The sequence below is a fragment of the Dendropsophus ebraccatus genome, chromosome 4 (genome assembly GCF_027789765.1).
Source record: "Dendropsophus ebraccatus isolate aDenEbr1 chromosome 4, aDenEbr1.pat, whole genome shotgun sequence".
Classification (NCBI taxonomy): domain Eukaryota; kingdom Metazoa; phylum Chordata; class Amphibia; order Anura; family Hylidae; genus Dendropsophus; species Dendropsophus ebraccatus.
This window is the reverse complement of record NC_091457.1, coordinates 1,029,144-1,151,039: the sequence shown is the minus strand read 5'-3', so window position 1 is coordinate 1,151,039 and position 121,896 is coordinate 1,029,144. Positions and strand designations below refer to the sequence as shown.

The 121,896-nt window shown below is 50.5% G+C and overlaps 2 protein-coding genes across 2 annotated transcripts; one reads left to right on the top strand and one right to left on the bottom strand.

Annotated features, from left to right (window-relative positions):
• Positions 1–9,346: 9,346 nt before the first annotated feature.
• Positions 9,347–83,821, top strand: LOC138787809 (titin-like). Its single transcript, XM_069964993.1, has 11 exons — positions 9,347–9,681; positions 10,155–10,484; positions 10,745–10,852; positions 39,890–40,387; positions 41,451–41,807; positions 49,957–50,262; positions 53,034–53,345; positions 58,148–58,450; positions 67,497–67,811; positions 68,210–68,254; positions 82,311–83,821. Exons 1-11 carry the CDS (start codon positions 9,360–9,362, stop codon positions 82,610–82,612), a joined length of 3,198 nt encoding a protein of 1,065 aa, XP_069821094.1. The 5' UTR covers positions 9,347–9,359; the 3' UTR covers positions 82,613–83,821.
• A 29,143-nt stretch (positions 83,822–112,964) lies between these two features.
• On the bottom strand, positions 112,965–116,043 carry LOC138789155 (uncharacterized). Its single transcript, XM_069967759.1, has 2 exons — positions 115,219–116,043; positions 112,965–115,136 (listed from the first exon to the last, which is right to left on the bottom strand). Exons 1-2 carry the CDS (start codon positions 116,041–116,043, stop codon positions 112,965–112,967), a joined length of 2,997 nt encoding a protein of 998 aa, XP_069823860.1.
• Positions 116,044–121,896: the final 5,853 nt, after the last annotated feature.

The window sequence follows — 121,896 nt, the reverse complement described above, 5'->3', positions numbered from 1 at the left end:
CATCAATGGTTATTGGATGGTAGCCTTGTTTTAGGAATGTCTCTCTTAAAGATGATAGGTGATGTTCTCTATCTTTATCATCAGAACCGATCCTGATGTATCTGAGGGCTTGGCTATGGATGATGGACATCTTTGTGTGGTTTGGATGAAAGCTGTTCCATTGTAGGTATGCTGGGTGGTCTGTAGGTTTCTTGTAGATGGAGGTTTGTATGGTGGTGTTCTCTATAGATACGGTTGTGTCCAGGAAATGGATTTTGGATTTGGAGTAGCTGAGTGTGAGTTTGATGGTGGGATGGAAGTTATTAAAGTTGCTGTGGAAGGTGAGCAGTTCCTCTTCCGATGCTGTCCAAATTATGAGTAAATCATCAATGTACCGGAAATAAGCTAGAGGTTTGATCATACAAGTATTTAGGAACTCCTCCTCCAATTTGGCCATGAAGAGATTGGCATATTGAGGAGACATTTTGCTTCCCATAGCACTCCCCATACATTGCAGATACATGTCATAGTTCTGGTTAAGCACAAACCTGATGAGTTGTGTTGTTGGTTCCATGGCCTTGTTGTGTTGGCAGGCAGCAATGCCGTCCTCATGGGGGATGTTTGAATACAGAGATTCCACATCCATGGTGGCCAATATTGTGTCCCCTGGTAATGGGCCCAGGGCTGATAGTTTGTAGACAATGTCGGTGGTGTCCTGGACAGAACTGGGTGTTTGCTTCATCAAAGTCTTTAAAATATTTTCAACCCAGCCAGAGATGGCTTCTGTAAGTGTCCCAATACCAGAGATGATTGGTCTCCCTGGATTACCTTCTTTACCCAGGCATCCCTAATGCTTTCAGAGAGCCCTTGTATGAACAACGCCCTAACAGCAGGTTCACTCCAACCCATCCCCACACTATGCGAAACTCTATGCAATAGTGGGATTCTGGCTGAGACCATATTTTCTAGTGGACTTTCTCACTCCCGCACCGACATTGTTGTTTGGTTACATGAGGGGGCAATAGGGTTGCTGTGACAGTCAGGAGTGGCACTTGGATGGACGTAAGCCTGGGTGTTTTCACAAATCTAGCTTCACAATTTGTCACCATGACTTGTAGAGCACTGGTAAATGGACTCTCTCATACACTTAGGGTTTTATCATTTAACCCTCGTACACTCAGACAGCTTCGTGTGTTGGTACAAAACATAAATGTGGTGACAAGTTTGGCTAGGACCTTTTACAAGACCTGCGAATAACTGTGCTCGACATGTCAATTCTTCGGGTGAATGGCGGATTGAGCTTCAGAATATCATTGAGTCAATGGGACAGACGGAACCTCCCTGCGCAAATTCCATAGTGGGAACATACCCTTACTTACTGCAACATTCATTCACAGACAGAACACAGACAAAATGGAAAAACTAACAGAGAATAATACAGAGGAACCTTCAATATGAACAATCGAGATCAGTTCCCTCAGTTGTGGGATCCTGTAAGGGAACACACTGACCATGGAAGGGTTCTCTGGGTATAACTTTTATACATGTATCTAAACAGTATAGTGGGGCGGACATCCTGTCACTCCATCTTTCTGCATTTTATTATAATCTTTTACCAATAACAGCAAGTTTTCTTAGGTAATAAAGATCTAGGTCATCCAGCAGATGTAAGACAGTAGTGTCCTAAACACAACCTAGGAGATTCTCTACAACACAATTAGTTATTGCTGTAGGTTATGGACTACTTACCATAGAGATTACCGGACCCCAGGGATACTGTCCCACGATTCCATTGTATCACAGGGATTACCGTCCCTAAGACCCCAGGATAGCGCCCCAAGTTTATATTCTATCTAAGGAAGGACCGTCCCTAAGACCCCAGGATAGCCCCCCAGGTTTATATTCTATCTAAGGAAGGACCGTCCCTAAGACCCCAGGATAGCCCCCCAGGTTTATATTCTATCACAGGGATTACCGTCCCTAAGACCCCAGGATAGCCCCCCAGGTTTATATTCTATCACAGGGATTACCGTCCCTAAGACCCCAGGATAGCCCCCCAGGTTTATATTCTATCACAGGGATTACCGTCCCTAAGACCTCAGGATAGCCCCCCAGGTTTATATTCTATCTGAGGGATTACCGTCCCTAAGACCTCAGGGATAGCCCCCCAGGTTTATATTCTATCTAAGGAAGGACCGTCCCTAAGACCCCAGGATAGCGCCCCAGGTTTATATTCTATCTAAGGAAGGACCGTCCCTAAGACCCCAGGGATAGCGCCCCAGGTTTATATTCTATCACAGGGATTACCGTCCCTAAGACCCCAGGATAGCGCCCCAGGTTTATATTCTATCTAAGGAAGGACCGTCCCTAAGACCCCAGGATAGCCCCCCAGGTTTATATTCTATCACAGGGATTACCGTCCCTAAGACCCCAGGATAGCGCCCCAGGTTTATATTCTATCTCAGGGATTACCGTCCCTAAGACCTCAGGGATAGCGCCCCAGGTTTATATTCTATCTAAGGAAGGACCGTCCCTAAGACCCCAGGATAGCCCCCCAGGTTTATATTCTATCACAGGGATTACCGTCCCTAAGACCCCAGGATAGCGCCCCAGGTTTATATTCTATCTGAGGAAGGACCGTCCCTAAGACCCCAGGATAGCGCCCCAGGTTTATATTCTATCACAGGGATTACCGTCCCTAAGACCCCAGGATAGCGCCCCAGGTTTATATTCTATCACAGGGATTACCGTCCCTAAGACCCCAGGATAGCCCCCCAGGTTTATATTCTATCTCAGGGATTACCGTCCCTAAGACCCCAGGATAGCGCCCCAGGTTTATATTCTATCTAAGGAAGGACCGTCCCTAAGACCCCAGGATAGCCCCCAGGTTTATATTCTATCTAAGGAAGGACCGTCCCTAAGACCCCAGGATAGCGCCCCAGGTTTATATTCTATCACAGGGATTACCGTCCCTAAGACCCCAGGGATAGCGCCCCAGGTTTATATTCTATCTCAGGGATTACCGTCCCTAAGACCCCAGGATAGCGCCCCAGGTTTATATTCTATCTAAGGAAGGACCGGCCCTAAGACCCCAGGATAGCCCCCCAGGTTTATATTCTATCTAAGGAAGGACCGGCCCTAAGACCCCAGGATAGCGCCCCAGGTTTATATTGTATCTGAGGGATTACCGTCCCTAAGACCCCAGGATAGCGCCCCAGGTTTATATTCTATCACAGGGATTACCGTCCCTAAGACCCCAGGATAGCCCCCCAGGTTTATATTCTATCTAAGGAAGGACCGTCCCTAAGACCCCAGGGATAGCGCCCCAGGTTTATATTGTATCTCAGGAAGGACCGTCCCTAAGACCTCAGGATAGCGCCCCAGGTTTATATTCTATCTGAGGAAGGACCGTCCCTAAGACCCCAGGATAGCCCCCCAGGTTTATATTCTATCACAGGGATTACCGTCCCTAAGACCCCAGGATAGCCCCCCAGGTTTATATTCTATCACAGGGATTACCGTCCCTAAGACCCCAGGGATAGCGCCCCAGGTTTATATTATATCTAAGGAAGGACCGTCCCTAAGACCCCAGGGATAGCGCCCCAGGTTTATATTCTATCTGAGGAAGGACCGTCCCTAAGACCCCAGGATAGCGCCCCAGGTTTATATTCTATCACAGGGATTACCGTCCCTAAGACCCCAGGATAGCCCCCCAGGTTTATATTCTATCACAGGGATTACCGTCCCTAAGACCCCAGGATAGCCCCCCAGGTTTATATTCTATCACAGGGATTACCGTCCCTAAGACCCCAGGATAGCCCCCCAGGTTTATATTCTATCACAGGGATTACCGTCCCTAAGACCCCAGGATAGCGCCCCAGGTTTATATTCTATCTCAGGGATTACCGTCCCTAAGACCCCAGGATAGCCCCCCAGGTTTATATTCTATCTCAGGGATTACCGTCCCTAAAACCCCAGGGATAGCCCCCCAGGTTTATATTCTATCTAAGGAAGGACCGTCCCTAAGACCCCAGGATAGCCCCCCAGGTTTATATTCTATCTAAGGAAGGACCGTCCCTAAGACCCCAGGATAGCGCCCCAGGTTTATATTCTATCTCAGGGATTACCGTCCCTAAAACCCCAGGGATAGCCCCCCAGGTTTATATTCTATCTAAGGAAGGACCGGCCCTAAGACCCCAGGATAGCCCCCCAGGTTTATATTCTATCTAAGGAAGGACCGTCCCTAAGACCCCAGGGATAGCGCCCCAGGTTTATATTCTGTCTAAGGAAGGACCGTCCCTAAGACCCCAGGATAGCCCCCCAGGTTTATATTCTATCACAGGGATTACCGTCCCTAAGACCCCAGGGATAGCGCCCCAGGTTTATATTCTGTCTAAGGAAGGACCGTCCCTAAGACCCCAGGATAGCCCCCCAGGTTTATATTCTATCACAGGGATTACCGTCCCTAAAACCCCAGGATAGCGCCCCAGGTTTATATTCTATCTGAGGGATTACCGTCCCTAAGACCCCAGGATAGCGCCCCAGGTTTATATTCTATCTAAGGAAGGACCGTCCCTAAGACCCCAGGATAGCCCCCCAGGTTTATATTCTATCTAAGGAAGGACCGTCCCTAAGACCCCAGGATAGCCCCCCAGGTTTATATTCTATCACAGGGATTACCGTCCCTAAGACCCCAGGATAGCGCCCCAGGTTTATATTCTATCTGAGGGATTACCGTCTCTAAGACCCCAGGATAGCGCCCCAGGTTTATATTCTATCTAAGGAAGGACCGTCCCTAAGACCCCAGGATAGCCCCCCAGGTTTATATTCTATCTAAGGAAGGACCGTCCCTAAGACCCCAGGATAGCCCCCCAGGTTTATATTCTATCTAAGGAAGGACCGTCCCTAAGACCCCAGGATAGCCCCCCAGGTTTATATTCTATCACAGGGATTACCGTCCCTAAGACCCCAGGATAGCCCCCCAGGTTTATATTCTATCACAGGGATTACCGTCCCTAAGACCCCAGGATAGCGCCCCAGGTTTATATTCTATCTAAGGAAGGACCGTCCCTAAGACCCCAGGATAGCCCCCCAGGTTTATATTCTATCTAAGGAAGGACCGTCCCTAAGACCCCAGGATAGCCCCCCAGGTTTATATTCTATCACAGGGATTACCGTCCCTAAAACCCCAGGATAGCCCCCCAGGTTTATATTCTATCACAGGAAGGACCGTCCCTAAGACCCCAGGATAGCGCCCCAGGTTTATATTCTATCACAGGGATTACCGTCCCTAAGACCCCAGGATAGCCCCCCAGGTTTATATTGTATCTCAGGAAGGACCGTCCCTAAGACCCCAGGGATAGCGCCCCAGGTTTATATTCTATCTAAGGAAGGACCGTCCCTAAGACCCCAGGATAGCCCCCCAGGTTTATATTCTATCTAAGGAAGGACCGTCCCTAAGACCCCAGGATAGCCCCCCAGGTTTATATTCTATCTAAGGAAGGACCGTCCCTAAGACCCCAGGATAGCCCCCCAGGTTTATATTCTATCTCAGGGATTACCGTCCCTAAGACCCCAGGATAGCCCCCCAGGTTTATATTCTATCTGAGGGATTACCGTCCCTAAGACCCCAGGATAGCCCCCCAGGTTTATATTCTATCACAGGAAGGACCGTCCCTAAGACCCCAGGATAGCGCCCCAGGTTTATATTCTATCTAAGGAAGGACCGTCCCTAAGACCCCAGGATAGCCCCCCAGGTTTATATTCTATCTGAGGGATTACCGTCCCTAAGACCCCAGGATAGCGCCCCAGGTTTATATTCTATCTCAGGGATTACCGTCCCTAAGACCCCAGGATAGCCCCCCAGGTTTATATTCTATCTGAGGGATTACCGTCCCTAAGACCCCAGGATAGCCCCCCAGGTTTATATTCTATCACAGGAAGGACCGTCCCTAAGACCCCAGGATAGCGCCCCAGGTTTATATTCTATCTAAGGAAGGACCGTCCCTAAGACCCCAGGATAGCGCCCCAGGTTTATATTCTATCTAAGGAAGGACCGGCCCTAAGACCCCAGGATAGCGCCCCAGGTTTATATTCTATCTAAGGAAGGACCGTCCCTAAGACCCCAGGATAGCCCCCCAGGTTTATATTCTATCACAGGGATTACCGTCCCTAAGACCCCAGGATAGCCCCCCAGGTTTATATTCTATCTAAGGAAGGACCGTCCCTAAGACCCCAGGATAGCGCCCCAGGTTTATATTGTATCTCAGGAAGGACCGGCCCTAAGACCCCAGGATAGCGCCCCAGGTTTATATTCTATCACAGGGATTACCGTCCCTAAGACCCCAGGATAGCCCCCCAGGTTTATATTCTATCACAGGGATTACCGTCCCTAAGACCCCAGGATAGCGCCCCAGGTTTATATTCTATCACAGGGATTACCGTCCCTAAGACCCCAGGATAGCGCCCCAGGTTTATATTCTATCTAAGGAAGGACGGTCCCTAAGACCCCAGGATAGCCCCCCAGGTTTATATTCTATCTAAGGAAGGACCGTCCCTAAGACCCCAGGGATAGCCCCCCAGGTTTATATTCTATCTAAGGAAGGACCGTCCCTAAGACCCCAGGGATAGCGCCCCAGGTTTATATTCTATCTCAGGGATTACCGTCCCTAAGACCCCAGGATAGCCCCCCAGGTTTATATTCTATCACAGGGATTACCGTCCCTAAGACCCCAGGATAGCCCCCCAGGTTTATATTCTATCACAGGGATTACCGTCCCTAAGACCCCAGGATAGCGCCCCAGGTTTATATTTTATCTAAGGAAGGACCGGCCCCATAAACCAGGCATATCGCCCCAGATTTCCAGACAAACAGAACTTATAGTCAATTAGATCTACAGCTCCATATGTCAGGACAGGGAAGGCAGGGACAAGACAAACAGTGAGCCCTGATGCTGAACCCACCAACTGTCCCTACTAGAGATGAGCGAACCCGATCGTCCATCCGAACCCGATCGTTCGGCATTTGATTAGCGGTGGCTGCTGAACTTGGATAAAGCCCTAAGGTTGTCTGGAAAACATAGATACAGCCAATGACTATATCCATGATTTCCACATAGCCTTAGGGCTTTATCCAACTTCAGCAGCCACCGCTAGTCAAATGCTGAAAGTTCGGGTTCGGATGGACTCCAGCATGCTCCAGGTTCGCTCATCTCTCGTCCCTACCTACTTACCTCAATCGGCCCTAGGCGGCCGTGGACAACCACAAAGACGTTCCCTATACTGAGTACGTGAAACACAGAACAAGACAGACGGACAAACACAATATAGGATAGTCAAACAGGCAGCGCAGTACAAAATCAGTAGTAGTCGGATAGTCAAAAGTCAAAGCCAGAGGTCAGGTAACACAGACGAGCGAGCAGAGGGAGTTAGGATGGGGAGCACAGCAATAGACAGGGGGAGCTGGGATCAGGGTGTTAATCTAATAGCCAGTGCTCGGACTCTGCCTCAGCTTTGTTTTATGCTGACCAAGAGCCTGGTCCGGATCCCCATTGGACCAGTGCTCTGATCCTCCAGGTTGTAGACAGGCAGAGGAACCCGTCAATCACACAGACAACAAAGGTGCATATCAAGTTCAGCAGCTTCTCAGCTTAACTCCTGCATTGCCGGAAGCAATCGGGTATGGCACACAAAAGCAAACACCAGGCCCAGTTCAGACCAGGCTACTGCACATTCCTGACACCATATTTCATAAAACTTTACTCAAAGTGCAATATTCTTACCTTAATGCAGAAAACATTTGCCTTTTAGCCTTTACAGTACTCCAAACGTATCCCCCCGCCTCGGTCCCCGTGGACTGACCTCTTCTTACAGCAATTCTGCCCGAGGTTTTGAGATGTAGAGGTCTCGGACTTCCCATGCACAGTTTTTGGCCACATCAGGACAAGGTCTGGAGATGTTAGATTCCCTCTCGAAGAACCATGTTGTTAGGAGAATGTCAGCATCTACAAAGGGAGGCATGAAATAATCTGAATGCAGACAGATGGCCGTACAATTGTCCACCTATTTCATTGGTTACATCTAGGCCCGGTCACTTTCCTTATTCACCATTACACCACGTGCCGTACCATGCACCTTATCCATGTGGCTACTGAATGTTGTGTTAAGTTCCTCACTCGGATCTCCATATTTTCTTGCTTAGTTACCATGTGTGGGCTGGTGCGGTCACCCAGTAAATGTCTGAGTGCAGCTCTGTTAGGGTGGGTTCACACTACGGAATAGGGCAAATCTGCCACGGATTCCATCACTCACCCCGCTTGCGCCCATCTCCGCCCGTGCCATAGACTCCATTTCATGATCGGGCCAGATTCCTGCAGACAGCGGAATCCTCCCAACCATAGAATGTAGCCTATGGCACGGGCGGAGATGCGTGCAAGCGGGAGTGAGCAACGGAGCTCACTGCAGATTATCCGCCCCTTTTTCTTAGTGTGAACTCGGCCTTAGGGTACAAACACACACACCGTATACGCAGCAGATCTGCAGCAGATTTGATGCTGTGTTCAGTTATTTAGATCTAATCTGCTGTGTATTTGCTGCGTGTCGCAGCAGTAAATACGCTGCGTATATGGTGTGTGGGTTTATACCCAAAGGGTGTATTTTGCTAAAACACAATTTAACTGTTATTTCTCCTGACATAAAGCAATCTCTTGGATAACTATAACTATTTAAAAGTTATCATCTCAAGAAGGACACATGTAGGATTTGTAGAATGATCCATGCTTATGTAAGACCAAAATGGGCCCAGTCCTGAAGGGGTTAATGCTATTACAGAGACGGGGGGGGGGGAATCTTTCACCACCTTGGAACCTTCAATAACTGTAGGCCAATAAGTGCTCAGCCCACAGTTATCTCTCCAATCCCCCCATACACGGCTCAGCCAAACGTTCCCGTATTCTCTATGGGGGAGGGATAGGCTGATATGGTGGCAGCTTATCTCTACAAGAATAAATGGGTCGGGCATGATGAAATGTCACTAGCTCCACCAACATCAGCTGACAGCGGAGATGCGAACACTTTATACTGATGGCCAAATCCACAGGCAGTCACATATATAAAACGTATGGGGACCTTTATTCTATCTCATGGGACTGTGAGCAAGGTCTGATCTGTCAGCCAGTCTAATCAGGGTCTGTACTATATGGTATAAGAACCTCTCCCGTTGTAGACAGCGCTCCCCATATTATGCTCGCTCTCCTCTTGCGGCATCTCCATCTTCTCGGAGCGGCAGGCTGGGACATGTATTGTTATTTGCTCATACTTTCCCTTTTAGGGGACAGTGACCCTATTTAGTTATTATTTTTTTAGGTGGTCTAAGAGTCACCATGAAGACCCCGCAGATCTCAGTGCTGAGAGGCGAGGAAGCCACCATTCTCTGTGAAATATTGGACTTTGCTCCTGGGAAAACTATTAATGTGCACTGGACCAGATCCCAGAATGGAAGCACAGCTGATGTGTACAGATATATACCAGGACGACTGCAGGCCTTCAGAGAAGGAGCGTACATGGAGGCGGAGAGTGATATACAGAGAGGGAACGCCACACTTCACCTCCCGCGGGTGCAGTTCTCTGATGAGGGAGAGTACACCTGTGGTGTTATAGTGACCCCGGAGTCCAGGGAAGGGAAGAGCTCTCTGCAGGTGTCAGGTGAGTCACACCTGTACACTAATCCTGAAGTATGTCACGATCCCGATCAGCTGATCAGTGATCACATGCCTTTACCATCCCTCATCTTACCCCATATCCATTCAGCTGGTTGTTGAGTTCTTCGGCTGAACCACACTTCATTGACTTTGCTTCTGGTAGATCCCATTAAATCACCATTGTCGGTGTCAGCTGCTTCATCACTATCTGACACCTCTGAGGCCTTATTCCCAAATTCACGGAAGCTATGGAGCATGATGGTGCGTGATGGAATCCCCGACCAGGATCATTAGGATTCTGGGAGTGCGGAGAGTGTTTAGATGGTCCCAGGACTCTACTTATACAGCCGCACGGTGGTGTCAGTAAATGGTGTAAACTGAGTATTTTGAATCATTTTTTACACTGATGACCAAATATTTGATACCACAGTCACAGGTTCGATGCTGATGATAAGTGCTGTGTCTTCTCTTCTGTAGCTGTGCCCTCCGCTGTCCTGGTACCTGGAGACGCCATCCATGTGGAGGTGGGAAGTGAGAGATCAGTGGCATGTGAAGTCAGTACCTTCTACCCTAAAGATATTACTATACAATGGGTGCGATACCAGAAGGATTCTTCAGTAAGTGCGGCCCTGCAGAGAAGAATCTGCACCGGAGACCCCGTCAATAATACAGATGGGACGTTCAATGTTACCAGTCACCTGACCTTATATCCTACAATGGAGGATGACGGCCATAGATATTCCTGTGTGGTGAAGCATCGATCTCTGGAGCAGGACCTGAAGAAGGACTTCACCCTGACAGTCACAGGTGAGTTACTTTATTCTACCCAAAACCCAATATACTATAAAATTATATAGAATAAAATGTCAGAAGTCAGAGCTGGTGGAGATGTCGCTCTCTGGGCTCTCGGCTGCCGCCATTCTGTGTATTATCCATCAGTAACCGCACAATGACCTGTAACCCCGGGGACTGAATCCACAGGAGAACAAATCATATATACACACACACAGGTGTGATCAGTAGGTAGAGGTCACATCTGGATTCTTACTTGTTTCCTGTAATTACAGAGCGAGAAGCTAACCCTGCGACGGTTGTCACTGCTGTGGTCCTGACGCTTGTCTCTGTGACACTTCTAATATTGGCCGTCTTCCTATACAACAATGTGATTAAGAAAGGTGAGTGGTGTATAAGGATTTGGTGATCAGTAATGATCAGTGACGTCTATCACTGGTGGATGCACAGTGGTTGGTAAGTATGATATATCTGTCTCTTTTATAGTTGGTGACATTATCACTCCCATAGGGTTAGTCACCCGGTATCCTTAGTGGTGAATGGATCTAGTTACTTTGGGATGGAAATGCAAAGAAGGGTCAGTGGAGCCTCAGTTACGAGTCTGAAAACACAGGAATAGCCAGATATCCCTCTCTCCAGAGAAGGAAGCCCTTTGCCAAGGGGCGCCTCCTAGTGGGGAGAGCATCAAACCACCCTGATACGTAGTCCCTCAGGTCCTCACTCTGTTACCAGCTTTGGGACCTAAATAGGGAAACACTAGGGTGGCCCCTGTAAGTCACAGTCTAACTCTGTGGCGAGTATAATGACATAAGACAAGGGTTACCAAGGCTAGGGATCCATCCACAGACTGCAGTTTCGGGGTATTTGCTCCTCGTCAGTGTGGAGCAGGATTCTGGCTACTGGGGCAATGATAAATAGACCAACAAAACACAACAATCACTGAACTCAGGGAGAACAGTGAAAAAATCCAATGGGAGTCTCCACTGATTGCCCCCTACAAAATTTGAATATGCAAAGAAGGGTCCGTGGAGCCTCAGTTACGAGTCTCAAAATACGGGAATAGCCAGATATCCCTCTCTCCAGAGAAGGAAGCCTGTTGTCAAGGGGTGCCTCCTAGTGGGGAGAGCACCAAACCACCCTGATACGTAGTCCCTCAGGTCCTCACTCTGTTACCAGCTTTGGGACCTAAATAGGGAAACACCAGGGTGGCCCCTGTGAGTCAAAGTCTAACTCGGTGGCGAGTATAACGACATAAGACAAGGGTTACCAAGGCCGGGCATCCATCCACAGATGGATGTGATTGATTCAGTCTGTTAGATTCTTCTTCTCAAAACACTTATTTGTCCTAAGAAAAAGGTGGTAAAGATAATATCACTAGTTCAAGGGGTGAGGAGAAATCGGGTGCAGTTAGGAAAGCAATGTCAGTTCTGGGGTCCCTCACCTCAGTGATATATCTGGGGTCCCTCACCTCAGTGATGTTTCTGGGGTCCCTCACCTCAGTGATGTTTCTGGGGTCCCTCACCTCAGTGATATATCTGGGGTCCCTCACCTCAGTGATGTTTCTGGGGTCCCTCACCTCAGTGATATTCCTGGTACTTACAGGCAGGAGTTCTATCCAGGTGGGGTAAATAACAGGGACTATAGCGCTGCGGAATCTGTTGGCGCTATACAAATAAATATATTATTATTATTGTTATCCAATGTGTGACAGCCACAGGTGGGGGACAGTCCTGGGGATTACAGCAGATGACTTGGTGATCAGCACAGACGCCAGTCCATGGGGACCTCTGGGTTTAGGACAGATAGTTGTCTTGTTCCGCTGTCAGGATCGCCATGTAAGAGTTTTGTCAGACAAGGCACCGACCATAGTAAGGAGCTTCACACTAATAGGGTCAGAGCATGGTCAGGCAGGTCCCAGAGGGAATGGAGCCTGGGTCAGGGACCCTTTCAGAATATTGTGAGACTGCGGGGTCGTCCAGCAGGAGATCTCTTTGCCGCAGGGGAGAACAGATAGGTAGAAAGTTTTTTTTCTCCTTGAATCCAGGAGACAGGCCTCTGGGGATGGATACTTTCCTGGTTTGGTGATCAGGGGATCTTTATGTCTTCCTTCCACGGAATCTGATTCTCAGGGTTCTAAGAAAGATCAGGGAAGAGAAGGCCAGAGTCATCTTCATAGCGCCATTTTGGCCCAGAAGGAATTGTTTTACCTGGTTGCCCCTCATGTCTGAGGTTGTATATTAGAGGGGGTTTATCAGCTGCCAATCCACTGGAATTGTAGATGTCCCTGTATATTCCTGTATTAGGGAAAACCAATACAGAGTTGCATAGACATGCAAGGAGACACTCCATTAACTAGACACAAGAATGAAATACACAATTTTACTTATCTATTGGGGTGTTAATCGAGTGTTTTGGGGACCATGAAGAGGGACCTCAACAAAAAGCTGCTGTAAGGAGAAGTATGGTGGAATCACTGTTTGGGCTCCTTCAGCCCCCATGGCCTCAATGAAGGATTCACATCTGCCTTATTCCAGTGAATAAATATGGAGATCTGAGAGTATTGTTCACCAGGCTGTTTAGTTCTCCGATGTGTTAGTATTGATGAATGCTGTCTCTTAGTGGAGCTGACCAATATCGTCACACGATACGCACACCTGAGTAAAATGACCAAGCAGCCTATCACTAAGGGTACTATTACACCAACAGATCTGACGACAGATTATCTGCCAAAGATTTGAAGCCAAACCCAGGAGTGGATTTAAAAAGAGGAGAAATCCAGTCTTTCCTTTATGACCTGTTCTCTGATTATAGTCTGTTCCTGGGTTTGGCTTCAAATCTTTGGCAGATAATCTGTCGTCAGATCTGTTGGTGTAATAGTACCCTAAGAGACAGCATTCATCAATACTAACACATCGGAGAACTAAACAGCCTGGTGAACAATACTCTCAGATCTCCATATTTATTCACTGGAATAAGGGTACTATTACACCAACAGATCTGACGACAGATTATCTGCCAAAGATTTGAAGCCAAACCCAGGAACGGACTATAAACAGAGAACAGGTCATAAAGGAAAGACCGGATTTCTCCTCTTTTTAAATCCACTCCTGGGTTTGGCTTCAAATCTTTGGCAGATAATCTGTCGTCAGATCTGTTGGTGTAATAGTACCCTTAGTGGAGCTGACCAATATCGTCACATGATACGCACACCTGAGTAAAATGACCAAGCAGCCTATCACTAAGGGTACTATTACACCAACAGATCTGACGACAGATTATCTGCCAAAGATTTGAAGCCAAACCCAGGAACAGACTATAAACAGAGAACAGGTCATAAAGGAAAGACTGAGATCTATCCTCTTTTCAAATCCACTTCTGGGTTTTAAGTTATCAGGAGTTCCTATAGTGTGTGATCTCGGTATGTGCAGGGGTCGGTGGCGATGTTCAGATCCATGGAAAGGGTGGCTTCATAGTTTTTTTGTGGCGTCTGGCTCCAAAGATTGCCAGAAAAGCCATCAAAGATTATTTTGGCAATTTCTGGAATTTCTGACTTCAGTTGTGATTGGCTTTTACTAGTCTTCTGCGTTTTAGAGACAGACAAAAAAACAATTCCATTGAACTCTATGGGAGAGAAACCCTCCGCATGCTGCTTTTCAGAAAAACTACCAAAGAGCCAAAAAAAGTTAGAGAGGAGAGAAAAACGTCACAAAAAATGAAGAGTATAGTATTTCATAGAATTCCAGTCTAGTGTCTAGTGCTTTCCCATGTAATAGCAGTGCTAATAAGGTCACGTCTAGAGGTGAGAGCTCATTCCTGTAACAACCCGATAAGCGAGATCATTTCCCCAGTGCAGAAGAAATCCTTAGAATAATAATAATATTTATTTGTATAGCGACAACAGATTCCACAGCGCTTTTTATTTTTTTTTTAAATATAAATGTACAATACAGGTTATATTTATATTAAATCATTAAAATAAAAACAATACAGAATCAGAGACCTGCTCGTGAGAGTGTACAGACTAGGAGGACTGGGGGGTTACCAGACGCAACAAGGGCTTTATTTGCCGATGTTCCAGTCATTGTACATAAAGTCTCACAGTGCCTATTGCTGATTGGGCGAGCCAGTCACACGCCATTTTCTAAGTTCAGGTAGCAGGTGCAAAGTACATGGCACCAAAGAGGTTATGGAGAAGATGGAGAAGTTATAGCAAAGAGGGAGACGAGATTAGGGAATGTTATAAGCCTGGAGAGATGGGTGTTCAGGGCACGCTTGAAACTGGGGGTGTTGGAAATGAGTCTGAGGTCTTTTGATAAAATGTTCCAAAGAACTGGTGCAGCACGAGAGAAGTCTTGGAGGTGGGAGTGTGAGGTTCTGATTATGGAAGATGTTAGGGTTAGATCATTAGCAGAACGCAGAGCACAGGAAGGATGGTAGGTGGAGATGAGGGAGGAGATTATGGAGGGCCAGAGTGTAGAGCACAGGAAGGATGGTAGGTGGAGATGGGGGAGGAGATGTATGGAGGGCCAGAGCGTAGAGCACGGGAAGGATGGTAGGTGGAGATGAGGGAGGAGATTATGGAGGGCCATAGCGTAGAGCACAGGAAGGATGGTAGGTGGAGATGGGGGAGGAGATGTATGGAGGGCCAGAGTGTAGAGCACGGGAAGGATGGTAGGTGGAGATGGGGGAGGAGATGTATGGAGGGGGAGAGTGTAGAGCACGGGAAGGATGGTAGGTGGAGATGAGGGAGGAGATGTATGGAGGGCCAGAGCGTAGAGCACGGGAAGGATGGTAGGTGGAGATGAGGGAGGAGATTATGGAGGGCCAGAGCGTAGAGCACAGGAAGGATGGTAGGTGGAGATGGGGGAGGAGATGTATGGAGGGCCAGAGTGTAGAGCACAGGAAGTAAGGTAGGTGGAGATGTGGGAGGAGATGTATGGTGGGGCAGAGCGCAGAGCACAGGAAGGATGGTAGGTGGAGATGAGGGAGGAGATGTATGGTGGGGCAGAGCGCAGAGCACGGGAAATATGGTAGGTGGAGATGAGGGAGGAGATGTATGGAGGGCCAGAGCGGAGAGCACAGGAAGGATGGTAGGTGGAGATGGGGGAGGAGATGTATGGAGGGCCAGAGCGTAGAGCACGGGAAGGATGGTAGGTGGAGATGGGGGAGGAGATGTATGGAGGGGCAAAGCGCAGAGCACGGGAAGGATGGTAGGTGGAGATGAGGGAGGAGATTATGGAGGGCCAGAGCGTAGAGCACGGGAAGGATGGTAGGTGGAGATGAGGGAGGAGATGTATGGAGGGCCAGAGCAGAGAGCACGGGAAGGATGGTAGGTGGAGATGAGGGAGGAGATGTATGGAGGGCCAGAGTGTAGAGCACAGGAAGCATGGTAGGTGGAGATGAGGAAGGAGATGTATGGAGGGCCAGAGTGTAGAGCACAGGAAGGATGGTAGGTGGAGATGGGGGAGGAGATGTATGGAGGGCCAGAGCGTAGAGCACGGGAAGGATGGTAGGTGGAGATGAGGGAGGAGATTATGGAGGGCCAGAGCGGAGAGCACGGGAAGGATGGTAGGTGGAGATGAGGAAGGAGATGTATGGAGGGCCAGAGTGTAGAGCACAGGAAGGATGGTAGGTGGAGATGAGGGAGGAGATGTATGGAGGGCCAGAGCGGAGAGCACGGGAAGGATGGTAGGTGGAGATGAGGGAGGAGATGTATGGAGGGCCAGAGCGTAGAGCACAGGAAGTATGGTAGGTGGAGATGAGGGAGGAGATGTATGGTGGGGCAGAGCGCAGAGCACGGGAAATATGGTAGGTGGAGATGAGGGAGGAGATGTATGGAGGGCCAGAGTGTAGAGCACAGGAAGGATGGTAGGTGGAGATGAGGGAGGAGATGTATGGAGGGCCAGAGCGTAGAGCACAGGAAGTAAGGTAGGTGGAGATGTGGGAGGAGATTATGGAGGGCCAGAGCGGAGAGCACAGGAAGGATGGTAGGTGGAGATGAGGGAGGAAAGGTTTGGAGGGCCAGAGCGTAGAGCACAGGAAGCATGGTAGGTGGAGATGTGGGAGGAGATGTATGGAGGGGCAGAGTGTAGAGCACAGGAAGTAAGGTAGGTGGAGATGAGGAAGGAGATGTATGGAGGGCCAGAGTGTAGAGCACAGGAAGGATGGTAGGTGGAGATGTGGGAGGAGATGTATGGAGGGGCAGAGCGGAGAGCACAGGAAGTAAGGTAGGTGGAGATGAGGAAGGAGATGTATGGAGGGCCAGAGTGTAGAGCACAGGAAGGATGGTAGGTGGAGATGTGGGAGGAGATGTATGGAGGGGCAGAGCGGAGAGCACGGGAAGGATGGTAGGTGGAGATGAGGGAGGAGATGTATGGAGGGCCAGAGCGTAGAGCACAGGAAGTATGGTAGGTGGAGATGAGGGAGGAGATTATGGAGGGCCAGAGCGCAGAGCGGGAAGGATGGTAGGTGGAGATGAAGGAGGAGATGTATGGAGGGCCAGAGCGTAGAGCGCGGGAAGGATGGTAGGTGGAGATAAGATTTATGGAGGGCCAGAGCGTAGAGCACAGGAAGCATGGTAGGTGGAGATGAGGGAGGAGATGTATAAAGGGCTAGAGCGTAGAGCACGGGAAGGATGGTAGGTGGAGATGTGGGAGGAGATGTATGGAGGGCCAGAGCGTAGAGCACGGGAAGGATGGTAGGTGGAGATGAGGGAGGAGATGTATGGAGGGGCAGAACGGAGAGCGCGGGAAGGATGGTAGGTGGAGATGAGGGAGGAGATGTATAAAGGGCTAGAGCGTAGAGCGCGGGAAGGATGGTAGGTGGAGATGAGGGAGGAGATGTATGGAGGGCCAGAGTGTAGAGCACGGGAAGGATGGTAGGTGGAGATGAGGGAGGAGATGTATGGAGGGCCAGAGTGTAGAGCACAGGAAGGATGGTAGGTGGAGATGAGGGAGGAGATGTATGGAGGGCCAGAGCGTAGAGCACGGGAAGGATGGTAGGTGGAGATGAGGGAGGAGATGTATGGAGGGCCAGAGCGTAGAGCACGGGAAGGATGGTAGGTAGAGATGAGGGAGGAGATGTATGGAGGGCCAAAACGTAAAGCAGGAGAAGGATGGTAGGTGGAGATGAGGGAGGAGATGTATGGAGGGCCAAAACGTAGAGCAGGAGAAGGATGGTAGGTGGAGATGAGGGAGGAGATGTATGGAGGGGCAGAACGGAGAGCACGGGAAGGATGGTAGGTGGAGATGAGGAAGGAGATGTATGGAGGGCCAGAGTGTAGAGCACAGGAAGGATGGTAGGTGGAGATGAGGGAGGAGATGTATGGAGGGCCAGAGTGTAGAGCACAGGAAGGATGGTAGGTGGAGATGAGAGAGGATATTATGAAGGGCCAGAGCGTAGAGCACGGGGAGGATGGTAGGTGGAGATGAGGGAGGAGATGTATGGAGGGCCAGAGCGGAGAGCACGGAGAGGATGGTAGGTGGAGATGAGGGAGGAGATGTATGGAGGGCCAGAGCGGAGAGCACGGGAAGGATGGTAGGTGGAGATGAGGGAGGAGATTATGGAGGGCCAGAGTGTAGAGCACAGGAAGGATGGTAGGTGGAGATGAGGGAGGAGATGTATGGAGGGCCAGAGCGGAGAGCACGGGAAATATGGTAGGTGGAGATGAGGGAGGAGATGTATGGAGGGCCAGAGCGTAGAGCACAGAGCGCGGGAAGGATGGTAGGTGGAGATGAGAGAGGATATTATGAAGGGCCAGAGCGTAGAGCACGGGGAGGATGGTAGGTGGAGATGAGGGAGGAGATGTATGGAGGGCCAGAGCGGAGAGCACGGGGAGGATGGTAGGTGGAGATGAGGTAGGAGCAGAGTTGTGGAGAGCTTTATGGGTGAGGGTGAGCAGTTTGAACTGTGTTCTATATTTAATCGGTAACCAGTGCAGTGACTGGCACAGAGGGGAGACGTCGGTATAGCGGCTGGAGGGGAAGATGGTTCTGGGTGCTATTTTAAGGATAGACTGGAGAGGGGAAAGCTTAGAGAAAGAAGAGCAATTATTGGGGAGTTACAGTAGTCAAGACGGGAATGGATCAGGGCGACAGTCAGAGTCTGAGCGGTATCAGTGGTGAGAGATGGGTGGATTCTGGAGATGTGTGAGATGTAGGTGACAGGAGTTGCAAGAGCTTGGATATAGGGAGTGAAGGATAGATCAGAGTCCAGCATAACCCCCAGACATTGAGCCTGATGCACAGGAGTGATGCTAGTACCACAGACTGAGTGAGATGTCGGGTTTAGGTTGGTTAGAGGGAGGGAATACCAGAAGTTCAGCTTTAGAGAGATTAAAGGGGTATTCCAGCCAAAAGCTATATTAAAGTACTGTATTGCCCCACAAAAGTTATACAAATGACCAATAGACCTTAATCACGAGTTCTGCACTTAAAGTGCTTTTTTTCCTGCACTTACTGCCACAGGAAGTACTGTAGTCCATACAAGAATGCTGTCGTCACTGTATGCAGGCGCCTTGGGGCCGTGACGTGTGCGGTGGGATGATTTCTCTGTAGGGCCGGCCTGAACGTAGGGGCGTGTAAGGAGCTCCCCGCCCAACTCCCTTTGTCTTGGGGCCGTGACCTAACGGCCCCGTTCTCCATTAGCTGAAATATATCTCTCAGTATCTGGACGCAGGCCTCCTCTCCTTGTGATCGGCTGCCACCTGTCTCCCCCCACCTTCCCCCAAATACTGTAACTGCCCATTGCGTTGTGCGCCCGTGGTCCGTCCTCCCCTAAGGGGTCTCCCCCAACGCACCTTCCCTGTAATACCATAACTCATGCTGGCGGTGATGGGAGCTGGGAGTGATGTCACAGGAGGAGGTATATAGCTGGGAGTGATGTCACAGGAGGAGGTATATGACTGGGTGTCATCAGCATAGAGATGGTACTAAAGGCCAAACCTGCTGATGGTCTGTCTGATGGGGCTGTATAGAGGGAGAAGAGGAGGGGACCCAGGACTGATCCCTGGTGAACTCCAACAGTAAGGGCCCTATTACACGGGACGATTATCGTGCGAAAAATCATTATATTGTTTGAATTTAAACGATAATTGTTCTGTGTAACTGCAGGCAACAATCCAAAAATCGTCCATGTGGATTTAGATCTGAACTTAAAATTATTGTTAATCGTTCGCTATAATTTCACATTCGTTCGCTTGAGTTCTGCATTTGTTCACTAATAGTTCAGTGTAATTGCATGTGGTTGATTGTTTTCGTAACTAATGACCATTATTCTGTGTAATATAGTGAACGATTTCAGGTTAATGATAAATCTCGTTTGCAATCGTTTATCGTTTAAAATTGCTCAGTTTAATAGGACCCTAAGAAGTAAGGGAGAAGAGGTAGAACCCGAGAAGGATACATTGAAGGAGCGGTCAGAGAGGTAGGAAGAAATCTAGGAGAGAACAGAGTCCTTAAAGGGAACCTGTCACCCCCCCATGCCCCCGCTACAGCCCCCTATACTCACCTGATCCCGCTTCTGGATCCAGTCGGGTCACGGAGATCTCAGCCGCTGCAGCCCGGCACGCGCTGAGAGATGAGTCCAACGCTCATAGAGAATCACGGGTGAGTCCAGCGCTCCGTCATTCTCTATGAGCGTTGGACTCCTCTGTCAGCGCGCGCCGGGCTGCAGCGGCTGAGATCTCTGTGACCCGACCGGATCCAGAAGCGGGATCAGGTGAGTATAGGGGGCTGTAGCGGGGGGTCGGGACAGGTTCCCTTTAAGACCAAAAGAGCTGAGTGTAGAGAGGAGGATCTTGGGGTCCACAGTGTCAGACGCTGCTGAGAGATCCAAGAGAATCCAGGAGGAGTTCCCTTGTGATTTGGCCTTCAGGAGATCGTTTGACACCTTGGTGAGAGCAGTTTCAGTGGAGTGAAGGGGTTGGAAGCCGGACTGTAGAGGGTGAAGAAGAGAGTTATCAGAGAGATAGCGGGTAAGGTGAGAGTAGACAAGACGTTCCAGGAGCTGAGCGGCCTGTCAGCCCATACAGGCCGCTCTGAGGAAGCAGAGCGCAGAACACCGGAATGTGGACAGGTAATGTAAACTGTTTGTGGAATCATCAGCTGTTGGCCACGCACTGCTATTACATGTAGCGATGCGCGGTTGGCGGACGATGATTTTAGGTCTGGGCCTAAACAAACGATCAGCCAATGATCGTTCCATCGGCTGATTGTTCTCTATTGCACGTAGTGATAATTGGCTGAATCGGGCCAATATGGCTGGTTATCGCTCCATGCTCTTACAGCCTAAGAAATCCCATGATCTGTCAGTGTAGCTGATACACCTAATCATTCCCCTGGAGGTTAGTTCTCCAGGATCTGTTTACCAAACCATGGACTACCTGACTGAAATGTGGTGGGAGAATGAGACAAGTATTCGGTAGGACTACTAGAAGCAGAGCTGAGAATTCACCAGCTATCAGTTCAGTCTCCTGGGCATTGGAGGTTTACGCCATCAGGCAATCTCTACCTGATATGTCACATGCAGGAAACAATAAAGCTTCAGTCTATTGGTTTTCATATCTGTCACACATTTTGTGGTTACCATGCTATATATTGTGTGATTGGTGACAACTGATAGAACTCACATGTCTGTAAGCAGGAGAGCACATACAGGTGCCTGGCGTTCCGATCGCCGTGGCCTCTCTGATGAAGCCGGTAATGACCGATGAAACATGTCGGTGGGAAGGGAGAACTCACTGAGATGACATGAGATGGCCCGTTGTGCCATTATTTTTGGCCCTCCATGCTTTTCCATTGCTGTGTTAAATCTGGCCCTCCTGATTTAACAGGATTATAATATGGGTGTCCTGGATGGCCGCTCAGACCGCCCATATTATAATCTTGAAGACCACTGGCTACTATATAAGAGACTATTTTAGGGACTAGGGAGAGAAAAAGAAGAAAGCGGGCACCGGCGCCTCGTGTGATACCTCAATACACCAAGGATAAGGATTATGTGAGAAGGAGCTCACCTGGATGCCACTTGGGCTTTGTGCAGATCACCCTCAACAGGGTACAACTCCGAATCCAGGGTCTTGTTAGGTGACAGTCCACTGTATAGGGGCCCACTACCTCCAGGGACTGCTGAGCTGACTGTACCAAAAACACAGGATGCTCCCAAAATAATGGGGCCCGTGGAGAGAATAAGTGAATGAAATAAAAAGGAATTAAGGTTCTCACAGTCAGCGCTGTCCACACAGAGAAGTGGCCGAAAGCTTAAAGGGGTATTCCAGGGAAAATCAATAATTTAGCAAAGGAAAGGGTTAACCAAGGTTAACACTTTCCTAATATACTTACCTGTTGTTTTTTTGGCCCCCCAAGGAGATCTCCGGTCCGGTCACGTGATCTTGCAGCTTGTGGCTCGGATCCTCTTCTCCTTCCGGTTCGGTGACGTCACCACCCGGCCGGCGTCGCTCTCCATCTCATTAGCAGCAGAGCACTGACCCCTGACTGGCTTGGTAGCGTGCAGCCAATCAGGGCTCAGTGCTCTGCATCCCCACACGCTTCAGAGTGGGGGTCCCCCGAGGCTGCAGTAAATTATCAGGGGTCGTCGGGCTCAGTGCCGGTCACCAGTTACATGGGCCGGCACTGCACTACAGCAGGTGAATGCGGGGTCTGGCGTCCATCATCACTCCGCAGAACCCCCCCCACCTTGTCAGCGATGCCGACCGAGTCCCGGGAGGGGATGCGGCGGGCGGCATTACTTCATTTATAGCTACCAGACACCCGGCTGCCCGCCGCATCCCTTCCCCCCAGGGACTCAGGGTCCGCATCGGTGGGGAAGTAATGTGTATCGGCTGCTGATCCCCCCCCTCCCCCCTCCCCTCCCTGTGTCCCTGTCAGAGATCGCTCACCCCCACCCCCGGAGTGTGCTGCTGGCCCCGATCTCTGCACTGGTCTGAAGCCCCTGTACTCAGCTGACAGGCGCTGTGTACGGAGCAAGAAATCTCTCCTGCCTCACTCACACAGAGCCTGTCAGCTGAGTACAGGTGCCTGAGACCAGTGCCGAGATCGGGGCCAGCAGCACGCTCCGGGGGTGAGTGATCTCTGACAGGGACACAGGGAGGGGGGGCCGGGGGGATCAGCAGCCGATACATATTACTTTGCAGGACTTCCCACCCCCTCCCTGTGTCCCTGTTAGAGATCGCTCACCCCCGGAGCGTGCTGCTGGCCCCGATCTCTGCACTGGTCTCAAGCAGCTGACAGGCTCTGTGTGAGTGAGGCAGGAGAGATTTCTTGCTCCGTACACAGCGCCTGTCAGCTGAGTACAGGGGCTTCAGACCAGTGCAGAGATCGGGGCCAGCAGCACACTCCGGGGGTGGGGGTGAGCGATCTCTGACAGGGACACAGGGAGGGGAGGGGGGGGCCAGGGGGGATCAGCAGCCGATACACATTACTGAGTCCTGAGTCCCTGGGGGGAGGGGATGCGGCGGGCAGCCGGGTGTCTGGTAGCTATGAATGAAGTAATGCCGCCCGCCGCATCCCCTCCCGGGACTCGGTCGGCATCGCTGACAAGGTGGGGTGGGGGTGGGGGGGGATATCTGCGGAGTGATGATGGACGCCAGACCCCGCATTCACCTGCTGTAGTGCAGTGCCGGCCCATGTAACTGGTGACCGGCACTGAGCCCGACGACCCCTGATAATTTACTGCAGCCTCGGGGGACCCCCACTCTGAAGCGTGTGGGGATGCAGAGCACTGAGCCCTGATTGGCTGCACGCTACCAAGCCAGTCAGGGGTCAGTGCTCTGCTGCTAATGAGATGGAGAGCGACGCCGGCCGGGTGGTGACGTCACCGAACCGGAAGGAGAAGAGGATCCGAGCCACAAGCTGCAAGATCACGTGACCGGACCGGAGATCTCCTTGGGGGGCCAAAAAACAACAGGTAAGTATATTAGGAAAGTGTTAACCTTGGTTAACCCTTTCCTTTGCTAAATTATTGATTTTCCCTGGAATACCCCTTTAAATAATAGACATATCCTCCTGCTATCCTATGTTATGCACTTTGTTTTATCTGATGAAGAGGACGTATGTCTTCGAAACGCGTCATATTTGTGCTATATTAAATATATTTTTTACTATATTAAATTCATTTATTTAAGCTTTCGGCCACTTCTCTATGTGGACAGCGCTGACCGTGAGAACCTTAATTCCTTTTTATTTTATTCACTTATTTTAGGGACTGGCTTCTATATAAGATACTATTGGGGAGGGCTGGCCGCTATATAAAACTATTGGGAGGGCTGGCTACTATATGAGACTATTTTAGGGACTGGCTTCTACATAAGAGAATATTGGGAGGGAGGACTGGCTACTATAGAAGAGACTATGGATGAGGTCTGGCTACTATATAAGAGACTATGGGGGAGGGCTGGCTACTATATAAGAGACTATGGGGAAGGGCTGGCTACTATATAAGAGACTATGGGGGAGGGCTGGCTACTATATAAGAGACTATTTGGAGGGCTGGCTACTATATTGGGCACTATTGGAAGTGTTGGCTACTATATAAGACACTATTGGGAGGGGGCTACTACATAAGACTCTATTGGGAGAGCTGGCTACTATATGAGACTATTGGGAGGGGGCTACTATATAAGACACTATTGGAGGCTGGCTACTATATGGGACGCTATCAGGAGGGCTGGATACTATATTGGGCACTATTAGGTGTGCTGGCTAATATCTGGGTCACTATTGGGCTACTATGTGGGGCTCTAATAGTAGGCCTGGCTAGTATGTGGGGCACTATTGGGAGGGAGGGGCACATTTATGGGATTACCTACTGCTTGAGGGATATAATGGGTAACTACCATGTGAGGACAATTACTTTAGGATAAACAGTGCCAGAAATGTCGCATGCACTTTTCATTAAATATCAAGCTTGGCCCGCGCGTAGCGACTTTGTCCAATTTTTTTTATTTTGGCCCACTGTGTATTTGAGTTTGCCACCCCTGAGATAGAGTATAGAATAGAGCGGTAACATGGATATGTAGCTGTGTCTGGAGGTTATCACCTACATATCATCTTGTGTTACACACATTAGGATTAAGCATGCACATCCCACACTATTACACATACGGCCCAATTTACACAGACACTGTTCTCTCTTCCCCGTTCTGCCATAGTGTGTCGTATTATTTACCGTCTAATTTATTAATGTGCAAAAACAAAACAAAAACCCGACCATCACTAGAAGGGCTGATTTTTCGAATAGAAAACCCATAAAAAATAATAATAATAAAAAAAAACGGTTTGCCTAATCTGCTTGTTGAGACGGGATTTAAAGGACACAACCACTTTTTGGGGTTTTGGACAAATACAACGGGTTGTTCAGGTTTTGGGAAATTTAGTAAATAAGGTGGAACACTTCAGCGACAGGGAAAATAGACACAAACCCATTAGTAAATCAGCCGCTTCTGAACATGTGACCTGGATGATTATAGGTATATATACACTATAGATGAGTTCTTCACACTTGGTAGCTCTAGTAATTACAGTATACTGACTATTACAAATACTATGCATTTTGCATTTAGATTTTTACTGGGTAAATTTAGGTCATTTTTGGGGATTTTTTCCCCATTTTTTGTGTGGTTATGTATGTTGGACCTCCCAGTCTTAGCATAAGGTCATATTACTGGTGTTTAGAGATGGCTATACTAAACCCTTAAAGCGTAAATCTCATTTCAGGGTCATTTTTTTGAAAACATTAAATATGAACAGTACAAGCGATTTTAAGAAACTCTGTAATAGGTTTTATGTACCAAAAGAGTTTCCTTCTGAACTGAAAAAGCAATCTCCCAGCCTCCCCCCTCACTTCAGAAGAAGCAGGATTCCTTGTAGCATACTCGGCCCCCTGTGATCGTAGACGAGCGGGGGTGGAGATACTTCTCTCACGTGCATGCCCCATTCAGATCCATACCTCTACATTAGACACCGGGGGTAGATATATCATACTTCAAGGTATCTATAGGAGGCTTCCAATTGTACTATGTAACGCCTAAGTCCCTAACTCCCACCAAATACGATTTCTGAACAAGCTTCTTTCACAACTATCTAGACTGCCCCCTTCTACGTTGATTCTAGGGGGAGATTTCAACGCCGTTATGTCTGAACACGTAGATCACTTTTCTCCAACTATTGTCCAACCCCCCGCCCCATTGGTCTCGCTGGCCAGAGACTTCTGTAAATTAGTCCGCAAATATGCTCTATACGACCTATGGAGAATTAACCATCCCTCCGACAGGTCATACTCCTTTTATTCTTCACCGCATGGGACGTTTACCCGTATAGATTATTTCTTTGGAAATATTCCAGCAGTACGAATAATGAAAGATGCGCATATGGGACTTATTACGTGGTCGGCTCACGCCCCACTCACACTAGACATCAAAGATTCGGCACTGTACACTAGAAAATGTCATTGGAGACTCAATGAGACTCTGCTAAAAACTCCCAATTTGAGAGAGAGTCTAGGGTCCTCCTTGACCGAATATTTCACTGTAAACACAGGTTCGGTGGGGTCTTCGGTGATGCTATGGAAAGCCCATAAGGCTGTAATGAGAGGCTGCTGTATATCCTTAAGTGCAAAGCTGAAAAAGGATAGAAACCACATGATTGACAAGTTCTCTGCCCAGTTACGCTCCTTAGAGGCTAAGCTAGTCACTTCGCCTTCAGTGGCACTTCTGAGAAAGGTTCTGAGTATCAGAGCCAAAGTCAAAAACCTAGCTTTGGATAAAGTGGAAAAACTCCTACTTTATACTAAACAAAGGTAATATGAGAGAGGTAACAAAGCTCACACCCTATTGGCTAAGCAAATGAGGGATCGTACTGACCAGCAGATGCCCCACACTATCCGGAACAAGAATGGCACTATACTCCATCAACCTTCTGCCATAGCGGAGGAGTTTAGAGACTATTTTGCCCGATTATACAACCTTCCGGATGCACTCCCGAAGACCCCAGGGGACCGAATGCGCCTCTTCGACGCTTTCCTAGCTACTTGTAATCTCCCTAGGTTGTCAGCAGACGCGCGTGATGCTTTAAACGCAGAGATCACAGCAGATGAATTAGGGGAAGTACTGAAGGATCTGCCCAATTGCAAGTCGCCTGGCCCTGATGGGCTAACATACTTATACTACAAAACGTTTACCCATATTCTTACACCTCATATACTTAGAGTATTTAATGCCTTCCTCCAAGGGGAACCCATCCCAACCACACTATCCTATGCTTACATCACCCTACTCCCTAAGCCGGGAAAAGATCCCTTGGATTGTGGGAGCTATCGCCCTATTGCACTCCTCAATGCAGACCTTAAATTGTTCACTAAGGTCCTTGCTAATCGACTATTGGTATGGCTCCCACAACTCATTGACAAGGATCAAGTGGGGTTTGTCTAGTGCCGCCAGGGGGGCGATAACACGAGACGCGTAATTGATCTTGTAGATGCGGTAAACAAGGCTCAGCGCTACTTTTAAGTCTTGATGCGGAGAAGGCCTTTGATCGCCTGGGATGGCCATTCATGCTGAGAGTCCTAGAGACCTTTGGTCTGGTTTCTCACAGCGATCAGAGGCCTGTACGCCTCGCCTACGGCGACTATCAAATTTCCCCACACCTCGTCCAATCTCATACATATTCACAACGGCACATGGCAAGGCTGCCCCCTTTCCCCCCTTATCTTTGTCTTGTGCATCGAACCCCTGGTGGCAGCAATACGGCAACACTCTGCTATTCATGGGATACGGACTAGAGGGGTCGACTTCAAACCCTCACTGTTTGCAGACGACGTCCTGCTAACGATTACCCAACCCCACATTTCCCTACCCAATCTTCATGAACTACTGCACACATTTAGCCGACTCTCCGGCTATAAAGTGAATACGTCCAAGACCGAAGCCCTAGCCATTAACTTACCGGAGCCCTTACTAGATACCCTACATTCTAATTATAAATATAACTGGAAAGATCTTTCCCTCAAATACTTAGGGGTCCAGATTACTAACTCCTACTCTTCTCTATATGCCCAAAACTTCCCTAGGCTCTTTTCTGAGATTCAGGCTCTGCTGGATAAATGGCATACCCTCCCATTATCACTCATGGGAAGAATTGCAGCGGTCAAGATGACCATCCTCCCTAAGTTGATATATCATTTTGAAGCCCTCCCGATTCAGGTACCCCTCAGAGCCCTTAAGGCCCTACAGGATTCTATCCTCCGCTTTGTCTGGGCACATAGAAGACATAGGGTGGCAAAAAATATCCTGCTCGCCCCTAAGTGCTGGGGGGGTTTGGCCCTCCCGGATTTGGTTTGTTATTATTGGGCGGCTCACTTATGCCATATCCAAGCCTGGGCCGCTTTACGTGCCTACTCAAAGTGGATGGTAATAGAGAAGCTCTGGATAGCTCCAATACATCCCAACTCTCTCTTATGGTCCACATCTGATGTTACCCTGCAGGACAGTGCTCTTGGGCCCATGGCCCATACTAGACAAATATGGAATGTGTGTAGGCAACGATTTCCCTTGGTGTCAAAGTGCTCCCCTATGACTTCATTTCTGTTTCATCCTAAACTGCCGGACAGTCTTACCAGTGGGATGACGAAACATTGGTATGATAACGAATTATTTTGCTTTGCTGATATTGTGGCTCCGCTAAACAGGAGTCTGCGCTCATTCTCTAGTCTAGCTAAGGACTTTAACCTCCCCATTGCAACACAGTTTCAATACCTCCAGATCAAGCACTACATGGTGACACTATTCTCTTCAACGACAGTATCCCTATCAACAGATTTTGAGAGGCTTTGCAAGGCTGGGGTGTCTACCAAAGGCCTAATCTCGGATATATACAGATTGATTAAGCAGCTGCCACCGGATGTAGATGTGCGGTATCCCTACATGGACACATGGGAAGGCCTTTTCGGGAGGCGTCTGCCTCAGAGCATTTGGAGTGTAATATGGGACAGAGCGACTAAGACTTCTATCTGCGTAACATACAAAGAAAATCAATATAAAATAATGTTGCTCTGGCATTATACTCCAAGAGTTCTGCATGCAATGAACCCAATGATCTCCAATCTTTGTTGGAGATGTCAACAGACGGTGGGCACCCTCCCACACATCTATTGGCTTTGCCCTCTCATCTCCCCATATTGGCAGATGGTTAAGGGCCTAATTAAGGATGTGTCAGGTATAGATATCCCCTTGGATCCGGTATTCTATCTTTTTAACATTACATCAGTCAAACTGAGACGCCATACTCTCAAATTGCTGTTGCATCTTCTCACGGCAGCACGGAGCCTGATAGCAAAGTATTGGAAAGCTGTAGCACCACCTTCTAGAAGTGACTTGTATGCCAGAATCCTAGATTTAAGGAACATGGAACATCTAACAGCCAGATTAGACAACAAATTGGACCTGTTTAAAAAAGTCTGGGACCCATGGGATCTCTATTGGGTGGAGAGGAATACTGACCGCTCCGACCCTTCTGCCTCTTAAACTAGTCCAGTTTGATGTGGGCTCTTCCCTTACCCCTCCCCCCTTTCTTTTCTTCCCTCCTGTGTACTGTCTGGTGTCTTTATGTAGTCTAGCTTTTTATGGTATCATTCGGAGATCGCCATACGCACTTACATTGGAGCTCAGACATTGTCGTTCTGGTCCATTGCCCCTCTTGTGCTATTATTAGGGACAATGACTTGTTATCTCTGTGTATTCGGGCTATACTGGGTTACTATCATATGTACAATGCTCTTTTTTGTTTTGATGTCTACATTGTTGAAAATTTTCTTTGAAAATTTTTTAATAAAAAACAAATATTAAAAAAAGAAGCAGGATTTCTGTGTCCATTATGGTCTATGGAGAGGGGAGGGGCTGAGAGGAGTGAGTGAGCACGGAGCAGTCCTGCACAGCACAACACCCTGCAATCTTCTCTCAGTAAGTTCATAGATAAGCACTGACCTTTCTGACCCCAGAATCCAGCGTTTTAGGTGCCCAGACATTGATGGGCGTGGCTAGCGGCATGACTGAGTAGCCGCACACATTGCTCTCTCTCCCTGCTCCATGAGGATCCTGAGCTGCTGATGAGAACCCTGAGCTGCCCATATGAGTGCTGGGATGCCGGGCTGCACCGTGCCGGCCTCTGATGAGAACTGGGAATAGAGAGAAGAGGCGGCATATGGTGGAGGAGGCAGCGGTGGGAGTCAGCCTTCCGGAGGTGCTGGCGGTTGTGGAAGATGCCGGGCCCAGGAGTTGGTGGATCCTTCAGGCGTGTCTGGGGCGCTGCATTCTCCTGGGAAGGATGCTGGGGGCTCTGCTTATGTGCACCCCCTCCCCTTGCTGAGAGGGACGAGGGGTGAGAGAACACTGGGCTATAAAAATCTGGCTGCTGGCAGTTAAGGCTGATGGCGGGGTCTGCAACGCCGGCATCCGTGGCTACACAGCTAGCGCTGAGCTGTTTTAAGGTTTGGGTGAGCAAGAGCACCGGTGTATTTTGAGGCTGGAAGCCGGTTCTTGACAGTATACTTATGATTTTTTTATTTATTTTTTCTCTGCCTGTTTTGCTTTGTAGCCCTCTTCTACAGGGGCGGAAGGAGTTAATTGGGGCAGCTCATAGCTAAATCAGCACACTCCTCCTCAGCTGATCAATCTCTGGACACTAGGACAGAACTGCTCTGAAACAAGGCTGCAGAAATGGGCTCCAGTGGTAGGGTGAGGCTGCTGGCTACCAGTTTATAATACCATCTCCTTGGGACTCCAATGGGATTTATGATACACGCAGCACCGCTGATAACTATAGGAATAGTGTTGAATTCGTCCTAAGTAACTGTTCAGACTAAGAAAACAGCTGAATCTGCGGACAGCATGTGTGTTTTTTTTGTTTTTTTTTGCAAGTTATGAACTAAAAGGGTTTGCGCTCTCAGCAACCACTCTGGCTGAACAGGAGTAGGAAAAGGACTCCCTCTGCTAAACCCCTTATCTTTTGGGGGATGGAACTACTGTATGCAAGGTGCCCCGCTGCCCCCCTCCTGTCTCTAGTGGTGAACTATAATGACCTTTTTCCTTTCAGTTGCCTGGACACAGTATGCTACCTCTGTTTGGGATTTATGCCCCCAGGTGAACAATAAGCGTGTGACCCATAAGAACTTCAACCCCCTCAACAGAGAACTCACACAGAAGAGAGGAAGCTGAGACGGCCAGTTGCTATTCTTATGAATTGAAATGTTTGATAAGACTGTGTCTCGCCTTCATGTACTGTGTAATCAGCTCTCATATTAGAGGAGGGGTTGAATGATGTTATCAGAGGAACACATGGATGTACAAAATCACTATGGTCAGCTAGATGCAATTGAAACCTGGATTTTGGCTTTTCTATCTGTTGGGTAGTAACTAACTCCTATTGGGAGGCCTGAGGAGAGGCTACTTCATTTATGTTTAGATCATTTATTTTTGGTCCATTTATTTATAGTAATTCAGGTTTTTTTTATTATTTTTTTTTTTAACAATGCTTCTGATTTGGCTGAGTGGTTGGATGCTGAGGGTGTTGAAAATTAGTTGTTTGTGATAACCTAAGGGGCAGCATAGTATGGTTTTGGTGTATGACATTTATGCTGTGGAGCAGGGAAGAGCAATGTGCAGCTTGGTAGAGGGTGGTGCATGGTATCATGCGCGACAGGTGGGGAGGGTTTGGGGAGGGTTTGGGAAGGGTGGGGGTGGGAGGGTTCGGGAGCGACAGATTTGTGGGAGGGGATTTTTTTTTTTAATTTATTTATTTTTTGATCTATGTGCACTAGGATTGTGATCTGGAACACCCGGGGTATGGCCGACAGAGCTAAGAAGTGTGCGATAGCAGATAGGATTGGTAAATATCTCCCTGCCATAATTGTCCCTATAGAAACACATCTGGCCCCTGATAAGGTGGATAGCATGAAGAAGAAGTGTGCGAAGTTTGAGTATCACTCGGCTCTGTCGTCATATTCTTCGGGCGTATCTGTTTAATTTCATAAAAAAAATCTAATTTAAACCTTGGTGTGTTAAGGTTGATGATCGGGGTAGATTTGTGTTGCTCCATGGTTCTCTGGAAGGTGTAAACACAATATTGGCATTCCTGTATATAGCGCCCCCTTTCCGGATGGATGTCCTATTCGCAGTCGCTGAATTATATGTGGGTGGTGACTTCAACTGTATTATGGACTTGTTATTGGATAGACACAGCTCAGGTAAACCTCGTGACTATGGCCGGTCCCCTTTACGGAACTTTTGTGAAGAAATGGGGTGGTGGGAGGTATGGCGTATCTTGAACCCAGATAAGCGGGAATATTCATGCTTTAGCAGCTCGTATGATGCGGCTTCACGCATAGCTTTGTTACTCTGTAATCTTCCAGGTTGCGGCAGGTTAAAAGGATTTTTTATGCTCCTAGATCCATATGTGATCATACCCCTCTCGTTGTTGAGTTAGGGGAAGATCAGAGGTCAGGTGCTCATAATAGGATGAAAATTAATCCCCATTGGTTGTCGATTATTGACCAAGAACAACATATAGTTAAGGAAATGAATGGGTTTTGGTCTTCCAACAAGGGGTCTGCATCTTTATTAGTTGTGTGGGATACTTTTAAGGCTTCTTTGAGGGGAATCCTAATCCAAAATATCAAGAGGTGTAAAAGGGGGTTTGCGTCTAGGGAAGTGGAGTTGCAGGAGGCAGTACACCAGAGAACCATGGAGCATGCGGAAAGGGCTTCTGTGGAGAGCTGGGACAGTCGCACAAGAGGACTTCGGGAAGTTTATAAAGGAGAAAGTGCAACATTGTTTTTTTTTCTGGGCAAGATAAATTTGTACATGGGGGGAAACCCAATAAATTGCTGGCCAGAATTTTGACAAATAGGGCCGACAACCAGGAGATAGCATCAGTTGTTGGTAGAGATGGGAGTTTGGTGGTGGATGAGTCAGGTATTGCTGAAGAATTTAGAGTTTTTTTTCGGATTGCTGGCCGGCTTGCAGAGGTGGAGCTGCCCGTGGTGGCGGAGGATGACAGGGATCGCTTGGAGGGGGGATCACACTGTCAGATTTAGAAGAAGCTCTAGCATCTATATCAGGTAATACCTCACCTGGTCCAGATGGGTTACCTTTCCAGATGTATAGGAAATATTCCGCCGTAATCCTGCCCACACTTGCCGAGGTATTAAATGAATCCTGTAAAGGGGGGATGTTATCTCAGTCTATGAGAGAAGCCCATATAATCTTGCTGGGGAAAAAGGGGAAGGATCTGAAATTGGTCAAATAATACCGCCCCATCTCGCTCCTTAACACTGACGTCAAGCTTTTTGCAAAAGTGCTGGCAAAGAAAATTAAGAGTTATCCCCCAGCTGATAGGTGAGGAGCAGGGGGGTTTCATGCCCAATAAGACAGTGCATGATAACATCATTAAGCTCCATTCGGCTATCTTGGAGCGTGGGGAGGGGGCCCACTCCATCCTGTCGTTGGACGCAGCTAAGGCCTTCGACAGGGTGGAGTGGGGGTACCTCTGGGAGGTCCTAGCTAAGTTTGGCTTTGGGCCGGTATTTCTGGGGCAGATTAAAACACTATATCATGATCCCATAGCCTGTTTATTAATTAATGGTAACCCTTAATAACCCTTTCGAGGAACTCGGCAAGGCTGTCCACTCTCCCCTTTTTTATTTTCACTGTGTGTATAGAACCTTTGGCACAGTGGGTCAGGACACGGTTGGACTATGAGGGGTTCGGTATAGAAGGTAATAAGAACAAACTCCTGTTGTATGCCGATGACATTCTATTGTTGGTTAAGGACCCTGACAGTAAATTATCGCGTATTGTAGATGAACTGAGTGAGTATATTATCCCGTCTGGGTCATCCATCAACTGGGATAAGTCTTCCTTACTAAATTTGGGATCCTCCTCCGCGGTCGCGGGTAACTTAAGGGTTTTAGGGCCCATGGAGCCGCTGGAATATCTGGGTATCAAGGTAGGGCCCAACGTTAGTGACTTTTGTGAGCTAAAAACCTGGAAAAGAGAATGAATGTGTGGAAAAGGCTACCAGTTTCGATGGCAGATAGACTTGCCATTGTAAAGATGGTCGTCCTTCCCCAGCTACTCTTCTTTTTTGGAGCTTGCCCTGTATGGGTGAGTGATAGGTGGATTAGGAAGATTGAGATCCTACTGGGGAACCTCATCTGGGGGAGGAAACGGGTGAGACTTAAATACAGAGCTTTCAGTGGCCCTAAAAGGGTAGGTGGCTTTTCCATGCCCGATCTTAGATTATATTTTATTTCTTCACATTTAAGTAAGTTAGCAGGATGGAAAAGTATTTCCCCTCTTCAGCACAAGGTTGGGATTAGTAATTATGACAATGTATTTGAATAGCTTGAAGCTGGTTACTGGGGTGGTGGGGTAACTAACAATTCACTATGTAATCTATACGATAAAGTATGGTCTTACACTAAGCAAAGATGTGGTATAGTGGGTAGTATGAGTTGTTCTCCATTACGGAACAATTTCCACTTGTTGGAATTTATGAAGATTCACAACTGGAAATTTTGGCACGTAAAAGGGATTAAAGAGTCACTGTCGTATTTTTTTTTTTTTTTTTTTGCAGAAATCAATAGTCCAGGCGATTTTAAGAAACTTTGTAATTGGGTTTATTAGCCAAATCTGCCATTATCTGCATGTAAAAAGCCTTTTCCCAGGTCCCCCCCCCTCCTTCCTCTTTTTCATCCACTCTGAAAAATCTGAAAATTGTGACTTGTTGCAGGAGTCGTACCCTGTCTGCTCTATGGAGAGGGGAGGGGGGAGGAGGAAGGAGGGAGTTAGCCGGCAGCAGAAAGCAGATAACAGAGGATTACAGGCACGGAGCTGGGTGACAGCTGTAATCCGAGCTCAGACAGGTCACTGGTGACTGTCACAGGAGATATCCCAGGAGGGATTTGTAGATTAACTCTTTGTTGTCCTGTTTTGGTCTTTTCTTTAGCTCTCTCCATGGGAGAACAATGAAGACAGGGGGGAGAGCTTCAAACTGCTTTTTCATGATAAAAATGCATTTTTCGGATAATAAACCCAATTACAAAGTTTCTTAAAATCGCCTGGACTATTGATTTCTGCAAAAAAAAAAATTCACGACAGTGACACTTTAACCCTTTGAGGACCAGGCCCAAAATGACCCAGTGGACTGCGCAAATTTTGATCTTAGTGCTTTCGTTTTTCCCTCCTCCCCTTCTAAGAGCTCTAGCACTCTCAGTTTTCTATCTACAGGCCATGTAAGTGCTTTTTTTTTACAGGAATAGTTGTACTGTGTAATGGCGTCATTCATTTTACCATAACATGTATGATGGAACCCCAAATATATTATTTATGAAGATATAAATTGGTGAAATCGCAAAAAAGAATGCAATATGGTAATGTTTGGGGAGTTCCTGTGTCTACGTAATGCACTATATGGTAACAGCGACATTACACTATTATTCTATAGGTCAGTCTGAACACAACCATATGCAGGTTACACAGATTCTCTAATGTTATATATATATTTTTATGAAATCCTTTTTTTTGGCAATTAATTATAAATAAAATGGGCCTATTGTGACGCTTATAACGGTTTTATTTTTTCACCTATGGGGCTGTATGGGGTGTCATTTTTTCCGCCATGATCTCTAGTTTTTATTAATACCATATTTGTGAAGATCGGACGTTTTGATCACTTTTTATTGATTTTTTTTAATATATAATGTAACATACAATCGGTAATCAGCGCACTTTTTCCCTCTTTTCGTGTACGCCGTTTACCGTTCGCAATGACGCTTGTTATATTTTAATAGATCGGACAATTATGCACGCTACGGTATATTATATGTTTATCTATTTATTCATTTTTATATGTTTTATTTATATAATGGGAAAGGGGGGTGATTTAGACTTTTATTGGGGGAGGGGTTTTGGGGTTGTGTGTTAGTGTTTTGAACTTTTTTTTTTTTACACTTTTGAAGTCCCTTTGGGGGACTTGTACATACATTACTTTGATTTCTACACTGATGAATGCTATGCCATAGGCACAGCATTGATGAGTGTTATCGGCGATCTGCTCATTGAGCCTGCCTGTGCAGGCTCAGTGTAGCAGATCGCCGATCGGACCGCACGGAGGCAGGTGAGAGACCTCCGGCAGTCCGTTTCAATGATCGGGACCCCCGCAGTCACACTGCGGGGGTCCCGATCGGTAAGTGACAGGGGACTCCCCCTGTCACTTACACTTAAACACCGCGGTCGCGCTGTGATCGCGGTGTTTAAGGGGTTAATGACACGCGGCAGCGCGATCGCTGCAGCGTGTCATTACCGGTGAGGTCCCGGCTGCTGATTGCAGCCGGCCCCCACCTGCTATGAAGCGCGCTCCGCTCCGGAGCGCGCTTCATAGCAGGAAAAACACCCAGGACGTAAGGTTACGTCATGGGTCGTCTGGGGACAGACTTCCATGACGTAACCCTACGTCCAGGGTCGTCTAAGGGTTAAGTTGGTATGGCGGCTTTTTCAGAGTGGCAAGCTCCTGACTTTCCAAGAGGTTAAGGAATGGTTTGGGCTAGAAGATAAGCACAGGGTTTTTTTTCTACAACTACAGCAGGTGTGTAAAGCATCAGATGGTGCGAGTTATTTCGTGATTAATGAGCACAGAATATTTTCAGTGTTACAGGGCATGGGAAAGGCAAGAAGAGGTCTCTCTTTGATCTACAAAATTTTGGCTAATGAAATGAAGTATGTCGCACTAGATAGTAAGAAGGTAAAGTGGGAACAGGAAGTTGGTAATCTCGGGGAGGAGGCATGGCAGAATATATGTTCAAACTTGGAGAACGTTTCCATGAATGAAGCTCACAAGCTGGTTCAATTTAGAATTCTCCACCGTAACTACTATTCACCTTTAATTTTGTTTAAGATGGGGATAAGAGAGTCGGCGAACTGTCCCAGATGTGGTTGCGATGATGCAGACTTTTTTCACATAATCTGGGGATGTAGGAAAGTCCAGGGTTTCTGGAAAGTGGTTTTTGATACTCTGAATTGTATAACCAAGCAGAAGATCCCAAGGTTAGCGGTAATTGGGATTTTGGGCGGGTCCTTGGATATACCAAATGTCTATTCTGTGCCAGGTTGCTTATTAGGAGGGGGTGGCTGGCACAGCAATCCCCAGTGTTGGAAGCCTGGAAGAATTTAGTTTCCCAGATTAAGCAGTATGAACCTCTGAGGTATAAAAGTAAAAAGGATGGAATTGGCAAGCACCTGTTTATTTGGAAGGATTGGGTGTAAATGATCTGCCTAAAATAATTTGTTACCCTGGATGTGTGTATTTTTGTCTTCCTTTTTGTGTTTTATTTATTTATTTTCCTCTCCCATCTGCCGCTTCGGGGGTGGGGAGGGAGGGGGATGTTTATTGACATATGTTGGCAGCAGCAGAGGAGGGATACCTCTTATGTGTTTATGTCTCGCACAATGAGATTCTTAGCGGTGTATCACCCTCTGATGTCATGCTCCGCTCTGCCGCTGGATGTTTAGTACCGTTTATTTGTGTGGAATGCACTGAATTGTTTGTCACACAGTTGTCCTTGTTGTTGAGGACCACTGCCTTTCCAACATTTTTCTTTGTTAATGGAAAAACTAAAATAATAAAGAGTTAAAAAAAAAAAGGTGCCCAGAGAGTCTACAAACAGCTGACCTTCATGTCACCTCTTCCTGCTCCCACATCTCCCCCAGCCCCTCCCCCTCCATAAGGATAGAATGGAGAGAGCAGAACCCGTCTTCACTGGCTTCTCTGTAATGAAGACGTGTTTGCCTGATAATGCACAGATAAGGAGTCAGGGGGGGGGGGGGGGAGGCTGGGAGATTGCTTCTTGAGGACAGAAGGAGGCTTTTTTGGCTGATCAAACCTATTACAGAGTTTCTTAAAATCCCTTATACTACTGATTTCTGCAATAAAAAAAACATGACAGTTACGCTTTAACCCTTAGGGGACACAGCCAGTTTTCATTTTTGCGTTTTCGTTTTTCCCTCCTCGTGTATATAAGGCCATAGCGCTTGCATTTTTCCACCTAGAGACCCAAATGAGCCCTTATTTTTTGCGCAACTAATTGTACTTTGCTATGGCAGATGTAATTTTTGCCTAAAATGTGCCGGGAAACCAGAAAAAAATTATATGTGTGGTGAAATTGAAAAAAAAAAAATGTTTTTTTTTTTTTTAATTGGGGCGGGGGGGGGGGGGGGGGGGGTTGTTTTTACTCCGTTAGCCCTGGGGTAAAACTGACTAGTTATATATGTTCCTTAAGTTGTTACGATTACAACGATATGTAACATGTATAACTTTTATTTGATTTGATGGCTTGTAAAAAATTAAAACCTTTTAAAGAAAATATATGTTCCTTACAATCTCTCCATTCCCCGGCTTATAGCGCTTTTATCCTTTGGTCTATGGGGCGGTGTGAGGTGTCATTTTTTTGCGCCATGATGTGCTCTTTCTATCGGTACCTTGATTGCGCATATACGACTTTTTGATCGCTTTTTATTACAATTATTCTGGATTTGATGCGACCAAAAATGCGCAATTTTGCACTTTGGGATTTGTTTGCGCTGACGCCGTTTACCGTGTGAGATCAGGAATGTGATTAATTAATAGTTTGGGCGATTACGCACGCGGCGATACCAAACATGTTTGTTTATTAATTTATTTATATTTATAAAATGGGGAAAGGGGGGTGATTCTGACTTTTATTAGGGGAGGGGAAAGGGGGGTGATTCTGACTTTTATTAGGGGAGGGGATTTTGTGTTATTAAAAATACATTTTTCTTTTACTTTACACATATACTAGAAGCCCCCCTGGGGTTAGGGTTATTCCCCCTGGGGTTAGGGTTATTCCCCCCCTGGGGTTAGGGTTATTCCCCCCCCTGGGGTTAGGGTTATTCCCCCCTGGGGTTAGGGTTATTCCCCCCCCTGGGGTTAGGGTTATTCCCCCCCTGGGGTTAGGGTTATTCCCCCCCCCTGGGGTTAGGGTTAGTCCACCCCCCTGGGGTTAGGGTTATTCCCCCCCCCTGGGGTTAGGGTTGTTCCCCCTGGGGGACTTCTAGTATATGTACTCTGATCTCTCATAGAGATCCATGCAGTGTAGTTATTCTGCATGAATCCATGAGATCGGTGTTCTATTGCTTTTGGCTGCTGCAGTCAAAAGCAATAGAATGCCAAGATGGGATCAGCGCCATTACGGCACAGACCCCGGCCCGGGATGGATGCGGGGATCGCCCCCCCCGCAATCGTGCCGCAGGGGGGCGATTCCCCCACTAGACCACCAGGGATGGATATGAGCAAGTATTTAGAAGCAGCTGTCAACTTTGACAGCTGCTTCTAAGTACTTAATTAGCGGGCACGGCGATCGGACCGTGCCCGCTAATAGCCGCGATCCCGGGCTACATGCGGCACCCGGGATCGCGGCAGTTCACCCCCTCTGAACTCCCATAGCGGCACGAGGACATTCAGTAACGTCCTGGTGCAGCTATGGGTTAAGGAGATTGCTCACCCCCTATCTCAGGGCCCTCTTCTCCATCCACAAGTCACAGGTCTACAACAAATGGCCTGGAACTTCTTTTAGGCAAAGGGCGCTCAGAGACTGTAGTTTCCACTCTAAGGGTGGGTTCCTACTGAGGAATTCTTGTGGATAATGTCCGCGGAATTCCGTTGTGTCCCTTTCCGCCGGCTCCATAGACACCATTCTATGGGCCGGCGAATTCCGCTATCCGCCAGTAGAAGTGACATGTCACTTGTTTCAGCGGATAGCGGAATACACCGGCCCATAGAATGGCGTCTATGGAGGTGGCAGAAAGGCGCGCGTCCATGCGTGCGGACATACTGCGGAATTCCACTGAGTTTATCCACGATAATTCCTCAGTATGAACCCACCCTAATGGGTAGCTGAAAGATGATCACAGCTAGGCTTTATCATAGCGTCTGGAAAGCTTCTCTCAGTGGAAAAATCATTGCACATTTTTGTATATTCCCCTGTGGGATTTAAATCGGGTCCTGTGCTAGTATAAAAGATCTCCATTGGAGCATGTGGGGTCATTATCCATGAAACATCCTTATTATTTATGTGATACAGTGCTGGGGCTGCAGAGAAAATAACAAACCTCTTGGCTAACCACGTTCCCCCGGGGTCCTCCTGTAGCGTCATCGGGTCCCCCACAACAGCCACTATGTCTGAGTCATCTCTGTAAGGACAGCCCACTCAGCCAATCTCTGACTGAAGTGCGACCGGACCGCGGCCAATGACCGATATGGAGTATGGAAGTAGCAGACAGAGCCTTTAACTCTCCCAGTGCAATGTGTAATGTGGTTGTATCTCCTTACTCCCTACAGATCCCCCCAACCTTTCTGAGATCTTCGGGAATGATCAGCTGATCGACATGAGCAGGACGACTCTGACTTGTCACATTACGAGCTTCAGGCCCAACGACCTGGAGATCTCTGTGGGTCTGAAGAGACGTGGAGCGGAGATGATGATGATCCACACCTGGAGATCCAGAGACGCGGATCCCTCAGCCGGAGAGATGATGGAGGACAATGATGGGGATGGTAGTGTGGATGTGGATATAGAACAGCAGAAACTGATGAATGGGGATGTCAGTCACACACAGGGGCCCCTACAGCTAAAGATGAGACCGATAATAACACCCAATAGATCCGGTCTCCTCCGCTGTGTCCCATGGAGTAGACTTCACACTTACAGCGGTCAGTGTTCTCTTCACATCACTCCCAGCTATTGGGAAGACAATGAGGCCGAATTATCTGTACATGTGTCACACCCGGCCCTGGCGGCGGCCGTCTCCAAGAAGAGAACTCTGCGCATCATCGGAGGTAAGAATTATAGAAGATTCTCTGATCATCACTGGTTCCTCAGTCAGGAAAGGTAAAGAGCAGCTTCCTCCCCATACATCCTCATATTGATGGGTTCACATTTCTTTTAGAAGAGATAAGCTATGGCTATGGATATATAAGAGGCCTTGTATGTCTGCTATAGAAAATCCTCCATGCATTATGAGTGATGGGACGGTAGCGGGGAGACTCAGACTCCAATGTGTCCCCCAGCCTACAGAATCTACAGATCGCCATCGTCACTAAAGAGACATCCACTACATATCACTATGAGAGTCCCGGACGTACCCGGCCTGAGAACAACTTACCTGGGCTCTTCCAGAGGATACGTTTTTTTTCTTAGATTTTAATACAATGCTTTCATGAATATTTCATGATATTACTTTATATTAAACCTTCATTAACGTAAATGTATATTCGTATATCTATATAAATCCAACGCAGCTTTTTTCCCGGAGTGGCGTTTTGTAGTATTCTGATTCGTGGGTCTTTACCGGGTCAGGTGCTACGTAGCTGGGATTGGCGCAGAATAGAGTAGGTGGGGCCTTGTTTGGGCTGTTTGTGATGGACAGATCCGTATAAGACCACTAACACACACACACTGTACCTCCATTGTATACGTGACCTATGATGCCCTTTGACTCTGCCGTACATTAGTGCCCCCTATGGGGCAGCTCTTCACATGCTCAGATATTGGAGTCTATGTTATGTTTTGTCCTATTGTGAGGGAGAGTGCTCATTGTCAATTTATTCTGGGTTATAACCAATAGTATTATTGTTACATGGATTGTAATTGCTTTATATGTAGCTGTAGTTTTAGCACTTTTTCATCTTTTTGTTGTACATAATTTATATAGCGCTGGGATCACTAATAATCAGTCAGGGAAAACTTGTGTCGGTATATATACATAATATAATGTAGCTGGAAGTCCCCTGAGCTGCCAGCACTGATGAGGATAGCCCTCCCAGATACACAGAATAGCACTGTAACCTGGACAGGCCACCTCTCATGGTTCCATCACCAGATTCTCCCACTTTCTTCTAGTTCCTCCAAGGTTACTGAAGATCGTCAGTCCAGTGTATATGACCCACCAGGAGCCCATGACGCTGACTTGTCCAATTATTGGATTTAAACCCAAGCCTCTACATATAACGTGGCTGAAGAAGGACCAGAAGAACCAGGAGACGGAGATCGTAACCTGGAAGTCTAATGAGGAGGCCAAGAAAAAAGATGGTGTCCACAATGTGACAGAGGACGAGCTCGATGACAAGTCCCACAGCTTCCAGAGTGCCCTAATTATAAGACCACATGTGACGGAAGATACGGTCAGATACGTCTGTAGAACCTATCACCCTCCGACAGATACACAGGCAGAACAAGAGCTGAAACTGAAGGTTACAGGTGAGATGTACAGGGGGTATGAGGACATTACAGGTGAGATGTACAGGGGGTATGAGGACATTACAGGTGAGATGTACAGGAGGGGTATGAGGACATTACAGGTGAGATGTACAGGAGGGGTATGAGGACATTACAGGTGAGATGTACTGGGGGTATGAGGATATTACAGGTGAGATGTACAGGGGCTATGAGGACATTACAGGTGAGATGTACAGGGGGGTGTGAGGATATTACAGGTGAGATGTACAGGGGGGTATGAGGACATTACAGGTGAGATGTACAGTGGGTATGAGGACATTACAGGTGAGATGTACAGGGGTATGAGGACATTACAGGTGAGATGTACGGGGGTATGAGGATATTACAGGTGAGATGTACAGGGGGGTATGAGGACATTACAGGTGAGATGTACAGGGGGGTATGAGGATATTACAGGTGAGATGTACAGGGGTATGAGGACATTACAGGTGAGATGTACAGGAGGGGTATGAGGACATTACAGGTGAGATGTACAGGGGTATGAGGATATTACAGGTGAGATGTACAGGGGTATGAGGACATTACAGGTGAGATGTACAGGGGGGTATGAGGACATTACAGGTGAGATGTACAGGGGGGTATGAGGACATTACAGGTGAGATGTACAGGGGTATGAGGATATTACAGGTGAGATGTACAGGGGGGTATGAGGACATTACAGGTGAGATGTACAGGGGGGGGGTATGAGGACATTACAGGTGAGATGTACAGGGGGGTATGAGGACATTACAGGTGAGATGTACAGGGGTATGAGGACATTACAGGTGAGATGTACAGGGGTATGAGGACATTACAGGTGAGATGTACAGGGGGGTATGAGGACATTACAGGTGAGATGTACAGGGGGGGGGTATGAGGACATTACAGGTGAGATGTACAGGGGGTATGAGGACATTACAGGTGAGATGTACAGGGGGTATGAGGACATTACAGGTGAGATGTACAGAGGTATGAGTACATTACAGGTGAGATGTACAGGGGTATGAGGACATTACAGGTGAGATGTACAGGGGGGTATGAGGACATTACAGGTGAGATGTACAGGGGGGTATGAGGATATTACAGGTGAGATGTACAGGGGGGTATGAGGACATTACAGGTGAGATGTACAGGGGGTATGAGGACATTACAGGTGAGATGTACAGGGGGGTATGAGGACATTACAGGTGAGATGTACAGGGGGGTATGAGGACATTACAGGTGAGATGTACAGGGGGGTATGAGGACATTACAGGTGAGATGTACAGGGGTATGAGGATATTACAGGTGAGATGTACAGGGGGTATGAGGACATTACAGGTGAGATGTACAGGAGGGGTGTGAGGACATTACAGGTGAGATGTACAGGGGGGTATGAGGACATTACAGGTGAGATGTACAGGAGGGTATGAGGACATTACAGGTGAGATGTACAGGGGGTATGAGGACATTACAGGTGAGATGTACAGGGGTATGAGGACATTACAGGTGAGATGTACAGGGGGGGTATGAGGACATTACAGGTGAGATGTACAGGGGTATGAGGACATTACAGGTGAGATGTACAGGGGGGTATGAGGACATTACAGGTGAGATGTACAGGGGTATGAGGACATTACAGGTGAGATGTACAGGGGTATGAGGACATTACAGGTGAGATGTACAGGGGGGTATGAGGACATTACAGGTGAGATGTACAGGAGAGGTATGAGGACATTACAGGTGAGATGTACAGGGGTATGAGGACATTACAGGTGAGATGTACAGGGGTATGAGGACATTACAGGTGAGATGTACAGGGGGGTATGAGGACATTACAGGTGAGATGTACAGGGCTATGAGGACATTACAGGTGAGATGTACAGGGGTATGAGGACATTACAGGTGAGATGTACAGGGGGTATGAGGACATTACAGGTGACATGTACAGGGGGTATGAGGACACTACAGGTGAGATGTACAGGGGGGTATGAGGATATTACAGGTGAGATGTACAGGGGGTATAAGGACATTACAGGTGAGATGTACAGAGGGGTATGAGGACATTACAGATGAGATGTACAGGGGGGGTATGAGGACATTACAGGTGAGATGTACAGGGGGGGGTATGAGGACATTACAGGTGAGATGTACAGGGGGGGTATGAGGACATTACAGGTGAGATGTACAGGGGGGGGGTATGAGGACATTACAGGTGAGATGTACAGGGGGTATGAGGACATTACAGGTGAGATGTACAGGAGGTATGAGGACATTACAGGTGAGATGTACAGGGGGGGGTATGAGGACATTACAGGTGAGATGTAAAGGGGGTATGAGGACATTACAGGTGAGATGTACAGGGGGTATGAGGACATTACAGGTGAGATGTACAGGGGGTATGAGGACATTACAGGTGAGATGTACAGGGGGGTATGAGGACATTACAGGTGAGATGTACAGGGGGGTATGAGGACATTACAGGTAAGACGTACAGGGGTATGAGGACGTTATCTCTCATAATACAGGTGACATGTACAGGGGATATCTCTCATAATTCTCTGATAAAATGAAAGTTAAGATGTGACTGGTTGCTATGGGAGCTGTGACTGGTTGGGAGCTGTGACTGGTTGCTATGGGAGCTGTGACTGGTTGCTATGGGAGCTGTGACTGGTTGGGAGCTGTGACTGGTTGCTATGGGAGCTGTGACTGGTTGCTATGGGAGCTGTGACTGGTTGCTATGGGAGCTGTGACTGGTTGCTATGGGAGCTGTGACTGGTTGGGAGCTGTGACTGGTTGCTATGGGAGCTGTGACTGGTTGCTATGGGAAAGAGAATCATACTTTAAAACAGTGGTGTAAATCTCCCTGTCAAAGTGAAACTACGCCACAGAATGGGAAGATAGAGAAGAAGGAGGGTACAGGGAGCGGGTCCTCACCGGGGTCACTGTAGTGGCACAGCTGAAGGGATGATGAGGGGACAGCTGAAGGGATGATGGGAGGGGACAGCTGATGGGATGATGGTGGGAGGGGACAGCTGAAGGGATGATGGTGGGAGGGGACAGCTGAAGGGATGATGGTGGGAGGGGACAGCTGATGGGATGATGGTGGGAGGGGACAGCTGAAGGGATGATGGTGGGAGGGGACAGCTGATGGGATGATGGTGGGAGGGGACAGCTGATGGGATGATGGGAGGGGACAGCTGATGGGATGATGGTGGGAGGGGACAGCTGATGGGATGATGGGAGGGGACAGCTGATGGGATGATGGTGGGAGGGGACAGCTGATGGGATGATGGTGGGAGGGGACAGCTGATGGGATGGGACAGCTGATGGGATGATGGTGGGAGGGGACAGCTAAAGGGATGATGGTGGGAGGGGACAGCTGATGGGATGATGGTGGGAGGGGACAGCTGATGGGATGATGGTGGGAGGGGACAGCTGATGGGATGGGACAGCTGATGGGATGATGGTGGGAGGGGACAGCTAAACGGATGATGGTGGGAGGGGACAGCTGATGGGATGATGGTGGGAGGGGACAGCTGATGGGATGATGGTGGGAGGGGACAGCTGATGGGATGATGGTGGGAGGGGACAGCTGATGGGATGATGGTGGGAGGGGACAGCTGATGGGATGATGGTGGGAGGGGACAGCTGAAGGGATGATGGTGAGAGGGGACAGCTGAAGGGATGATGGTGGGAGGGGATAGCTGATGGGAAGATGGTGGGAGGGGACAGCTGAAGGGATGATGGTGGGAGGGGACAGCTGAAGGGATGATGGTGGGAGGGGACAGCTGATGGGAGGGGACAGCTGATGGGATGATGGGAGGGGACAGCTGAAGGGATGATGGTGGGAGGGGACAGCTGATGGGATGATGGTGGGAGGGGACAGCTGATGGGATGGGACAGCTGATGGGATGATGGTGGGAGGGGACAGCTAAAGGGATGATGGTGGGAGGAGACAGCTGATGGGATGATGGTGGGAGGGGACAGCTGATGGGATGGGACAGCTGATGGGATGATGGTGGGAGGGGACAGCTGATGGGATGATGGTGGGAGGGGACAGCTGATGGGATGATGGTGGGAGGGGACAGCTGATGGGATGATGGGAGGGGACAGCTGAAGGGATGATGGTGGGAGGGGACAGCTGAAGGGATGATGTTGGGAGGGGACAGCTGAAGGGATGATGGGAGGGGACAGCTGATGGGATGATGGTGGGAGGGGACAGCTGATGGGATGATGGTGGGAGGGGACAGCTGATGGGATGATGGTGGGAGGGGACAGCTGATGGGATGATGGTGGGAGGGGACAGCTGATGGGATGATGGTGGGAGGGGACAGCTGATGGGATGATGGTGGGAGGGGACAGCTGATGGGATGATGGTGGGAGGGGACAGCTGATGGGATGATGGGAGGGGACAGCTGAAGGGATGATGGGAGGGGACAGCTGAAGGGATGATGGTGGGAGGGGACAGCTGATGGGATGATGGGAGGGGACAGCTGATGGGATGGTGGGAGGGGACAGCTGATGGGATGGTGGGAGGGGACAGCTGATGGGTTGGTGGGATGGGACAGCTGAAGGGATGATGGTGGGAGGGGACAGCTGATGGGATGATGGTGGGAGGGGACAGCTGATGGGATGATGGTGGGAGGGGACAGCTGATGGGATGATGGTGGGAGGGGACAGCTGATGGGATGATGGTGGGAGGGGACAGCTGATGGGATGATGGTGGGAGGGGACAGCTGAAGGGATGATGGTGGGAGGGGACAGCTGATGGGATGATGGGAGGGGACAGCTGATGGGATGATGGTGGAAGGGGACAGCTGATGGGATGATGGTGGGAGGGGACAGCTGAAGGGATGATGGTGGGAGGGGACAGCTGATGGGATGATGGGAGGGGACAGCTGATGGGATGATGGTGGGATTGGACAGCTGATGGGATGGTGGGATTGGAAAGCTGATGGGATGATGGGAGAGGACAGCTGAAGGGATGATGGTGGGATGGGACAGCTGATGGGATGATGGTGGGAGGGGACAGCTGAAGGGATGATGGTGGGAGGGGACAGCTAATGGGATGATGGTGGGAGGGGACAGCTGAAGGGATGATGGTGGGAGGGGACAGCTGATGGGATGATGGGAGAGGACAGCTGATGGGATGGGAGGGGACAGCTGATGGGATGATGGGAGGGGACAGCTGATGGGATGATGATGGGAGGGGACAGCTGATGGGATGATGGGAGGGGACAGCTGATGGGATGATGATGGGAGGGGACAGCTGAAGGGATGATGGTGGGAGGGGACAGCTGATGGGATGATGGTGGGAGGGGACAGCTGATGGGATGATGGTGGGAGGGGACAGCTGATGGGATGGGACAGCTGAAGGGATGATGGTGGGAGGGGACAGCTCATGGGATGATGGTGGGAGGGGACAGCTGAAGGGATGATGGTGGGAGGGGACAGCTGATGGGATGATGGTGGGAGGGGACAGCTGATGGGATGATGGTGGGAGGGGACAGCTGATGGGATGATGGTGGGAGGGGACAGCTGATGGGATGATGGTGGGAGGGGACAGCTGATGGGATGATGGTGGGAGGGGACAGCTGATGGGATGATGGTGGGAGGGGACATCTGAAGGGATGATGGTGGGAGGGGACAGCTGATGGGATGATGGTGGGAGGGGACAGCTGAAGGGATGATGGTGGGAGGGGACAGCTGATGGGATGATGGGAGGGGACAGCTGATGGGATGGGAGGGGACAGCTGATGGGAGGGGACAGCTGATGGGATGATGATGGGAGGGGACAGCTGATGGGATGATGATGGGAGGGGACAGCTGAAGGGATGATGGTGGGAGGGGACAGCTGATGGGATGATGGTGGGAGGGGACAGCTGAAGGGATGATGGTGGGAGGGGACAGCTGATGGGATGATGGTGGGAGGGGACAGCTGATGGGATGATGGTGGGAGGGGACAGCTGATGGGATGATGGTGGGAGGGGACAGCTGATGGGATGATGGTGGGAGGGGACAGCTGATGGTGGGAGGGGACAGCTGAAGGGATGATGGTGGGAGGGGACAGCTGATGGGATGATGGGAGGGGACAGCTGATGGGATGATGGGAGGGGACAGCTGATGGGATGATGGGAGGGGACAGCTGATGGGATGATGATGGGAGGGGACAGCTGATGGGATGATGGGAGGGGACAGCTGATGGGATGATGGGAGGGGACAGCTGATGGGATGATGATGGGAGGGGACAGCTGATGGGAGGGGACAGCTGATGGGATGATGGTGGGAGGGGACAGCTGATGGGATGATGGTGGGAGGGGACAGCTGATGGGATGATGGTGGGAGGGGACAGCTGATGGTGGGAGGGGACAGCTGAAGCGATGATGGTGGGAGGGGACAGCTGATGGGATGATGGGAGGGGACAGCTGATGGGATGATGGGAGGGGACAGCTGATGGGATGATGATGGGAGGGGACAGCTGATGGGATGATGGTGGGAGGGGACAGCTGATGGGATGGGACAGCTGAAGGGATGATGGTGGGAGGGGACAGCTGATGGGATGATGGTGGGAGGGGACAGCTGAAGGGATGATGGTGGGAGGGGACAGCTGATGGGATGATGGTGGGAGGGGACAGCTGATGGGATGATGGTGGGAGGGGACAGCTGATGGGATGATGGTGGGAGGGGACAGCTGATGGTGGGAGGGGACAGCTGAAGGGATGATGGTGGGAGGGGACAGCTGATGGGATGATGGGAGGGGACAGCTGATGGGATGATGATGGGAGGGGACAGCTGATGGGATGATGGTGGGAGGGGACAGCTGAAGGGATGATGGTGGGAGGGGACAGCTGATGGGATGATGGTGGGAGGGGACAGCTGATGGGATGGGACAGCTGATGGGATGATGATGGGAGGGGACAGCTGAAGGGATGATGGTGGGAGGGGACAGCTGAAGGGATGATGGTGGGAGGGGACAGCTGATGGGATGATGGTGGGAGGGGACAGCTGATGGGATGGGACAGCTGATGGGATGATGATGGGAGGGGACAGCTGAAGGGATGATGGTGGGAGGGGACAGCTGATGGGATGATGGGAGGGGACAGCTGATGGGATGATGGTGGAAGGGGACAGCTGATGGGATGATGGTGGGAGGGGACAGCTGAAGGGATGATGGTGGGAGGGGACAGCTGATGGTGGGAGGGGACAGCTGAAGGGATGATGGTGGGAGGGGACAGCTGATGGGATGATGGTGGGAGGGGACAGCTGATGGGATGATGGTGGGAGGGGACAGCTGATGGGATGATGATGGGAGGGGACAGCTGATGGGATGATGGTGGGAGGGGACAGCTGATGGGATGATGGTGGGAGGGGACATCTGATGGGATGATGGTGGGAGGGGACATCTGATGGGATGATGGTGGGAGGGGACATCTGATGGGATGATGGTGGGAGGGGACAGCTGATGGGATGATGGGAGGGGACAGCTGAAGGGATGATGGTGGGAGGGGACAGCTGATGGGATGGGACAGCTGATAGGATGATGGTGGGAGGGGACAGCTGATGGGATGATGGTGGGAGGGGACAGCTGATGGGATGGGACAGCTGATGGGATGATGGTGGGAGGGGACAGCTGATGGGATGGGACAGCTGATAGGATGATGGTGGGAGGGGACAGCTGATAGGATGATGGTGGGAGGGGACAGCTGATGGGATGATGGTGGGAGGGGACAGCTGATGGGATGATGGTGGGAGGGGACAGCTAATGGGATGGGACAGCTGATGGGATGATGGTGGGAGGGGACAGCTGATGGGATGGGACAGCTGAAGGGATGATGGTGGGAGGGGACAGCTGATGGGATGATGGTGGGAGGGGACAGCTGATGGGATGATGATGGGAGGGGACAGCTGATGGGATGATGGTGGGAGGGGACAGCTGATGGGATGATGGTGGGAGGGGACAGCTGATGGGATGATGGTGGGAGGGGACAGCTGATGGGATGATGGTGGGAGGGGACAGCTGATGGGATGATGATGGGAGGGGACAGCTGATGGGATGATGGTGGGAGGGGACAGCTGATGGGATGATGGTGGGAGGGGACAGCTGATGGGAGTACCATCCTGTCTGATCCTCTCTGTCGTCCTCCCTCAGCTGTTCCTGTGCTGGATCCCATAAAGATGACAGTGGAGAAGAGACACGAGGGGGACAAGATCACCCTGTCCTGTAAGATCCATTCATTTTACCCGGAACCTATAGACATCACATGGTACAAAGATGGAGAGCCCCTGGACTGTAACACAGAGGCCGCCCTACAGTACTCATCCAAACTGTACCACATCACCAGCACCATGTCCTACACCCCAACTATGGCCGATATGGGAAATACAGTCACATGTGAGGTGAGACATGAAAGTACCGGAGCCCCGAGAACGGCCACATGGACGCTAGAAGATATAGGTGAGTAATGATCTCCTATATAATGTCACCTATATACTGGTGGGACGCCATAACTCTGCCTGACATCACTCCATGCTGTACTGTATATATCACCCATCACTGACCCCATACTGTACTGTATATATGTATCACCCATCACTGACCCCATACTGTACTGTATATATATCACCCATCACTGACCCCATACTGTACTGTATATATATCACCCATCACTGACCCCATACTGTACTGTATATATATCACCCATCACTGACCCCATACTGTACTGTATATATATCACCCATCACTGACCCCATACTGTACTGTATATATATATATTACCCATCACTGACCCCATACTGTACTGTATATATATCACCCATCACTGACCCCATACTGTACTGTATATATATATTACCCATCACTGACCCCATACTGTACTGTATATATATCACCCATCACTGACCCCATACTGTACTGTATATATGTATCACCCATCACTGACCCCATACTGTACTGTATATATATCACCCATCACTGACCCCATACTGTACTGTATATATATATCACCCATCACTGACCCCATACTGTACTGTATATATATTACCCATCACTGACCCCATACTGTACTGTATATATATATATTACCCATCACTGACCCCATACTGTACTGTATATATATCACCCATCACTGACCCCATACTGTACTGTATATATATCACCCATCACTGACCCCATACTGTACTGTATATATATCACCCATCACTGACCCCATACTGTACTGTATATATGTATCACCCATCACTGACCCCATACTGTACTGTATATATATATTACCCATCACTGACCCCATACTGTACTGTGTATATATATCACCCATCACTGACCCCATACTGTACTGTATATATATCACCCATCACTGACCCCATACTGTACTGTATATATATATATATATATCACCCATCACTGACCCCATACTGTACTGTATATATATATCACCCATCACCCCATACTGTACTGTATATATATATATATATATATATATATATTACCCATCACTGACCCCATACTGTACTGTATATATATATCACCCATCACTGACCCCATACTGTACTGTATATATATATCACCCATCACTGACCCCATACTGTACTGTATATATATATATATCACCCATCACTGACCCCATACTGTACTGTATATATATCACCCATCACTGACCCCATACTGTACTGTATATATATATATCACCCATCACTGACCCCATACTGTACTGTATATATATCACCCATCACTGACCCCATACTGTACTGTATATATATCACCCATCACTGACCCCATACTGTACTGTATATATGTATCACCCATCACTGACCCCATACTGTACTGTATATATATCACCCATCACTGACCCCATACTGTACTGTATATATGTATCACCCATCACTGACCCCATACTGTACTGTATATATATCACCCATCACTGACCCCATACTGTACTGTATATATATATCACCCATCACTGACCCCATACTGTACTGTATATATATCACCCATCACTGACCCCATACTGTACTGTATATATATCACCCATCACTGACCCCATACTGTACTGTATATATGTATCACCCATCACTGACCCCATACTGTACTGTATATATATCACCCATCACTGACCCCATACTGTACTGTATATATATATTACCCATCACTGACCCCATACTGTACTGTATATATATCACCCATCACTGACCCCATACTGTACTGTATATATATCACCCATCACTGACCCCATACTGTACTGTATATATATCACCCATCACTGACCCCATACTGTACTGTATATATATATCACCCATCACTGACCCCATACTGTACTGTATATATATCACCCATCACTGACCCCATACTGTACTGTATATATATATTACCCATCACTGACCCCATACTGTACTGTATATATATCACCCATCACTGACCCCATACTGTACTGTATATATATCACCCATCACTGACCCCATACTGTACTGTATATATATCACCCATCACTGACCCCATACTGTACTGTATATTAGTACTTCTCAATTCCAGTCCTCAGGACTCACCAACAGGTCATGGTTTTAAGATATCCCATACAAAGGACACCTGTGCTAATTCCTGATGCACTTAGTATAATTGTATCACCTGTGATAGTACCTGATGCACTGAGTATAATTGTATCACCTGTGATAGTACCTGATGCACTGAGTATAATTGTATCACCTGTGATAGTACCTGATGCACTGAGTATAATTGTATCACCTGTGATAGTACCTGATGCACTGAGTATAATTGTATCACCTGTGATAGTACCTGATGCACTGAGTATAACTGTATCACCTGTGCTAATTCCTGATGCACTTAGTATAATTGTATCACCTGTGCTAATTCCTGATGCACTGAGTATAATTGTATCACCTGTGATAGTACCTGATGCACTGAGTATAATTGTATCACCTGTGATAGTACCTGATGCACTGAGTATAATTGTATCACCTGTGATAGTACCTGATGCACTGAGTATAATTGTATCACCTGTGATAGTACCTGATGCACTGAGTATAATTGTATCACCTGTGAGATACTAAGGAAATCCTCAACATGAGCTGTTGGTGAGGCCTGAGGACTGGAATTGAGAAGCACTGCTGTATATGACCCTGCTGTCTATATCCGTCTATACTGTATTGTGTGTATATGTGTGTATATATATATATATATATATATATATATATATATATAATTCTCTCTTGCAGTGTGTGATCCCAAGGTGTCAGAGATTCGCTGTGATCCTCCGTCTCCTGAGCGTAATAAGATGGTGACCTTGTCCTGTGATGTCAATGATCTGTACCTTAAGGATATACAGTGCTCCTGGTATAGGGATATAACTCGGATGCGACCAGAAATGTGCAGAGAAATAATACAGGAAGATCCGGGGTCCGGAAGGTTCTCGGGGACGTTGGCCGTGGAGTTTATTGCAGATGCCGGATGTCATGAGGAGAATTTCCGGATGGAGCTGATTCATTGTGGAAAGACGATTGTGAGGAGACACAGACTGATCCTGGGAGGTAAGTATCCCCTCAGCCTCCTATATGCTTCATGCTATTCCTCTCTTTTACATAACTATTATTACAGTAATCTGCTACTTATTACAGGTCACTGTATCTGGAGATAGTTTGCTATTTTATTTCTTTTTTGATTATGACGTGCGTGTGCATAGGACGGCGCAGCTCCTCATGTACACACGCGTGACGGCGCAGCTCCTCATGTACACACGCGTGACGGCGCAGCTCCTCATGTACACACGCGTGACGGCGCTGCTCCTCATGTACACGCACAGGACGGCGCAGCTCATGTACACACGCAGGACGGCGCAGCACAAGTACACACGCATGACGGCGCAGCTCCTCATGTACACACGCATGACGGCGCAGCTCCTCACATACACACGCATGATGGCGCAGCTCCTCATGTACAAAGGACGGCGCAGCTTCTCATGTACACGCAAAGGACGGTGCAGCTCCTCGTGTACATGCACAGGATGGTGCTGCTCCTCGTGTACATGCACAGGATGGTGCAGCTCTTCAAGTACATGCACAGGACGGTTCAGCTCCTCATGTACACACGCAGGATGGCGCAGCTCCTCATGTACAGATGCATGACAATGCAGCTCATGTCCACACAGAGGACGGCACAGTTCACATACACACACAGGATGGTGCAGCTCCTCACGTACACACGCACAGGACAGTGCAGCTTCTCATATACACACGCATAGGACGGCGCAGCTCCTCAAGTACACACGCATGACGGCGCAGCTCCTCACTTACACACACATGATGGCGCAGATCCTCATGTACAAAGGACGGCGCAGCTTCTCATGTACACATGCAGGATGGTGCAGCTCCTCATATACACATGCATGACAATGCAGCTCATGTCCACACGCAGGACGGTGCAGTTCATGTACACGCGCAGGACGGTGTAGCTCCTCATGTAGCCTAATTAGGCTATGTTCACACTACGTATATTTGAGGCTGTATGTTTGAGGCTGTATAGCAACCAAAACAAGGAGTGGATTGAAAACACAGAAAGGCTCTGTTTACATAATGTTGTAATTGAGTGGATGGCTGTCATATAATGGCAAATATGTGAAATATTTTATATATATTATATTATATTATATTATATATATTATATTGAAATAATGGAATTTATTTACCCTTATATGGCGGCCATCCACTCAATTTCATCATTATGTGACCAGATCCTTTCTGTGTTTTCAATCCACTCCTGGTTTTGGTTGCTATGAGGACCTGACATGAGGACCAAATACAGCCTCAAATATACATAGTGTGAACCCAGCCTTAGTAACACAGTAGGACTATCACCTAATGAACCAACCCCCCCCCCCCCTTTCCCGCCTGTATATATATTGTACTCCTATGTGTATACTGTGCTCACCCCAATGAAAGGGACTGGGCTACTGGCCTTGTTATGGATGGACCTCTGAAGGCCGTTGTTTTTTTTTCTTCCAACATGGCATGACAGTGGCGGCATTTATAATTCCCCTTACCCAGCAGTACACACAGCGGGTCCCACACTATCCCACTGCTCATGCTTAGAAATAAGGGCCATTCTGGACCATCTGGGGGTCCTTTCCTGACTAACTTGTTTACATACTGACAAAAATCCAGCTATTCCCTATAGTGGAATAATGGTTGGTTTTGTTTTGGGAGATAAACATCTGAAGATTTTCTAATAACCGTATGATTTATACAGTCTAGGGGGCACTATTGCTCCGGTTAACTCCAGCCAGCAGTGTTAGGGTGTCATACATCTTATCTGTAGATTACCATATGATTTGGATTTGTTAGTAGCATTTGTAATTTACCCAACTTTTAATTCAAGAGGAAAAAAATATTTTTAATTAGCCCATTTCTTGGCACCTGGTTAAATTTACGGTATGTTCATTAGGAGCAGAGGTAAACTCTGGTATTATGGGTACATACACGGCTGTAGGCACAGTTCACTTGGGCTGGGTCTCCCCAAATCCCTGGCTTCGTTCCATGTTTAAGGGGATTCCTCATTGTCAGTGACCCCCCCACCCCCCTCCACGACTTGTGGCCTCAGTCACTGAATATGAAACAGAGTCTGACATTACGATGATAGAAAATTATAAAAACATTTTCTAACTAAATACAAATCATTAAGATGGTTACAGTTTTAGGCTATGTTCACACTACGTAAGTTTCCGGCCGTAGCGCGCTCTGTGAATAAGAGGCCGGAGATTTACGTAGTTGGCGTACAATGGAAAGTATACGATCTACGGCGGCACAGTTCACACGACATACGAACTTACGCCAGGATCGTATGCGGCGCCGTAAAAAATGAACCAGACCATTGTTTCGGGATGGAAATGCTGTAACTTACGCCCGTAGCGTAACATGCGGTCCCGCACGTAGTGGTGATTTCTTCATTTTTTCAGCTTTTTGTGCTGATCCAAAAGGTTCTGTGGGGTGTCCGGGGCGCGGCGAAGATATCCAAGTAAAAGACCGCTGTCAGATCGCTACGTACGCCGCTCGGGAAGCGTACGTAGCTTACGGGCGTAAGTTCGCGGACCGTACGCGTTTTAAGCGTATATGTCCGGCCGCGAAAAATATGCGGCCGGACATATACGTAGTGTGAACATAGCCTTATGAAGTAAAAAGGTATTCCACCCAAAGTAAACTTTTAATATGTTGCTGTCCTGGTGGAGAAAATAAAGAGGCTATCCTTACCTCTACGTGCTTCCCTGGTGTTCGATGTCATCTTCGGGTCCTCTGCTGAGCGATCCCACCTCCACTCCTGAGATGGACTCGTCTGGCAGTGACGGCCCGCTCAGCCAATCACTGTGATGAGGAGGCTGCACAGGTGGTGGTAATAATGTGCCCGGAGGAGTAGCCTCTGATGGTGGTGAAGGTGGGCACAGAGCAGGCAGTAACTGGATCCTGGTAGAGCTCAGACTAGTCAGAGAACGTTTGGAGCCTACATGGCACTGACTCAGCCAAACAGATCTCTGCATGCAGCATTTTTTGTTCCAGAATTTTAAACAAGCCATATAATGGAGCAACTAACACAGTGTGAACTGAGCCTTAGAGGTGGCATCTCACATCCACTTATATCCTGCTACCATTTCTCCCATGAATGGGGTGCATGTTGTAGACTCCTACTCCAGTCCACTCTCAGAAAACTTAGAAGGGGTATACCTTGGACAGAATGCTTGGAAGGAAAACACGTCAAGTCCTGCTGGTTCAGGATTCTTCACGGGAGATGTAGGTATGACAAGTGGTCTACAGATAGTCCTCTCACATACCCCTCTACTAACCACAGAGGGTAGCTTTTACAACACTTTGCATATAGGGAGTACAACACTTTCCTTCCTCTGAGAGGCTAAACTCTATCTTCCTTCCTCTCAGTAGAGACTCTGGATTAGAGCAAGCATCTCTCGTCCCATGGATATTATAACTCTATCTGCTCCGTCATACCCAGTACAGTGCCATTTCAACCACTGACTGTTAGGGCCCTATTCCACAGTGACGATAATCGGCCGGATCGGGCCCATTTGGCCTGATTCGGCCGATTATCGTTCGGTGAAATAGAGAGAACGATCAGCCGATGATCGTGTCATCGGCTGATCGTTCATTTAGGGCCAGACCTAAAATCATCGTTCCCCCACTGCGCATCGCTACGGTTGAATAGCGGTGCGCGGCGGGCGACCGACGATTTAAGAAACAGCAGCAGCATCATCATCCATTACCTTGCTGCAGGGCTTCTTCTCTGCGCTGTCTTCATCCCCGGGTCCCGCGCGCTCTATCTTCTGAATGGCTGGTCAGCTGACGGAGCGCTCAGCCAATCACAGGCCGGGACCGCCGCAGCCTGTGATTGGCTGAGTGTGGCCTGTCAGCTGACCCGCCATTCAGAAGATAGAGCGCGGGGGACCCGGGGAGGAGACGGAGCGGAGGACAAGCCCTGCAGCCAGGTAATGTATGATGCTGCAAGGACATCGGTAATTATGTCCTTGCAGACCTCGCTCAACGATCATCGGGCCGTGGAATAGGCCCAGTAAACGAGCGGCGATCTAGCAGATCGCCGCTCGTTTACATCGTTGATCGGGCCCTCCTCGGCCCGTGGAATAGGACCCTTAGACATGGTGGGATTGGTCCTCTCATGCCATCTTCAGCAGCACGGTTAGTGCCTACTAGAGAACTGTTCTATGGCAGGTTATTGTTGTGTCTGGTTATAGGTGATATATGAAGCCTCTGCTGCTACATAGACTGGCTTCTGCTACGTATTGTTCAGTCTACAGTATGTGGGCTTTAGTATTTGATTTGGGAAGTCTCTGGTATATAGCAGTATTCTGCCAATTGGATTTTCTGTCCCTGTTGGTGTGAAATGTTACCTCTGCATTTCTGGTTGTTGTTTATCCGAGCCATTCTACAAGTCTACTTCCCGCAGTCACAAAGAAACCATCCAGGGGTCGCTGTCGCTCGTATAAGTGATGGAGTTTCTGGTCGCTGGATCAGGAATCTCTGTGTAACCTTAGTCTAAAGGGAAGTACATCGTAGTTGTATCCAGCTGGTGTCAGTATCCATGTCTCTGGGCCGCAGGTGTGTTCTGAAGATCAGTGATTCCTGGGTCTCCTCACCAATAAGTCCACTGATTTGCCATTTTTTATATCTGCCTCGGTCTGTCATATATACCAAAGATATCTGTGCATCTTAGTTAGGTACTTCTTGACTATACATGTATAGAAAACAAGAAATTTAGGTTTAAAGGGGGTTTCCAACTGTAAGTTTCTTATTATAAAATGTGTTCTCATCCTTCCCAGGATTCCCGGCTCTTGGTGACATCACCAGTGACCCCCAGGACCCCAGCTATGGGCAGCCTGTGACTCTGCGCTGTAAGGTGACCAACGCTCATCCACAAGACATAAAGGTTCAGTGGTTACGAGGGGAGAAACCTCTGGAGAAGGGACAAGAAGAGAAGCAAATCCCCGAGAAGGACGGCTCCGTATCCTGCTCACTGCGGTTTACTGCTACCGCCCTGGACTACGCCAAGGCCTACACCTGCTCTGTGATCCACAAGGACATGAGAGAGCCGCTCAGGAAAAGCCATTATGTACAGCTACCGGGTAAGAAACCGCTCTGAGGTCAATGACCGATATAAACCTGTTGTCGCATCTGTAGGAGTACAGCGAGCCCTGTCCTGAACCCAGCCCGCTGTCTCTGCCTGTCAGGATGACATGTCCTAGGCGGCAGCCCACAGCTGGGTCATGTTCCCTAAGCTAATCACAGGGCCCGTCAGCTGTATAGAATAGTCAAACAACCAGCTGCGTACAGATAAACCACAAAGCAGTAAAAAAAAAAAAAAGAGAGCCCATTAACATCCCAAGGGCTGGACCCTGCAAAGGGATAAAATAGTGAGGGAGGGCTGCAGGCTGTAACCGCCCTTCCCATACCTGACCCTGCTTGATATTCAGCTGGAAGCCAAGCTCCAAGATAGGGATGAGAGGGGGAGCGAGGAAAAAACATAGCCCTCAGGACTACAGGGGCCTGGAAAAGCCTCTTTGACATCAGAGAATGAAAGCATTTTTCTACATTCTGGAAGCAAAGATAGATATAGAAAAGGTACTGTGTGTATTCTTCACACTGAGCATAATCAGCGGAATCCCGCGGCGGAGCGCCTCGCCATGGAATCCCACCTGCCTCAGTGTCAAACAATGTGTCTATGGGAGGGATCAGTGTAAACATGCAAAAACACGGAGAAATGCAACAGCTCACCGCAATGGCAAGATACTGATATGAAAATCACTAAAAGCAGCCCCCACCCCACCCCCCAACTGCTAAAAAAATCTCCATTAAATTACTGAGGCTCTTGGTTACCATTTGCAAATAAAGTCAAGCATACCACCACGATAAGGTGGCCTCACGCTCGGGATGGTCCCACCAACAATAAGGTGGCCTCACGCTCTGGATGGTCCCACCAACAATAAGGTGGCCTCACGCTCGGGATGGTCCCACCAACAATAAGGTGGCCTCACGCTCGGGATGGTCCCACCACAATAAGGTGGCCTCGCGCTCGGGATGGTCCCACCACAATAAGGTGGCCTCACGCTCGGGATGGTCCCACCACAATAAGGTGGCCTCACGCTCGGGATGGTCCCACCACGATAAGGTGGCCTCACGCTCGGGATGGGGCAACACTATACTAGCCTCTCCATGGCATATAATAAGCCTATACTCTGGGCATGCAGGACCCAACTAATACTGGCAAATATAATAACCCCCAGGGTGGGATAGGTGGAGTGCATCCAAGAAGAGCCAGCCATTCCCCCATCTGGAACACAGGAAAAAGACAAATTTGGTCAGCTCACCAAGAACACCATTCACACTAGGCAGGAGCACATTGCTATGACTAAATTTGAAAACACCCCAAAACACAGCTCACCACAATGGCAAGATGCCCTTATTTTGTGTTCCAGATGGGGGAGTGGCTGCCTCTACTTGGTCATGCACTCCACCTATCCCACCCTGGGGGTTATTATATTTGTTTTAGATGGATCCTGCATGCTCAGAGCATAGGCTTATTATATGCCATGGAGAGGCTAAAGTACAGTGTAGCTCAATCCCGAGCATGAGGCCACCTTATTGTTGGTGGGACCATCCCGAGCATGAGGCCACCTTATTGTTGGTGGGACCATCCCGAGCATGAGGCCACCTTATTGTTGGTGGGACCATCCCGAGCATGAGGCCACCTTATTGTTGGTGGGACCATCCCGAGCATGAGGCCACCTTATTGTTGGTGGGACCATCCCGAGCATGAGGCCACCTTATTGTTGGTGGGACCATCCCGAGCATGAGGCCACCTTATTGTTGGTGGGACCATCCCGAGCATGAAGCCACCTTATTGTTGGTGGGACCATCCCGAGCATAAGGCCACCTTATTGTTGGTGGGACCATCCCGAGCATGAGGCCACCTTATTGTTGGTGGGACCATCCCGAGCATGAGGCCACCTTATTGTTGGTGGGACCATCCCAAGCATGAGGCCACCTTATTGTTGGTGGGACCATCCCAAACATAAGGCCACCTTAGCGTTGGTGGGACCATCCCGAGCATGAGGCCACCTTATTGTTGGTGAGACCATCCCGAGCATGAGGCCACCTTATCGTTGGTGAGGTCATCCCGAGCATGAGGCCACCTTATAGTGGCTTGGACCATCCCAAGCATGAGGCCACCTTATCGTTGGTGAGACCATCCCGAGCATAAGGCCACCTTATTGTTGGTGGGACCATCCCAAACATGAGGCCACCTTATCGTTGGTGAGACCATCCCGAGCATGAGGTCACCTTATCGTTGGTGAGACCATCCCGAGCATGAGGCCACCTAATCGTTGTTGAGACCATCCCAAGCATGAGGGCACCTTATTGTTGGTGGGATGGTTTACGCAATTTACAAATGGTAACTAAGAACCTCCTTATTTTTATGGACATTTTTAAGCAGTTGGGGGGAGGGGGTGCTTTTAGTGTTTTTCAGATCTGTAGTGGGTCTGCATCTTGCCATTGCGGTGAGCTGTTGCACTTTTCAGTGTTTTTGTGTGTTGGTAATTTCAGCCATAGCAGCGTGCTCCTGCCTAGTGTCAATGGTGTTCTAGGAGAGCTGACCAAATTTGCCTTTTTTGTGTGTTTCATTGTGAACATACCCTAACAGCAAATTACAGCATCAGCAGTCTAGAACCTAAATTGCGGCTGAAAAAATTACTTTCATTAATACATTCTCAGAAAGGGATAAAACGCCATAGTGAGCACTCCATTGGTAATATGCAGGGCTCCAGACTAAAAAATTTACCTAGGAGCCATTGGCTCCTAACCTGAAAAATTTAGGCGCCAAATAGAATATTTGGTCGCCAACATTTTAAAACATGTAAAATTAATGTTATGTTAAATGGGACTTACTGTGTGCAGAGGCCGCGGCAGCCTCCTCCTCCTCCTCCTCCTCCTTTAGATTCTTTCTTTTCTTAGTTTGAAAACGTTCAACATGGAAACTTGCAACTTGACAACCATATACAGTCTAACAACCATATACAGTCTGACAACCACATACAGTCTGACAACCATATACAGTCTGACAACCATATACAGTCTGACAACCACATACAGTCTGACAACCATATACAGTCTGACAACCACATACAGTCTGACAACCACATACAGTCTGACAACCATATACAGTCTGACAACCATATACAGTCTGACAACCATATACAGTCTGACAACCACATACAGTCTGACAACCATATACAGTCTGACAACCATATACAGTCTGACAACCATATACAGTCTGACTCAGTACTTCAGCCTCACTTGGCTAGCCTTTTAATGAGGCTTACTCTTCTGAACTTGAACTTAAAAGCTTGCAACTTGACAACAATATACAGTCCACTAGAATGTGTGAGGTGGTCTACAAGTCAGGTTCTGAGTCAGTGTATATACATACAGACACTGAGGGAAGTGGTACTGTGCAGTGTATACATACAGACACTGAGGGAAGTGGTACTGTGCAGTATATACACACACACTGAGGGAAGTGGTACTGTGCAGTGTATATACATACAGACACTGAGGGAAGTGGTACTGTGCAGTATATACATACAGACACTGAGGGAAGTGGTACTGTGCAGTATATACACACACACTGAGGGAAGTGGTACTGTGCAGTGTATATATATACAGACACTGAGGGAAGTGGTACTGTGCAGTATATACATACAGACACTGAGGGAAGTGGTACTGTGCAGTGTATATACATACAGACACTGAGGAAAGTGGTACTGTGCAGTGTATATACAGACACTGAGGGAAGTGGTACTGTGCAGTCTATACATACAGACACTGAGGGAAGTGGTACTGTGCAGTGTATATATATACAGACACTGAGGGAAGTGGTACTGTGCAGTGTATATACATACACACACACTGAGGGAAGTGGTACTGTGCAGTGTATATACACATACACACTGAGGGAAGTGGTACTGTGCAGTGTATATACATACAGACACTGAGGGAAGTGGTACTGTGCAGTGTATATACATACAGACACTGAGGGAAGTGGTACTGTGCAGTGTATATATATACAGACACTGAGGGAAGTGGTACTGTGCAGTGTATATATACAGACACTGAGGAAAGTGGTACTGTGCAGTGTATATACATACAGACACTGAGGGAAGTGGTACTGTGCAGTGTATATACATACAGACACTGAGGGAAGTGGTACTGTGCAGTGTATATACATACAGACACTGAGGGAAGTGGTACTGTGCAGTGTATATACATACAGACACTGAGGGAAGTGGTACTGTGCAGTGTATATACATACAGACACTGAGGGAAGTGGTACTGTGCAGTGTATATACATACAGACACTGAGGGAAGTGGTACTGTGCAGTGTATATACATACAGACACTGAGGGAAGTGGTACTGTGCAGTGTATATACATACAGACACTGAGGGAAGTGGTACTGTGCAGTGTATATACATACAGACACTGAGGGAAGTGGTACTGTGCAGTGTATATACAGACACTGAGGGAAGTGGTACTGTGCAGTCTATACATACAGACACTGAGGAAAGTGGTACTGTGCAGTGTATATACATACAGACACTGAGGGAAGTGGTACTGTGCAGTGTATATACAGACACTGAGGGAAGTGGTACTGTGCAGTGTATACATACACACACACTGAGGGAAGTGGTACTGTGCAGTGTATATACATACAGACACTGAGGGAAGTGGTACTGTGCAGTGTATATACATACAGACACTGAGGGAAGTGGTACTGTGCAGTGTATACATACACACACACTGAGGGAAGTGGTACTGTGCAGTGTATATACATACACACTGAGGGAAGTGGTACTGTGCAGTGTATATACATACAGACACTGAGGGAAGTGGTACTGTGCAGTGTATATACATACACACTGAGGGAAGTGGTACTGTGCAGTGTATATACATACAGACACTGAGGGAAGTGGTACTGTGCAGTGTATATACAGACACTGAGGGAAGTGGTACTGTGCAGTGTATACATACACACACACACTGAGGGAAGTGGTACTGTGCAGTGTATATACATACAGACACTGAGGGAAGTGGTACTGTGCAGTGTATATACATACAGACACTGAGGGAAGTGGTACTGTGCAGTGTATATACATACTGACACTGAGGGAAGTGGTACTGTGCAGTCTATACATACACACACACTGAGGGAAGTGGTACTGTGCAGTGTATATACATACAGACACTGAGGGAAGTGGTACTGTGCAGTGTATACATACAGACACTGAGGGAAGTGGTACTGTGCAGTGTATATACATACAGACACTGAGGGAAGTGGTACTGTGCAGTCTATATACATACAGACACTGAGGGAAGTGGTACTGTGCAGTGTATACACACACACTGAGGGAAGTGGTACTGTGCAGTGTATATACATACAGACACTGAGGGAAGTGGTACTGTGCAGTGTATATATATACAGACACTGAGGGAAGTGGTACTGTGCAGTGTATATACATACAGACACTGAGGGAAGTGGTACTGTGCAGTGTATATACATACAGACACTGAGGGAAGTGGTACTGTGCAGTGTATATACATACAGACACTGAGGGAAGTGGTACTGTGCAGTGTATACATACAGACACTGAGGAAAGTGGTACTGTGCAGTGTATATACATACAGACACTGAGGGAAGTGGTACTGTGCAGTGTATATACATACAGACACTGAGGGAAGTGGTACTGTGCAGTGTATATATATACAGACACTGAGGGAAGTGGTACTGTGCAGTGTATATACATACAGACACTGAGGGAAGTGGTACTGTGCAGTGTATATACATACAGACACTGAGGGAAGTGGTACTGTGCAGTGTATATATATACAGACACTGAGGGAAGTGGTACTGTGCAGTCTATACATACAGACACTGAGGGAAGTGGTACTGTGCAGTGTATATACATACAGACACTGAGGGAAGTGGTACTGTGCAGTGTATACATACAGACACTGAGGGAAGTGGTACTGTGCAGTGTATATACATACAGACACTGAGGGAAGTGGTACTGTGCAGTGTATATACATACAGACACTGAGGGAAGTGGTACTGTGCAGTCTATACATACACACACACTGAGGGAAGTGGTACTGTGCAGTGTATATACATACAGACACTGAGGGAAGTGGTACTGTGCAGTCTATACATACACACACACTGAGGGAAGTGGTACTGTGCAGTGTATATACATACAGACACTGAGGGAAGTGGTACTGTGCAGTCTATACATACTGACACTGAGGGAAGTGGTACTGTGCAGTCTATATATACAGACACTGAGGGAAGTGGTACTGTGCAGTGTATATACACACACACTGAGGGAAGTGGTACTGTGCAGTGTATATACACAGACACTGAGGGAAGTGGTACTGTGCAGTGTATATACATACAGACACTGAGGGGAGTGGTACTGTGCAGTGTATATACATACAGACACTGAGGGAAGTGGTACTGTGCAGTGTATATACATACAGACACTGAGGGAAGTGGTACTGTGCAGTCTATACATACAGACACTGAGGGAAGTGGTACTGTGCAGTGTATATACACACACACACACACTGAGGGAAGTGGTACTGTGCAGTCTATACATACCCCCCCCCCCCGCACTGACTACCGCACCTGGCCGCCATCACAACAGACACTACCAATCCCCCCCCCAGGCCGCGGTCCCCCCACACAGATTAGTGGCCGGCCGCCACCCCTGCCGTCCCTCCGGTTGTACTCACACACACTATCCACAAATTGGTGCCGCTGGGGTGCACTTGAAGAACCGCCGGGTGAGGAGAGGCGGGAGAGAGGCGCTGGAGGAGTGTGGCGCCTCTGCGGCCGTCCGTCCAATGAATGAAGGACGTGCGGGATGACGTCACTGGAGAAGTGTGTCCCCGCACACGTCATCCAGCACGTCCGTCATTCATTGGACCGACGGCCGCAGAGGCGCCACGTGCTTCGGTGCAGCGTGCGGAAGTCCTTAAAGAGACAGCGCGCCGCCGGGGCCAGTCGCAAATGGCGCCCAGATTAATAAATCTGGGCGCCATTTGCAAGATATCAGTCGCATTGGCGACCATTTTGGTCGCCATCTGGAGCCCTGCTATGGTTGTGGCTGGTTGGGGACAGGAATGGCAGGTTCATCCTGCTGCCATGGAACATATAGCCCCATCTAGAGAGAAGATGGCAGCTGTGATGGTCAGGATATAGAGATGGCTGTGATAAGTGCCCTATGTATAGTATCATCTAGTGACCGACTCTTCATGTATACAGCAGGTGGAGGGGTACAGGGGCGGCTAGCTTGTGATGTGTCCTGGCCCCATGGTGTCCTGGTGACTGACTCTTCATGTATACAGCAGGTGGAGGGTGACAGGGGCGGCTAGCTTGTGATGTGTCCTGGCCCCATGGTGCCCTGGTGACTGACTCTTCATGTATACAGCAGGTGGAGGGTGACAGAGGCGGCTAGCTTGTGATGTGTCCTGGCCCCATGGTGTCCTAGTGACTGACTCTTCATGTATACAGCAGGTGGAGGGTGACAGAGGCGGCTAGCTTGTGATGTGTCCTGGCCCCATGGTGTCCTGGTGACTGACTCTTCATGTATACAGCAGGTGGAGGGGTACAGGGGCGGCTAGCTTGTGATGTATCCTGGCCCCATGGTGCCCTGGTGACTGACTCTTCATGTATACAGCAGGTGGAGGGTGACAGAGGCGGCTAGCTTGTGATGTGTCCTGGCCCCATGGTGACTGACTCTTCATGTATACAGCAGGTGGAGGGGTACAGGGGCGGCTAGCTTGTGATGTGTCCTGGCCCCATGGTGCCCGACTCTTCATGTATACAGCAGGTGGAGGGTGACAGAGGCGGCTAGCTTGTGATGTGTCCTGGCCCCATGGTGACTGACTCTTCATGTATACAGCAGGTGGAGGGGTACAGGGGCGGCTAGCTTGTGATGTGTCCTGGCCCCATGGTGACTGACTCTTCATGTATACAGCAGGTGGAGGGTGACAGAGGCGGCTAGCTTGTGATGTGTCCTGGCCCCATGGTGTCCTGGTGACTGACTCTTCATGTATACAGCAGGTGGAGGGGTACAGAGGCGGCTAGCTTGTGATGTGTCCTGGCCCCATGGTGCCCTGGTGACTGACTCTTCATGTATACAGCAGGTGGAGGGTGACAGGGGCGGCTAGCTTGTGATGTGTCCTGGCCCCATGGTGTCCTGGTGACTGACTCTTCATGTATACAGCAGGTGGAGGGGTACAGGGGCGGCTAGCTTGTGATGTGTCCTGGCCCCATGGTGTCCTGGTGACTGACTCTTCATGTATACAGCAGGTGGAGGGGTACAGAGGCGGCTAGCTTGTGATGTGTCCTGGCCCCATGGTGTCCTGGTGACTGACTCTTCATGTATACAGCAGGTGGAGGGTGACAGAGGCGGCTAGCTTGTGATGTGTCCTGGCCCCATGGTGTCCTGGTGACTGACTCTTCATGTATACAGCAGGTGGAGGGGTACAGGGGCGGCTAGCTTGTGATGTGTCCTGGCCCCATGGTGTCCTGGTGACTGACTCTTCATGTATACAGCAGGTGGAGGGGTACAGAGGCGGCTAGCTTGTGATGTGTCCTGGCCCCATGGTGTCCTGGTGACTGACTCTTCATGTATACAGCAGGTGGAGGGTGACAGGGGCGGCTAGCTTGTGATGTGTCCTGGCCCCATGGTGTCCTGGTGACTGACTCTTCATGTATACAGCAGGTGGAGGGGTACAGGGGCGGCTAGCTTGTGATGTGTCCTGGCCCCATGGTGTCCTGGTGACTGACTCTTCATGTATACAGCAGGTGGAGGGGTACAGAGGCGGCTAGCTTGTGATGTGTCCTGGCCCCATGGTGCCCTGGTGACTGACTCTTCATGTATACAGCAGGTGGAGGGGTACAGAGGCGGCTAGCTTGTGATGTGTCCTGGCCCCATGGTGACTGACTCTTCATGTATACAGCAGGTGGAGGGGTACAGGGGCGGCTAGCTTGTGATGTGTCCTGGCCCCATGGTGCCCTGGTGACTGCAGTAATCTTACTCTCTTCTTACAGATAAAGTCCCGATATTCTCAGACATAACTGTGCGGCCGGACAGACCTGTCGCAGGGAAGGACGCCACCTGTACAGTAACCATATCAGGATTCACACCAGACATTAAAGTGAAATGGTACAAAGACTTCAACCCATTTCCCAGCCATGCCGTCACCACATCAGATCCGGAGATCGGGAAGGACTCTCTGTGTACTTGTACCAGCAGCCTGAGGTTCACCCCGGGGGACAAGGACAATATGGCGGCCATCCGCTGTGAGGTGACACATTCTGTCACTAAGAAAGTGTATGTGCATTCATGCACCCTGAACCTCGCAGGTAGGATCCCTGTACAACCTAGAAGTGACATATGGTGTAAGAGTGCAGTGTATGGTCACACGGATCAGTCTACATTAGAGATGAGCGAACCTGGAGCAGCTCGAGTCCATCCGAACTTTCGGCATGTGATTAGCGGTGGCTGCTCAAGTTGGATAAAGCCCTAAGGCGATGTGGAAAACATGGATATAGTCATTGGCTGTATCCATGTTTTCCAGACAACCTTAGAGCTTTATCCAAGTTCAGCAGCCACCGCTAATCACATGCCGAACGTTCAGGTTCAGATGGACTCGACCCCAAACCCGGTTCGCTCATCTCTAGTCTACATGTCTTCTGTAGACTGCGACTCCATCCACTCAAGTATAACCGATCTTCTCACACACTGACTTCTCTGTTAATAGGAAGAAGTCCTGAAGGACGTCCAGCTATCTCCAGACTAGACGCAGGTAAGAGACAGTCACGTAGGGACCCCGGTTCCCCGTTATACATGTATAGAAAGGAATCTGAGGAGGAGGAATCATGAGCTTTGTATCTGCTCTGTGTATTTTGGTATGTCAGCCATTGCTCCACTACTACTCCTCCCATCCTAACAGACTCTGCCATTTGTATCTGCTCTGTGTATTTTGGTATGTCAGCCATTGCTCCACTACTACTCCTCCCATCCTAACAGACTCTGCCATTTGTATCTGCTCTGTGTATTTTGGTATGTCAGCCATTGCTCCACTACTACTCCTCCCATCCTAGCAGACTCTGCCATTTGTATCTGCTCTGTGTATTTTGGTATGTCAGCCATTGCTCCACTACTACTCCTCCCATCCTAGCAGACTCTGCCATTTGTATCTGCTCTGTGTATTTGGTATGTCAGCCATTGCTCCACTACTACTCCTCCCATCCTAACAGACTCTGCCATTTGTATCTGCTCTGTGTATTTTGGTATGTCAGCCATTGCTCCACTACTACTCCTCCCATCCTAACAGACTCTGCCATTTGTATCTGCTCTGTGTATTTGGTATGTCAGCCATTGCTCCACTACTACTCCTCCCATCCTAACAGACTCTGCCATTTGTATCTGCTCTGTGTATTTTGGTATGTCAGCCATTGCTCCACTACTACTCCTCCCATCCTAACAGACTCTGCCATTTGTATCTGCTCTGTGTATTTGGTATGTCAGCCATTGCTCCACTACTACTCCTCCCATCCTAACAGACTCTGCCATTTGTATCTGCTCTGTGTATTTTGGTATGTCAGCCATTGCTCCACTACTACTCCTCCCATCCTAACAGACTCTGCCATTTGTATCTGCTCTGTGTATTTGGTATGTCAGCCATTGCTCCACTACTACTCCTCCCATCCTAACAGACTCTGCCATTTGTATCTGCTCTGTGTATTTTGGTATGTCAGCCATTGCTCCACTACTACTCCTCCCATCCTAACAGACTCTGCCATTCGTATCTGCTCTGTGTATTTTGGTATATCAGCCATTGAGTTACTATCGGCCTCATCATATCCTGCTTTGCTGTTCTGTGTCTGTTCTGTGTCTAGTATGGCTTCACTGTTTATGACCCCTCATTTGGCCTTATGTGTAACCTCCCAGTAGCCCTGTGCCCTCTGATAGCCACCCTCTCACCACTAATCCCCCCTCCCATAGTGACACCTGGGCCTGACTTCAGCCTTTCTGAGTCGGTTAATCATAGCCATAGAACTATAAGAGTGGGCACACTGGTCTTTTGAAAACTCCATTGTTTGTGACCTCATAAGTGACCACTTGAGAATTAGACCAGAATTAAACCAGAAGAAAACCAGAAGAAACCTCTAAGAAAAGACCAGTGAGTACTGCACATGTATTCCATAGACCTACTAACCACTTAATACATTTTCACCATTTTCATCATGCTGTTTATCTCTCTATATCTGCTAATCTTGTGTCTACAGACCTATCCCCCACCCATCCCACTGTGTCCACATCAGCCCCTCTCTCCTTCCCTCACCTATGTACTGTTCACACTCACTTTTTACCTTCCTGAACCCCCATCACCTTGGTTTCTCAAAGGTGCAGCACAGAAACCGTCCTCATAAGTCACTAAACCATCTACTATCTCTCACAATTCTCCTCCTTCTCCTAACCCTGGTCGTCCCTCTATCACTATCAGCTTCTCTTCACCGACCTCCTACAGAAACCCCCATAACCTGGTCAGGATCCGCTGCTTGTCGGATCCCATCTCCAGTAACTGTGCTCTCTGGAACGCCCGGTCTGTCTGTAACAAACTTACACAAGTTCATGATATGTTTATCAATAAATCACTCGACCTGCTGGCTCTCACGGAAACCTGGCTACAAGAGTCAGACAGACACGGCCTCAGCCGCCGCTCTGACCCATGGTGGCCTACACCCTAGACCTGATAACAGACATGGTGGGGGAGTGGGTGTACTTCTCTCCCCAGACTGCACTTACCAGGTCATTCCCCCTGTCCCCTCCCCCTCATTCCCCCTGTCCCCTCCCCCTCATTCCCCCTGTCCCCTCCCTCCCATTCCCCCTGTCCCCTCCCCCTCATTCCCCCTGTCCCCTCCCTCCCATTCCCCCTGTGTCCCCTCCCTCCCATTCCCCCTGTGTCCCCTCCCTCCCATTCCCCCTGTCCCCTCCCTCCCATTCCCCCTGTCCCCTCCCCCTCATTCCCCCTGTCCCCTCCCTCCCATTCCCCCTGTCCCCTCCCCCTCATTCCCCCTGTCCCCTCCCCCTCATTCCCCCTGTCCCCTCCCTCTCATTCCCCCTGTCCCCTCCCTCCCATTCCCCCTGTCCCCTCCCTCCCATTCCCCCTGTCCCCTCCCCCTCATTCCCCCTGTCCCCTCCCCCTCATTCCCCCTGTCCCCTCCCCCTCATTCCCCCTGTCCCCTCCCCCCCATTCCCCCTGTCCCCTCCCCCTCATTCCCCCTGTCCCCTCCCCCTCATTCCCCCTGTCCCCTCCCTCTCATTCCCCCCGTCCCCTCCCTCTCATTCCCCCCGTCCCCTCCCTCTCATTCCCCCCGTCCCCTCCCTCTCATTCCCCCCGTCCCCTCCCTCTCATTCCCCCTGTCCCCTCCCTCTCATTCCCCCCGTCCCCTCCCTCTCATTTCCCCCGTCCCCTCCCCCTCATTCCCCCCGTCCCCTCCCCCTCATTCCCCCCGTCCCCTCCCCCTCATTCCCCCCGTCCCCTCCCTCCCATTCCCCCCGTCCCCTCCCCCTCATTCCCCCCGTCCCCTCCCTCTCATTCCCCCCGTCCCCTCCCTCTCATTCCCCCCGTGTCCCCTCCCTCTCATTCCCCCCGTCCCCTCCCTCTCATTCTCCTCTTTTGAAGTTCACACCGTATGACTTTACCGTCCATTTCCCCTGAGAGTCTCAATCATCTATCGCCCCCCTGGCTCACCTACTAAGTTTCTTGATCACTTCTCTACCTGGCTTCCTTACTTTCTATCTTCCGATATTCCTGCTCTAATCATGTGCAACTTTAACATCCCAATTAACACCCCAATCTCCCCATCAGCCGCTCAGTCTCTCTCTAACCTCCTCCCTTGGCCTCTCTCAGCATTCTGACTCTCCAACCCACAAGGGGGGGAATACCCTGGACCTGCTCTTCTCCAGATTTTGCCCAGTTTCCCACTTTTCTAACTTTACCACTGACCTCTCAGACCACAACTTCCTCTCTTTTATGATAACAAATTCTCGTCCTCCTTTTGACACCCCGACCTCACTCACATATAGGAACTTACGTGCTATAGACACCCAACAACTGCTCGATACTGTACAGTCATCATTGCCCCCCACCTCTTCCCTCTCCTGTCCTAATCTGGCTGCCAAACAATACCACAACACCCTCAAAACCACCCTGGACACATTTGCACCCCCTATACCCCAAAGAGCCCGACCCAGACGGCACACATCCAGAACTCGTTTTCTTAGATGGTGTTCTAGGTGTGCGGAACGTCTATGGAGGAAATCCAAGACAACAGCCGACCTTCTCCATTACAAGTTTATGCTTAGAAGCTCCTACTCTGCTCTTCACTCTGCTAAGCAATCCTACTACACCTCTCTCATCTCTTTCCCATAACCCAAAACGCCTCTTTGATATCCTCAACTCTCTCCTTAAACCCAAACCTCAGACACCTATCACTAACCTCTGTGCTGAAGACCTAGACACCCATCACTAACCTCTGTGCTGAAGACCTAGCATCCTACTACACATAGACACAATCCGCCAGGAGATCATCTCCCATCCCCCAGGTAATATTAATCCTATTCCCTCTCACTGTTCCTCCTCTGTCACTGGGTCAAAGGCTGAGAGGGATGAGGAGGAAGTCTTCAGACTCCTCTCCTCCTCTCGCCCCACCACCTGCCCTAGTGACCCTATTCCCTCACACCTTGTCCAGTCTCTCTCTCCTGTTGTCACTACTTACCTTACTAAAATATTCCCCCTCCCCCTCTCCTCTGGCGTCTTCCCCTCGGCTTTCAAACACTCCGTCATCACTCCATTACTGAAAAACCCTCCCTAGACCTGTTCCCGCCTAACCTGTTACCTCTCTGACAACGCTCTTCTTGACCCCCTCCAGTCGGGTTTCTGTCCTCACCGCTCTACAGAAACTGCCCTGACTAACGTCTCTAATGGTCTCCTCTCCGCCAAATCTGATGGTGACCATTCACTTCTTATTTTCCTGGATCTATCTGCAGCTCCTCCTCTCCATGCTCCGCTCTATCTGTAGTATGTGACACTGTAGCCCCCCAGCTCCTCCTCTCCATGCTCCGCTCTATCTGTATGTGACACTGTAGCCCCCCAGCTCTTCCTCTCCATGCTCCGCTCTATCTGTATGTGACACTGTAGCCCCCCAGCTCTTCCTCTCCATGCTCCGCTCTCTGTATGTGACACTGTAGCCCCCCAGCTCCTCCTCTCCGTGCTCCGCTCTATCTGTATGTGACACTGTAGCCCCCCAGCTCCCCCTCTCCATGCTCCGCTCTATCTGTATGTGACACTGTAGCCCCCCAGCTCCCCCTCTCCATGCTCCGCTCTATCTGTATGTGACACTGTAGCCCCCCAGCTCTTCCTCTCCATGCTCCGCTCTCTGTATGTGACACTGTAGCCCCCCAGCTCCTCCTCTCCATGCTCCGCTCTATCTGTATGTGACACTGTAGCCCCCCAGCTCCTCCTCTCCATGCTCCGCTCTATCTGTAGTATGTGACACTGTAGCCCCCCAGCTCCTCCTCTCCATGCTCCGCTCTATCTGTAGTATGTGACACTGTAGCCCCCCAGCTCCTCCTCTCCATGCTCCGCTCTATCAGTAGTATGTGACACTGTAGCCCCCCAGCTCCTCCTCTCCATGCTCCGCTCTATCTGTAGTATGTGACACTGTAGCCCCCCAGCTCCTCCTCTCCATGCTCCGCTCTCTGTATGTGACACTGTAGCCCCCCAGCTCCTCCTCTCCATGCTCCGCTCTATCTGTATGTGACACTGTAGCCCCCCAGCTCCTCCTCTCCATGCTCCGCTCTATCTGTATGTGACACTGTAGCCCCCCAGCTCCTCCTCTCCATGCTCCGCTCTATCTGTAGTATGTGACACTGTAGCCCCCCAGCTCCTCCTCTCCATGCTCCGCTCTATCTGTATGTGACACTGTAGCCCCCCAGCTCCTCCTCTCCATGCTCCGCTCTATCTGTAGTATGTGACACTGTAGCCCCCCAGCTCCTCCTCTCCATGCTCCGCTCTATCTGTATGTGACACTGTAGCCCCCCAGCTCCTCCTCTCCATGCTCCGCTCTATCTGTATGTGACACTGTAGCCCCCCAGCTCCTCCTCTCCATGCTCCGCTCTATCTGTAGTATGTGACACTGTAGCCCCCCAGCTCCTCCTCTCCATGCTCCGCTCTATCTGTATGTGACACTGTAGCCCCCCAGCTCCTCCTCTCCATGCTCCGCTCTATCTGTATGTGACACTGTAGCCCCCCAGCTCCTCCTCTCCATGCTCCGCTCTATCTGTAGTATGTGACACTGTAGCCCCCCAGCTCCTCCTCTCCATGCTCCGCTCTATCTGTAGTATGTGACACTGTAGCCCCCCAGCTCCTCCTCTCCATGCTCCGCTCTATCTGTATGTGACACTGTAGCCCCCCAGCTCCTCCTCTCCATGCTCCGCTCTATCTGTAGTATGTGACACTGTAGCCCCCCAGCTCCTCCTCTCCATGCTCCGCTCTATCTGTATGTGACACTGAAGCCCCCCAGCTCCTCCTCTCCATGCTCCGCTCTATCTGTATGTGACACTGTAGCCCCCCAGCTCCTCCTCTCCATGCTCCGCTCTATCTGTAGTATGTGACACTGTAGCCCCCCCAGCTCCTCCTCTCCATGCTCCGCTCTATCTGTATGTGACACTGTAGCCCCCCAGCTCCTCCTCTCCATGCTCCGCTCTATCTGTATGTGACACTGTAGCCCCCCAGCTCCTCCTCTCCATGCTCCGCTCTATCTGTATGTGACACTGTAGCCCCCCAGCCCCTCCTCTCCATGCTCCGCTCTATCTGTATGTGACACTGTAGCCCCCCAGCTCCTCCTCTCCATGCTCCGCTCTATCTGTAGTATGTGACACTGTAGCCCCCCAGCTCCTCCTCTCCATGCTCCGCTCTATCTGTAGTATGTGACACTGTAGCCCCCCAGCTCCTCCTCTCCATGCTCCGCTCTATCTGTATGTGACACTGTAGCCCCCCAGCTCCTCCTCTCCATGCTCCGCTCTATCTGTATGTGACACTGTAGCCCCCCAGCTCCTCCTCTCCATGCTCCGCTCTATCTGTAGTATGTGACACTGTAGCCCCCCAGCTCCTCCTCTCCATGCTCCGCTCTATCTGTAGTATGTGACACTGTAGCCCCCCAGCTCCTCCTCTCCATGCTCCGCTCTATCTGTATGTGACACTGTAGCCCCCCAGCTCCCCCTCTCCATGCTCCGCTCTATCTGTATGTGACACTGTAGCCCCCCAGCTCCTCCTCTCCATGCTCCGCTCTATCTGTATGTGACACTGTAGCCCCCCAGCTCCTCCTCTCCATGCTCCGCTCTATCTGTATGTGACACTGTAGCCCCCCAGCTCCTCCTCTCCATGCTCCGCTCTATCTGTATGTGACACTGTAGCCCCCCAGCTCCTCCTCTCCATGCTCCGCTCTATCTGTAGTATGTGACACTGTAGCCCCCCAGCTCCCCTCTCCACGCTCCGCTCTATCTGTAGTATGTGACACTGTAGCCCCCCAGCTCCTCCTCTCCATGCTCCGCTCTATCTGTAGTATGTGACACTGTAGCCCCCCAGCTCCTCCTCTCCATGCTCCGCTCTATCTGTAGTATGTGACACTGTAGCCCCCAGCTCCTCCTCTCCATGCTCCGCTCTATCTGTAGTATGTGACACTTTAGCCCCCCAGCTCCTCCTCTCCATGCTCCGCTCTATCTGTAGTATGTGACACTGTAGCCCCCCAGCTCCCCCTCTCCATGCTCCGCTCTATCTGTAGTATGTGACACTGTAGCCCCCCAGCTCCTCCTCTCCATGCTCCGCTCTATCTGTATGTGACACTGTAGCCCCCCAGCTCCTCCTCTCCATGCTCCGCTTTATCTGTATGTGACACTGTAGCCCCCCAGCTCCTCCTCTCCATGCTCCCCTCTATCTGTATGTGACACTGTAGCCCCCCAGCTCCTCCTCTCCATGCTCCGCTCTATCTGTAGTATGTGACACTGTAGACCCCCAGCTCCTCCTCTCCATGCTCCGCTCTATCTGTATGTGACACTGTAGCCCCCCAGCTCCTCCTCTCCATGCTCCGCTCTATCTGTATGTGACACTGTAGCCCCCCAGCTCCTCCTCTCCATGCTCCGCTCTATCTGTATGTGACACTGTAGCCCCCCAGCTCCCCCTCTCCATGCTCCGCTCTATCTGTAGTATGTGACACTGTAGCCCCCCCCCAGCTCCTCCTCTCCATGCTCCGCTCTATCTGTATGTGACACTGTAGCCCCCCAGCTCCTCCTCTCCATGCTCCGCTCTATCTGTATGTGACACTGTAGCCCCCCAGCTCCTCCTCTCCATGCTCCGCTCTATCTGTAGTATGTGACACTGTAGCCCCCCAGCTCCCCCTCTCCATGCTCCGCTCTATCTGTTGTATGTGACACTGTAGCCCCCCAGCTCCTCCTCTCCATGCTCCGCTCTATCTGTAGTATGTGACACTGTAGCCCCCCAGCTCCTCCTCTCCATGCTCCGCTCTATCTGTATGTGACACTGTAGCCCCCCAGCTCCTCCTCTCCATGCTCCGCTCTATCTGTAGTATGTGACACTGTAGCCCCCCAGCTCCTCCTCTCCATGCTCCGCTCTATCTGTAGTATGTGACACTGTAGCCCCCCAGCTCCTCCTCTCCATGCTCCGCTCTATCTGTATGTGACACTGTAGCCCCCCAGCTCCCCCTCTCCATGCTCCGCTCTATCTGTATGTGACACTGTAGCCCCCCAGCTCCTCCTCTCCATGCTCCGCTCTATCTGTAGTATGTGACACTTTAGCCCCCCAGCTCCTCCTCTCCATGCTCCGCTCTATCTGTAGTATGTGACACTGTAGCCCCCAGCTCCTCCTCTCCATGCTCCGCTCTATCTGTATGTGACACTGTAGCCCCCCAGCTCCTCCTCTCCATGCTCCGCTCTATCTGTATGTGACACTGTAGCCCCCCAGCCCCTCCTCTCCATGCTCCGCTCTATCTGTATGTGACACTGTAGCCCCCCAGCTCCTCCTCTCCATGCTCCGCTCTATCTGTAGTATGTGACACTGTAGCCCCCCAGCTCCTCCTCTCCATGCTCCGCTCTATCTGTATGTGACACTGTAGACCCCCAGCTCCTCCTCTCCATGCTCCGCTCTATCTGTAGTATGTGACACTGTAGCCCCCCAGCTCCTCCTCTCCATGCTCCGCTCTATCTGTATGTGACACTGTAGCCCCCCAGTTCCCCCTCTCCATGCTCCGCTCTATCTGTATGTGACACTGTAGCCCCCCAGCTCCTCCTCTCCATGCTCCGCTCTATCTGTATGTGACACTGTAGCCCCCCAGCTCTTCCTCTCCATGCTCCGCTCTATCTGTATGTGACACTGTAGCCCCCCAGCTCCTCCTCTCCATGCTCCGCTCTATCTGTATGTGACACTGTAGACCCCCAGCTCCTCCTCTCCATGCTCCGCTCTATCTGTATGTGACACTGTAGCCCCCCAGCTCCCCCTCTCCATGCTCCGCTCTATCTGTATGTGACACTGTAGCCCCCCAGCTCCTCCTCTCCATGCTCCGCTCTATCTGTATGTGACACTGTAGCCCCCCAGCTCCTCCTCTCCATGCTCCGCTCTATCTGTATGGGACACTGTAGCCCCCCAGCTCCTCCTCTCCATGCTCCGCTCTATCTGTAGTATGTGACACAGTAGACCACCAGCCCCTCCTCTCCATGCTCCGCTCTATCTGTAGTATGTGACACTGTAGCCCCCCAGCTCCTCCTCTCCATGCTCCGCTCTATCTGTATGTGACACTGTAGCCCCCCAGCTCCTCCTCTCCATGCTCCGCTCTATCTGTAGTATGTGACACTGTAGCCCCCCAGCTCCCCCTCTCCATGCTCCGCTCTATCTGTAGTATGTGACACTGTAGCCCCCCAGCTCCTCCTCTCCATGCTCCGCTCTATCTGTATGTGACACTGTAGCCCCCCAGCTCCCCCTCTCCATGCTCCGCTCTATCTGTAGTATGTGACACTGTAGCCCCCCAGCTCCTCCTCTCCATGCTCCGCTCTATCTGTATGTGACACTGTAGCCCCCCAGCTCCTCCTCTCCATGCTCCGCTCTATCTGTAGTATGTGACACTGTAGCCCCCAGCTCCTCCTCTCCATGCTCCGCTCTATCTGTATGTGACACTGTAGCCCCCCAGCTCCTCCTCTCCATGCTCCGCTCTATCTGTATGTGACACTGTAGCCCCCCAGCTCCTCCTCTCCATGCTCCGCTCTATCTGTATGTGACACTGTAGCCCCCCAGCTCCTCCTCTCCATGCTCCGCTCTATCTGTAGTATGTGACACTGTAGCCCCCCAGCTCCTCCTCTCCATGCTCCGCTCTATCTGTATGTGACACTGTAGCCCCCCAGCTCTTCCTCTCCATGCTCCGCTCTATCTGTATGTGACACTGTAGCCCCCCAGCTCCTCCTCTCCATGCTCCGCTCTATCTGTAGTATGTGACACAGTAGACCACCAGCCCCTCCTCTCCATGCTCCGCTCTATCTGTAGTATGTGACACTGTAGCCCCCCAGCTCCTCCTCTCCATGCTCCGCTCTATCTGTATGTGACACTGTAGCCCCCCAGCTCCTCCTCTCCATGCTCCGCTCTATCTGTAGTATGTGACACTGTAGCCCCCCAGCTCCCCCTCTCCATGCTCCGCTCTATCTGTAGTATGTGACACTGTAGCCCCCCAGCTCCTCCTCTCCATGCTCCGCTCTATCTGTATGTGACACTGTAGCCCCCCAGCTCCCCCTCTCCATGCTCCGCTCTATCTGTAGTATGTGACACTGTAGCCCCCCAGCTCCTCCTCTCCATGCTCCGCTCTATCTGTATGTGACACTGTAGCCCCCCAGCTCCTCCTCTCCATGCTCCGCTCTATCTGTAGTATGTGACACTGTAGCCCCCCAGCTCCTCCTCTCCATGCTCCGCTCTATCTGTATGTGACACTGTAGCCCCCCAGCTCCTCCTCTCCACGCTCCGCTCTGTCGGCCTCAAAGACTCTGCTCTTTCCTGGTTTTCCTCCTATCTCTCTGACCGCTCCTTTAGCGTATCACTTTCTGGCTCCACCTCATCTTCTCTCCCCCTGACAGTCGGGGTTCCTCAGGGATCAGTCCTGGGTCCTCTCTCTCCTTTTCTCACTTTACACTTTACCCATTGGACAAATCATCAGCAAGTTTGGTTTTCAGTACCATCTCCATGCTGATGATACCTAGCTATATACCTCCTCCTGTGATATCATCCCCTGCTGTATACCTCCTCCTGTGATATCACCCCCTGCTGTATACCTCCTCCCGTGATATCACCCCCTGCTGTATACCTCCTCCTGTGATATCACCCCCTGCTGTATACCTCCTCCTGTGATATCACCCCCTGCTGTATACCTCCTCCTGTGATATCACCCCCTGCTGTATACCTCCTCCTGTGATATCACCCCCTGCTGTATACCTCCTCCTGTGATATCACCCCCTGCTATATACCTCCTCCTGTGATATCACCCCCGCTCTTCTACAGAACACCAGTAACTGTCTGTCTGCCGTCTCTAATGCTATGTCCTCCCTATTCCTGAAACTAAACCTGGCTAAGACTGAGCTGCTTGTCTTCCCTCCCTCTGCTAAACACCCCCCACCTGACATCTCCATCTCTGTCTGTGGTGCGACCATAACCCCTACACAACAAGCTCCATAACCCCCACACAACAAGCTCCATAACCCCTACACTACAAGCTCCATAGCCCCTACACAACAAGCTACATAGCCCCTACACAACAAGCTACATAGCCCCTACACAACAAGCTCAATAACCCCTACACAACAAGCTCCATAACCCCTACACAACAAGCTCAATAACCCCTACACAACAGGCTCCATAACCCCTACACAACAAGCTCCATAACCCCTACACAACAAGCTCCATAACCCCTACACAACAAGCTCCATAGCCCCTACACAACAAGCTCCATAGCCCCTACACAACAAGCTACATAGCCCCTACACAACAAGCTCCATAACCCCTACACAACAAGCTCCATAGCCCCTACACAACAAGCTCCATAGCCCCTACACAACAAGCTCCATAGCCCCTACACAACAAGCTCCATAGCCCCTACACAACAAGCTACATAGCCCTTACACAACAAGCTCCATAGCCCCTACACAACAAGCTCCATAGCCCCTACACAACAAGCTCCATAACCCCTACACAACAAGCTCCATGACCCCTACACAACAAGCTCCATAACCCCTACACAACAAGCTCCACAGCACCTACACAACAAGCTCCATAACCCCTGCACAACAAGCTCCATGACCCCTACACAACAAGCTCCATAACCCCTACACAACAAGCTCCATAGCCCCTACACAACAAGCTCCATAACCCCTACACAACAAGCTCCATAACCCCTACACAGCAAGCTCCATAGCCCCTACACAACAAGCTCCATAACCCCTACACAACAAGCTCCATAACCCCTACACAACAAGCTCCATAACCCCTACACAACAAGCCTGCTGCCTTGGGGTTATGTGTGACTTGGATCTCTCTTTCATTCCTCATATTAAATCTCTTTCACGTTCCTGTAATCTGCATCTAAAAAACATCTCTACAATCCGTCCCTTCCTTCCTGTCGAATCGGCTAAAACTCTCATTGTCGCGCTGATTCATTCCCGTCTTGACTACTGCAATTCCTTACTAATCGGCCTTCCTTCCTCCAAACTCTCCTCTCTCCAGTCCATTCTCAATACAGCGGCCAGGCTCATCTCCGTGTCCAGCCGCTATACAGATGCCTCTCCCCTGTGCCAGCGGCTATACAGATGCCTCCCCCCTGTACCAGCCGCTATACAGATGCCTCTCCCCTGTACCAGCCGCTATACAGATGCCTCCCCCCTGTGCCAGCCGCTATACAGATGCCTCTCCCCTGTGCCAGCCGCTATACAGATGCCTCCCCTCCTGTGCCAGCCGCTATACAGATGCCTCTCCCCTGTGCCAGCCGCTATACAGATGCCTCCCCCCTGTGCCAGCCGCTATACAGATGCCTCTCCCCTGTGCCAGCCGCTATACAGATGCCTCTCCCCTGTGCCAGCCGCTATACAGATGCCTCCCCCCTGTGCCAGTCGCTATACAGATGCTTCCCCCCTGCGCCAGTCGCTATACAGATGCCTCCCCCCTGTGCCAGTCACTATACAGATGCCTCCCCCTGTGCCAGTCACTATACAGATGCCTCCCCTCCTGTGCCAGCCGCTATACAGATGCCTCTCCCCTGTGCCAGCCGCTATACAGATGCCTCTCCCCTGTGCCAGCCACTATACAGATGCCTCCCCCCTGTGCCAGTCACTATACAGATGCCTCCCCCCTGTACCAGTCACTATACAGATGCCTCCCCTCCTGTGCCAGTCACTATACAGATGCCTCCCCCCTGTGCCAGTCACTATACAGATGCCTCCCCCCTCTGTGCCAGTCGCTATACAGATGCCTCCCCCCTGTGCCAGCCGCTATACAGATGCCTCCCCCCTCTGTGCCAGCCACTATACAGATGCCTCCCCCCTGTGCCAGCCGCTATACAGATGCCTCCCCCCTCTGTGCCAGCCGCTATACAGATGCCTCCCCCCCTGTACCAGTCACTATACAGATGCCTCCCCCCTGTGCCAGTCACTATACAGATGCTTCCCCCTGTGCCAGTCGCTATACAGATGCCTCCCCCCTGTGCCAGTCACTATACAGATGCCTCCCCCTGTGCCAGTCACTATACAGATGCCTCCCCTCCTGTGCCAGCCGCTATACAGATGCCTCTCCCCTGTGCCAGTCACTATACAGATGCCTCCCCTGTGCCAGTCATTATACAGATGCCTCCCCCCTGTGCCAGTCACTATACTGATGCCTCCCCCCTGTGCCAGCCGCTATACAGATTCCTCCCCCTGTGCCAGTCACTACATTGGCTCCCTATTAAACACAGGATACAATACAAAATCCTCCTGCTCACCCACAAGGCTCTCCACAGTGCTGCACCTCTCTATATCTCCTCCCTCATCTCTGTCTACCATCCTACCCGTGCCTTACACTCCTCTAATGACTTAAGACTAACATCCACCTTAATCCGCACCTCTCACTCCCGTCTCCAGGACGTCACCCGAGCTGCACCAGTTCTATGGAATCCATTACCCAAAACTGTCAGACTCCCCTCCAATACACAAAGCTTCAAATGTGCCCTCAAAACTCATCTGTTCAAGCAGGCCTACCAGGTGCCCTAGTTTTGACTGCTACCCTAACCCCCCCCCCCCCACACACACACACACACACACACACACCAAGCATTTAAGCAGTTAGACCTGGGCATGCAGGCATTGGCTGGTGACAGGCTAACCCCCCCCCCCCCCCCTTACCTGCGTTGCCTTATATATATGGCCGGACCATAAGAACAATGATGCGTTTTGCCCCTCTGCCATTCTGTCTCGCACCCCCTCCTGATAGTGTGTAAGCTGATAAGGGACCTCACTCCTCTTGTATGGATAATTATATGTATATCTCTGTTATGTCTGATTTTTGTCTATGTATGTCCCCCCAGAATTGTAAAGTGCTGCGGAATCTGTTGGCGCTATATAAATAAAAATTATTATTATTATTAGCTCAGCTGCTTGTATTGTAGGATAAATACAGCGGCTGGAGGCCTGGTAGAAGATGGCACCGGCCGGGTCCACTGCAGTTTAGCATTTGTACAAAATGTGACTTGTCATAGTTTTTGTCTATTTCTTTGCAGGACATCTGAGGACTCCACTGAAGACCAGAGGCATCCAGTGCCTGACGGAGAGACCACGGGTGGGGGGTGAGGTCACACTCACATGTTACGTGGAGGGATGTGACGCAGATAGTTCCGAGTTCTTCTGGAGGAGAGGAATGTTTCCTATAGATGGTGACGTACAGAACAAGTGTGACGGATCCGGAAGCTTCTCCACAGTCACCTTCACAGCACAGGAGACGGACAGAGACTGCACAGTCACATGTGAGGTGACTTATAATTTACAGACACTGGAGGAACATTTCACTCTGAAGCTTCAATAAGGATCAACAGGAATCAATGGAAGAAAGACTCAATGCCTGTCCGAGAGTGAGCGCAGACTCACTGATGTCTATAGTACTGGGGTAACTGAGAACGAGCGCAGACTCACTGATGTCTGTAGTACTGGGGTAACTGAGAGCGAGCGCAGACTCACTGATGTCTGTAGTACTGGGGTAACTGAGAGCGAGTGCAGACTCACTGATGGCTATAGTCCTGGGGTAACAGAGCGAGCGCAGACTCACTGATTTCTATAGTACTGGGGTAACTGAGAACGAGCGCAGACTCACTGATGGCTATAGTACTGGGGTAACAGAGGGAGTGCAGACTCTGATGTCTGTAGTACTGGGGTAACTGAGAACGAGCGCAGACTCACTGATGTCTATAGTACTGGGGTAACTGAGAGGGAGTGCAGACTCACTGATTTCTATAGTACTGGGGTAACTGAGAGCGAGTGCAGACTCACTGATGGCTATAGTACTGGGGTAACTGAGAGGGAGTGCAGACTCTCTGATGTCTGTAGTACTGGGGTAAATGAGAACGAGCGCAGACTCACTGATGTCTGTAGTACTGGGGTAACTGAGAGCGAGCGCAGACTCACTGATGTCTGTAGTACTGGGGTAACTGAGAGCGAGCGCAGACTCACTGATGGCTATAGTCCTGGGGTAACAGAGCGAGCGCAGACTCACTGATTTCTATAGTACTGGGGTAACTGAGAGCGAGTGCAGACTCACTGATGGCTATAGTACTGGGGTAACTGAGAGCGAGTGCAGACTCACTGATGGCTATAGTACTGGGGTAACTGAGAGGGAGTGCAGACTCTCTGATGTCTGTAGTACTGGGGTAACTGAGAACGAGCGCAGACTCACTGATGTCTATAGTACTAGGGTAACTGAGAGCGAGTGCAGACTCACTGATGGCTATAGTTCTGGGGTAACTGAGAGCGAGTGCAGACTCTCTGATGGCTATAGTACTGGGGTAACTGAGAGGGAGCGCAGACTCTCTGATGGCTACAGTACTGGGATAACAGAACGAGTACAGACTCTCTGATGGCTATAGTCCTAAAAATGCCCAGAAATCAGTCTGCTGCCCATGGAAAAGGAAGGTGTCGGTGTCCAGAGCTCTGATGCTGCCTTTGATGCCTACATGTTTGAAAGGCGACTTGGTTCAGCACACGTGCCAAATGATGGTGTTGTACAGTCATGGGGGGGGGGGGGGGGGGGGGGGGGGTGATGGCTTCCAGTGACGCTCGCTGTTCTTGCCTTCCTCTCGGGACGCTACATTATAAAGAACTCACAGAATCACGGAAGTGTTTACCAGTATTTTGCAAGAGGAACACTAAAAATAAATGTGATATTATTACTCCTTATAGTCCCCCGTCCTACTTATAGAGTGACCCCCAAAGATCCTCTCCTCTTCTGCTCACCAGCACATTGGGAGGAGGAGTAGACTTTCTATAGAGTGAATTTGTCCGATTACCATTGTGAAGGTGACCATGAAGGGTTAATACTTTTGGGAAAAAACATTGTATTCCTTAAAATGCGTTCAGCTTTGGAACCACTTCTAGCTGGACAAGACTGGTCTACGAGACATGTTGGCAGCCCCCCCGAGAGGACACCACCCTGAACTCACAAAAGAAGAAGAAGATGATGTCTATTAAATAAGCACTAACCAGCTCACTGCGCCGAACAGGATATAGCTAACCATTTATGGAATAACCAATCACAGTATTACATGTATACTCTTTGTGACTTGAAACTCCGCCTATAATGAAGGAACATATAATCAATGTGAAACTAAATAAAGGGGAGTATACTTCTATCTCAGCTGAGAGAGAAGGCAATACCGACTATTTGTGTCTGGTGTTTTCTCCTCGTCGCTAGCACTCAGCTTTATTCAATTTGGACAGGGATAGTCACTTGGGAATAAGGTGGATGAAAAGGTAAAATTCACCTTATCACCATCACCCGTCTTCTCCATAGTCTTATTGTGTGAATGTTGTTACCGGAGATCTTTCTCTAGTTGCATCTATTCTAGCACTATACATTATATATATACACACACACACATATATATATATATATACACACACATATATATGTATATATATACACACACATATACAGTATATCAGTATCAGCATCCCCCACACCTGCCTCTCTTTGGGTACATGAGGACTTGTGTCTACAAGGATTGGAGAACGATTGGCCAAGAACCTGTGTACATGTCTCAGATTAGTGACTACATATATAAACACATGGGGTAAGTGGTCCTATAATACCCGGCCTGACCACTACTGTCCCCTATGTGTAGGAGAATAACCCTGCAGTGGGTAAGTGGTCCTGTCATACCCGGCCTGACCAGTACTGCCCCCTATGTGTAGGAGAATAACCCTGCAGTGGGTAGGTGGTCCTGTCATACCCGGCCTGACCACTACTGCCCCCTATGTGTAGGAGAATAACCCTGCAGTGGGTAAGTGGTCCTGTCATACCCGGCCTGACCAGTACTGCCCCCTATGTGTAGGAGAATAATCCTGCAGTGGGTAGGTGGTCCTGTCATACCCGGCCTGACCACTACTGCCCCCTATGTGTAGGAGAATAACCCTGCACTGGGTAAGTGCTCCTGTCATACCCGGCCTGACCACTACTGCCCCCTATGTGTGGGAGAATAACCCTGCACTGGGTAAGTGGTCCTATAATACCCGGCCTGACCACTACTGCCCCCTATGTGTGGGAGAATAACCCTGCAGTGGGTAGGTGGTCCTGTCATACCCGGCCTGACCACTACTGCCCCCTATGTGTAGGAGAATAACCCTGCAGTGGGTAGGTGGTCCTGTCATACCCGGCCTGACCACTACTGCCCCCTATGTGTAGGAGAATAACCCTGCACGGGGTAAGTGCTCCTGTCATACCCGGCCTTACCACTACTGCCCCCTATGTGTAGGAGAATAACCCTGCAGTGGGTAAGTGGTCCTGTCATACCCGGCCTGACCACTACTGCCCCCTATGTGTAGGAGAATAACTCTGGCGGAGTGGAAGGTCTGGGGGAAATGAATCATCTCCACCCCACGTCTAGAATTGTTTAGAAACCATAAATGACATTTTGTAGATTTTTATAAGTTTTTAGTGATTCTACGGCTCATTCTCATCTATCAGCTCCACAAGTGGCGCCTCTGTTCACACTGAGCATCTGACCGCACCATACACGGTGAGTAGAGATGAGTGTAACTCAAGCATGCTGGTTACCGCCCCAGTGCCTGGCTGAAGACGCTGGATGCGGCCCTCGGGGGCCCTGGACTCCATAGACTGTATCCATGTTCTACAGGCAGCATCCAACTTCTTCAGCCAGCGCTAACCAAATGCCGCACGCTCAGGTTCAAACTGACCTAAGCATGCTGGAGTGCACTCATCTATACAGGTGCAGAGCATATATACCTGACCTAAGCATGCTGGAGTGCACTCATCTATACAGGTGCAGAGCATATATACCTGACCTAAGCATGCTGGAGTGCACTCATCTATACAGGTGCAGAGCATATATACCTGACCTAAGCATGCTGGAGTGCACTCATCTATACAGGTGCAGAACATATATACCTGACCTAAGCATGCTGGAGTGCTGCTCATCTATACAGGTGCAGAACATATATACCTGACCTAAGCATGCTGGAGTGCACTCATCTGTACAGGTGCAGAACATATATACCTGACCTAAGCATGCTGGAGTGGTGCTCATCTATACAGGTGCAGAACATATATACCTGACCTAAGCATGCTGGAGTGCACTCATCTCTACAGGTGCAGAACATATATACCTGACCTAAGCATGCTGGAGTGCACTCATCTATACAGGTGCAGAACATATATACCTGACCTAAGCATGCTGGAGTGGTGCTCATCTATACAGGTGCAGAACATATATACCTGACCTAAGCATGCTGGAGTGCACTCATCTCTACAGGTGCAGAACATATATACCTGACCTAAGCATGCTGGAGTGGTGCTCATCTATACAGGTGCAGAACATATATACCTGACCTAAGCATGCTGGAGTGCACTCATCTGTACAGGTGCAGAACATATATACCTGACCTAAGCATGCTGGAGTGCACTCATCTCTACAGGTGCAGAACATATATACCTGACCTAAGCATGCTGGAGTGCACTCATCTCTACAGGTGCAGAACATATATACCTGACCTAAGCATGCTGGAGTGCACTCATCTCTACAGGTGCAGAACATATATACCTGACCTAAGCATGCTGGAGTGCACTCATCTCTACAGGTGCAGAACATATATACCTGACCTAAGCATGCTGGAGTGCACTCATCTCTACAGGTGCAGAACATATATACCTGACCTAAGCATGCTGGAGTGCACTCATCTGTACAGGTGCAGAACATATATACCTGACCTAAGCATGCTGGAGTGGTGCTCATCTCCACAGGTGCAGAACATATATACCTGACCTAAGCATGCTGGAGTGCACTCATCTGTACAGGTGCAGAACATATATACCTGACCTAAGCATGCTGGAGTGCACTCATCTGTACAGGTGCAGAACATATATACCTGACCTAAGCATGCTGGAGTGCACTCATCTATACAGGTGCAGAACATATATACCTGAGCTAAGCATGCTGGAGTGCACTCATCTCTACAGGTGCAGAACATATATACCTGACCTAAGCATGCTGGAGTGCACTCATCTCTACAGGTGCAGAACATATATACCTGACCTAAGCATGCTGGAGTGGTGCTCATCTCCACAGGTGCAGAACATATATACCTGACCTAAGCATGCTGGAGTGGTGCTCATCTCTACAGGTGCAGAACATATATACCTGACCTAAGCATGCTGGAGTGCACTCATCTCTACAGGTGCAGAACATATATACCTGACCTAAGCATGCTGGAGTGGTGCTCATCTATACAGGTGCAGAACATATATACCTGACCTAAGCATGCTGGAGTGCACTCATCTGTACAGGTGCAGAACATATATACCTGACCTAAGCATGCTGGAGTGCACTCATCTCTACAGGTGCAGAACATATATACCTGACCTAAGCATGCTGGAGTGCACTCATCTGTACAGGTGCAGAACATATATACCTGACCTAAGCATGCTGGAGTGGTGCTCATCTATACAGGTGCAGAACATATATACCTGACCTAAGCATGCTGGAGTGGTGCTCATCTATACAGGTGCAGAACATATATCAGGGCTCCAGATGGCGACCAAAATGGTCGCCAATGCGACTGACTTTTTGCAAATGGCGCCCAGATTTATTAATCTGGGCGCCATTTGCGACTGGCCCCGGCGGCGGCGCGCTGTCTCTTTAAGATGCGCGGCTGATGCGCTGATGCGCAGCTGCCGGGGGTGTCCCGTCCTATCCCCGGCAGCGCAGCGCATCAGTGAGCTGCCTGGGGCCCTGACTTCCGGCACAGGAAGCGCGCGTCAGAGACGCTTCCTGTGTCAGAAGTCACAGCCCCGGCGTACAGGAGCTCACTGACGCGCCGCGCTGCCGGGGATAGGACGGGACACCCCCGGCAGCTGCGCATCAGCCGGGGACAGCGTCCGAAGAAGAGGATCGCCGGGGGAGCGGGTTGTCAGGTGAGTTTGTGTGTTTGTTTTTTTTAAAATATTGCTTAGCATAGAGGAAAGGGGGGGGGGGGGGGGGGCATCTATAATTGGGGGAAGAGAAGGGGGGGCATCTATAATGGGGGGAGAAGAGGGGGCCATCTATAAGGGGGGGAGAAGAGGGGGCATCTATAATGGGGGGGGAGAGGGGGCATCTATAAGGTGAGGGGGTATCTATAAGGGGGGGAGAAGAGGGGGCATCTATAATGGGGGGAGAAGAGGGGGCATCTATAATGGGGGGAGAAGAGGGGGCATCTATAATGGGGGGGAGGAGGGGGCATCTATAATGGGGGGGGAGAGGGGGCATCTATAAGGTGAGGGGGAATCTATAAGGGGGGGAGAAGAGGGGGCATCTATAATGGGGGGGAGAAGAGGGGGTATCTATAATGGGGGGAGAAGAGGGGGCATCTATAAGGGGGGGAGAAGAGGGGGCATCTATAAGGGGGGGAGAAGAGGGGGTATCTATAATGGGGGGGAGAAGAGGGGGTATCTATAATGGGGGGAGAGGGGGCCATCTATAAGGGGAGGGGTATCTATAAGGGGGGGAGAAGAGGGGGCATCTATAATGGGGGGAGGAGGGGGCATCTATAATGGGGGGGAGAAGAGGGGGTATCTATAATGGGGGGAGAGGGGGCCATCTATAAGGGGAGGGGGTATCTATAAGGGGGGGCTGAAGAGGGGGCATCTATAATGGGGGGAGGAGGGGGCATCTATAATGGGGGGGAGGAGGGGGCATCTATAATGGGGGGGAGGAGGGGGTCATCTATAAGGGGAGGGGGCCATCTATAAGTGTAGGGCAAACTGGCTGCAGACACTGGGAGATAGATATATGCACAATTATTATTATCAGGGCCCCTCAGGTGTCTGTATTGTAGGGGGTCACTTGCATTAGTCACTAGGTGAGAGATATATCTATCTATATACACATCTTGTGGGGGTCACTATGGCTGCAGTCATAAGTCTAGCTCAGTATGTATAGACTGTTGCAAGCTTCTAAAGGGAACCTGTCACCCCCCGTGACGGGGTGACAGGCTCCCAACCCCCCGTTAGAGCCCCCTATACTCACCTCATCGCGCCGGGTCCCGCTTCTGGAGGTGGTCGGGTCACGGAGATCTCAGCCGCTGCAGCCCGGCGCGCACACTGAGAGATGAGTCCAACGCTCATAGAGAATGACGGAGCGCTGGACTCTCCCGTCATTCTCTATGAGCGTTGGACTCATCTCTCAGCGCACGCCGGGCTGCAGCGGCTGAGATCTCCGTGACCCCGACCATCTTCAGAAGCGGGACCCGGCGCCATGAGGTGAATATAGGGGGTTCTAACGGGGGGTTGGGAGCCTGTCACCCCGGCACGGGGGTCGACAGGTTCCCTTTAAGTTCAAGTTCAGAAGAGTAAGCCTCATTAAAAGGCTAGCCAAGTGAGGCTGAAGTACTGAGTCAGACTGGATATGGTTGTCAAGTTGCAAGTTTCCATGTTGAACGTTTTCAAACTAAGAAAAGAAAGAATCTAAAGGAGGAGGAGGAGGAGGAGGAGGAGGAGGCTGCCGCGGCCTCTGCACACAGTAAGTCCCATTTAACATAACATTAATTTTACATGGTTTAAAATGTTGGCGACCAAATATTCTATTTGGCGCCTAAATTTTTCAGGTTAGGAGCCAATGGCTCCTAGGTAAATTTTTTAGTCTGGAGCCCTGTATATACCTGACCTAAGCATGCTGGAGTGCACTCATCTGTACAGGTGCAGAACATACACAGTGGTTTGCAATAAATTAGAATATCAACAAAAAGTTTTTTTTTTCAGTACAGTAATTCAATTCAAAAAGTGACCCTCCCTGCGAGTTTCTGCTACGAGCCGAGGTCCTGGAAGGCCCCTATCACTACATACAAGCAGTGGTCTGTAAGACTGCTGCGTGTATGTAATGCAGCTGCCCCCTTAACCCCTTCGGCTCCCGCACCGCTGTCTCCATACATTACCTGGCTCTGGCTGCACGGGGTCCTGCTCTGCCGCCCAGCCAATCAGTGGCTGCGGCTGGGCAACACACTGATTGGCTGGGCGGCCAGACCACTGCTTGTATGTAGTGATAGGGGCCTTCCAGGACCTCGGATCGTAGCAGAAACTCGCAGGGAGTTTTCTGCTGCGAGTCGGTATGTGTGAAGGCACCCTTAAAGTTGATGATTATGGTTTACAGCCCAGAAAACCCCAAAAGCCCGTATTTCAGAAAATTAGAATAATGAACCCTAAACCCCCACAGTGGCTTCTTAAGTGTTATAAAAGGTCCCGTAGTCTGGTTCAGTATGTAACACAATCATGGGGAAGACTGCTGACAGATGTCCAGAAGGCCGTCATTCACACACTGCAGGGGAAGCCACAAAAGTTCATTGCTAAAGAAGCTGGCTGTTCTCAGAGTGCTGGATCAAAGCAGATTAATGGAAAGGAAAAAGTGTGGTAGAAAAAGGTGCATAAGCAACCGGTAGAACCACAGTCTTACAGGATTGTAACCAAAATACCATTCAATGCCATGGGAGAGATTCACAAAGAGTGGCCTGCTGCTGAAGCCACAAGCACATCCAGACGTCTGCAGGACATGGCCTACAAGTGTTACATCCCATGTGTCACTCCTGACCAATAAACAAGGCCAGAAGCCTCTTATCTGGTCCAAGGAGAAGAAGATCTGGAGTGCTGATCAGTGATCCAAGGGGCTGATCTCAGATGGAAGTAAATTCTGCATTTCGTTTAGAAATCTCGGTCCCAGAGTCTGGAGAAAGAGCGGAGAGGCCCAATCCAAGCTGCCGGAGGAAGAGCGGAGAGGCCCAATCCAAGCTGCCGGAGGAAGAGCGGAGAGGCCCAATCCAAGCTGCCAGAGGAAGAACGGAGAGGCCCAATCCAAGCTGCCGGAGGAAAAGCGGAGAGGCCCAATCCAAGCTGCCAGAGGAAGAGAGGAGGGGCCCAATCCAAGCTGCCAGAGGAAGAGCGGAGAGGCCCAATCCAAGCTGCTGGAGGAGGAAGAGTAGAGAGGCCCAATCCAAGCTGCTGGAGGAGGAAGAGTGGAGAGGCCCAATCCAAGCTGCCGGAGGAAGAGTGGAGAGGCCCAATCCAAGCTGCCGGAGGAAGAGCGGAGAGGCCCAATCCAAGCTGCCGGAGGAAGAGTGGAGAGGCCCAATCCAAGCTGCCGGAGGAAAAGCGGAGAGGCCCAATCCAAGCTGCCAGAGGAAGAGAGGAGGGGCCCAATCCAAGCTGCCAGAGGAAGAGCGGAGAGGCCCAATCCAAGCTGCTGGAGGAGGAAGAGTAGAGAGGCCCAATCCAAGCTGCTGGAGGAGGAAGAGTGGAGAGGCCCAATCCAAGCTGCCGGAGGAAGAGCGGAGAGGCCCAATCCAAGCTGCCGGAGGAAGAGTGGAGAGGCCCAATCCAAGCTGCCAGAGGAAGAGAGGAGGGGCCCAATCCAAGCTGCCAGAGGAAGAGCGGAGAGGCCCAATCCAAGCTGCCGGAGGAAGAGCGGAGAGGCCCAATCCAAGCTGCTGGAGGAGGAAGAGTGGAGAGGCCCAATCCAAGCTGCTGGAGGAAGAGTGGAGAGGCCCAATCCAAGCTGCTGGAGGAAGAGTGGAGAGGCCCAATCCAAGCTGCTGGAGGAAGAAGAGTGGAGAAGCCCAATCCAAGCTGCTGGAGGAGGAAGAATGGAGCGGCCCAATCCAAGATGCTGGAGGAAGAGTGGAGAGGCCTAATCCAAGCTGCTGGAGGAAGAGTGGAGAGGCCCAATCCAAGCTGTTGGAGGAAGAGTGGAGAGGCCCAAACCAAGCTGCTGGAGGAAGAAGAGAGGAGAAGCCCAATCCAAGCTGCTGGAGGAGGAAGAATGGAGCGTCCAAGATGCTGGAGGAAGAGTGGAGAGGCCTAATCCAAGCTGCTGGAGGAAGAGTGGAGAGGCCCAATCCAAGCTGCTGGAGGAAGAGTGGAGAGGCCCAATCCAAGCTGCTGGAGGAAGAGTGGAGAGGCCCAATCCAAGCTGCTGGAGGAGGAAGAGTGGAGAGGCCCAATCCAAGCTGCTGGAGGAGGAAGAGTGGAGAGGCCCAATCCAAGCTGCTGGAGGAGGAAGAGTGGAGAGGCCCAATCCAAGCTGCTGGAGGAGGAAGAATGGAGAGGCCCAATCCAAGCTGCTGGAGGAAGAGTGGAGAGGCCCAATCCAAGCTGCTGGAGGAGGAAGAATGGAGAGGCACAATCCACGATCGTAGCAGAAACTCGCAGGGAGTTTTCTGCTGCGAGTCGGTATGTGTGAAGGCACCCTTAAAGTTGATGATTATGGTTTACAGCCCAGAAAACCCCAAAAGCCCGTATTTCAGAAAATTAGAATAATGAACCCTAAACCCCCACAGTGGCTTCTTAAGTGTTATAAAAGGTCCCGTAGTCTGGTTCAGTATGTAACACAATCATGGGGAAGACTGCTGACAGATGTCCAGAAGGCCGTCATTCACACACTGCAGGGGAAGCCACAAAAGTTCATTGCTAAAGAAGCTGGCTGTTCTCAGATTGCTGGATCAAAGCAGATTAATGGAAAGGAAAAAGTGTGGTAGAAAAAGGTGCATAAGCAACCGGTAGAACCACAGTCTTACAGGATTGTAACCAAAATACCATTCAATGCCATGGGAGAGATTCACAAAGAGTGGCCTGCTGCTGAAGCCACAAGCACATCCAGACGTCTGCAGGACATGGCCTACAAGTGTTACATCCCATGTGTCACTCCTGACCAATAAACAAGGCCAGAAGCCTCTTATCTGGTCCAAGGAGAAGAAGATCTGGAGTGCTGATCAGTGATCCAAGGGGCTGATCTCAGATGGAAGTAAATTCTGCATTTCGTTTAGAAATCTCGGTCCCAGAGTCTGGAGAAAGAGCGGAGAGGCCCAATCCAAGCTGCCGGAGGAAGAGCGGAGAGGCCCAATCCAAGCTGCCGGAGGAAGAGCGGAGAGGCCCAATCCAAGCTGCCAGAGGAAGAACGGAGAGGCCCAATCCAAGCTGCCGGAGGAAAAGCGGAGAGGCCCAATCCAAGCTGCCAGAGGAAGAGAGGAGGGGCCCAATCCAAGCTGCCAGAGGAAGAGCGGAGAGTCCCAATCCAAGCTGCTGGAGGAGGAAGAGTAGAGAGGCCCAATCCAAGCTGCTGGAGGAGGAAGAGTGGAGAGGCCCAATCCAAGCTGCCGGAGGAAGAGTGGAGAGGCCCAATCCAAGCTGCCGGAGGAAGAGCGGAGAGGCCCAATCCAAGCTGCCGGAGGAAGAGCGGAGAGGCCCAATCCAAGCTGCCGGAGGAAAAGCGGAGAGGCCCAATCCAAGCTGCCAGAGGAAGAGAGGAGGGGCCCAATCCAAGCTGCCAGAGGAAGAGCGGAGAGGCCCAATCCAAGCTGCTGGAGGAGGAAGAGTAGAGAGGCCCAATCCAAGCTGCCGGAGGAAGAGCGGAGAGGCCCAATCCAAGCTGCCGGAGGAAGAGTGGAGAGGCCCAATCCAAGCTGCCAGAGGAAGAGAGGAGGGGCCCAATCCAAGCTGCCAGAGGAAGAGCGGAGAGGCCCAATCCAAGCTGCCGGAGGAAGAGCGGAGAGGCCCAATCCAAGCTGCTGGAGGAGGAAGAGTGGAGAGGCCCAATCCAAGCTGCTGGAGGAAGAGTGGAGAGGCCCAATCCAAGCTGCTGGAGGAAGAGTGGAGAGGCCCAATCCAAGCTGCTGGAGGAAGAAGAGTGGAGAAGCCCAATCCAAGCTGCTGGAGGAGGAAGAATGGAGCGGCCCAATCCAAGATGCTGGAGGAAGAGTGGAGAGGCCTAATCCAAGCTGCTGGAGGAAGAGTGGAGAGGCCCAATCCAAGCTGGTGGAGGAAGAGTGGAGAGGCCCAATCCAAGCTGCTGGAGGAAGAAGAGTGGAGAAGCCCAATCCAAGCTGCTGGAGGAGGAAGAATGGAGCGTCCAAGATGCTGGAGGAAGAGTGGAGAGGCCTAATCCAAGCTGCTGGAGGAAGAGTGGAGAGGCCCAATCCAAGCTGCTGGAGGAAGAGTGGAGAGGCCCAATCCAAGCTGCTGGAGGAAGAGTGGAGAGGCCCAATCCAAGCTGCTGGAGGAGGAAGAGTGGAGAGGCCCAATCCAAGCTGCTGGAGGAGGAAGAGTGGAGAGGCCCAATCCAAGCTGCTGGAGGAGGAAGAGTGGAGAGGCCCAATCCAAGCTGCTGGAGGAGGAAGAATGGAGAGGCCCAATCCAAGCTGCTGGAGGAAGAGTGGAGAGGCCCAATCCAAGCTGCTGGAGGAGGAAGAATGGAGAGGCACAATCCAAGCTGCTGGAGGAAGAGTGGAGAGGCCAAATCCAAGCTGCTGGAGGAAGAGTGGAGAGGCCCAATCCAAGCTGCTGGAGGAAGAAGAGTGGAGAGGCCCAAGCCAAGCTGCTGGAGGAGGAAGAATGGAGAGGCCCAATCCAAGCTGCTAGAGGAGGAAGAGTGGAGAGGCCCAATCCAAGCTGCTGGAGGAAGAAGAGAGGAGAGGCACAATCCAAGCTGCTGGAGGTCTAGTGTGAAGTTTCCTCAGTCAGTGATGGTTTGGGGAGCCATGTCATCTGCTGGTGGCGCATCACTGGGTTTCATCAACACCAAAGTCACCGCTGCCGTCTACCAGGACATCTTAGAGCCCTTCATGCTTCACTCTGCTGGAAAGATTTTTGGAGATGGAATTTTCATCTTCCAGCAGGATTTGGCACCTGTCCACAAGGCCAAAAGTCCCAATCCCTGGTTTACTAACCACAGCATCACTGGGCTTGATTGGCAGCAAACTCACCCCATAGAGAATTTATAGGGTATTGTCAGGAGGAAGATGGAAGACACCAGAACCAACAATGTAGGATGCGGCCTCAGGCTCCAATCACACAGGAATGAAGGGCAACAACCCAGTCCGGTGTGAACAGACCCTTATTATGCTCCAGATCTGCATAGTGTGAACACTGCAGGGGGAGTACAGGCAGCCATACTGAAGCATCATGTGTGAACCAGGCCCAAGATCTGGAGGGAAACTGCACCGTCTGCTGACTGGAGGAAACCGGGAATAATGCCAGCGCCCCCATAACTGCTTCATGATGATGGGATGGGGGGCTCAGGGTGTCAGGTAGTGATGAGTAGTTTGTGAGTGATTAGTTTAAAATGAACTAATCTTCAGAGTGAACTAGTTCATCTAGTTCACCATCTTGACAGAGATTAGTTCATTATGAACTAAACAGAAAGTGTGAGGAGCCAGTGATCCCTTATAGTGGGAGGAGCCAGTGATCCCTCATAGTGGGAGGAGCCAGTGATCCCTCATAGTGGGAGGAGCCAGTGATCCCTTATAGTGGGAGGAGCCAGTGATCCCTCATAGTGGGAGGAGCCAGTGATCCCTCATAGTGGGAGGAGCCAGTGATCCCTCATAGTGGGAGGAGCCAGTGATCCCTCATAGTGGGAGGAGCCAGTGATCCCTCATCCAGCTCCAGGAAACAAGCTCCCTGCTCTCACACTTGCTCTATAGCTCCTGATGCTGTAAAATAAGGTAGTAAAACACTAGACCGCACACATCACATACAAATATAACAGTAATAATATTAATAACATTGAAATTGCACAGTAGACAGACACAGCCCATATGTGTGTATGAGAGAGAGAGACAGTTCCTATGTGTGGTTCATGTCCCTCACCTGTCTCTGGGATTAGATCGGCCTCCTGGAGCCTAGAAGATCAGTCCTGTAGCTAAAATCTTTACCCCCCGGCTCCTGTCCTGTACTCACAATGGCGGCTGCTGATCTGCTCCTCAGCTCCCTCATACACATTCATTATGAGTCAGTACTCTACACTACCACAGGGGGCAGTGCTGGGCTCAGTCATATGCATCACATTGAACTGGACCTGATTCCTGATTCACTCTCAAACCATTTCCTTCAGCAGTTCATCTAGGTCACATGACCCCTCTCTATCAGCTCCTCATAGGATATGGCTGGAGAATCAGCAGGCTGTTTTAGAGGAAGATTTTTTTGCCCCCATAGCAGCCAATCACAGCTCAGCTTTCTGATATTGCTCCGGCAAGTGAGAGAACTGGAGAATGATGAAAGTTAAACATTTAAAAAAAAAAAAAAGCTTTCCAGTACTTATCAGTTGCTGTATGCCCCACATGAAGTCATGTAAACTTCCCAGTCTGACACAGAGCTCCTTGCAACATGACATTCTGTGGGACATACAGCAGCTGCTAAGTACTGGGAGGCTTGAATATTAAAAAAAGAAAAAAAAGGAAATTACTAACTTGAATAAATAACTTTAGAATGTATTTTCTCCAGAGTACCCCTTTAACAAAAGTTTGTTATATAATGATCAGATGTATTACCTATATCTGATCATTTTAACAAGACTATAACTCCTCCTAGGAGCCGGAGCGTCTGTGTAATGAACCAGAACTGATCAATATCTTCTCAGCAGAATCCAGAGAAATACGCAACTAACTGAACTAATCACCAAAACCAACTAGATTTCCCATCACTAGTGTCAGGATGGGGCAAATCCCACCTCATCTCCATCTCCACAAACACTGTGCTCACTCAGCTCAGCTGTTCCTACAGCCTCCGGCTCTGTTATGATGGCAGCTGGTAGTGTCCTTCCCTCCTCCACAATACAGCTCAGGGTAAGGAGGTGGTGGAGGGTGTGACTGTCCTCTACCCCTGGACCCCCGAGGATCCACACCCCCGGCTCCCTGGCACAGCCTGATGTCACCGGACCCCCGAGGATCCACACCCCGGCTCCCTGGCACAGCCTGATGTCACTGGACCCCCGAGGATCCACAGTCCGGCTCCCTGGCACAGCCTGATGTCACCGGACCCCCAAGGATCCACAGTCCGGCTCCCTGGCACAGCCTGATGTCACCGGACCCCCGATCATCCACACCCCGGCTCCCTGGCACAGCCTGATGTCACCGGACCCCCAAGGATCCACACCCCCGGCTCCCTGGCACAGCCTGATGTCACCGGACCCCCGAGGATCCACACCCCCGGCTCCCTGGCACAGCCTGATGTCACCGGACCCCGATCATCCACACCCCCAGCTCCCTGGCACAGCCTGATGTCACCGGACCCCCGAGGATCCACACCCCCGGCTCCCTGGCACAGCCTGATGTCACCGGACCCCCGATCATCCACACCCCCGGCTCCCTGGCACAGCCTGATGTCACCGGACCCCCGATCATCCACAGTCCGGCTCCCTGGCACAGCCTGATGTCACCGGACCCCCGATCATCCACACCCCCGGCTCCCTGGCACAGCCTGATGTCACCGGACCCCCGATCATCCACACCCCCGGCTCCCTGGCACAGCCTGATGTCACCGGACCCCAAGGATCCACACCCCCAGCTCCCTGGCACAGCCTGATGTCACCGGACCCCGAGGATCCACACCCCCAGCTCCCTGGCACAGCCTGATGTCACCGGACCCCCGAGGATCCACACCCCCGGCTCCCTGGCACAGCCTGATGTCACCGGACCCCGAGGATCCACACCCCCAGCTCCCTGGCACAGCCTGATGTCACCGGACCCCGAGGATCCACACCCCCAGCTCCCTGGCACAGCCTGATGTCACCAGACCCCCGAGGATCCACACCCCCGGCTCCCTGGCACAGCCTGATGTCACCGGACCCCCGATCATCCACAGTCCGGCTCCCTGGCACAGCCTGATGTCACCGGACCCCCGATCATCCACACCCCCAGCTCCCTGGCACAGCCTGATGTCACCAGACCTGAGGATCACACCCCCGGCTCCCTGGCACAGCCTGATGTCACCGGACCCCCGATCATCCACACCCCCGGCTCCCTGGCACAGCCTGATGTCACCGGACCCCCGATCATCCACACCCCCAGCTCCCTGGCACAGCCTGATGTCACCGGACCCCCGAGGATCCACACCCCCGGCTCCCTGGCACAGCCTGATGTCACCGGACCCCGAGGATCCACACCCCCAGCTCCCTGGCACAGCCTGATGTCACCGGACCCCGAGGATCCACACCCCCAGCTCCCTGGCACAGCCTGATGTCACCAGACCCCCGAGGATCCACACCCCCGGCTCCCTGGCACAGCCTGATGTCACCGGACCCCCGATCATCCACAGTCCGGCTCCCTGGCACAGCCTGATGTCACCGGACCCCCGAGGATCCACACCCCCGGCTCCCTGGCACAGCCTGATGTCACCAGACCTGAGGATCACACCCCCTCTGCTCTCAGGTAGGCTGTATATACCTGTACATCTCCAGCAGGGGGCACCGCACTGATACAGGCCCTCAGTAATGAGCAGTCATATGATGGTCCCAGTACAGGGTGAATCTGATACAGAGTCATGTGACCAGCACCATGCATGCACGATACGTTAAGATACTGTTCACACTGCAGTCCTGTGTACGATTACTATATACAGTCTATAATGGTCAGTGACAAATGTATATGCCGCCACCAACCTCTACAGGGGCAGCCTGTGGCATCGTCCCACCGGCCCGGCCCCTCAGTGACCTCTCCTCCTCCTCCATCTTATATCAGTGACCTCTCCTCCTCCTCCTCCATCTTATATCAGTGACCTCTCCTCCTCCTCCTCCATCTTATATCAGTGACCTCTCCTCCTCCTCCATCTTATATCAGTGACCTCTCCTCCTCCTCCATCTTATATCAGTGACCTCTCCTCCTCCTCCATCTTATATCAGTGACCTCTCCTCCTCCTCCTCCATCTTATATCAGTGACCTCTCCTCCTCCTCCTCCATCTTATATCAGTGACCTCTCCTCCTCCTCCTCCATCTTATATCAGTGACCTCTCCTCCTCCTCCATCTTATATCAGTGACCTCTCCTCCTCCTCCTCCATCTTATATCAGTGACCTCTCCTCCTCCTCCATCTTATATCAGTGACCTCTCCTCCTCCTCCATCTTATATCAGTGACCTCTCCTCCTCCTCCATCTTATATCAGTGACCTCTCCTCCTCCTCCTCCATCTTATATCAGTGACCTCTCCTCCTCCTCCTCCATCTTATATCAGTGACCTCTCCTCCTCCTCCTCCATCTTATATCAGTGACCTCTCCTCCTCCATCTTATATCAGTGACCTCTCCTCCTCCTCCATCTTATATCAGTGACCTCTCCTCCTCCTCCATCTTATATCAGTGACCTCTCCTCCTCCATCTTATATCAGTGACCTCTCCTCCTCCATCTTATATCAGTGACCTCTCCTCCTCCTCCTCCATCTTATATCAGTGACCTCTCCTCCTCCATCTTATATCAGTGACCTCTCCTCCTCCTCCATCTTATATCAGTGACCTCTCCTCCTCCTCCTCCATCTTATATCAGTGACCTCTCCTCCTCCTCCTCCATCTTATATCAGTGACCTCTCCTCCTCCATCTTATATCAGTGACCTCTCCTCCTCCTCCTCCATCTTATATCAGTGACCTCTCCTCCTCCTCCTCCATCTTATATCAGTGACCTCTCCTCCTCCTCCTCCATCTTATATCAGTGACCTCTCCTCCTCCTCCTCCATCTTATATCAGTGACCTCTCCTCCTCCTCCTCCATCTTATATCAGTGACCTCTCCTCCTCCATCTTATATCAGTGACCTCTCCTCCTCCTCCATCTTATATCAGTGACCTCTCCTCCTCCTCCTCCATCTTATATCAGTGACCTCTCCTCCTCCTCCTCCTCCATCTTATATCAGTGACCTCTCCTCCTCCTCCATCTTATATCAGTGACCTCTCCTCCTCCTCCTCCTCCATCTTATATCAGTGACCTCTCCTCCTCCTCCATCTTATATCAGTGACCTCTCCTCCTCCTCCATCTTATATCAGTGACCTCTCCTCCTCCTCCTCCATCTTATATCAGTGACCTCTCCTCCTCCTCCTCCATCTTATATCAGTGACCTCTCCTCCTCCTCCTCCATCTTATATCAGTGACCTCTCCGCCTCCTCCTCCATCTTATATCAGTGACCTCTCCTCCTCCTCCTCCATCTTATATCAGTGACCTCTCCTCCTCCTCCTCCATCTTATATCAGTGACCTCTCCTCCTCCTCCTCCATCTTATATCAGTGACCTCTCCTCCTCCTCCTCCATCTTATATCAGTGACCTCTCCTCCTCCTCCTCCATCTTATATCAGTGACCTCTTCTCCTCCATCTTATATCAGTGACCTCTCCTCCTCCTCCATCTTATATCAGTGACCTCTCCTCCTCCTCCATCTTATATCAGTGACCTCTCCTCCTCCTCCTCCATCTTATATCAGTGACCTCTCCTCCTCCTCCTCCATCTTATATCAGTGAGGTCGGGCCGCCATCTTATGTCAGTCACTTGTACAGGTTGCCATGGGTTACAGCAGACATTTTACCTGCAGTAGTGTAGCTCTGATCTGGGTCACGTGATGGCAGCTGCTCAGTGTGGAAGTCTCTGCTGGGACTTATAGTTCTCAGTGATTACCTCAGGGGAGCGGGAGCTTCCTCACACGGTAAGGCTCCGCCCCTTCAGCAATATAGGCGGTAAGGCTCCGCCCCCTTCATCATGAGGCCAGTCAGCTGGTTCCCGGCTGTGGTGAGGGCTCAGTACTACAGCTAGAAGGCAGTGTAAGCTCCGCCCCTGCGCTGTCTATGCATCACATGACCGGGGGCGGGGCTTCTGGGTCAGTGACGTCATAGGTGTCTCCTTGGAGCTGAGGTGATGGAGTGGAGGGGTTGGTTACTGTTCACATGATGCCACACCGTGTTATATCTATATACAGCACTGCCCCCACTGTTCTATCTATATACAGCACTGCCCCCCCCCTGTTATATCTGTATACAGCACTGCCCCCCCCCTGTTATATCTGTATACAGCACTGCCCCCCCCTGTTATATCTGTATACAGCACTGACCCCCCTGTTATATCTATATACAGCACTGCCCCCCCCCCCTGTTATATCTATATACAGCACTGCCCCCCCCCCGTTATATCTGTATACAGCACTGCCCCCCCCCCTGTTATATCTGTATACAGCACTGCCCCCCCCCCTGTTATATCTGTATACAGCACTGCCCCCCCCCCCTGTTATATCTGTATACAGCACTGACCCCCTGTTATATCTGTATACAGCACTGCCCCCCTGTTATATCTATATACAGCACTGCCCCCACTGTTATATCTATATACAGCACTGCCCCCACTGTTCTATCTATATACAGCACTGCCCCCCCCTGTTATATCTGTATACAGCACTGACCCCCTGTTATATCTGTATACAGAATTGCCCCACCCCTGTTATATCTGTATACAGCACTGCCCCCCCCTGTTATATCTGTATACAGCACTGCCCCCCCCTGTTATATCTATATACAGCACTGCCCCCCCTGTTATATTTATATACAGCACTGCCCCCCCCTGTTATATCTGTATACAGCACTGCCCCCCCCTGTTATATCTATATACAGCACTGCCCCCCCCTGTTATATCTGTATACAGCACTGCCCCCCCCCTGTTATATCTGTATACAGCACTGCCCCCCTGTTATATCTGTATACAGCACTGCCCCCCCTGTTATATCTGTATACAGCACTGACCCCCCTGTTATATTTGTATACAGCACTGCCCCCCTGTTATATCTGTATACAGCACTGCCCCCCCTGTTATATCTGTATACAGCACTGCCCCCCCCTGTTATATCTGTATACAGCACTGCCCCCCCTGTTATATCTGTATACAGCACTGCCCCCCCCTGTTATATCTATATACAGCACTGCCCCCCTGTTATATCTATATACAGCACTGCCCCCCCCCTGTTATATCTGTATACAGCACTGCCCCCCCTGTTATATCTGTATACAGCACTGCCCCCCCCTGTTATATCTGTATACAGCACTGCCCCCCCTGTTATATCTGTATACAGCACTGCCCCCTCCTGTTATATCTGTATACAGCACTGCCCCCCTGTTATATCTGTATACAGCACTGCCCCCCTGTTATATCTGTATACAGCACTGCCCCCCCTGTTATATCTGTATACAGCACTGCCCCCCCTGTTATATCTGTATACAGCAGTGCCCCCCATGTTATATCTATATACAGCACTGCCCCCCCTGTTATATCTGTATACAGCACTGCCCCCCTGTTATATCTATATACAGCACTGCCCCCCCTGTTATATCTATATACAGCACTGCCCCCCCTGTTATATCTATATACAGCACTGCCCCCCCTGTTATATCTATATACAGCACTGCCCCCCCCTGTTATATCTGTATACAGCACTGCCCACTGCCCCCCCTGTTATATCTGTATACAGCACTGCCCCCCCCTGTTATATCTGTATAAAGCACTGCCCCCCCCTGTTATATCTGTATACAGCACTGCCCCCCCCCTGTTATATCTGTATACAGCACTGCCCACTGCCCCCCCCTGTTATATCTGTATACAGCACTGCCCCCCCCTGTTATATCTGTATACAGGACTGCCCCCCCTGTTATATCTGTATACAGCACTGCCCCCCCCTGTTATATCTGTATACAGCACTGCCCACTGCCCCCCCTGTTATATCTGTATACAGCACTGCCCCCCCCTGTTATATCTGTATACAGCACTGCCCACTGCCCCCCCCTGTTATATCTGTATACAGCACTGCCCCCCCCTGTTATATCTGTATACAGCACTGCCCCCCCCCTGTTATATCTGTATACAGCACTGCCCCCCCCTGTTATATCTATATACAGCACTGCCCCCCCTGTTATATCTGTATACAGCACTGCCCCCCTGTTATATCTGTATACAGCACTGCCCCCCCTGTTATATCTATATACAGCACTGCCCCCCTGTTATATCTATATACAGCACTGCCCCCCTGTTATATCTATATACAGCACTGCCCCCCCCCCTGTTATATCTGTATACAGCACTGCCCCCCCCCTGTTATATCTGTATACAGCACTGCCCCCCCCCTGTTATATCTGTATACAGCACTGCCCCCCCTGTTATATCTGTATACAGCACTGCCCCTCCTGTTATATCTGTATACAGCACTGCCCCCACTGTTCTATCTATATACAGCACTGCCCCCCCCTGTTATATCTATATACAGCACTGCCCCCCCGTTATATCTGTATACAGCACTGCCCCCCTGTTATATCTGTATACAGCACTGCCCCCCTGTTATATCTGTATACAGCACTGCCCCCCATGTTATATCTATATACAGCACTGCCCCCCATGTTATATCTGTATACAGCACTGCCCCCCCCCTGTTATATCTATATACAGCACTGCCCCCCCTGTTATATCTGTATACAGCACTGACCCCCCCCTGTTATATCTGTATACAGCACTGCCCCCTGTTATATCTGTATACAGCACTGCCCCCCCTGTTATATCTGTATACAGCACTGCCCCCCCTGTTATATCTGTATACAGCACTGCCCCCCCCCTGTTATATCTGTATACAGCACTGCCCCCCCCGTTATATCTGTATACAGCACTGACCCCCCTGTTATATCTATATACAGCACTGCCCCCCTGTTATATCTGTATACAGCACTGACCCCCCTGTTATATCTATATACAGCACTGCCCCCCCTGTTATATCTATATACAGCACTGCCCCCCCCTGTTATATCTGTATACAACACTGACCCCCCTGTTATATCTATATACAGCACTGCCCCCCCTGTTATATCTATATACAGCACTGCCCCCCCCTGTTATATCTGTATACAGCACTGCCCCCCCCCTGTTATATCTGTATACAGCACTGACCCCCCCCCATGTTATATCTGTATACAGCACTGCCCCCCCTGTTATATCTGTATACAGCACTGACCCCCCCCCCTGTTATATCTGTATACAGCACTGCCCCCCCCCGTTATATCTATATACAGCACTGCCCCCCCCCCGTTATATCTATATACAGCACTGCCCCCCCCCCGTTATATCTGTATACAGCACTGCCCCCACTGTTATATCTGTATACAGCACTGCCCCCCCTGTTATATCTATATACAGCACTGCCCCCCCTGTTATATCTATATACAGCACTGCCCCCCGCCCCCTGTTATATCTGTATACAGCACTGCCCCCCAGGGGGAATGGCGTAAAAACACATTCCCCTCAAATAAAAGAAATGCAGTGTTTTGTTTTTTCCCAATGTCACCACACATATAATTTTTCCTGGTTTCGCAGTGACTTTATGGTATAATTCAGCCGTCATTGCAAAGTACAATTAGTGACACAAACAATAAGGATAAGGGCTCATGTGGGTCTCTAGGTGGAAACATGCAAGTGCTATGGCCTTCTAAACATAAAGTGGAAAAAGCAAAAGCTCAAAGATGAAAATTGCGATTGACCTTAAGGGGTTAAATAACGGCCATTATTTGTCATAAATGACGGCCATCCACAAAGTTTCAAAGGTGTGTGTACATAGCCTATTTGTGTTTTAGATACATCTTTACACAGGCTTTAATTCTTGAACTTGCTTGTGCTGTGGAAATGCTTGAAGAGTTGAGAGTATAGTAGAGGAGTTTGTCAAGGGAGTCCCAACCCAGTGTAGCACTGTACTCTGCTGAAACTTGAGAGAATACTTGAGAGTGAGAAGTTACTTGTACCCTTGTATAGACTATAGTCTGACCACCTTTTGCCCTACAGTGTCAAGTGACTCGTCCTCCTAGGGTGATACAAGCCCCAGCCATGGTTACCTGAGTGAAGCAAAGTTCCCAGGGTTTCCCAGTTACCTGCACTGTGAGATAGGACACGTAGACCTTCTGGTAGCTTTGTTCTATCCAGGCTAGTTCGTCTTGTGTATCAGGATACTGCCCTGCACCTTTTGGACTGGTTCACGGCGTGGGCTAGGATGTTCCCAGACTCTTCTCCCTTTGTAGTGTTTAGCCCTGCATAGTAGATATAGTAGGAATACTGAAAGAACTAAGGGGGTGATTTATCAAACTGGTGTAAATTAGAACTGGCTCAGTTGCCCCTAGCAACCAATCAGATTCCACTTTTCATTCCTCACAGATTCCTCGGGAAATGAAAGGTGGAATCTGATTGGTTACTAGGGGCAACTAAGACAATTCTACTTTACACCATGTTTGATAAATCTCACCCATAGTGTCTCTAGTTGTATCTGACTACACCAGACCAGACCAGACTAGACTGAACTGACTTGTCCCGGACGAAGGTCCTGGCAGAGAATCTTGGTCAGAACTGAAGCTACACCTCCTCCCACCAAGTAACTTCCTACAGGAGCTAAGTAAGGTACCCTGTGAGTGGTGGAAAGGAATGTGTGCAAAAGAAAGAAAAGAAGAGAGAGGCTAGAAGTAAAGAGCATCCTCTATAGATCGCCAGCTCCTCTTACAGGGGCCTATGGGGGAGGTGCAGCACCATAGCCTCCCGCTGTATGTAATGTGCTCTGCTGCAGGGAGGGACCAGCCCCCCAAGGATCCAGTGACTGTGCGGCACCCCCTGCTGGGGAGGTCAGGTGACAGAGTTTAGTACACTGCAACTCTGCAGGGTGACCAACCCCCAGGGATCCAGTGACTCTACAGCACCCCCTGCTGGTGTGGTGTAGCACTGATTGATGTTATCAGCTTTGCTGTACAGCTCAGCTAGGGATGGTATAATCGTGACGCCACCATCCCTGTATACAGCGCTGCCCCCCCCCCCCCCATCATATCTGTATACAGCGCTGCCCCCTCCTGACATCCGGACTATCGGTACCGCCACTCACAGAAAGGGGGAAAAATATCCCCAAGATGTGCAGCTAGTGTGTATAGGTGCCGGTGTGGATAGAAGATGACTGAGTCCCAGTGATATAAAAATATAACAGCTTTACTGTACAGTCTCTTAGTAGTACAAAACACTTTGGTGAAATAGATGACTCTTTACACAAACTTTAGTGCTTGAACTTGTTTGTGTAGAGGAGATGCTTGAAGAAGTAGAGTAAAGAGGTGTCAGGATGGTATCTCTGCAGAGCATTATGCGTCCCTCTGCTCGTGCTGTTCGGCCGAGAAGGCACTGATTTTCTTGTATCCTGTTTCTGTGTTTTGTTTTGCTATGTGTGAACTCTGGTTTATTGCTCACCTGGGTTGGGAGACACACCTGACTTCACCTGCTGAGTTCTGTCTGGCCATGTCAGGGTTAATCTGTGTTTTGGTTCTGCTGTGACTGACAGGTCTTCCTGCCAGTGGATCTGTCTTGTTCTCAGGTGTCTGTGCTTGGAGATCAGGGGGATGGTCCAATTATGTTCTGGATCAGAACCCTGGCCTCCTATATAACTACCTCAGTTTTGGATATCATTGCTGGTTATTGACTTGTCTCTGCCTGCTTGTGTGGTCTGTTTTCTGGTTTCTCCTGACTCCTGCTTAGTATTTTTGACCTCCCTTGTTTGCCGCCTGCCCCTGACCTCATTGCCTGTTTTCTGACTACGCTTTTGGATCCGATTTTGTACTTTTGCTGCCAGACTGTTGTGACCCGGATTGCTGACTATTCTTTATTGTGTTTTGTCTGTCTGTCTTGTCTTTGTGTCCCCCCTAGCCAGTGCAGGGACTGCCGCCCAGTTGCTCGCCGCCATCTTAGGGCGGATTGTGGCAAGTAGGTAGAGGACAGTGGGCGGGGCTGAGCTTAGGGCTCACTGTCTTGTCTTGTCCTGCTGTCCGGTTCCTAACAGAATAACCAGCCATACTTTTTTTTTTTTTTTTTTTCTCCACCTTGCTATGGACCCCATGAAAGCTCTGGTTGAGCAAATGCAAAGTCTCAACCAGCTTGTTCTGGACCTTACGCAACGGGTGCAGCAGGTAGAGTCTTTCCTGGGCCAAAATGCCATGCTATCTGCTGCTGTTCCCCCAGAACCTCCTGTGCAGCTTCCTGATAGGTTCAAAGGCGAGAGAAAGGCCTTTCGAATCTTCAGAGAGGGATGTAAGTTGTTTTTCAGACTTTGTCCCCGGTCCTCTGGGGATGAGAGCCAGAGAGTGGGCATCATTATGTCACTCTTACAAGGACCTCCGCAGGAGTGGGCCTTTTCTTTGCCTCCAGATGCCACTGAGTTATCTTCTGTAGATCAGTTTTTCTCTGCATTGGAACTACTGTATGATGACCCTGACAGGGCAGCAGCAGCTGAGAGGCAGTTGACAGTTTTGAGACAGGGCAAGCGACCGGTGGAGGAGTATTGTGCAGAGTTCCGCCAGTGGTGCGTTCCATCCGGATGGAATGATCCTGCGCTTAGATGCAAATTTAAGCAGGGGTTATCTGATGGCATTAAAGATGCCTGGACAGGACATCCAGATCCTTCCACCCTAAAGCAGGCCATGAATTTGGCTATTCGCATAGACCGTAGACTCCGTGACAGACATAGGGAAAAAGTAGGCTCTGACCCTTCTAAGACCTCTGTCCCCTGCTCTGTCAAACACTCTGTTGTTATCCCCGATATTCATGAGGACGAGCCCATGCAGCTGGGACTATTGGACGCCAGGACCAGGCGAGAACACCGGAGACACAACGGTCTGTGCTATTACTGTGGTGACAGTGGCCACTTTATCAGTTTCTGCCACAAGCGTCCCAAGCGGCAAGAAAACCTGCACCCAGATCATCGGCGTTCAGGTGACTCCCAGGAAGGTCACTTGGGCGCACAGGTACCCTCCGGCGAAATAAACATTGCTAGTCCTACTGTAACTGATTTGCCTGTATCTGATGCCAATTTATCATGTTCTTCGGCTCGTCCTGTCAGTAAACCTGTTCTTCATGCCATGGACTCTTCTTCTGATGAATGGGAGTCAGATGGCAATCTTCTAAGTGAAGTTGAGTCCTGTGAGGGTCCTGAGGCCCTTCGTAAAAGGGGGGGTACTGTCAGGATGGTATCTCTGCAGAGCATTATGCGTCCCTCTGCTCGTGCTGTTCGGCCGAGAAGGCACTGATTTTCTTGTATCCTGTTTCTGTGTTTTGTTTTGCTATGTGTGAACTCTGGTTTATTGCTCACCTGGGTTGGGAGACACACCCGACTTCACCTGCTGAGTTCTGTCTGGCCATGTCATGGTTAATCTGTGTTTTGGTTCTGCTGTGACTGACAGGTCTTCCTGCCAGTGGATCTGTCTTGTTCTCAGGTGTCTGTGCTTGGAGATCAGGGGGATGGTCCAATTATGTTCTGGATCAGATCCCCGGCCTCCTATATAACTACCTCAGTTTTGGATATCATTGCTGGTTATTGACTTGTCTCTGCCTGCTTGTGTGGTCTGTTTTCTGGTTTCTCCTGACTCCTGCTTAGTATTTTTGACCTCCCTTGTTTGCCGCCTGCCCCTGACCTCATTGCCTGTTTTCTGACTACGCTTTTGGATCCGATTTTGTACTTTTGCTGCCAGACTGTTGTGACCCGGATTGCTGACTATTCTTTATTGTGTTTTGTCTGTCTGTCTTGTCTTTGTGTCCCCCCTAGCCAGTGCAGGGACTGCCGCCCAGTTGCTCGCCGCCATCTTAGGGCGGATTGTGGCAAGTAGGTAGAGGACAGTGGGCGGGGCTGAGCTTAGGGCTCACTGTCTTGTCTTGTCCTGCTGTCTGGTTCCTAACAAGAGGTAGTTGTAGTAGTGCTTGAAGAGTTGAAAGTAAAGTAGAGGAGAACAGCTTGTTGAGGGAGTCCTAACCCAATGTAGCAATGTACTCTGCTGGAACTTTGGAGAAATACTATTGGAGTGAGAAGTTACTTGTACCTATGGATAGACTTTGGTCTGACCACCTTGTGCCCTACAGTGTCGAGTGACACGTTCTCATAGGGTGATACAAGCCTTAGCCATGGGTGAAGCTAAGCTTCCGGGGGTGTCCCAGTTACCTGCACTGCGAGATAGGATACGTAGACCTTCCTTGGTAGCTTTGTCCTATTCAGGACAATCCCCTTTGTGTATCAGGATACTGCCCTGCACTATTTAGACTGGTTCACGGCATGGGCTAGGATGTTCCCAGACTCTTCTCCTGTTGTAGTGTTTACCATAGTAGGAAAACTGGTTGCTCTAGCTGCATCTGTACACACTCGTGTCTTAGACTAGACTGCACTGAACTCTTGTCCTGGACGAGGGTCCTGGCAGAAGCCAGATCCGGGCTTGGCTACAGCAGGGACGTTTGCTCTGTGTGTCCTTCTCCTACAAGAATCTGGGTAAGACTGAAGCTACACCTCCTCCCACCCAAGTAACTACTTTCTACAGGGGCTAAGTAATCTACCCTGTGAGTGACTGTACAGCACCCCCTGCTGGGGAGGTCAGGTGACAGAGCAAAGTACACCGCCACTCTGCAGAATAAGGAGGCTGTATAAATACACGGACGTTACCGCCTCATTCTGGCCGATTGGGCTCAGCGATTGTAGCCGCCGACTCCAGAAAACCTCTTTCTGCAATAAACGTATCTGGATTTACTCCCCATCATTCTCCCCAATCTCTTCTAGAATCATCCACGGAACGTCACTGACATTGTTTCTACATTCTGCGACATGACGGACAATGTCCGTATCACCGGATTTATTCTCTGTTACTGCAACACGCCTACGTAGGCTTTTCCTGAAGGAAGATTTGTGTTCACCAGGTCTGACTCTGGCTCTGATTGGCCTCGAAGTCTGCCCCACGTGTACTGCCCCACGTGTACTACCCCACATGTACTGCCCCACATGTACTACCCCACATGTACTGCCCCACGTGTACTGCCCCACGTTTACTGCCCCACGTGTACTGCCCCACGTGTACTACCCCACGTGTACTACCCCACGTGTACTAGCCCACATGTACTACCTCACATGTACTGCCCCACGTGTACTGCCCCACGTGTACTACCCCACATGTACTGGCCCAAGTTAGCCTCCTTATTCTAATGTAAATAGAGATTTGGATATCCTGTATATTATCTACTTGTATTCTGCAATGTTTACACTTGTTATAAGCCGTATTTGTATATTATCCATTGGTATATTCCTGTATACCTATTGTATTCCAGCCGGCCATACTGTATAAGCTTGTTGTACTGGGGCTGGTGTTGTACTTGGGCTGGTGTTATACTGGGGCTGGTGTTATACTGGGGCTGGGGTTATACTGGGGCTGGTGTTATACTGGGGCTGGTGTTATACTGGGGCTGGTGTTATACTGGGGCTGGTGTTATACTAGGGCTGGTGTTATACTGGGCCTGGGGTTGTACTGGGGCTGGTGTTATACTGGGGCTGGTGTTATACTGGGCCTGGTGTTGTACTGGGCCTGGTGTTGTACTGGGGCTGGTGTTGTACTGGGGCTGGTGTTGTACTGGGGCTGGTGTTGTACTGGGGCTGGTGTTGTACTGGGGCTGGTGTTGTACTGGGGCTGGTGTTGTACTGGGGCTGGTGTTGTACTGGGGCTGGTGTTATACTGGGGCTGGTGTTATACTGGGGCTGGTGTTATACTGGGGCTGGTGTTATACTGGGGCTGGTGTTATACTGGGGCTGGTGTTATACTAGGGCTGGGTCTGCACATGTGATGCTGGAGAAAGAGGATCATTCCTGGAAACGTGGCTATCATCCCCATCCGCAACCACCATATGGGCATACTGAGCCATGTTATGTGCAGCCACCTCATCCCTCGCTCTTTAAAGGGAACCATTCACCCCGTGGCCCCCGGCAGAAACTGACATACAGTGACATAAAGGTCAATATACTTACCACATCGCTCCCGGTCCCGTCCCGAAGCCCGTTGTTAACACGGAGAAATCGACGATTCTTCTTCTCGCGCCCATTATAGTAATGAGCGCCGCCGGGTCCGAAGTCCAGCCTTCTCCCCGCCTCCGACACTTGATTGACGCCAGGTCCTCTTCCTCCTCGTCTTCTTTCTTCTCGCCGGATCCCGCGCAGGCGCCGTGACAGTCGTTTTCGGCGCATGCGCAGTTCACAATTGAAGCCGCTCCGCAGCTTCACTGTTTACTGTGCGTGCGCCGATTGGCTCGAACACGTATCCTGTTTACCGCGCAGGCGCAGAAGAGGTGACGAGACCATCGCAGCGGCGCCTGTGCGGGAATTCGGCAGAAGACTGAAGACTGAAGACGTCAATCAAGTTCCAGGAGGAGTGGATGGGCGGCGACGAGAAGAGGACCTCATGAATAAGTTGGATTCGTCCGTCGTTTCCTATGGACGTTGGACTCATCTCAGCTCATTACCATAATGGGCGGGAAAAGAAGAATCGGCGATTTCTCCGTGTCAACAACGGGGACCGGGAGCGATGTGGTAAGTATATTGACCTTTATGTCACTGTATGTCAGTTTCTGCCGGGGGCCACGGGGTGAATGGTTCCCTTTAACGCTGGACTTCTTTAATAACTGTTCCCCCGTAGTGTTATCCTGCACAGTGACCACTAGATGGCGGTAATGCTCCACTGGGACTAATGTGGCTGAACTGTAAATGGCTTCTCTCTTGGGTTGGTCCTCTGTTGGGGGGAGCAGTAATGTTCTGCAGTGGTTCAGTCACTGGGATTAACCTTCGGGGGGGGGGGGGGGTGGCGGGGGGGGGGGGTGTTTATGCTTTCACTGTGCTTCTTTAGCATTAACCTTTCTCTGTGTGTAATCCCTGCACTTTCCATGCTTTAACCCCTCACCTCCTTGTAGTGTCTGTAGCCTCTTGATCACAATAATGGCGGGATGTCAGGGTGGTGGCAGGATCTCGCAGTAGTAGCAGTCTAGTGAGTGGTGACAGTCTGGTGAGTGTCGGGATCTCACAGTAGTAGCAGTCTGGTGAGTGGCGGGATGTCAGGGTGGTGACGGGCTGGGGAGTGGCGGGATCTCGCAGTAGTGTCGGGATGTCAGGGTGGTGGCAGGATCTTGCAGTAGTAGCAGTCTGGTGAGTGGTGAGTGTCAGGATCTCGCAGTAGTAGCAGTCTGGTGAGTGTCGGGATGTCAGGGTGGTGACGGGCTGATGAGTGTCAGGGTTGTGAAGGGCTGGTGAGTGTCAGGATCTCGCAGTAGTGGCGGGCTGGTGAGTGGCGGAATCTCGCAGTAGTGGAGGGCTGGTGAGTGGTGAGGGGCTGATGAGTGTCGGGATCTCGCAGTAGTGGCGGGATGGTGAGTGGCGGGATCTCGCAGTAGTGGCGGGCTGGTGAGTGGCGGGATCTCGCAGTTGTGTCGAGATGGGTGAGTGGTGGGATCTCGCAGTAGTGGCGGGGTGGTGAGTGGCGGGATGTCGGGGTGGTGGCGGGCTGGTGAGTGGCGGGATCTTGCAGTAGTGGTGGTCTGGTGAGTGGTGATGGTCTGGTGAGTGTCGGGATCTCACAGTAGTGGCGGGCTGGTGAGTGTCGGGATCTTGCAGTAGTGGTGGGCTGGTGAGTGGTGATGGTCTGGTGAGTGTCGGAATCTCGCATTAGTGGCGGGCTGGTGAGTGTCGGGATCTTGCAGTAGTGGCGGGCTGGTGAGTGTCGGGATCTCACAGTAGTGGTGAGTGTCGGAGTGGTGTCGGGCTGGCGAGTGTCGGGATCTCGCAGTAGTGGCGGGCTGGTGAGTGTCGGGATCTCGCAGTAGTGGCGGGCTGGTGAGTGTCGGGATCTCGCAGTAGTGGCGGGCTGGTGAGTGTCGGGATGTCGGGGTGGTGGCGGGCTGGTGAGTGTCGGGATCTCGCAGTAGTGGCGGGCTGGTGAGTGGCGGGATCTCGCAGTAGTGGCGGGCTGGTGAATGGCGGGATCTTGCAGTAGTGGTGGGCTGGTGAGTGGCGGGATCTTGCAGTAGTGGTGGGCTGGTGAGTGGTGATGGTCTGGTGAGTGTTGGGATCTCACAGAAGAGGCGGGCTGTTGAGTGGCGGGATGTCGGGGTGGTGGCAGGCTGGTGAGTGGCGGGATCTCACAGTATTGGTGGGCTGGTGAGTGGTGACCGTCTGGTGAGTGTCGGGATCTCTCAGTAGTGGTGGGCTGGTGAGTGGCGGGATGTTGGGGTGGTGTTGGTCTGGTGAGTGTCGGGATCTCGCAGTAGTGGTGGGCTGGTGGATGTCGGGGTGGTGGCGGGCTGGAGAGTGTCGGGATGTCGGGGTGGTGGCGGGCTGGAGAGTGTCTGGATCTCGCAGTAGTGGTGGGCTGGTGAGTGGCGGGATCTCGCAATAGTGGCGGGCTGGTAAGTGTCGGGGTGGTGGCGGGCTGGAGAGTGGCGGGATCTCACAGTAGTGGTGGGCTGGTGAGTGTCGGGATGTCGGGGTGGTGGCGGGCTGGAGAGTGTCGGGATCTCGCAGTAGTGGTGGGCTGGTGAGTGTCGGGATGTCGGGGTGGTGGCGGGCTGGAGAGTGTCGGGATCTCGCAGTAGTGGTGGGCTGGTGAGTGGCAGGATCTCGCAGTAGTGGCGGGCTGGTGAGTGTCGGGGTGGTGGCGGGCTGGAGAGTGTTGGGATCTCGCAGTAGTGGTGGGCTGGTGAGTGGCGGGATCTCGCAGTAGTGGTGGGCTGGTGAGTGTCGGGATGGTGGCGGGCTGGTGAATGTCGGGATCTCGCAGTAGTGGTGGGCTGGTAAGTGTCGGGGTGGTGGCGGGCTGGTGAGTGTCGGGATCTCGCAGTAGTGGTGGGCTGGTAAGTGTCGGGGTGGTGGCGGGCTGGTGAGTGTCGGGATCTCGCAGTAGTGGTGGGCTGGTGAATGTCGGGGTGGTGGCGGGCTGGAGAGTGTCGGGATCTCGCAGTAGTGGTGGGCTGGTGAGTGGCGGGATCTCGCAGTAGTGGTGGGCTGGTGAGTGTCGGGATGGTGGCGGGCTGGTGAGTGTCGGGATCTCGCAGTAGTGGTGGGCTGGTAAGTGTCGGGGTGGTGGCGGGCTGGAGAGTGTCGGGATCTCGCAGTAGTGGTGGGCTGGTGAGTGTCGGGATGTCGGGGTGGTGGCGGGCTGGAGAGTGTCGGGATCTCGCAGTAGTGGTGGGCTGGTGAGTGTCGGGATGGTGGCGGGCTGGTGAGTGTCGGGATGGTGGCGGGCTGGTGAGTGGCGGGATCTCGCAGTAGTGGTGGGCTGGTGAGTGTCGGGATGGTGGCGGGCTGGAGAGTGTCGGGATCTCGCAGTAGTGGTGGGCTGGTGAGTGTCGGGGTGGTGGCGGGCTGGAGAGTGTCGGGATCTCGCAGTAGTGGTGGGCTGGTGAGTGTCGGGATCTCGCAGTAGTGGTGGGCTGGTAAGTGTCGGGGTGGTGGCGGGCTGGAGAGTGTCGGGATCTCGCAGTAGTGGTGGGCTGGTGAGTGTCGGGATGTCGGGGTGGTGGCGGGCTGGAGAGTGTCGGGATCTCGCAGTAGTGGTGGGCTGGTGAGTGTCGGGCTGGTGGCGGGCTGGTGAGTGTCGGGATCTCGCAGTAGTGGTGGGCTGGTAAGTGTCGGGGTGGTGGCGGGCTGGAGAGTGTCGGGATCTCGCAGTAGTGGTGGGCTGGTGGATGTCGGGATGGTGGCGGGCTGGTGAGTGTCGGGATCTCGCAGTAGTGGTGGGCTGGTGAGTGTCGGGATGGTGGCGGGCTGGTGAGTGTCGGGATCTCGCAGTAGTGGTGGGCTGGTGGATGTCGGGATGGTGGCGGGCTGGTGAGTGTCGGGATCTCGCAGTAGTGGTGGGCTGGTGAGTGTCGGGATGGTGGCGGGCTGGAGAGTGTCGGGATCTCGCAGTAGTGGTGGGCTGGTGAGTGTCGGGATGGTGGCGGGCTGGAGAGTGTCGGGATCTCGCAGTAGTGGTGGGCTGGTGAGTGTCGGGCTGGTGGCGGGCTGGAGAGTGGCAGGATCTCGCAGTAGTGGTGGGCTGGTAAGTGTCGGGGTGGTGGCGGGCTGGAGAGTGTCGGGATCTCGCAGTAGTGGTGGGCTGGTGGATGTCGGGATGGTGGCGGGCTGGTGAGTGTCGGGATCTCGCAGTAGTGGTGGGCTGGTGAGTGTCGGGATGGTGGCGGGCTGGAGAGTGTCGGGATCTCGCAGTAGTGGTGGGCTGGTGAGTGTCGGGATGGTGGCGGGCTGGTGAGTGTCGGGATCTCGCAGTAGTGGTGGGCTGGTGAGTGTCGGGATGGTGGCGGGCTGGTGAGTGTCGGGATCTCGCAGTAGTGGTGGGCTGGTGAGTGTCGGGATCTCGCAGTAGTGGTGGGCTGGTGGATGTCGGGATGGTGGCGGGCTGGTGAGTGTCGGGATCTCGCAGTAGTGGTGGGCTGGTGAGTGTCGGGATGGTGGCGGGCTGGAGAGTGTCGGGATCTCGCAGTAGTGGTGGGCTGGTGAGTGTCGGGATGGTGGCGGGCTGGTGAGTGTCGGGATCTCGCAGTAGTGGTGGGCTGGTGAGTGTCGGGATGGTGGCGGGCTGGTGAGTGTCGGGATCTCGCAGTAGTGGTGGGCTGGTGAGTGTCGGGATCTCGCAGTAGTGGTGGGCTGGTGGATGTCGGGATGGTGGCGGGCTGGTGAGTGTCGGGATCTCGCAGTAGTGGTGGGCTGGTGAGTGTCGGGATGGTGGCGGGCTGGAGAGTGTCGGGATCTCGCAGTAGTGGTGGGCTGGTGAGTGTCGGGATGGTGGCGGGCTGGTGAGTGTCGGGATCTCGCAGTAGTGGTGGGCTGGTGAGTGTCGGGATGGTGGCGGGCTGGTGAGTGTCGGGATGGTGGCGGGCTGGTGAGTGTCGGGATCTCGCAGTAGTGGTGGGCTGGTAAGTGTCGGGATGGTGGCGGGCTGGTGAGTGTCGGGATCTCGCAGTAGTGGTGGGCTGGTGAGTGTCGGGATCTCGCAGTAGTGGTGGGCTGGTGAGTGTCGGGATCTCGCAGTAGTGGTGGGCTGGTGAGTGTCGGGATCTCGCAGTAGTGGTGGGCTGGTGAGTGTCGGGATGGTGGTGGGCTGGTGAGTGTCGGGATCTCGCAGTAGTGGTGGGCTGTCAGGTGGACCCATCAATCTTTCACTCTCATGTAACCTGTATTTGCATTTCTCAGTCTGGTTCGCAATTTCTCGGTATCTTCAAAGGTTCCTGGATTACTTTCCTGACCTCTGGACCCTCAGTGTCCTCCCGTCTGATTACAGATAGTAAGACATGAGATGTAAGTGTATAAACCCCAGTTTTACCCATCTGTGAGCTAATTTTAAGGGGGTACTCTGACTGGGAGCCCTTTTTGGCAAGGGTCTGGTATTGCCTGCGGCTGCACACTGGGGGCCGGAGTGGTGGAATACGGGCGGCAGCGCTGGAGACAGGATAGTAAGTGGATGGAATTGTTTTTACCCACCACGGGTGGCTGGAGTACCCCTTTAATGTTTCCTGGTACTTCAGTACCGATTTTTGTTAAAGGGGTTATCCAGCGCTACAAAAACACGGCCACTTTCCCCCTACTGTTGTCTCCAGATTGGGCGGGGTTTTGAAACTCAGTTCCATTGAAGTAAATGGAGCTTAATTGCAAACTGCACCTGAACTGGAGACAACAGTAGGGGGAAAAGTGGCCGTGTTTTTGTAGCGCTGGATAACCCCTTTAATCTTTGCACACTTCTTCACTTCTGGCATGAGCGTCCCCCCACAAGGGCGTGGCTCTGGTGTCCCCCAGGGGCTGGCTGGCAAATTTTATCCTGGGGGGCAAGCACATAGCACTGGCCCATGAGTAGCGACCAGTGGTCAGGGTACATTCATATCTACTTAATCCACTCTGAATTTGATCTTATGGATCAAATCTGATTAAGTAAGCGTGAAAGTCTCTATGAGTTATCTAAGATTACAAAAAAACTCACAGCTACTTTCTTGCAAAAACAGCGCCACCCTTTTCCTCAGGTTGTGTGTGGGATTACAATTAAGCTTCAGTCAGGTCAATAGAACTGAGCTGCAAAACCCACACCCACACTGAGGACAGTACTGGAAGAACAGAGAATCCGTCAGGTCCATATGAGGTTCAGAGCAGCAGATCCCAGCGGACAGGTGCTGGGGAGATAGAAGTGACTGGGCATTTAGTGCTGCTGATTACTGACTGTAATGGTGCGTTTACACGGACAGATTTATCTGACAGATCTTTGAAGCCATAACCAGGAACAGACTATAAAGAGGGATCAGGTCATAAAGGAAAGACTGAGATTTCTCCTCTTTTCAAATCCATTCCTGGCTTTGGCTTCCAAAATCTGTCAGATAAATCTTTCTGTGTAAACGCACCATTACCCAGATTCTTGTAGGAGAAGGACACACAGAACAAACGTCCCTGCTGTAGCCAAGCCCGGATCTGGCTTGGATTTGAAAAGAGGAGAAATCTCAGTCTTTCCTTTATGACCTGTTCCCTGTTTATAGTCTGTTTCTGGCTTTGGCTTCAAAAATCTGTCAGATAAATCTGTCTGTGTAAACGCACCCTTAGTATGGGTGCGATTACACAGAAAGATTTATCTGACAGATTTTGGAAGCCAAAGCCAGGAATGGATTTGAAAAGAGGAGAAATCTCAGTCTTTCCTTTATGACCTGATCCCTGTTTATAGTCTATTCCTGGTTTTGGCTTCAAATCTTTGGCAGATAATCTGTCATATAATCTTTCTGTGTAAATGGACCCTAAAGGTTTAATATCAGCCGTTACCAGCTGAAGTGTCATAGAGGCGGAGCCAAGTGGGCAGCAGCATCTCCCTACCCTGCTTCTTCCTGCTCTCATTGACATAAAGGGCGGTGCTGCCACTGCCGACACTGTGACATTTCAGCTGGCAATTTTAAAAGTTTACAAATGGCGACTAAAGGTCCTGTGACTTATATCTCCCATACACCTGTCTGGCGGGATCTGCAGCTGTGATCTGGCGGGATCTGCAGCTGTGATCTGACAGATTCTAAGGGGTTATCCAGGATTCAAAAAACATGGCTGCTTTTTCCCAAAATACTGATACTGAATAAAATCCATTATATAAAGACAAATCTTACCAATAGTACCAGTATACAAAGGGCAGCGCAGGTGTATAGATAAATGTTCAGTAGTAAAACCGTTGTGGTGTCTTCCCCCCCCCCCCCAGCACATGGCCACCGTCTTCCTATGTGTGGTGTCAGGTTCACCATCCCGATGTCTATGCTGGGACACACTGATGGTCCGGTCACCACTTTATTATATTTATCTGACCTGTATCTGTGTAGCCTCCTCTTACGTCCCTTGCCTGTCTCTCAGACGTGTATTTACCAGCCATTGTTGTGGCACCTCATTGGTCGTCCGGCTGTCCTCGTGCTCCGTCACGTGTCAGGCTGTGGTGATCTCTCCCGTTATCTATATATAATAATATATTCCGCCTCTGTCCTGCTGCTTGTTTATCTGGTCAGCGCTCGCTATCAGTAACCCATCCAGACCGAGAGCAAATAACAACTATACAGGATAATGTCTCCTGTCCACAGCCAACACCGCTATGTTATCTCCGGTATTATACCGCAATCACACCAGGTGTACACCATTATCTCACTACTAGCTGTAAAGAAGTATGGGAGGTTATAGATGGGGTGTATAGGGGTGTATGGTCTGGGAGGTTATAGATGAGGTATATATATATATATATATATATATATATATATATAGTACGGGGCTCTTGTGGCCTCTACCTGGGTGGTCCGGGCCTCTTGTAGCCTCTACCTGGGTGGTCCGGGCCTCTTGTAGCCTCTACCTGGGTGGTCCGGGCCTCTTGTAGCCTCTACCTGGGTGGTCCGGGCCTCTTGTGGCCTCTACCTGGGTGGTCCGGGCCTCTTGTGGCCTCTACCTGGGTGGTCCGGTCCTCTTGTGGCCTCTACCTGGGTGGTCCGGGCCTCTTGTAGCCTCTACCTGGGTGGTCCGGGCCTCTTGTGGCCTCTACCTGGGTGGTCCGGGCCTCTTGTGGCCACTATGTGCGTATAGTTTGGGCTCTTCCAGGCACTACGTGTAGGATTGTATGTAGTCTGGCTGCCAGGGACCAGAATAGCTTGTTGTCTCCTTATCTGCTGATTCCTGACGCCCGGCTCGCTCATCACTTCACTCCTATCATCCCCTGCCATGCTGTGGGTCACGTCTGACTGCTCTCATGTGGTCCTAACACTCCTGAGGTCTGCGTTGTCACTCTCCACTCCTGGCCATGATGTAAAGACTGAGCGGAGACATTGTGAGAGCTGTAATTTCATAGAGATATGTCATCGTTTACCCTCTGTGGCCCCATAATGTCCAGGGACCACGTGAGGGTCCAGCAGCTCAGGATGCACCTAACAAATCACAAGGAATCACAGTAATGCAGCTAAACCAAGGGAGTGGGACTACTACACACAGTATGGCAGCTACAAGAGTGGGACTACTACAGAGTATGGCCGCTACAAGAGTGAGACTACTACAGAGTATGGCAGCTACAAGAGTGGGACTACTACAGAGTATGGCAGCTACAAGAGTGGGACTACTACAGAGTATGGCAGCTACAAGAGTGGGACTACTACTGAGTACGGCAGCTATAGGAGCGGGACTACTACAGAGTATGGCAGCTACAAGAGTGGGACTACTACAGAGTATGGCAGCTACTACTACAGACTATGGCAGCTACAAGAGTGGGACTACTACTGAGTACGGCAGCTACAAGAGTGGGACTACTACTGAGTATGGCAGCTACAAGAGTGGGACTACTACAGAGTATGGCAGCTACAAGAGTGGGACTACTACAGAGTATGGCAGCTACACGAGTGGGACTACTACAGAGTATGGCAGCTACACAAGTGGGACTACTACAGAGTATGGCAGCTACAAGAGTGGGACTACTACAGAGTATGGCAGCTACAAGAGTGGGACTACTACAGAGTATGGCAGCTACAAGAGTGGGACTACTACAGAGTATGGCATCTACAAGAGTAGGACTACTACAGAGTATGGCAGCTACAAGAGTGGGACTACTACAGAGTATGGCAGCTACTACTACAGAGTATGGCAGCTACAAGAGCGGGACTACTACAGAGTATGGCAGCTACAAGAGCGGGACTACTACAGAGTATGGCAGCTACAAGAGCGGGACTACTACAGAGTATGGCAGCTACAAGAGCGGGACTACTACAGAGTATGGCAGCTACACGAGCGGGACTACTACAGAGTATGGCAGCTACAAGAGTGGGACTACTACAGAGTATGGCAGCTACAAGAGCGGGACTACTACAGAGTATGGCAGCTACAAGAGCGGGACTACTACAGAGTATGGCAGCTACAAGAGCGGGACTACTACAGAGTATGGCAGCTACAAGAGTGGGACTACTACAGAGTATGGCAGCTACACGAGTGGGACTACTACAGAGTATGGCAGCTACACGAGTGGGACTACTACAGAGTATGGCAGCTACAAGAGTGGGACTACTACAGAGTATGGCAGCTACAAGAGTGGGACTACTACAGAGTATGGCAGCTACAAGAGTGGGACTACTACAGAGTATGGCAGCTACAAGAGTGGGACTACTACAGAGTATGGCAGCTACACGAGTGGGACTACTACAGAGTATGGCAGCTACACGAGTGGGACTACTACAGAGTATGGCAGCTACACGAGTAGGACTACTACAGAGTATGGCAGCTACAAGAGTGGGACTACTACAGAGTATGGCAGCTACAAGAGTGGGACTACTACAGAGTATGGCAGCTACAAGAGTGGGACTACTACAGAGTATGTAAGCTACAAGAGTGGGACTTTTACAGAGTATGGCAGCTGCTACTACAGAGTACGGCAGCTATAAGAGCGGGACTGCTACAGAGTATGGCAGCTACAAGAGTGGGACTACTACAGAGTATGGCATCTACAAGAGTGGGACTACTACAGAGTATGGCAGCTACAAGAGTGGGACTACTACAGAGTACGGCAGCTATAAGAGAGGGACTACTACAGAGTATGGCAGCTGCTACTACAGAGTATGGCAGCAACAAGAGTGGGACTACTACAGAGTATGGCAGCTACACGAGTGGGACTACTACAGAGTATGGCAGCTACAAGAGTGGGACTACTACAGAGTATGGCAGCTACTACTACAGAGTATGGCAGCTGCTACTACAGAGTACGGCAGCTATAAGAGCGGGACTGCTACAGAGTATGGCAGCTACACGAGTGGGACTACTACAGAGTATGGCAGCTACACGAGTGGGACTACTACAGAGTATGGCAGCTACAAGAGTGGGACTACTACAGAGTATGGCAGCTACACGAGTGGGACTACTACAGAGTATGTAAGCTACAAGAGTGGGACTACTACAGAGTATGGCAGCTGCTACTACAGAGTACGGCAGCTATAAGAGCGGGACTGCTACAGAGTATAGCAGCTACAAGAGTGGGACTACTACAGAGTATGGCAGCTACAAGAGTAGGACTACTACAGAGTATGGCAGCTACAAGAGTGGGACTACTACAGAGTATGGCAGCTACAAGAGTGGGACTACTACAGAGTATGGCAGCTACAAGAGTGGGACTACTACAGAGTATGGCAGCTACAAGAGTGGGACTACTACAGAGTATGGCAGCTACAAGAGTGGGACTACTACAGAGTATGGCAGCTACAAGAGTGGGACTACTACAGAGTATGGCAGCTACAAGAGTGGGACTACTACAGAGTATGTAAGCTACAAGAGTGGGACTTTTACAGAGTATGGCAGCTACACGAGTGGGACTACTACAGAGTATGGCAGCTACACGAGTGGGACTACTACAGAGTATGTAAGCTACAAGAGTAGGACTTTTACAGAGTATGGCAGCTGCTACTACAGAGTACGGCAGCTACAAGAGTGGGACTGCTACAGAGTATGGCAGCTACAAGAGTGGGACTACTACAGAGTATGGCAG

Coding starts and splice junctions, on each gene's coding strand:
- LOC138789155 (XM_069967759.1), bottom strand. CDS start 116,043: ATGGGTCCACCTGACAGCCCACCACTACTGCGAGATCCCGACACTCAC. Junction 115,137..115,218: donor CTCACCAGCCCACCACTACT/GCGAGATCCCGA, acceptor GACACTCACCAG/CCCGCCACCATCCCGACACT.
- LOC138787809 (XM_069964993.1), top strand. CDS start 9,360: ATGAAGACCCCGCAGATCTCAGTGCTGAGAGGCGAGGAAGCCACCATT. Junction 10,485..10,744: donor CTTCACCCTGACAGTCACAG/GTGAGTTACTTT, acceptor CTGTAATTACAG/AGCGAGAAGCTAACCCTGCG. Junction 68,255..82,310: donor TATCTCCAGACTAGACGCAG/GTAAGAGACAGT, acceptor ATTTCTTTGCAG/GACATCTGAGGACTCCACTG.